This window comes from Electrophorus electricus, chromosome 3, assembly GCF_041902795.1.
Source record: "Electrophorus electricus isolate QZ-2024a chromosome 3, ASM4190279v1, whole genome shotgun sequence".
NCBI classification, from domain to species: Eukaryota; Metazoa; Chordata; class Actinopteri; order Gymnotiformes; family Gymnotidae; genus Electrophorus; species Electrophorus electricus.
Window position 1 is genome coordinate 25920376 of NC_137499.1, and position 123093 is coordinate 26043468.

The 123093-nt window shown below is 39.6% G+C and overlaps 4 protein-coding genes and 1 long non-coding RNA gene across 20 annotated transcripts; all 5 read left to right on the forward strand.

Annotated features, from left to right (window-relative positions):
- The first annotated feature begins 2462 nt into the window (after positions 1–2462).
- On the forward strand, positions 2463–63669 carry LOC118242400 (uncharacterized). Of its 5 annotated transcripts, none has more exons than XM_081710819.1 (6): positions 2463–2617; positions 9427–9738; positions 10910–11075; positions 58149–58202; positions 60269–60385; positions 62465–63669. In XM_081710819.1, exons 1-6 carry the CDS (start codon positions 2569–2571, stop codon positions 62466–62468), a joined length of 702 nt encoding a protein of 233 aa, XP_081566945.1. In that variant the 5' UTR covers positions 2463–2568; the 3' UTR covers positions 62469–63669. The 5 variants fall into 5 exon arrangements, 4 of the variants coding, with proteins under 4 accessions (XP_081566945.1, XP_081566944.1, XP_081566946.1 ...); XM_081710818.1 differs by lacking the exons at positions 58149–58202; positions 60269–60385; positions 62465–63669 and adding exons at positions 12928–13044; positions 16491–16580; positions 16769–18084 and having other exon boundaries at positions 10910–11155; XM_081710820.1 differs by lacking the exon at positions 62465–63669 and having other exon boundaries at positions 60269–60445.
- LOC145656970 (uncharacterized) lies at positions 24861–37212 on the forward strand. Of its 3 annotated transcripts, XM_081710816.1 has the most exons (6): positions 24861–24995; positions 29514–29825; positions 31122–31367; positions 31960–33246; positions 33602–35039; positions 36473–37212. In XM_081710816.1, the coding sequence occupies exons 1-4, from the start codon at positions 24947–24949 to the stop codon at positions 32145–32147; spliced, it is 795 nt and encodes a 264-aa protein (XP_081566942.1). In that variant the 5' UTR covers positions 24861–24946; the 3' UTR covers positions 32148–33246; positions 33602–35039; positions 36473–37212. The 3 variants fall into 3 exon arrangements, with proteins under 3 accessions (XP_081566942.1, XP_081566941.1, XP_081566943.1); XM_081710815.1 differs by having other exon boundaries at positions 33602–37212; XM_081710817.1 differs by lacking the exon at positions 33602–35039.
- Positions 43698–54344, forward strand: LOC145653750 (uncharacterized). The gene is made up of 3 exons (XR_014119940.1): positions 43698–43843; positions 52655–52966; positions 54103–54344. It is a non-coding gene; the product is annotated as an uncharacterized LOC145653750 (long non-coding RNA).
- Positions 63670–66437: 2768 nt separating the features above from the next.
- LOC145653751 (uncharacterized) lies at positions 66438–82045 on the forward strand. Of its 2 annotated transcripts, XM_081707788.1 has the most exons (6): positions 66438–66592; positions 73403–73714; positions 74892–75137; positions 76910–77026; positions 80475–80564; positions 80753–82045. In XM_081707788.1, exons 1-5 carry the CDS (start codon positions 66544–66546, stop codon positions 80552–80554), a joined length of 804 nt encoding a protein of 267 aa, XP_081563914.1. In that variant the 5' UTR covers positions 66438–66543; the 3' UTR covers positions 80555–80564; positions 80753–82045. The 2 variants fall into 2 exon arrangements, with proteins under 2 accessions (XP_081563914.1, XP_081563923.1); XM_081707797.1 differs by lacking the exon at positions 80475–80564.
- Positions 82046–88834: 6789 nt separating this feature from the next.
- On the forward strand, positions 88835–118203 carry LOC113587931 (uncharacterized). 9 transcript variants are annotated; one of them, XR_014122704.1, is made up of 8 exons: positions 88835–88977; positions 93517–93828; positions 95154–95399; positions 95992–96051; positions 96556–96624; positions 97362–97478; positions 97843–99285; positions 100306–100825. XR_014122704.1 is itself a non-coding variant. In XM_081710823.1 (7 exons), the coding sequence occupies exons 1-7, from the start codon at positions 88929–88931 to the stop codon at positions 116128–116130; spliced, it is 1026 nt and encodes a 341-aa protein (XP_081566949.1). In that variant the 5' UTR covers positions 88835–88928; the 3' UTR covers positions 116131–118203. The 9 variants fall into 9 exon arrangements, 8 of the variants coding, with proteins under 8 accessions (XP_081566949.1, XP_081566954.1, XP_081566953.1 ...); XM_081710823.1 differs by lacking the exons at positions 95992–96051; positions 96556–96624; positions 97362–97478; positions 97843–99285; positions 100306–100825 and adding exons at positions 114283–114336; positions 114726–114830; positions 115116–115199; positions 115955–118203; XM_081710828.1 differs by having other exon boundaries at positions 97843–100825.
- Positions 118204–123093: the final 4890 nt, after the last annotated feature.

Consider the following 123093-nt stretch of genomic DNA (forward strand, 5'->3'; position numbering starts at 1 on the left):
ATGAAATGATGCTCTCCAGTGAATATCAGTTACTTAAAAAAAAAACACACATACATAAACATGCATAAGAAGATGGTTAACACCTCAAAAGGAGGCAAAAAATAAATAAATAAAAAACAACAACAACAATAATAATTATTATTATTATTACTGTAATAATAATAATAATAAACAACAGTAATACATAAAGGAGCATGACTGGTGTAGAATAAGCAGTAATAAAGTGTAGGGCAGATGATGCATAGAAGCACAGCAGTTCCTGAGAAACATGAATTATAGCGCAAAGTTATACAGTCTGATGGCTGCAGCAAGAAAAGACCTGTGAAAGTTTTGCTTCCTGCAGCATTGTTTCCTGGAGCAGTCTGCTGCCCAGTTTACACCTCTGTCCCTGTAGTGCTTTGTGTAGTGGGTGAGATGATTCCTCAATATCACTGTTCCTGCAGTGTTTTGTGTAGTGGGTGAGAGGGTTCCTCAAGATCACTGTAGTGTTTTGTGGCTCTTCATCAATGATACTTTTCCCAGCCTCCTCCTCTCTTCCACCATCTCCACTATTTCCATTTTATCCCCCAGGAGTGAGCTGGAGTGTTTGATGACCTTATTCAGTCTGTTAGTGTCCTTCGCTGTAATACTGCTGCCCCAGAACACAACAGCATAAAAGAAGACAATTGACACCACAGACTCATAGAACATTCTTACACCAAAGGACCTCAGCCTTTGATGTAAGAAGTAGAGTTGGCTCTGCCCATCTTGTACAGCTTGTCCAGATGCCAGTCCCATCCCATCCCATCCCAAACTTATCACCCTGATAGACACCCAGGTATTTGTAGTTGTTCTCCACCTCAGTGTTCTCAACCTGGATGGTGACAGGAGCCGGAGGAGACCTAATTTGCTATTGGCTATTGACTGGTATCATCAGCAATGGGTATTAGGTTAAAACCTAATCCAGGATGTATTCTTCTTATATTAAAAAAATTAAAATACTATTTTTAATGCTTTTGCACCAAATACTCAAGCATGTCAAAACGATTACTTTTATGGAAGTATGTTTTTCCAAGGAATAAACATTTTTATTTTGGACTAAATGAAAGAGGCAGCTGATCAACAAACCAAACAAGGGTAGATGGTCAAACCTGGATGGAACAGAAAATACAGCTCAGAAGCGCACAACTTTGCATTGAACAGCTGCAAACACAGAGGTGTGTGTGCCATATATATAATATTAGTCCTAACAATTCCATAATTAAGTGCAAGTGTGGGAGGTGTGGTAGTGAAGTGCCAGGGCTGAGGAAATGTAGGCAAAACTGGAATAAAATTCATATACTCAGAAACAAAGCAATATTCCAACTATATAGTTCTGTTCAGTACTGTACTGCCAACTGTTTAACTGTCATTTTCACATATCACTTGCAACCACAGTGTTACCGTTAGTGCAGAAACTAGTGCTGTACTCAGAATGTAAAGAAACCTGAAATGGGGGCTACCAAATATAAAAGGGACCATGATTAATGTATGGTTCAAACTATAGGTTTAAATAGAACTAATGTTGATATTCTACACTTTGAATCTTAACCAGTTTACTGGAGTTCAGGGCTGGAACAAAAGATCCAGTATTGTCAGTGTCCAAATACTTACAAACTGTTTTATCATTCCGATCCTGAAGAATTTGTTGTTTCATCACCAACATGATTCTGACGCCAAACCAAATAAAAACATTTTCTCCTCAAAGTCCATTTAATGGGTTTTTAGGTTCACATTTACTCTTAAACAACTGCATACAAAGTGTCAAGTCAAGTATTTATAGAGTGCTTTGTAGAACAGATGTTGTCACAAAGAAACTTTACAAATGTCTGAGTCCAAGCCCCCAGTGAGCAAGCCAAGGGTGACAGTGGCAGGAAAAACTCCCTAGAGCAGGAGGAAGAAAGCTTGAGAGGAACCAAGACTCAAAATGGGGCCCCATCCTCCTCTGGTCAACAACAGTCACCACAATAGTAACAATATAGACAATAAGGAGCAGAATAAGTAGTGAAATAGAAAAATAAATAAAATAGTAATAAAATGAAAAAATAAGCAATTATTGTCTAGTCCGGTGTTCCAGAAGTCCTAATCTGTTCCGATGGTGTGTGCGTGTCCAAAACCCTTACTGCATGAGAACATCCATCAAGGGTAACAGAAAAGTAGTTGGCTGAGGTGGTGTGAGTAGCCATGGCAGCTGAGACAGGGTGAGGCTCAGTAACATCATGACATCATGGGTAGTTGTACCTCGGCAGAAAGAGAGAATAGATTATTAGGCATGTCGAGGTATGAACATGTAGGGAGCAAAAGTACGACCATGAAGTATGTACCACTCTAAAGCGTACCTTGTAAGGTTACCGCTTGTCAACTGCCTGTTCCATTCTCTTATTGGCCTGCCTTGTTTCCTCAAAGTGAAGTTGTGTGTAAGTGTGTAACAGGAGTACTGACTGACAGCAAAGTTCTCAAGCAGAAAGCTTCAGAGCTTTAATCACTCTCTTGGGTTCATTTTCTCCCAGTTGACTTTAAGGAGTTTGATGTATTTTTACCTCTGTGAAAATGCAGGTGATCTGTGGAGTCCTGGTGATGTTCACAGGAGCTGCCTTGGGCAAGTAGCACAACTCATTTTATGCTTTTTGGAGTGACAATGTTAAGCATGAGGTTCCAGTATAGAAGTTCAGAAAAAGGAAGCCAGATTAAAAATATATATTTTTCTAAAACTCACTTTTGTGTACCACTCATGCATTTGGTATTTGATGAGTTTTTCAAATAGAAATGACAGTTCAGCTACGAAGTCTTACAATTTGTCTCATAAAATGTGTTATCTATAGGCTTAAAAATATCTATTTGTTGGGAGGCTGTGGAACCCAAAGGAAGATTTGCCTGCTGTTCTTGTGAGAGATGGACTGGTCATATGCAGACATACATATATGACTGATTTATGGCATATCTTGATATGAACTTTATGCTGATCCTATAGCAGTAGGATTTTTACTGAGTATTTAATCATTGGAAGAATTCCAAATATAATAAATACAAAATAAGTTCACAGGAAACATAATAGAGCAAAGCAAAAATCTGTAAGTATGCAGATATGAGCCAATGAACTACAAATGTCCTGTGATGTCTGGCATGGGTGGCTCTGATCATGATCCCAGTTTTCATTATCCAGTGCAAGTTCAGGTTGCAACTCCCATACCAGACAGTCTGGTCGGGGCACTCTGAAAAATTTGTTTTTAATATCTTCACATATTTCATCATTTCTTTAAAGCACAGATAAGTTTTCCACTATATCATGTGCATCATGTTTGGAGTTCAATTCAGTTCAAATGTATTTATGAAGTACTGTTTATGTATGTGTGACAGTCTCTGAGAGCAAGAGGAAACCTTGAGAGGAACTGAGGCTAAGAATGAGAACTAATCCTCCTCTGGTCAGCATTCGATGGCAAAAATAATAACACGTACTGAATAAAGTTACTTTGATTTGAACTTTAACTTGCTATGTGACATGTAAGAGTAGCTTATCAGTCTTAAAAATGACTGACAAATATCTCCTTAAGTAACATTTCATTAATCAGAATCAGAATCTTTTTATTAGCCAATTATGAAATGTACAAGGAATTTCTCTTGGTGCAGGTGTCGGCATAGGATTAAGTACAGTAGCAAAAAGAGAAAGATAAACTTTATTTAAACTATTTGTAACCTAATTAATATCCTTATATATTCCATATGTATCCTGTATTTACATAATTATATATAAGCTATGTGTACTATACATAATCTATTTATAAGGTCTGAAATATTGTTACCCACTCTGACATACGGTTTCCTGTTAGATGAAAAATTGTGGATCCAGTAGAAGACAAATGGTGGGATGTTGAGTAGGAGGCCAGGAATTATGATGTTGAAAGCAGAGCTTAAGTCCACAAACATGCAGGCATAAGCAATAGGGCCATCCAGGTGCTGCAGGATGTAGGACAGAGCCAGATTAATGGCATCATTTACAGACCTGTTAGCTCTATATGCAAACTGCAGAGGATCCTGAAAAGCATCAGTCCTTTCTTTGAGGTGTTGAAGTAAAAGTCTCTCAAAACTCTTCATGACTTGGTGAGCTTTTGAAACTGTTTCGCACCAACACCACTGCTTCGCCCTACTAGCCCTTACTGCTCTTTAGCTGTTTAGCATTTTTTTGCTAAGGACTTAATTACATTCTACCTGGAAACCGGCAACTTCCAACAAACATCAAAAATTACTGTATCATCAAAAACTGCATCCAAAGAACTACCAAAAGTGTAAGTAATGTTAACATTTTGCTATCCATCATGGCTTCCATTCTCCTTCGGTGCGCTGAGTGCAACATGTTTAGTTATTCTTCCTCCTTCATTAGTGAGTTTTATCTGTGAGAAGTGTAGATTAATTACTAGACCGATGGAGATGATTCTAGTACTAGAAGTGCGTATCCAGACCTTAGAAAGTGTTAGACTTATCAAGGAACTAGAAGTTCAAGCTCTGATGCTGTAGGATGCTCTGGTTCCATTCCAATGCGGGGCAGCAATGTAACGTACAGTCGGTGATCTTCGCTGAACTGCTGGATGTCCAAGTGGTGCTCACAAAACAATGTGGGGTATGTTGATAATTGGAACACATTCGAGGGCAAGCCTGGCCTTTTAGGGTGGGATGGTATCCATCCAACCACGGAGGTTCCTGATGTCCTTTCCTGCAACATAAGCCATATACTCACGACAGACCTAGTTAATCTATGACAATCCACAGCGGAGGCCTGCCAGCAGACAAAGAGGTTAAACCAACTGCCTGAGGTTCATCATATTGTCCCCGTGTCTGTTCCCAGAGCTAAGACAAAATATAGAAAACAAAGAAAAACGTGCCTTAATAACATAATTAGTATTAAAGTAACTAATTCACAGAACAGTGCTTGCACCTTTTATCTCAAGCTGGGCTGACTAAATGTTAGAGCCCTCACATCTAAAGCACTCATGATAAATGAAATCCTAACAGATCATAGATTTAATGCACTTTGTTTAAATGAAGCTTTAAATGAAAGGTGTCCTTCAGGCTACAGCTATGTACACTGGCTCATCTAACAGGCCGTGGAGGCGGCATTGCAGATATTAATACTGACACATTAGGCATAAACCAGAAAGCTGTATATGATTTTGAGTCCTGTGAAATTATTTTTACTAGCATAAATGATGCATGCAGCGATAAAAAGCGCTCCCAGCCTCTTCCGCTAATTTCCATCTACAGGACACCAGGACCGGACTCAGAATTTCAGGAATTTGCAGATTTCTTTTCTAATCCAGTCACTCTAGTAGAAAGAACCATTATTTTGGGTGATTTCAATATTCACTTTGATAGTGCCCAAGACCCTCTGAGATCGGCCTTTAGTTCTATATTAGAATCAATTGGTTTCACCCAATGTATAAGAGAACCCATACACTCTGGTGGACATATGCTTGATTTAGTACTGACATACGGTGTAGACATAGAGAACATAGTTCTCTGTCTACATCTCAGAGCATTCCCTAATTTCATTTGAACTACATATAAGACACGATATAGTAAACTGGCTGCTATCATACCAGACGCACGATCACGTCATCTACTGCACCTAGATTTATTGTGAATCTCCCAGATTTATCATTTTCGACTAAGATACCTTCAAACCCCACAGAACTTGATCAAACAGCTGAATGCTTAGAATCAGTACTCCCCTGTACACTCAGTGATGTTGCACCACTTACAAATAAAAAAATTACAGACAAAAAATTCAAGTTTGGTTTATTTGTCACGTAGTCATACATGGTATAACTCGCAGTAAAATGTTTTTCGGGTAAATTTCCACAAAAACCTGCCTGCCCTTTTAAGTTGCCTTTTAAAACATTCTTCCGGGATAAGATAAGTTCAGATTTTGTCATAGAAAATTCAATTACCATCAAAACAACTATGTGACATCTTTAAATTGTATACAGAGTGTTAGTAAAGTTCTTTAATTGCGTGCTCACCCAAAACAAAAAGCTAACAAGCACCAATCATACTTTCTATAGAGTGTATAGAGTTTACGACAGTGTGTGCTTCATGACATAGATTGATTCTGTCCTTGAGAAGATAGCAAAGTCCAGACAACACTTGTTTGCTAGGATAAATAGGTGTTGCGCATGTGTGCATTAGTTTGAACAAGGGTCAGTGAAGCTGCTGACAGCAGTAGTCTCTTATTAAAATTGTACTAGGAATGACAAAGGATTTTCTCATCCTTTACCTTGAGTCTATTACAGTTGTTGCCAGCTTTTCTTCTGTGTGATTTGACACTTCCTGTTCAATAACTGTCACATCAGATGTCTTGGATTATGGAAGTGTGGTGCTTACACAATGGCATGATAACACTGAAAAGCTTCCACCCGGAATGCTCTCCAAATGTAAAAGAAAATACTCTTACATTGTGATTGAGAAAGCCATATAAAGTCTTAGCACTTTATTGTACAACTGAGGCCAATTTTATTTGGTCTTATTTCAAATGCAATGTTTCAATCACAACTCCAAGATGTGCAATAGATGGTGACCTCAAACTCAAATCTCACTTTTAATTGCTCATTTTCTTGTGCTGCACTATTACAGGAAAGCCATTTGATACAACCTATCCAGTTAAGTCCAGAGGTTCACTCAAATCCTCTATGGCATTAGGAGTCCCCACTCTGAGTGATTTCACATCAAGCTTTGTGGTTTTAAGCTTTTGCCTTATGAGGGAATGAGATGGATGAGAGAATGCTCAGAGTTCCCAAGTGGGACATGCGAAGAAGCCTGGTATTGCATCCTTTATTGTGCTGTAGCAGTGATCAGGTGTTTATATTTTGGTATTTAAACACTCGGATTGGCGTAGTTGAAGTTTCTCATAATGATAACAGGAGAGACAGAGTGACCCTGTTCAAATGCTATAATCTAATCAGCCAGCTGTTGCTGAGTTGGCTTTTGCCAGTGGGGGAACATAGACCATGACCAGAATTACAGAATTAAATTAATGCATTTGGCTTTCATTTCATAATGAGTTTCCAGTTCCAGAAAGCACAGTTACCATTTCTATATTTCTCTGCATCTGTGGTTAATACAAACACAAATGGATGTGGAACCATCTCCTACTGGTGATCCATCCAGAGCAGCCAGGCAAAGAGTGTAATGGTGATACTGGTGATACTGGAATGTCCAATTCCCATACAAGCTGGGCGTGTATGAATTTACCCTCAGCTCCTGAATAAACTAAGGCTGCAAACATAGAGGATGGTGGTCTATGATGACAATCCCGGATAATATGTTGTGAGGATCCGCAGTAAAGACAGAGACCCTACCGGAATCTTCGCCACTTCTCCTCTTTGGTTAAGTTTGAAGAATCACATTGCATAGGTTCCACTGTATGCTCTCGTCCAAGCTCTGGTCTATAACTGGGAGAGGGGCAGGTGGGGCGAGAACTATTAGTTCTACGTGGTTTTTGTTCTTGAATAAAATGATCCAGATGGATTCAAATCTAATTTACCATCTCGGCAAGATAGTTCATGTAAGACATCTGAATTGAGACCATTCCATAAAGCGATGATCAATGCTGCCTCATTTCATGCATTACCTGCAGTGACAGTACAGAACTCTTGTGCATAGTCAGCCACAGAACGATTACCTTGGCGTAACTTGGTTAGTATCTCCCTGCAGGCTCATCCCTCATGTGGGTGATGAAACACTGCCTTGAATTGAGCGATAAAACCATCATAAGACACTGTTTGTATGTTATCCCAGATGGCCGTCGCCCAATCTAGAGCTTTATCAGATAGACAAGAGGTAATGAAGGAAATCTTAGCTCGATTGGAACAGGGTGGAAGGCTACTGAAGTATAATGAACACTGTAACAGGAAACCTTGACACTTGTCTGGGGAGCCATCATATTTTTTGGGTTTACGCATGGGGAAGGTCAGTTGAATACTGATCGCAGCAGTACTAGGTGCTGGCATAGGAATGAACTGAGAAGGAGTAGTCATCATTTGCAGTGCATATGTTGATGTTGATCATCGCCAGGCAGTTCGGTAAAGCCAGTTTGTCAGGTGTTTGACCTCGGCTCTGGTATCTCAGTGACTATCCATCCTACAACTATCTGCCAGACTGTATCCTATGTGACAAGAAATGAGCGTCGAATATTTGTGGGCTAGATACTGTCCTGACTCAAAAGACCAGGCTTGCCCTCAAATGTGGACCAATTATCAATCACTCCCACATTGTTTACTGAGCACAACTTAGACATCCAGCACTATGGCAGCCATGACCTGCTGTAATCTTAACCTCACATTACACTGGAGTCAGAGCATGTAACTGTAGTCATCTCTTTGGTTCTTTTAGTAAACTAGGCAAACCTCCTCTGCTCCATACAGTCATTCATTATTGTTGTTGTTGAGGTCCATGGGTCTTGTGTCATTAGTAACTTTACTGATACAATTTGAGCTGTACTGGGCAGTACAGTCATGCGTCCTCAGTGTGAACAGCAGCAGACTGAACACAGAGCTGTGGGGGATGACGGTGCTCAGGGTGGTGGTGCTGGATATGTTGTTGTCAGTCTGAACTCATGGAGACTCTCAATCACAAAATCCAGGATCTAGTTACAGAAGGCGGTGTTTAATTAAATCTCAAATATCTGTTGCTGAATGCATGTGAGCAAATGCAAAATGAACACTTTATGAGTCAATTTTATGTAATAATAATTATTATTATTATAATAATTATAATAATATAATAATTTACTCCAAAATACATATTTATACACAAAATATAAGGAGTTTATACAAAAAGCAATAACAAATCACTACAGGTTGGAGGTGAAGTGAGTGGTAACTGTTGAAAACTGTATATAACTCAGGTTGCTTGTTAGACTCCGAGACATGTGGATCAACACGTCTTTACAAGCTGCTGCCAATTCTCCAACACAGGGCAGCTGAAAGCATTCAGAGGAAAGTGCAACCTGTTCTTATCATCTGCACTCAAGCATCCATGGCTAGTGTTGCTGTGATTGACAGAGTAAAGCTGTCCCACCCAACCAGAGAGCAGGTGTCAGTTCAGCCTCCCTGGACTCCTGCCCACAGATGGCTGTGACATCAGGGCTTGAGCAAGCAAATCCATGAAGACTGAGTGAAATGTTTTTCTGGTGCACTGCTCAGGAACCCCAGATAGTTCCTTTTAATAGTAAAAGAGAATTTATTTTACATTTGATTGTACGTAATCAAATTACATCAATTTAATTTAAATTGATACATCTCTCCTGTAATGGATTTAATAGATTATGCATTAAAGTAGATTAAAGTTGTTTAGAGCAGATCAGATGTTGTTGCATCAAGTTAATGACAAAACGTTCTTGATTTTCTTCCTCTGCAGGCCCGGTTCATGCTATCTGCAGATTTAATCAGAATCTTAGATGTTATGGAACTCTGGGAGAAACACTGCACCTGGAGCTGGACCCTGAGGATGAAATAATATTAAAGAAGGACAACATTAAAATTTTAGGATATAAAAAGCAAAGCATCACAACAAACTATTTAGATCAGGCAAGATGGCAGTTTATAGCTGATAATAGAACCATTATAATAACCAGAACAGAGAAGAGAGACGCAGGAAGATACATGTTAGACACCTTTGATGCAAATGGTACTAATAAAGGCAAACGTCATCTCCATCTAAACATTGAAGGTAGGACTATATCATCTCATGTCAGATAACAGCCACAACCGCTGAATTTATAAATGATTTCATATCATTCCTAACTGGAAGAACACAGCTAGAACTTGTAAAGCAAGTTTCCTTACATTGGTTTGTCTGTATTTTAGGTGCACCTGTCTCTTTGTAGTGAAATTAGTTTTTGATCCTTTCTTTGTTTCCAGTGTCCTCGTTCATGAATTCTGTTTTTAAAATGAGAGGTGATATCTGGATATTTTGTTCATGTGTATAAAATATATACATATGCTGTATTTATATATGTTTGCATAGATTGTATTATAAAGTGCATTTATAGGTTAAATGTTAAACCACCAACCAACACTGACACATCATATGTAATCCATTTACAAGTGAACTATTTATGAATGCTTCATGAACTTGGTGCTTGGGCAATATATTAAATGAAATATTAATACTATTTGTAGACTTCATGATTTTAGTCTCGTTTAGTCCCTGTAAAGAAGAATTATAGTGATTTAGTACATTTGGCTTGTGTGATGTAGGCCTACATATTAATTAACAAGATATGTAAAAGATACCATATAATATTATATATATATATATATATATATATATATATATATATATACACACACATACACATACACACACAGGGAGACATTTGCGGGGAGGGGCCATACCATGAAATATATATATATATATATGTCATGGTATGGCCCCTCCCCGCAAATGTCTCCCTGTGTGTGTATGTGTATGTGTGTGTGTGTGTGTGTGTGTGTGTGTGTGTGGGTGTGTTCGTCTGTATGGCCACACCCTCCTTGTGTTTCACACCTGCTCCTCATTGTGTTGTGTTAGCGTGCGTGTATATAAGTCTTGTGTTTGAGTCTGTGTGGGTCGATGTTTGAACCCAATAGCCTGCGTGCTATGTTCGTGTTGACGTGTCTAAATAAACATATGTGTTTGTCCTACAAACTCGTCCCCGCATCCTGCTCAGCCTCCTCGTCACAATATATAATAGTGTATATACAATAATATTCCAATTTTACTATAACTCATGAATATGTCATTAAAGCTTAATGTAAGTGTCATTATTGTAAAGCAAAACTGATATTTCTGTTTAAGGATCCTGTTAGAATAAAACATCGTCTTTATTCTTTTAAATTCTGTTCTCTGTAACCTGCAGCTGCAGTGTCCTCAGTAGTAGTGAAGGATAACTGCTTCTCCAGTGAGAGGAGGACAGTGTCCTGTTCCTCTGAGGGGGAACAGCTCCACTTCAACTGGACTTTCAGTGGAACCAGAATCACACATCAACTGGATGATGGAACCAAGACTCTCCTGCTGGAGAAAGAGTATGATGGAAATGTCACCTGCCATGTAAAGAATCACGTCAGCCATGGACAAAGTTCTATTCTGTTACACCAGTGCACTGGTAAAGCTCACTTTCTTTAAGCTTTGATATCATCATGTTAAAAGCAATAACAACAATAATGATGCAGCAATGATAATGTTACTACTCATAATCTTCAAAGAGAAACTCAGTTACTCACCATAAATCAATCATGTCTGAATAGAAACCATCACACAACACTGTCTAGTTAAATGTCTTGTTCCTTTAAAAGAGTACGACATCAGTGACCTGCTGCCATCTTGGAGATCTACTTCACTGCAGAGTCTCAGTCCAACACAACTGACTCTAATGTTGAGAGACTTGACTAACTGGATCAGGTGTGTTCTATTAGGCTTGGAGGTAAACTCTGCAGGACCAGAGTTGGGCACCCCTTTTCTCATGTGACCCAACCCTGCTGGGCACCTCAATGACCAAGTAATTCAAATTTAGTGCAGTCCTCAATGTTGTTGGTAGTGGTGCTTTAGGTATTAGTTAAGACTCGTTAATACAGTCTGCAGGATGGTAGATCTCCAAGAGACTGCAGCTCCAGAATAGCAGAATGTGTGTTTAACACTTCTCATAGGAGTGAATACACCACTGATGTAAATGGAACCATACAAGTAAATGTACATGTTAAAAAATAGCTGACCTACACAACATAGAAGGCTAGTGTAACATTGAAGGCTAGGCAGGACGCAGGAACGAGCCAAGTATGACAAAGTGATGTTTATTGACACAAGACAACAGATAACAGCACACAAGCTATCGCAAGGTTGAACATCGACAAACACCAACGATTAGATGAGACCCTAAATACATGCACGATAATGACACAAAATGAGGAGCATGTGTGATACACGGGGAGGGCGTGGCCATACAAGCGAACACATACACACACACACACACCCACACACACACACACAGATGTCTTGGAGGAGGGGCCGTACCACGAAAGCTGGTGTGCAGGAAAATGTGTTGCTTGGCAACAGTTGAGTTGTGTTGAAGTAGTCTAACAAATGAACAAATATGCAAGCAAATCAAAATATATTGCTTATAACTGTTAAAAGTTGGATATTTTTTGATTCACAAACTAAAATAAGTGTACATTATAATTCTTCTTATGATGAATTTATATCTGTTTTTAGAATCACCCATTGGTTTTAAGTGATCATAATTAAACTTTCCATTAACTATATACTACTAATTCATAAACAGGGTTACTTAAAATATGCACAAACATACTTCTTAAATCTACTCTGTTTGATATCTGCATATAGTTGACCTCAGGAACGTGCCTCTTTGATGCTCAGCAGTAGTCTGTCAACATAGAGGCTTTTCCACCACTTTTCCATTCCATACACGATGACATACAAGTATACTGGAACAGAAAAACTATGAGTGATAGAAAAATTGCAAAAATATTTGGATTCATATACATAAACAAACATGCGTTTCTTGAACACTCAAGCATGCACACTAACAAACTCAAAAACTCTGTAAATAACAAACCTTTATACATATGATAAGGACACAATAAGGAGAAGGTGTGAAACACAAGGAGGGCGTGGCCACATTGACGAACACACACGAGAAGACGTTTGGGGGAGGGGCCATACCGTGACATGCACAAAATATATTCTGAGAAAATGGTAACTATTAAAGTAGCCATGAACAGGGTAAAGAATATTATCTTCACTATTTACAGCATATTGTTTTATTGTCTTATTGAATTAACATTGGAATATTTAGGTGTGATGCCACCTTCAAACTCCCCTCTTTGTTAATCTCACACTCACTCTCTCTCTCTTTCTTAGCCGTGAGGAACATGGTGTTTCTCTGTGTGTGGGTTTTGGAGATCATCACCTTGCTGTCAGTGTTGGGAGGCTTTCACATCTACATCAAAATCAACAGCAAACAGAACACAGTGGAAGGTAAAAACATCTTGTAACACTTTATAATAACAGGCCCAAATAAATAACTTAATTATCCAATTATTTGTTAAGAATTATGCATATTTATATAATTGTTTTAAAGACACATAATGTAATTCAAATTGTACCTTTTATTAATGCCTAAAACATTTAGGTAATTCTAGCAATCATTACCAAACTACTAAGAAATGATCAGATTACTGTTTTTTTTGCTTTTTATTATAAATTGTACAAGTTAGAACTGACCAAGTAATGTGATTGGATAAGAGTCTTTCCATGAGTGTTGATATAGTGAATAACAGCACTGGAACTTAAACTATACATGTATCACTCCACTTTTCATTATATTAATGATTATCTTTTTTAGATTGTAACAAACTTTGGTGTTAGCTCATCAGAATCACAGTTACTTAAGGGATGTGTGATAGAAGGGGAGGGCGTGCCCTTACAAACGAACACACAAACACACACACGGAGTCCGTACCATGACAGAGCCCCTCCCCAACGGCGCGACTCCCAGCATGCCAGCCTATTTGGTACGGCCCACAGACCAACGCCAAACAGCGAGGCTGGAGGACATAGCAACCCGAAAAGAGCCAGGGAGAGGAAGACCGAGGGGAGGAAGACAGGGACCAAGATGACGACAGACAAAGGGGTGGACACACTGACAGGAGCAGGCACAGACACAAAGGGGGAGAAAGTGACCGGCACATTAAGTGTGACGGGGACGGGTACATGAACAAAACCACACAAAGGGTTGGGAAAAAGTCTGGGGAAGCTGGCAGGAACCCCAGCCTGTCCCCCAGTCGTCGGCTGGGTTGAAGTCAGACCAGCCTGTGGGGGATCGCCCTTCGCCAATTCGGGTGGCAGTGGTTTTTCCAGCTTTGTGGCAGACACCCCAGGAAGTGCAGCAGCTGCTTTGCCTGTCTCTGGGTCGGGGACTGGTGGCGTCTCCTTCTTGCCTCTTTGAGGCTTGCATGTAGGCACTGGAGCTCTGGGGCTGTGTGCCATAGGTGAGGGAGTGTCTTCAGATGATGACGCCACCTCTCTGCCAGACACGTGGGGCAGCTTGCTGACTCCAGTGCCTTGGGCAGAGCCTTGGGGCACCGGAGGTTCATTGCTCTCGGAATCTGCTATCACAGAAGAGGGATCCTCATGCAGGGCCTCCTCCACCTCCATTGTTGGACCTTCCAGGCTGTCGACCTCCGACTTTGACCAGAGGCTGACGTTGTGGTGCTCCTCACTCCATCCGTAATCCCCGTAGCCCTCCTGCTAGTCCCAATATGGATAATAGGACTCTTCAGAGTCCGAACCTGGATACTGGTCGTAATCTGGTGGTCCGTCGAGGGTCTGTAGGACTCTGCAGAGTCCAATCCTGGACTACACTCAGGGCTCCCCCAAAATCCTCCAGGGGCACTCTCCCCTGTTGTAGTAGTGAGTGTACCCAAGAGTATGGAGAGTTTCCTCGGAAGGGCTGGGGAGGAGCGGTTATACGTTTTCTTCCCCTTCTTCTCCTTTTTGTCTTCTTTCCAGGCATCCTTCTGTGGTCAGTGTTTCTATAATGTCGGAAGCTAATGAGGATGCAGGAATGAGCCGAGTACAACATAGTGATGTTTACTGACACAAAACAGATAATGTAGCACAAGCTAATGCAAGGTTAACGAATGATTAAACAAGACCTTAAATACACGGACGATAACAAAACAAATCGAGGAACAGGAGTGATACATGGGGAGGGTGTGGCCATACAAACACAAACACACACACACACACACACACACACACACGTCTGGGAGGAGGGGCCGTACCGTGACAGCTAGTGTGCAGGAAAATGCGTTGCTTGGCAACAGTTGAGTTGTGTTGATCAGATCAAAATATATTGCTTATAACTGTTAAAAGTTTAATATTTTTTGATTCACAAACTAAAATAGGTGTACATTATTCAGTAGAACAGCACTCCCTCTCATGTCATACTGCTTCAGTGTTTCAGATTTATATTTATTATGGAACATGCTCAGAAACTGACCTGTGCATCATCATTTAGAGTACCTGGTGTAACGATTCTGCTGGCCCAAGTGCCGCAGGGCGTGCAGCAGGATGCACAGACCTCCTCCACATGGATGAACATTTAACTGAAACAGACAACGGCACTCATGTATTACAAACAATGAACGCAACATGGTTAACACTGAACAAACACGATGAACAAGATACATTTAACAATGACAAGAACATTTAACATTAACATGAACACGCTACATTAACACAATGTCAACAATAACTGACAACACTGCACACAATGACAAGAGTTTAAATACACAAAAGAATAACAATACAGGTGTGTGCAGTTGTGGCTATGAACAGGATCCTCCCACTGCACGTGGCGGGCCAAACCACATGACTTGCGGGAGGCGAGCATTTCGTGACAGAACCCCCTCCCAAGGGGTGCAACTCCCGACACATCCATCCAACGAACGCGAACCTCTGGGCGCCGTGTACACGTAAACACAAAACACAGCACGGCAATGCCTGGCGCCAACCCAGTACCAGGCGGGCCATGTGCCGTCAGCAAGGGAAACCTCACCACAATAGGGAGAAAGGTAGCCTCCTTGCCTCTCTCAGAGCAGTTCGGTACGCTCCCAATGATGTTGCGCCTGTAAACACACAATAGCGCCTACACACAAACATATAAAGCACCGTGACGTGACACCTGCCGTCCGCGCAGGCGCCTCAAAGATGTCCGTGGCCTCAACGGACACGCGGGGGTGCACGTCCACCCCAGTTGCAAATGTTCTACCTCCTCCGAAGGTCCTCCTCTCTGCCGCTGCTCTAGCAGCGTCCCAGAGGCAGTTTGCTTCCGGGGCTATGGGCAGACCCCTCCAGCCTCCCTGGCGAGTCCGCTGAATGGAAGGGATTCGAGCTTCCGCTCTCTGGTCAGTGTGGTGCCCCTCGGTCCTCCTTGGCCCAGGCTCAACAGCCTTAGCCCCCCCCAGAAATACCTGGGGGTGTTTCCCTCCACTTCCGGAGAAGACACGGACAGCGGTCGCGGTCCACTCCCCAATGTCCTGGGATCCAGGCAGCAGTGCGGGGGCTGCCTAAGCACCTCCCGCTAAGCACCTTCCACTAGGAAGTCCGTTTTTTGCCACAGGAGCTGGCGTCCTGTGGTGATTGTTCATTCTGTAACGCGTGGTGGCCGGAGTGCCGAAGGGCAAGGGGCAGGATGCACAGACTTCAGCGACGTGGACGAACACCTATTAACACATAACGACAACAGCACTCACGTATTACAAACGAAGAACATGAACATGTAACGGTTAACATTAAACAAACATGATGAACACGCATACGTTTAACAATGACGAAAAGAACATTAACCTTAATATTAGCACATCACATCAACAATGATCAACAACACTGCACACACTGATGCGGGCTTAAATACACAGACAGGACGAGGTACAGGTGTGCGCAGGCGTGGCCACAAACGGGAATCCTTCCACTGCATGTGGCGGGCCAAAGCACCTGACTCACGGGAGGTGAGCGTTCCGTGACACCTGGATTATGATGTAGTGGTAAAAATGATCAGTATTGATAATTTAGCAAACACAGTAAAGTGGCATCAATTTCTCTCCTTTTCAAGGTAATACATTTAGGATATTGTTTGCATTTTTTTGCCATCATGTGATGATGAACATGTTGTCTCCTTCCACTGTAATACTCTTAGGTAAAGAACAGCAGATGGTAGAGGCTCTGTAGACCAACCAGGATCAAGAAGTGAAGCGGAACTCCACCAGAGGAGTGTTATAACAACCACTAGATTCCCCAAACTCATCTAAACTGAAACACCAGCAGAGATCCATAAATGAAAGAGAACACATACATTTACAGAACATGGCTGGAGACAATTTATTCAGCTCATTCAGGGCATTGCAAAATGTAATTCATTGTAAAAACTGCCCAATCCATCATCAAGTACCTTGGTCAAGTAACAAAGTGATGTAATCTCATGATTGCAGTTTAATCGGCATGAGCTCTTTTGTATTTGTATTTGGGAATGGTGTGGTAATGTAAAGCTAACATGTCACTGTTTAGTAAATGTTTGGATTGTCAGATCACTAAATGTTTTTCGTGTGCTGATGTGGAAGGAAGGGATGCTGTGTGTCTGTATTATACTGTGATGTAGAGCACATGGAGGAGTTCTGTTGGAGTAGAGAGGGACACAGCAGCAGCGTTCCAGAGCCTAGGCTGCATTTATCAGCCGTTATGTCATAGAAGGCTGTTCCAACGTGAAGCGTCCTTCAAATACAGCCTAGAAATGCCTCCTACATTCAGCCTGAGTTGTAGGACATGACCGATGTGTCCTTCTCATCCCTCAGTTACCCATAATTCTTTGCGTATGTATGGTGTACACAGCACAAAAAGAAAAAAAGTTTAAATAGAAATAAAAGTCTATAAAGTAAAAAAGTTCCACATGTAAGTTACTCTGGGTAAAAGCAACTGCCAAAATGCCATAAATGTTAAGGTTTGGACTAAAATGTTATTTTATTCTCAGCCCTTTAATGTCTTCTAGGAGTCTTTAATGATATTCTCTTTCTTTTTTTTGTCTCATCAATGCAAAATATGAAATGAATTGATGCCAACTATTTGCCTATTTAGGGCTCTGCCTTATCTGTTTTAGCAAACACAACTTTGCACAAACCAGATCTACATGAAAAAAAAAATTACTGGCAGAAAATTTTCACAACTGATGTATTCAGAATCTGTTATTCCACATCTGACTTTATAAAGCGAAAGTTCATTATCTGAAAAAATGTGAAGACTTTTTGACCAGTGAAGGTTCACATTACCCACTAGAGGGCACTATACACACTATGATTTGTCAAGTGATCAATAGCAGAACATCAAAACATTTTTGATGAATGCATTATGTATAGTATATAGATTCTAACACTGATACTTTCAATAGGTTTTCATGGGTACATAAAAAGAGAATTTATGATTTCTACACATTAGAAAGTGATTGTATGTCATTTTTCTCTGTTTAAAATGTATGCTTGACTGTTTAAAATGTTTTTATTAAATTCTTAATTCTTTCCCTATTAATACTTATTCATTTAAAAATCTGCTTTGTCTATATGTAACGCATTTACTATACATATATTTTATAGGATCAAGTGCTCTTGAGGCATGTATGTAAAAATTGAACCAGATGGCTCTGGACCACCCCTCACTCTGACCAGACCAGTGTTTTTTTATTTAGCAGTGACACAGTTCTGACTGAGTTCTGAGCTCAGGCTCACAGACCCAATATCTAGATTGTGCAGGGCAGGCCACTGACATGATTCATAATGAGGCCTTGAATAAATGCCCTGGCTTTGGCTGTCACTTTGTGGAACACACTGCATAACTAAAACCTGGTGTACCTGGTGTACAGGGAGGGTTTAAAGTTCTCCGTGTTGTTGTGCTTATTCCTCAACAGGTCAACACGTTCCACTGCAGACCTAAATATGGGATGGTGTATGTTACTGTTACTCTTTGAGAGCTGATTAGTGTTGTAATAATTAGTAATTAGTCTTAGAGCTAATTAGTGGGGGTCTTACCTCTAGGAGCTCCATGTTCCTTGACAGAGGATCAATCTCCATCAGCTCATTATTGTTCCAGCTTAGGACCTCATGAGCATTATTCTGTGTTAGTGATTATGATAATGAAGGTAAACCACTGTGGGTGATGTGACTGTGAGCACTGAGGTAAAGATCTGCTAACTCTTGTTAGGTCGAGCACTTTGCATACTGTGCAGGGGCTATTCCAGTCGCAGCTGTCTACTGCAGTGCATCCAATGGATGTACATACAGCTCCTTTCTGTCTTTACATTTCTTACGACAGTCTTTTTGGTTGTCAAGTTCTTGAATGTTTTGCACGTGTTGAGGTAATGTGCTTTACTCTTGTACTGTGAATATTGATTTTGGTTGGAGGTTCATGTGATGTTGTAGGAATGGCTGAGGTCTCCTTCTGCTGAATGGTGCTTTGGTTCATCGGGGATGTTGTGGATACATCACCCTGGTAAAGGGTTGCTGTGTGAGCAGTGTTGCTCTTGGTTTGGAACTTCAGCTGGAGGCAGGTAGCCAGGTATGAGCCCCATCTGTACCAAACATCAGAATGATTCAGACAGACAAACTCCACAGTGTGGCAGGAAATTCACAATGTAGCCTGTTCACCAGGGAGCCACATCTTAGTGGAGAATAATACTTGGCTCATACTAAGTGAACTCAGTAGGCTGAGCAAAGTATTTCTAAATTTTTATCAATATTTAGCGATTCTTATTCTGAGTTGTTTCTGAGTCTCTGAATGTCAGAATGAGAATGAGATGTTTGTGACTTTGCAATAACACAAGTTCACTTCACTCATTTTATTCTGCACACATAGTCTGCTCCTCTGACGTTGCTACCTGGTCAGTGTTTGATCTACCACTAGCTGGTGTGCTACATGGTCTTTGTTTTGTGTCTCAATGAACATTGTTCTGTCTCTCACGACTTGTCCCCGCATCCTGCTTAGCCTCCTCGCATCACAATACTGATATTACTGTATAAGAACCCTGTTGGAAAGGAGCACCTTTATTTCTTTTAAATTCTACTCTCTGTAATCTGTAGCTGCAGAAATATCAACAAACACTTTCCCGCACATATGCAGCAATGATGCTGTTTTAACTAGTGCTAGTGGACTACAGGATTATAAGGATGTGGTTACATGTCATGACCACTGCTGAGAAATGCGGATTCATTAACAGGATCAAAAATGTGTCATAGTGTTGCTTGGATGAAAAGTTGTCTTGTGAGATATGGGTTCTCAAAAATGTATTCTGTAAAAAGTGATTACTACTGAAATAGCCATGTATATGTGTTTGAGCTGAAGGGACAAGGATATAGCATGCCAAAACCTGATCAGACCAGGACCAGCCTTCAGTAATCGACACATGAGTCAACACAACCATGTTAAGAGTAACACATGATGCAACATAAGAGGTAGCAGGAGTCACTGCAGACATCACACGTGGCTTATGGGTAGCAAGTTTGTAAGTGGCCAAAACTACAGTTACATTTTCAGCCAGCATGCACAGAGATTGCACACTTCCAGAGACTGGAGGATATGATAAGAAATTTAAAGGGGGATATGATAAAAAGAATTAAAGTCTTTCAGCAGTGTACATGTTGTTTCTAAATCCCCAGTGAGCTAGTTAAATATTCAAACATAAAATAAAGTTGCAAATTTCAGAATTAGTTGAAGAGAATAGCAGGTCCTATGCTTTATTTCAGATTAACATTAACAAGCATTCTTGAGGCATCCTCGGGAGAATGTCTGACAATCACACAAAGAACCCACATTTTTATACATTTGTCAGAAGTGATTATGTATTCACCCCTCCTTCTTTTACATATTAGTTTGCATTCTCCACCATTATATCTAATCCATGCATAAGTTAATATAAGCAAACTGATATTCAATACCCACACCAGTTGGAATCCATTACCACGACTTTCCAAGAGAAGACTTCTCTTGACCTGATCCTAAAGTTACTGTCCTGAGCCTGGTGGAGAGAGAATATATCTTACATTGAGTTCTGCTGAAGCCTGCAGAGGCCGCTGCCCTGTACACAAAGTTTCTATACTCACTTATGTTTAATGTTATTAATATGTCTAATTCAGTGTTATTAATATGCAGGACAAACATACAGTACCCAATGGGAAGGTGGGCATAAAAACACTAATACAAAAATTGTTCAAAAGTACTACACAATATAAATGCAAATCTACATGATTTGTGTGCATGCATGTATATACATACAAGTATTGCTTTTCTAAACTGCAAAGATTACTGTCTAGGTGTTACAGCCATATGTACAGTATAGGTGATAAAGCCTTATGTAGGTATTGCAACCATGAGCTACTATTACAATAAGGCCACGGTTGCCTCACTTATTGTTACAGTATTGTTCTACAATAAAATACACTGTCTTTCTGTAAACTACATTAATGTACAAAAGAGCAGGACCGATGCAGAATAAGCAGTAATAATGTGTAGTGCAGATGATGCATAGATACACAATAGTTACTGAGAAATAAATTACTTAGAGTGCAGAGTAATCCAGTTTGATGACTGCAGCAAGAAATGACCTGTGAAAGCGTTGCTTCCTGCAGTGAGGCTGGAGTCTGTCACTCAGTTTACACCTCTGACCCTGTAGTGTTTTGTGTAGTGGGTGAGAAGGTTCTTTACGATCACTGTCCCTGCAGTGTTTAGCGGTTATTCATCATCAATGACACCTTTCCCAGCATCCTCCTCTGCCCCACCGTCTCCACTATATCCAGTTTAGCCCCCAGGACTGAGCAGGACTTTCTGATGACCTTATTCAGTCTGTTAGTGTGCTTTGCTGTAATACTGCTGCCCCAGAACACAACAGCAGAAAAGAAGACAATTGACACAACAGCCTTACACCAAAGGAACTCAGCCTCCTCAGGAAGTGGCTCTGCCCTTCTTGTACAGATTGTCCACATGCCCATCCCATCCCAACTTGTCACCCTGATAGACATGCAGGTACTTGTAGGTGAATTAGGTGAGCAAATGACTTGTAGGCAAATTAGGTTCCCTCCAGCTCCTGTCACCACCTCAGTGTTCTCACCCTGGATGGTGACAGGAGCCAGAGGACACCTAATTTGCTGTTGTGTGTTGAATGGTATACAGTCATTAATTTGAGCACCAACAATGTTTATTCCAGTGAAAACCTAATCCAGATTGCATTCTTCTTGTATTACAAAAAAATTAAAAATACTATTTTTAATGCTTTTGCACCAAAGACTCAAGTGTATCATTAAGATCACGTTTATGGCACTATGTTTTTCCAAGGAACAAACATTTTATTTTGGACTAAACCAAACAGGCAGATGGGTCATAAACATAAGCATGCAGAAAAGCCACAAGCAAATCCATGATCAGCAAACCAAATATGGACCAGAACATACGGCTCAGAAGTGCACAACACAGTGGTGTATATATACAGCCCTGACAATTCTGAAATTAGGTGCAGGTGTAGTACTGAAGTGTCAGGGCCGAGGAAATGTAGGCAAAACTGGAATAAAACTCGTATACTTGGAAACAAATAATATTCCAACTACATAGTTGTTTAGTACTGTACAGACAACTATGTTTAACTATTATTGTCACATATCGCTCACAAAACAAAGTGTTACCAATAGTGCAGAAACTAGTGCTGTGTTCCAAAAAAAAAATGTAAAGAACTTGAAATGGGGGCTATCAAATATAAGAGAGACTATTATTCATATATGGTTCAGACTTTATAGGTTTAAATAGAACTGTGCAATGATCATGTCGTGAGAGAGGGATGCCAAGGCAAGTCTCCACCGCTAAACTGGTCTTTATTTGATGCAATAAACACAAACTGAAAGTATTCAACACGAGGAATAATATAAAACTCATCAAGCTTCAACACAATGAATGTATACATAAAGCTGTGACGTGGGCGGTATGGAGGAAGCGAGAGGCGAAGTTGAACTAACATGTTCTTTATTAGCCATAATCTTTAAAGTATCTACGACAAGTCTAAGGTCCCCGGAGTTGGTCTGTGAGGGGCCTCGCCAGTGATATGAAGGATTTGATAAATCTCCTGTAAAAGTTGGCAAAGCCAAGAAAGTGCTGCAACATCTTGCGTGTAAGTGGTTTGGCCAAGCCCTCAATGACTCCACCTTGCCTGGTTGCATACTCACACGTCCCTCCTGAATAGTGTACCCCAGGAAGTCAACTTCCTTGCAGTGGAATTCATATTTTTCAGCTTTGCACTACAGACAGTTCTGCAATAAGGTCTGGAGCATGGCCCACACATCATGCACATGTTGGTTCAAGGAGGGGGAATAGATCAAAATGTCGTCGATATAGATGACGGATCTTTGCAAGAACTCCCTCAGAACCTCATTAATGTAGGCCTGGAATATCGAGTGGCATGGGTGATATAGCCTGGGCCTACTGGACCCCCATCCAGGGTCTGTGCGCTTAGCGAAGAAGGCAGGGCGATGGCCTTGATACCTAGCCTCTTTGTGAAGCCCTAATCCATGATGTTTCCCACAGCTCATGAATCTACTAGAGCAGAGGCTGAAAGCACACGGCTTTTGTACAACACCTTGACCAACACTTTAAACATGGAACGAGACGGACTCACCATACTGCTGCCTCTTTGTTCTCTTCTCTGCTGCACACCGGCTGCGTCCAGCTGCATGGGCTCCTCAGGAGTGTCGGTCTGTCTGGTGGTTCCGGTCCCATCTCATTGCGGGGAGTTCCGTTGTACCCACCGACGCCTTTCCTGCAGGAGGAGGTCATAGGTTACAGTGAGACGAACCACCTCATTCAGCGTGTTCCACGTGTTCTGTCATTCAGCCTACAACCCATTCACAAATGCGTCAATCTGCGTGGGATTGTTCCAATGTGTTCCCGCAGCCAGGGTCCAGAACTACATGGCGTAGTTGGCTGCAGATCTCAATCCCTGCCTTAGGCGCAAGAACGCTTGCCCTTCCCTGGCGGGGATGGTGGAATACCCTTCGCAGTTCTCTAACAAAACCGGCATAATCGTTCATGAGCAGAGAACTGTATGTGACCAGAGCCGCACCGCATACGCCTGCCTTACCCGTAAGCCTCGAGACAACAAAACCACTAAACTGTTCTTTATTTGACGCAATAAACACAAACCGAAAGTAATCTACATGATGAATAATGTAAGACTCACCAAACCTTAACAACACAATGACCGTATACATTAAGTGATGTGTGTTCACATTCGAGACAAGATACACACTGAGTTAAACACGGACACCACACAACAGAACAATAGGGATTAATGTATAATAGAGATTTATGTGTTAACAAGGAACAGTTACAAACAGGTGTGACATGGACAATCAACACAACAGGGGCGTGACGATAAAGACACATACACACACACACACACACACACACACACACAGACGGGGAGGAGTCTAGGAGAGGGGGCCGTGCCGTGACAAACTGATGATGATATTCTACACTCTGAATATTAACCAGTGTACTAGAGTTCAGGGCCAAAACAAAACATCCAGTAATGTCACTGTCCACAAATGTACAGATTGTTTTATTATTCTGACCATGAATTGGCTGATTTATCACCAACATGATTCTGACGATAAACCAAATATACATTTTTCTCATCAAAGACTTTTTAATGTGTCTTTAGGTTCACATTTACTCTTAAACAACTGCATATAAAATATAAGTACGACCATGAAGTAAGTACAACTATGAAACGTAACTTGTAAGGTTATACTTTGTCAACTGTAGCTGTAGATACAAAGAAGCCACATTAAACTACAATGAAATAATCTGCTTTAAACATCAGAATACAGATTCCTTTCAAACTAAAGGACCTGTCAAGTCAAAAGGTCTGTAATGTAAAGGACCTGTAATGTCAAAAAGGGAGTATTATTATAATATCATCATAACTGACAACATTGTCTACTTGTAATAGATTGCTAAAGAGTCTGTGGAAAGACTGGAAGTAGAGAATTTGTTTAACAATTTAAATACTTTTACTACTTAAATACTGTAATTTACACATAGGATTCTGTCCATTTTCTCTGGTAAGAAAACAGGAAGAAAGCTCTTAGTTCCTCTTTTTCACGCAAAAAGCATTATTAGCCATGTCAAAAATTAGCCAGTTCCATTCTCTCATTGGCCTGCCTTATTTCCTCATCAGGGTGAAGTTGTGAGTAAGTGTATAACCGGAGTGGTGACTGACTGCAAAGTTCTCAAGCAGAAGCTTCAGAGAGATAATCAATCTCTTGGATTGAAGTATTTTTACCACTGTGTGAAAATGCAGGGGATCTTTGGAGTCCTGGTGATGTTCACAGGAGCTGCCATGGGCAAGTAGCACTCATTTTATTTTAACTCATTTTATTTTTGGAATGACATTCTTAAAAATGAGGGTCCAATATAGGAATTCACAAAATGGAAAACAGATTAAAAATGTATATTTTCTAAAACTCACTTTTTATACTTGTGTGCCACTCATGTATTTAGATAAACTTGGTGTTTTATGGGTTTTTCTAAAAGAAATGACAATTCAGCTACACCATTGCAATTTCATAAGATTGTTTTTCAAAATGTAAACGTATTACTTATGTTGGGAGGCTGTGGAAACTCAAAAGGAAGCTTGCAGATAGCCTACTTTTATTTATAGCGCAATAATCGACATTAGCAAACGCAAAACAGGCGAGGGTAATAGCCAGATATATACATCAGGGAATTGCCCACTACACACTATAGAACAGCAATAATACTTCGCAGGGAATAAACGGAACTGGAGAGAATATAAAGCGTAGCAAAGATAAGACACAGGTGACACTAGTAATCTGGTGAGGTTGTGCAGGGGAAGACGGGAGGTGCAGTCATGGACTGAGGGCGGCTGCGTGACAAAGATTTGCCTGCTGTTCTTGTGAGAGATGGACTGGACATGTGCAGACGTACATATATGACTGACTTATGGCATATCTTGATATCAACTTTATGCTGATCATGTAACAGTAAGATTTTTACAGAGTATTTAATCATTGAAAGAATTCGACATGAAGCATTTCAAAATATCAAAATATTACAATTTGTGATACACAAGTCATTATGTTCTAATAATGTTAGATTCATATATTCTATTCAGCCAATACTTAAATTCTATTAAATCTAACAAATTATAGTTATTCATTCTCAGAGTAACTTTGCATTTTATGCTTTATACTGTCGCTCTATAAATTGCTCTGTTGTGTCTGGAATAGTGCATTCTCGAGATGAGTTCATATGGTCAATTTTGGGTGCTTTATATGTAAAGCCTTGCATGCATTTTACTTCCCTTTCATTGCAAATGAAAGTATAGTTTAACTCCAAAAATGCCCTTCCAAAGAAGTAAAGGAATATTTTGCCTACAAGGTACTTTGGACAGCTGTGACCATCACTCTGCCTATGCTATTTCATTACAGGAAACAGCAAAGATATTGTATTAGAGCGGTCAGGTCACCACGGTTTCTCCAACTCCAACTGTAGTATTTGTGATGGGAGTCTGGCATGGGAGGCTCTGATCATGATCTCAGTTTTCATTATCCACTGCAAGTTCAGGTTGCAGCTCCCATACCAGACAGTCTGGTCGGGCCACTCTGAAAGATTTGTTTTTAATATCTTCACATATTTCCTCAGTTCTTTGAAGCACAGATAAGTTGCACACTGGAGTCCATTTTAACCTTCAAAGCCTACTGTACACACTACAGTACAATCACTCTCTGCTGCAGGTCGTGTGGTCTGAGACACTGCCGTTCCCATATCAGGCCAGGAGACAGCTGGTCAGACTCTCATGGGAAGCTCTGTAGAACATGCTGAGGAGTGCAGGAGTGATCACCACAGGCCTTCCTGAATTCAACAGCCAATTCAGTTCAAATGTATTTATAAAGTACTTTTTATAATATGTGTGACAGTCCCTGAAAGCAAGAGGAAGAAACCTTGAGGAACCAAGGCTGAAAAGGGAACCCATCCTCCTCGGCTCAACACTAGATGGCTTATAAACCTTAAGAAATGACAGACAAATATTTCCTTAAGTAACATCGTAGGTGTCACCTAATCTGCCCTGGCAGACCACACAGACCACAACATTCATTCGTTTCCCCAGTGCCAATCACTCATTTATTGAATTATCACCTACATCTATCCCTCATTTACTGACACTCTATGTAATTCCCACAGGGTTCATTGCTTGGCACTGATTGTCTGTAGCCACCAGACAGAGACAAAGCTAAACCTGCTGTCTGCACTCTTAAAGACTTGCACTGTTTTTTGCAAAATAAATACTTCTGAGATCATCAATCACACCTTGCTCCTGACTCACAATGACAAACTAAAGAAATCAAATTAACCACCTCCATCTGCTGAAGCAGTGGAGAAGTTCCAGCCTCTGTGCTGAACGAGTGGGCTCAGTAACTAAATTCAAATAGTAAGTTAGCTAAATTCTCGTGTTAGTCAAGCTGTTTTATTTTTTTGTTCAATAATTTAAATTTTATCATGGAAAGCTTTCATGAAATCAGTACTGCTGTGTGCTGCTGGTATGTCTTATTCTGTTGGTAACTGCTTCTTAGTTTAGATATTGCACTAAATGTCTGTAAACTGTGGTAGTAATACATTATTCTTGATGTTTTCAATCAAAAAGAAAGGATATTGGATACACTGTAGAAAGCATCCTTTTGTACTGTATAACTATCCTTCCAAACAGAGTGGAGGTTTCATACCTTAGTCAGACACCCTTGACATTCTACCTCGCTGATATGTTGTTTTAGCATGTGTATATCATAATTGTACCAAGGGACAAATTGTTTCTATTTTTTCTTACTTCTTAGTAGTACCACTAAGGAGCAATAAATCATTTTTACCACCAAAAATAGAAAACATATATAGAAAAGTAATTCCAATTTCTTGTTAAGCTCACATTCTTGCAGCTCACATGAGATAAAGAATCAAATTGCTTTGTTGTCTTAAAATTAACAAATTTCTGCTCCACAGAGCAGGCTTCTCACATGTAGATGGTCATTTTTAAAATAGAATTAGTACAGAATCTCTGAACAATCCAAGTTAACAGGTGTCAGTATAATGGATACTTAATAATGTGAAGAACAGTTGTTGGAAAAATTACTTATTGCTCCTTTAAAGTTGTTTGACACAAAGCATCTCCATCAAAGTGCTCCATCATATTGTCTAACTCGTTGGAATTAGTCCAAGAGCTAAAATCAGGTAAATCTGTAAGAGTTTCTAGAAAATGACTTGCTATGGAGGACGTTGTGATACATTTGAAACTATAACAAGAAGATAAACATTTGTTAAGACTAAGGTCTTGGCTGGAGGCAGCTGTAGTCTGAGGGAGAATAGCTATGTTATCTATGTTGACGCCAAAGCCAAAATCAAGGTTACCATGCAATTACTGTAGTGAATAGACCCTTACAACTATTACTGTTTCCATAGAGTACCCATTAGTAAATACTGTAGGAAGTGAATAAACCCTTATAAGAACTCAGAATAAGGTGCTGGTGGCCTATAAATTGTAATTAGTGAAAATGACTGAAAATATTTCTTATTTGTAGATAAATCAATTATGTTCAGACAAGGAATTTGTCAGTGACTATCTATCCTACGACTGTCTGCCAGACTGCATTCCATGCTAAAGTAAATGAGAGCAGCACATTTGTGGCGTGGATACTGTCCTGACTCAAAAGACCAGGCTTGCCCTCAAAGCTGGACCAATTATCAATCACTCCCACATTGTTTATTGACCATCACTTCGACACCCAGCACTATGGCGACCGTTACCTGCTGTACGATTTGGTACCACATCACATTGCACTGGAGTCAGAGCATCTAACTGTAGTGATTTCTTTTGTTCTTTTAGTAAATTAGTCAATCTTCCTCTGCTCCATACAGTCATTCATTATTGTTGTTGTTGAGGTCCATGGCTCTTGTGTCATCAGTAACTTTACTGATACAGTTTGAGCTGTACTGGGCAGTACAGTCATGCGTCCTCAGTGTGAACAGCAGCAGACTGAACACACAGCTGTGGGGGATGACGGTGCTCAGGGTGGTGGTGCTGGATATGTTGTTGTCAGTCTGAACTCATAGGGACTCTCAATCACAAAATCCAGGATCCAGGTACAGAAGGCGGTGTTTAATTAAATCTCAAATATCTGTTGCTGAATGCATGTGAGCAAATGCAAAATGAACACTTCATGAGCCAATTTTATGTTAGATAATAATTTACTCCAAAATACATATTTATACACAAAATATAAGGAGTTTATACAAAAAGCATTAACAAACCACTACAGGTTTGAGGTGAAGTGAGTGGTAACTGTTCAAAACTGTATATAACTCAGGTTGCTTGTTAGACTCCGAGACATGTGGATCACCACGTCTTTACAAGCTGCTGCCAATTGTCCAACACAGGGCAACTGAAAGCATTCAGAGGAAAGTGCAAACTGTTCTTATCATCTGCACTCAAGCATCCATGGCTAGTGTTGCTGTGATTGACAGAGTAAAGCTGTCCCACCCAACCAGAGAGCAGGTGTCAGTTCTGCCTCCCTGGACTCCTGCCCACAGATGGCTGTGACATCAGGGCTTGAGCAAGCAAATCCACGAAGATTGAGGAAAATGTTTTTCTGGTGCACTGCTCAGGAGCCCCAGATCGTTCCTTTTAATAGTAAAAGAGAATTTATTTTACATTTGATTGTATGTGGTCAAATTAGATAAATTTAATTTAAATTGATACTCAATCATTAAAGTAGATTAAAGTTGTTTAGATCAGATCAGATGTTGTTGCATCAAGTTAATGACAAAATGTTCTTGATTTTCTCGCTCTGCAGGTGCGGTTCCTGCTATCTACAGATTTAATCAGAATCTTACATGTTATGGAACTCTGGGAGAAACACTGCACCTGGAGCTGGTCCCTGAGGATGAAATAATATTAAACAATAACACCAGTATAATTTTAAAATATAAAAAGCAAAACATCACAACAAACCGTTTAGATCAGCCAAGATGGCAGTTTATAGCTGATAATAGAACCATTATAATAACCAGAACAGAGAAGAAAGACTCAGGAAGATACACGTTAGACACCTTTGATGCAAAGGGTACTATTAAAGGCAAATATCATCTCCAGCTGAACATTGAAGGTAGGACTATATCATCTCATGTCAGATAACAGCCATAACCACTGAATTTACAATGATTTCTTATAATTCCTAACTGGAAGAACACAGCCAGAACTTGTGAAGCAAGTTTCCTTACATTGGTTTGTCTGTATTTTAGGTGCATGTGAATCTTTGTAGGGCAGTTAATTTTTGATCCTTTCTTTGTTTCCAGTGTCCTCGTTCATGAATTCTGTTTTTAAATATGAGAGGTGATATCTGGATATTTCGTTCATGTGTATAAAAATGTATACATATGCTGTATTTATGTATGTTTGCATAAATTGTATTATAAAGTGCATTTATAGGTTAAATGTTAAAAGCATGTAGCTAACACCTACACCTCATTCAAAACCAGGTCATTCATCAAAGAGACCAACCAACACTGACACATCATATGTAATCCACTTACAAGTGAACTATTTATGAATGCTTCATGAACTTGGTACTTGGGCAATATATTAAATGTAATATTAATATTATTTGAAGACTTCATGATTTTAGTCTCATTTATTCCCTGTAAAGAAAAATTATGGAGATTTAGTACATTTGGCTTGTGTGATGTAGGTCTACATATTAATTAACAACATATGTAAAAGATATATATATATATATATATATATATATATATATATATATATATATATATATATATATATATATATATGTGTGTGTGTGTGTGTGTGTGTGTGTGTGTGTGTGTGTGTGTGTGTGTCTCACGGTACAGCCCCTCCCCCCAAACGTCTCCCTGTGTGTGTGTGTGTGTGTGTGTGTGTGTGTGTGTGTGTGTGTGTGTGTGTGTGTGTCACTGTAGGGCCCCTCCCCCCAAACGTCTCCCTGTGTGTGTGTAAGTGTGTGTGTGTGTGTGTGTGTGTGTGTGTGTTTGTGTGTGTTCGTCTGTATGGCCACACCCTCCTTGTGTTTCACACCTGCTCCTCATTGTGTTGTGTTAGCGTGCGTGTATATAATTCTTGTGTTTGAGTCTGTGTGGGTCAATGTTTGAACCCAATAGCCTGCGTGCTATGTTCGTGTTGACGTGTCTCAATAAACTTATATGTTTGTCCTACGAACTCGTCCCCACATCCTGCTCAGCCACCTCGTCACAATATATAATAGTGTATATACAATAATATTCCAATTTTACTATAACTCATGAATATGTCATTAAAGCTTAATGTAAGTGTCGTTATTGTAAAGCAAAACTGATATTTCTGTTTAAGGATCCTGTTAGAATAAAACATCGTCTTTATTCTTTTAAATTCTGTTCTCTGTAACCTGCAGCTGCAGTGTCCTCAGTAGTAGTGAAGGATAACTGCTTCTCCAGTGAGAGGAGGACAGTGTCCTGTTCCTCTGAGGGGGACCAGCTCCACTTCAACTGGACTCTCAGTGGAACCAGAATCACACATCTACTGGATGATGGAATCAAGACTCTCCTGCTGGAGAAAGAGTATGATGGAAATGTCACCTGCCATGTAAAGAATAACGTCAGCCATGGACAAAGTTCTATTCTGTTACACCAGTGCCCTGGTAAAGCTCACTTTCTTTAAGCTTTGATATCATCATGGTAAAAGCAATAACAACAATAATGATGCAGCAATGATAATGTTACTACTCATAATCTTCAAAGAGAAACTCAGTTACTCACCATAAATCAATCATGTCTGAAAAGAAACCATCACACAACACTGTCTAGTTAAATGTCTTGTTCCTTTAAAAGAGTACGACAGCAGTGCCCTGCTGCCATCTTGGAGATCTACTTCACTGCAGAGTCTCAGTCCAACACAACTGACTCTAATGTTGAAAGGCTTGACTAACTGGATCAGGTGTGTTCTATTAGGGTTGGAGGTAAACTCTGCAGGACCAGAGTTGGGCACCCCTTTTCTAATGTGACCCAACCCTGCTGGGCACCTCAATGACCAAGTAATTCAAATTTAGTTCAGTCCTTAATGTTGGTAGTGGTGCTTTAGGTATTAGTTAAGACTTGCTAATACAGTCTGCAGGATGGTAGATCTCCAAGAGACAGACTGGACTGACAGTTATTAACAGAATAGCAGAATGTGTGTTTAACACTTCTCATAGGAGTGAATACTACTGATACTCCTCTGATGTGCAATTCCAGGCACTTCAACTGCAGATCCCACAACAGCGGTGAATGTGACATCACCCAACATTGGTATAAGTCTACCAGTAACTGATAACAAAACCCTCACCCCCACTCAGAATCCCAACTCAGGCATTTATGTCCCACATATATATCTGAGCAAGTTGTTCAATAAATATAGATGGCTTAGTATCAAATACATCTAAGACCAATAGTCACTCCTTTTCCTACTTCTGTTTAGTTACTTGGTTTCCATTCAAAGCACATGACAAAGCTCCTCATCACCATATTATATCCATTATTCTGTGTATTGTGTGTAGTTCAGGACTAAAATATTAGTTTGTATTATCACTGTCGTCATTGTTGTTACTTTTATGGATATTTTAAATACTATCTTTACCCATAATGCTTGCTGTGCCTACAAAATCTGGACTGACTGTTAATAACAGAATAGCAGGATTTGTATTTACAATACTTCTCATAGGAGTGAATACTACTGATAATCCACTGATGTGCAATTCCAGAAACTTCAGCTGCAGCTCCCACAACAGCAGTGAGACTCACCTCGTCATGTCTCATTTACACATCTCATTTCTGAGTTTTCTGTCTAGATGCCATAGTATCAAATAAATCTAAACCCAGATCTCATGTTCCTTAAAGTGCTAGATAAGGGTAGTTCTCGCAATCCTTTTATCTGAGTTCTCTGAATGTTTGTAAATTAAATCTACAGTCACCCTTTTTCCAGTTTCTATTCAGTTACTTGGTTTCCATTCTAATCACATTAGAAAGCTCCACTTCACCATATTAAACCAATTATTTTAAATTCTATTCTGTCATCTGTACCTGCAGAAATACTGATAGATATCACAGCACATACACTACTATTCATTGTAGTGGACTAGATGGTTTTAAGTTTTTAGATAAATGCTGTACTAGTGTGAAACCCTCACTGACAAATATGGTGGAAACACAAGACACAAAAGTGTTGCTAGGGCCAAAAGTGACAGTGTGATATTGAGAGATAAGTTGCACAAAATATATTCTGACAAAAGTGGTAACTATTAAAGTAGCCATGAACAGGGTAAAGAATATATATTATGTTCAGTATTTACAGCATATTGTTTTATTGTTTCATTACTCTCTCTCTCTCTCTCTCTCTCTCTCTCTCTCTCTCTCTCTCTCTTTCTTAGCCGTGAGGAACATGGTGTTTCTCTGTGTGTGGGTTTTGGAGATCATCACCTTGCTGTCAGTGCTGGGAGGCTTTCACATCTACATCAAAATCAACAGCAAACAGAACAGTGGAAGGTAAAAACATCTTGTAACACTTTATAATAACAGGCCCAAATAAATAACCTAATCCAATTGTTTGTTAAGAATTATGCATATTTATAGAATTGTTTTAAAGACACATATAGTAATCCAAATTGTATCTTTTGTTAATGCCTAAAACATTTATGTAATTATAGCAATCATTAGCAAACTACTAAGAAAAGATCATGTTACTGTTTTTTAGTGCATTATATTATAAATTATACAAGTTAAATTATAAATTATACAAGTCTTTCCATTAGTGTTGATATAGAGTATAACAGCACTGGAATTTGAACTATACATGTATCACTCCACTTTTCATTACATTAATGATTTTTATCTGTTTTAGATCGTAACAGACTTTGGTGTTAGCTCATCAGAATCCCAGTTACAGTCAGGGACATTTATGTCCCTGGTTGCACAATAAATGGAAGGTTAAACAATGACAAACACCAATGATTAGACCGGACCCTAAATACATGCACGATAATGACACAAAATGAAGAACATACGTGATACAAGACACACACACACACACACACACACACACACACACACACACACACACACACCTGGAAGGAGGGGCCGTACCATGACAGAGCCCCTCCCCAACGCCGCAACTCCCAGCATGCCAGCCTATCGGGTACGACCCCCAGACCAAACAGCGAGGCTGGAGGACATAGCAACCCGACAAGGACCAGGGCCAGAAGGACTGAGAGGAGGAAGACAGGGACCAAGACGACGACAGACACAGGGGTGGACACACTGACAGGAGCAGGCACAGACACAAAGGGGGAGAAAGTGACCGGCACATTAAGTGTGACAGGGACGGGTACATGAACAAAACCACACAAAGAGTTGGGAAAAAGTCTGGGGAAGCTGGCAGGAACCCCAGCCTGTCCCCCAGTCGTCGGCTGGGTTGAAGTCAGACCAGCCTGTGGGGGATCGATCGCCCTTCGCCAATTCGGGTGGCATCGGTTTGTCCAGCTTTGTGGCAGACACCCCAGGAAGTGCACCAGCTGTTTTGCCTGTCTCTGTGGCGGGGACTGGTAACGCATCCTTCTTGCCTCTTTGAGGCTTGCATGTAGACACTGGAGCTCTGGGGCTGTGTGCCGTAGGTGAGGGAGTGTCTTCAGATGATGACGCCACCTCTCTGCCAGACACGTGGGGCAGCTTGCTGACTCCAGTGCCTTGGGCAGAGCCTTGGGGCACCGGAGGCTCATCGCTCTCGGATTCTGCTGAATCTGCTCGAAATCTGCTATCACAGAAGAGGGATCCTCATGTTAGGGCCTCCTCCACCTCCATTGTTGGACCTTCCAGGCTGTCGACCTCCGACTTCGACCAGAGGCTGACGTTGTGGTGCTCCTCACTCCATCCGTAATCCCCGTAGCCCTCCTGCTAGTCCCAATATGGATAATAGGACTCTTCAGAGTCCGAACCTGGATACTGGTCGTAATCCGGTAGTCCGTCCAGGGTCTGTAGGACTCTGCAGAGTCCAATCCTGGACTACACTCAGGGCTCCCCCAAAATCCTCCAGGGGCACTCTCCCCTGTTGTAGTAGTGAGTGTACCCAAGAGTATGGAGAGTTTCCTCGGAAGGGCTGGGGAGGAGCGGTTATACGTTTTCTTCCCCTTCTTCTCCCTTTTGTCTTCTTTCCAGGCATCCTTCTGTGGTCAGTGTTTCTATAATGTCGGAAGCTAAGGAGGATGCAGGAATGAGCCGAGTACAACAAAGTGATGTTTACTGACACAAAACAACAGATAATGTAACACACAAGCTAACGCAAGGTTAACGAATGATTAAACAAGACCTTAAATACACGCACGATAACAACACAAATCGAGGAACAGGAGTGATACACGGGGAGGGTGTGGCCATACAAACACAAACACACACACACACACACACGCACACAGATGTCTTGAAGGAGGGTCTTTACCGCGACAGCTGGTGTGCAGGAAAATGTGTTGCTTGGCAACAGTTGAGTTGTGTTGAAGTAGCCTAACAAATGAACAAATATGCAAGCAAATCAAAATATATTGCTTATAACTGTTAAAAGTTTAATATTTCTTGATTCACAAACTAAAATAAGTGTACATTATAATTCTTCTCATGATGAATTTATATGTTTTTAGAATCACCCATTGTTTCTAAGTGATCGTAATTAAACTTTCCATTAACTATATATTACTAATTCATAAACAGGGTTGCTTAAAATATGCACAAACATACTTCTTAAATCTACAGTGTTTGATATCTGCATATAGTTGACCTCAGGAATGTTCCTCTTTGATGCTCAGCAGTAGTCTGCCAACATAGAGGCTTTTCCACCACTTTTCCATTCTATACACGATGACATACAAGTATACTGGAACAGAAAAACTGAGTAATAGAAAAATTGCAAAAATATTTGGATTCATATACATAAACAGGTATTTTTGTAGGAGGCAAAACCATTGTTGACCAGTGTATTCACTATAACAGCACTCCCTCTCACATCAAATTGTAGCCTTCATTAATGCATAAAAACATTTACATAATTATAGCAATCATTACCAAACTACTAGGAAGTGATCATGTTACTATTTGTTTGTGCTGTCACGGTTGGTCCCTCCTATCTGTAACGTGTGTCGGCACGAGTGCCGCAGGGCGCGAGGCAGGACGCACAGACTCCAGCGACTGGGACGTACATTTAATTCACATAAACAGCACAACGGCACTCACAACATTACACCAACAATGAACAACCACCTGCACACTTTAAAATGGGTTTATATACATACAGACTAACAAGGTGCAGATGTGGTTACAAACAAGACAGTCCTCCCACTGCACATGGCGGGCCGAACCACGTGACTCGAGGGAGGCGAGCGTTCCGTGACACTGTCGTTCATGTTCCTTGGTTTGCTTGTCTTGTTTTGTTTTGTTATTCACTATAACAGCACTCCCTCTCACATCATACTGCTTAAGTGTTAATTAGATTCATATTTACTATGGAACATGCTCATGTTCAGAGACTGACCTGTGCATCATCATTTAGAGTACCTGGATTATGATGTAGAAGTAATAATGTTCAGTATTAATAATTTAGCAAACACTGTAAAGTGGCATCAATGTCTCTTCCTTTCAAGGATATTGTTTGCTTTGTGTGAGCTCTCACTGATGTTTTGCCACCATGTGATGATGAACATGTTGTCTCCTTCCACTGTAATGCTCTCAGGTAAAGAACAACAGATGGTAGAGGCTCTGTAGACCAACCTGGATCAAGAAGTGAAGCAGAACTCCACTATAGGCGTGTTATAACAAACAACCAGATTCCCCAAACTCATCCAAACTGAAACACCAGCAGAGAACCATAAATGAAACAGAACCCACACATTTACAGAACACTTAACCTGAATTGTAGGACAGGACAGATGTGTCCTTCCCATCCCTCATTTACAAATAAGTCTTGGCACATGTATTTTTCACATATAGTGCAAAAGGGGGAAAAAGTTCATATAGGAATACAAGTCTATAAAGTAAAAAAAGTTCCATATGTAAGTTACTCTGGATAAAAGCAACTGACACAATGCCATGAATGTTAAGGTTTGGACTACAATGTTCTTTTACGCTCTTTAAAGTTAACCCTTGTTTGTCTTCTAGGAGTCTTTATTGATATTCATCACTCAAAATGATTAAATTCATTGATGCTAACAATAGGGAACTACACACTCTATGATTTGTCAAATGATCAATAGAAGAACATCAAAACATTTTTGTTTAATGCATTATCATGTCTAGAATATAAATACTTTTAAATATAAATATAAATGCTTAAATATAAATACTTTTATAAGGTTTTCGTGTGTACATAAAAAGGGAATTTCTGGTTTCTACACATTAGAAAGTGTTTGTACCTCATTTTTCTCTGTTTAAAATGTATGCTTAACTGTTTAAAATGTTTCATTAAATTCTTAATTCTTTGCATATTACTATTTCTTCATTTACAAAAATCTGCTTTGACTATATGGAATGCATACATGTATCAGGCATATATTTTACAGGAGCAGGTCCTCCTGAGGCATGTGTGTTAAAATTGAACAAGATGGCTCTGGACCACCCCTCACTCTGACCAGACCAGTGTTCTGTTTTATAGCAGTGACACAGTTCTGACTAAGCTCAGTTCTAAGTTCTGAGTTCTAAGCTCAGGCTCACCGACTCAATATCTACATTGTACAGGACAGGCCACTGACATCAGGATTTATAATAAGAATTTGAATAAGTGTCTTGAGTTTGTGGAACACACTGCATGACTAAAACCTAGTGTATGTACCATAGGGAGGGTTTAAAGTTCTCAGTCTTCAGGTGTTCATGTCTCAGCAGGTCAATATGTTCCACTGGAGACCTAAATATGGGATGGTGTATGTTACTGTTACTCTTTGAGAGCTAATTAGTGTTGTAATAACTAGTAATTAGTCTTAGAGCTAATTAGTGCCTCTAGGAGCTCCATGTTACATAACAAAGGCTTGATTGTTTTGTCATTGTCATATCTCGATCACCACATTATCATTGTGAGTGACACCTTTTGGGCATTATTCTATGGTATTTTTTGTGTTTTTCTTCTTTTCACTCTGCTACTAGTCTGCAGAGTATTCTTTTAAATATTAGATAGTTTAAAGCATCTGAAAGAATATCATGCTTTCAGATTAGTGCAAACGGGCTTTGCTGCAGGGCAAGGAGCAGGAAGCACAGATTCCCTCCACATGGACAGATTTATTGACAACACACAAATTAGAATGAGAAACACAATGCCACTCACATAGAACATGCAGGGTGAAACATGAGTATCATCCAACACCAATACAACCAGGATCACAATGTGCAGTACAAACAGAACCAAAACCAAAAATGGTTTCCATTTCCACTGTTATGCTCAGATTTGTATTAGCACCAAGGCTAACACTACCTTACCACAACCTGCTGCTTTACTTTCTTGTATCCAAGAACTCAAACCATGCATGAACATAAACTCCCTAAAACCTTTGCAGTTCACAAAACAGAAATTCTACTTATTGGTTCTCAATAAAAAATCTCAAAATTCTCTGATCTTAAATACAATCTGGATGGTGTCTTGCCCAAATCGTCATCCACAGTTAGGAACCTTGGTGTACTTTTTGACTCCTCCCTCTCTTTTAAACCCTACATCAAGTCACTGGTTAAAAATGCCTTTTTTTCTTCTCGCTAGACAAGATGCTGAGATTCTTGTTCATACTTTGATCTTGATTACTAAAACAATCTTCATTGGCATCCTAAATAAATCTATAGGCTCACTTAAACATATTCAAAATTCAGCCATGGGAATTCTTTCACATGTAAGAAAATCAGCCCACATCACCGCAATTCTATATCAGTTACACTGGCTCGTGTAACGGCATCAGTCCTGCCCACTAGCCTTTCCCCGCACAGACGGAAATCACCCTCACCTGAATACTGATTGATTACACCTGTCTCTCCTTTCAGTTTCTTTCATAACCTCCCTTTTCCCATAGCATCCTCGCGAAGTACTGTATTCTCATGCATACCGAGGATTCGTTGTTTCTGTTGCTTTTTCTGGATTTTGACCTCTGCTTTCCCCCTAGACAATGCCTCAGTCTTAGACTCTGGGACAACCTCGGATTCTGCTTATCGCTTTTGACGTTGGACTGTGCCCTCGACTCTCCTCTTCACCATTGCCTCCCCATTTATGACTACCCTTCTAATTCACCTCACAACTCCTTCCTGCCTGTGTTTAAATAAACTCTCGCATTTGCATCCACACCTACCTGTGTCCTGATGATTCATTACACCTTGTCCCTGAACACATTCAGTATCAATTCCTCCTGCTTACATATAAAGCTCTGCACGGTCTTGCACCTCCCTACCTAGCTGAACTCCTACAGTCATACTGCCCCACCCGTAGACTTTGGTCTTCTGATGCAGATCTCCTCTCCATCCCCAAGTTTAGAATGGTCTCTGTAGGAGGCAGATCTTTTAGTGTTAGGGCTCCAAAATTACGTCATGGCTACAACTTAAAACATAGCTCTTTTCTCAACATTTTTCATTATATTTGTTCTCTTAATAGTTGTTAATTAATATATTAAATGTGTGATTTATTGGATTTTTGTTATTTTTCTCTCCATCTGTATAGTTATTGTAAAGTGACCTTGAGTTTGAGAAAGGTGCTATATAAATTAAACTCATTATCAAATCAAATGCTGTCTCTTGTCATTGCATATTGTGAAATGAATTTATGTTCTCCAGTGAATTCCAGTTACTTATAAAAATCACATACATAAACACGCATAAGAAGATGGTTAACATCTAAAAAGGAGGCAATAAATAAATACATAAAAGAAGACAATAGCAAAATCAATAACATATATGAGAAAGAAGAGCAGAAAATAACAGCAACAACAAAATAATACTAATTATTACTATAATAATTATTAATATAATTATTATTATTAATACACTACAGTAATGTATAAAGGAGCATGACTGGTGCAGAATAAGCAGTAATAAAGTGTCGTGCAGATGATGCATAGATGCACAACAATTCCTGAGAAACATGAATTATAGTGCAGAGTTATGCAGTCTGATGGCTGCAGCAAGAAAACACCTGTGAAATTGTTGCTTCCTGCAGTATTGTTTCCTGGAGCAGTCTGCTGCTCAGGTTACACCTCTGTCCCTGTAGTGTTTTGTGTAGTGGGTGAAAGGGTTTTTTACGATCACTGTCCCGGTCAATTTCTGTGTAGTGGGTGAGAGGATTCCTCAATATCACTGTTCCTGTAATGTTTTGCGGTTCTTCATCATCACTGATACCTTTCCCTGCATCCTCCTCTCCTCCACCATCTCCACTTTTTCCAGTTTATCTCCGAGGACTGAGCTGGAGTGTCACTAGACAAGATGCTGAGACTCTAGTTCATACCATCACCTTCCGTCTTGATTACTGAATCACTGTACATTGGCATCCCAAATAAAACTATAGGTTCACTTAAACATATTCAAAATTCAGCCGTGAGGATTCTTTCACATGTAAGAAAATAAGCCCACATCACCCCAATTCTATATCAGTTACATTGGCTCCTTGTCCCTGAACACATTCAGTATAAACTCCTCCTGTTTACATAGAAAGCTCAGCACGGTCTTGCACCTCCCTACCTAGCTGAACTCCTACACACATACTGCCCCACCCGGACACTTCGGTCCTCTGATGCAGGTCTCCTCTCCATCCCCAAGTTTATACTGGTCTCTGCAGAAGGCAGATCTTTTAGTGTCATGGCTCCAAATTTATGAAACAATGCCTCAACCTCTCCATCTCTGCTCTTCACTTTCCTCTTTCAAATCCCAAATTAAAACATAGCTCTCTTCTCAACATTTTTCATCACATTTGTTCTGTTAATAGTAGTTAATTAATATATTAAATGTGTTAATTATTGTTTATTGTTCTTTTTGTCTCCATCTGTATTTTTATTGTCAAGCGAGCTTGAGTTTGAGAAAGGCGCTTAATATAAATTTAATATAAATGAATATAAATTAAACTCATCAAATCAAATCCCTTTTATTGTCATTGCACATAATGAAATTATGCTCTCCAGTGAATATCAGTTACTTTAAAAAAACACACACATACATAAACATGCATAAGAAGATGGTTAACACCTCAAAAGAAGGCAAAAAAGAAATAAATAAAAAACAACAACAACAATAATTATTATTATTATTATTACTGTAATAATAATAATAATAATAATAATAAACAACAGTAATACATAAAGGAGCATGACTGGTGTAGAATAAGCAGTAATAAAGTGTAGGGCAGATGATGCATAGAAGCACAGCAGTTACTGAGAAACATGAATTATAGCGCAGAGTTATACAGTCTGATGGCTGCAGCAAGAAAAGACCTGTGAAAGTTTTGCTTCCTGCAGCATTGTTTCCTGGAGCAGTCTGCTGCCCAGTTTACACCTCTGTCCCTGTAGTGCTTTGTGTAGTGGGTGAGATGATTCCTCAATATCACTGTTCCTGCAGTGTTTTGTGTAGTGGGTGAGAGGGTTCCTCAAGATCACTGTAGTGTTTTGTGGCTCTTCATCAATGATACTTTTCCCAGCCTCCTCCTCTCTTCCACCATCTCCACTGTTTCCATTTTATAACTCCCCAGGACTGAGCTGGAGTGTTTGATGACCTTATTCAGTCTGTTAGTGTCCTTCGCTGTAATACTGCTGCCCCAGAACACAACAGCATAAAAGAAGACAATTGACACCACAGACTCATAGAACATTCTTACACCAAAGGACCTCAGCCTTTGATGTAAGAAGTAGAGTTGGCTCTGCCCATCTTGTACAGCTTGTCCAGATGCCAGTCCCATCCCATCCCATCCCAAACTTATCACCCTGATAGACACCCAGGTATTTGTAGTTGTTCTCCACCTCAGTGTTCTCAACCTGGATGGTGACAGGAGCCGGAGGAGACCTAATTTGCTATTGGCTATTGACTGGTATCACCACCAATGGGTATTAGGTTAAAACCTAATCCAGGATGTATTCTTCTTATATTAAAAAAAATTAAAATACTATTTTTAATGCTTTTGCACCAAATACTCAATCATGTCAAAATGATTACTTTTATGGAAGTATGTTTTTCCAAGGAATAAACATTTTTATTTTGGACTAAATGAAAGAGGCAGCTGATCAACAAACCAAACAAGGGTAGATGGTCAAACCTGGATGGAACAGAAAATACAGCTCAGAAGCGCACAACTTTGCATTGAACAGCTGCAAACACAGAGGTGTGTGTGCCATATATATAATATTAGTCCTAACAATTCCATAATTAAGTGCAAGTGTGGGAGGTGTGGTAGTGAAGTGCCAGGGCTGAGGAAATGTAGGCAAAACTGGAATAAAATTCATATACTCAGAAACAAAGCAATATTCCAACTATATAGTTCTGTTCAGTACTGTATTGACAACTGTTTAACTGTCATTTTCACATATCACTTGCAACCACAGTGTTACCGTTAGTGCAGAAACTAGTGCTGTACTCAGAATGTAAAGAAACCTGAAATGGGGGCTACCAAATATAAAAGGGACCATGATTAATGTATGGTTCAAACTATAGGTTTAAATAGAACTAATGTTGATATTCTACACTTTGAATCTTAACCAGTTAACTGGAGGTCAGGGCTGGAACAGAACATCCAGTATTGTCAGTGTCCAAATACTTACAAACTGTTTTATCATTCCGATCCTGAAGAATTTGTTGTTTCATCACCAACATGATTCTGACGCTAAACCAAATAAAAACATTTTCTCCTCAAAGTCCATTCAATGGGTCTTTAGGTTCACATTTACTCTTAAACAACTGCATACAAAGTGTCAAGTCAAGTATTTATATAGTGCTTTGTAGAACAGATGTTGTCACAAAGAAACTTTACAAATGTCTGAGTCCAAGCCCCCAGTGAGCAAGCCAAGGGTGACAGTGGCAGGAAAAACTCCCTAGAGCAGGAGGAAGAAAGCTTGAGAGGAACCAAGACTCAAAATGGGGCCCCATCCTCCTCTGGTCAACAACAGTCACCACAATAGTAACAATATAGACAATAAGGAGCAGAATAAGTAGTGAAATAGAAAAATAAATAAAATAGTAATAAAATGAAAAAAAAAGCAATTATTGTCTAGTCCGGTGTTCCAGAAGTCCTAATCTGGTTCCGATGGTGTGCGCGTGTCCAAAACCCTTCCTGCACGAGAACATCCATCAACGGTAACAGAAAAGTAGTTGGCTGAGGTGGTGTGAGTAGCCATGGCAGCTGAGACAGGGTGAGGCTCAGTAACATCATGACATCATGGGTAGTTGTACCTCGGCAGAAAGAGAGAATAGATTATTAGGCAATGTCGAGGTATGAACATGTAGGGAGCAAAAGTACGACCATGAAGTATGTACCACTCTGAAGCGTACCTTGTAAGGTTACCGCTTGTGAACTGTAGCTGTAGATACAATTAAGTTACATTAAACTGCATTTAAATAATCTGCTTTCAAAGTCAGAATACACAGTTTCCTTTAAATGTAAAGGACCTATAATGGTAAAAAGAGTATTAGAACTGAAGAAGAACTGAAAACAGTTTAACCATGTCCACTTGTAATACAAGGCTAAGAGGTCTGTGTAAAGACTGGAGGTAGAGAATTTGTTTAAAACGTGCTTTTTACTAATTAAATACTGTCATTTCCACAAAGGATTCTGTCCATTTTATCTGGAAAGAAAACAGTAAGTAAGTTCTTACACAAATGTTATGGTACGTGCTCTTTTTCAAGCAAAAGCATTATTAGCCATATAAAATATTAGCCTGTTCCATTTTCTTATTGGCATGCCTTGTTTCCTCAAAGTGAAGTTGTGTGTAAGTGTGTAACAGGAGTACTGACTGACTGCAAAGTTCTCAAGCGGAAAGCTTCAGAGCTTTAATCACTCTCTTGGGTTCATTTTCTCCCAGTTGGGTTTAAGGAGTTTGATGTATTTTTACCTCTGTGAAAATGCAGGTGATCTGTGGAGTCCTGGTGATGTTCACAGGAGCTGCCTTGGGCAAGTAGCACAACTCATTTTATGCTTTTTGGAGTGACAATGTTAAGCATGAGGTTCTAGTATAGGAGTTCAGAAAAAGGAAGCCAGATTAAAAATATATATTTTTCTAAAACTCACTTTTGTGTACCACTCATGCATTTGCTATTTGATGAGTTTTTCAAATAGAAATGACAGTTCAGCTACGAAGTCTTACAATTTGTCTCATAAAATGTGTTATCTATAGGCTTAAAAATATCTATTTGTTGGGAGGCTGTGGAACCCAAAGGAAGATTTGCCTGCTGTTCTTGTGAGAGATGGACTGGTCATGTGCAGACATACATATATGACTGATTTATGGCATATCTTGATATGAACTTTATGCTGATACTATAGCAGTAGGATTTTTACTGAGTATTTAATTATTGGAAGAATTCCAAATATAATAAATACAAAATAAGTTCACAGGAAACATAATAGAGCAAAGCAAAAATCTGTAAGTATGCAGATAGGAGCCAATGAACTACAAATGTCCTGTGATGTCTGGCATGGGTGGCTCTGATCATGATCCCAGTTTTCATTATCCAGTGCAAGTTCAGGTTGCAACTCCCATACCAGACAGTCTGGTCGGGGCACTCTGAAAAATTTGTTTTTAATATCTTCACATATTTCATCATTTCTTTAAAGCACAGATAAGTTTTCCACTATATCATGTGCATCATGTTTGGAGTTCAATTCAGTTCAAATGTATTTATGAAGTACTGTTTATGTATGTGTAACAGTCTCTGAGAGCAAGAGGAAACCTTGAGAGGAACTGAGGCTAAGAATGAGAACTAATCCTCCTCTGGTCAGCATTCGATGGCAAAAATAATAACACGTACTGAATAAAGTTACTTTGATTTGAACTTTAACTTGCTATGTGACATGTAAGAGTAGCTTATCAGTCTTAAAAATGACTGACAAATATCTCCTTAAGTAACATTTCATTAATCAGAATCAGAATCTTTTTATTAGCCAATTATGAAATGTACAAGGAATTTCTCTTGGTGCAGGTGTCGGCATAGGATTAAGTACAGTAGCAAAAAGAGAAAGATAAACTTTATTTAAACTATTTGTAACCTAATTAATATCCTTATATATTCCATATGTATCCTGTATTTACATAATTATATATAAGCTATATGTACTATACATAATCTATTTATAAGGTCTGAAATATTGTCACCCACTCTGACATACGGTTTCCTGTTAGATGAAAAATTGTGGATCCAGTAGAAGACAAATGGTGGGATGTTGAGTAGGAGGCCAGGAATTATGATGTTGAAAGCAGAGCTTAAGTCCACAAACATGCAGGCATAAGCAATAGGGCCATCCAGGTGCTGCAGGATGTAGGACAGAGCCAGATTAATAGCATCATTTACAGACCTGTTAGCTCTATATGCAAACTGCAAAGGATCCTGAAAAGCATCAGTCCTTTCTTTGAGGTGTTGAAGTAAAAGTCTCTCAAAACTCTTCATGACTTGGTGAGCTTTTGAAACTGTTTCGCACCAACACCACTGCTTCGCCCTACTAGCCCTTACTGCTCTTTAGCTGTTTAGCATTTTTTTGCTAAGGACTTAATTACATTCTACCTGGAAACCAGCAACTTCCATCAAACATCAAAAATTACTGTATCAACAAAAACTACATCCAAAGAACTACCAAAAGTGTAAGTAATGTTAACATTTTGCTATCCATCATGGCTTCCATTCTCCTTCGGTGCGCTGAGTGCAACATGTTTAGTTATTCTTCCTCCTTCATTAGTGAGTTTTATCTGTGAGAAGTGTAGATTAATTACTAGACCGATGGAGATGATTCTAGTACTAGAAGTGCATATCCAGACCTTAGAAAGTGTTAGACTTATCAAGGAACTAGAAGTATAAGCTCTGATGCTGTAGGATGCTCTGGTTCCATTCCAATGCGGGGCAGCAATGTAACGTACAGTCGGTGATCTTCGCTGAACTGCTGGATGTCCAAGTGGTGCTCACAAAACAATGTGGGGTATGTTGATAATTGGAACACATTCGAGGGCAAGCCTGGCCTTTTAGGGTGGGATGGTATGCATCCAACCACGGAGGTTCCTGAGCTCCTTTCCTGCAACATAAGCCATATACTCACGACAGACCTAGTTAATCTATGACAATCCACAGCGGAGGCCTGCCAGCAGACAAAGAGGTTAAACCAACTGCCTGAGGTTCATCATATTGTCCCCGTGTCTGTTCCCAGAGCTAAGACAAAATATAGAAAACAAAGAAAAACATGCCTTAATAACATAATTAGTATTAAAGTAACTAATTCACAGAACAGTGCTTGCACCTTTTATCTCAAGCTGGGCTGACTAAATGTTAGAGCCCTCACATCTAAAGCACTCATGATAAATTAAATCCTAACAGATCATAGATTTAATGCACTTTGTTTAAATGAAGCTTTAAAGGAAAGGTGTCCTTCAGGCTACAGCTATGTACACTGGCTCATCTAACAGGCCGTGGAGGCGGCATTGCAGATATTAATACTGACACATTAGGCATAAACCAGAAAGCTGTATATGATTTTGAGTTCTGTGAAATTATTTTTACTAGCATAAATGATGTATGTAACGATAAAAAGCGCTCCCAGCCTCTTCCACTAATTTCCATCTACAGGACACCAGGACCGAACTCAGAATTTCAGGAATTTGCAGATTTCTTTTCTAATCCAGTCACTCTAGTAGAAAGAACCATTATTTTGGGTGATTTCAATATTCACTTTGATAGTGCCCAAGACCCTCTGAGATCGGCCTTTAGTTCTATATTAGAATCAATTGGTTTCACCCAATGTATAAGAGAACCCATACACTCTGGTGGACATATGCTTGATTTAGTACTGACATACGGTGTAGACATAGAGAACATAGTTCTCTGTCTACATCTCAGAGCATTCCCTAATTTCATTTGAACTACATATAAGACACAATATAGTAAACTGGCTGCTATCATACCAGACGCACGATCACGTCATCTACTGCACCTAGATTTATTGTGAATCTCCCAGATTTATCATTTTCGACTAAGATACCTTCAAACCCCACAGAACTTGATCAAACAGCTGAATGCTTTGAATCAGTACTCCCCTGTACACTCAGTGATGTTGCACCACTTACAAATAAAAAAATTACAGACAAAAAATTATTATCTTGGTATAATGATCACATTTGCACTTTAAAACAAAACACTCAAAAAATAGAATACAAATGGTCCCACACTAAGCTTGTAGTCTTCCAGCTTGCATGGAAGTAGAGCCTTCTCCAGTAGCACTTATTACCGCTCATATAGCTTATCTCTCGACCGTAATAGAAAATAACAAAAATAATCCTATATTTCTTTTTAGTACAATATGCACATCTAACTAGGAATAAAACTGACAAAACATCACACAGTAGTAATGAGTTCATGAATTTCTTTAATGAGAAAATTAAGCACATTAGAGATAACATTAAGAGTATTAACATGACATCGGGCAGTTCTGTAGAGATCAGAACAACCAAGCCAAAAATGACTCTAGAATTCTTTACACCTATCCAAGAGCCAGAACTTACATCTCTGATCTTGCACTCAAAATCCCCCACTTGCTTACTAGATTCACTACCCACAAACTTTCTTAAGGAAATCCTACCTGAAGTAATTGAACCTTTACTAAATTGAATGAACTCTTTCTTGAACCTTGGTTACGTTCCTAAATCATTCAAATTACCAGTAATCAGACCACTTATCTATATCGGAACCAGACACATCAAGTCTTTCAGTCAGGGTTTAGGCCTAATCACAGTATGGAAACAGCACTAATTAAAGTAGCTAATGACCTGTTGGTGGCCTCTGACCAGGGTTATGTCTCTTTGGTTATATTGCTTCATCTGAGTGCAGCATTTGACACTATATATCTGTAACGTTGAGCGGTAAGGAGGTGGATGCATGTGTGGAGAAGAGCGAGATTTAACTGGGGCAAATCTAGAATCCAAGTAGTTAAAGCAGTCCAGAGTCAAAGAGCCAATACGGAGAGCACAGGGATGCAAGATTAAACAGCACAAGGGCTAGGATACACGAGTAACAAAACACAGAGGCTAAAACTAAATACACGGAAGCAAACAGGGGAGCAGGCTATAACATAAACTAGGAAACATGGAGGATAGCTGAACACAAAGACACAGAGTACAAAGAAACCACCATAAGAATAAGCATGCAAACATAATGAACTAACCACATACAATAAATCAATGACCAGCAAAAACACATGCCACAAGAACTTAACGAGGAACAGGTGTGGAAAATCAAACGAGGGGCGGAGAAAATGAAACTAAGGCATGGAACCAAGGAGTGCAGGAAAACAGATGACAGGGAAACCATGACAACAGGGATGCCAGTAGGGTGGCCAGTCGTGACAGTATCACAACATTTTACTAGATAAACTCAAAAATGTTGAGATTAGGGGAACAGCATATATATATATATATATATGCTATCTCTAGGTGAGATTATACATAAACACTGTGCTAGTTTCACTGCTACACTGATGATACTCAGCTTTACGCCTCAACTTAATATTATTGATGAATGTATTAAGGACGTCAGACACTGGATGCTGCAGAACTTTCTCTCGCTTAGTCCTGACAAAACAGAGGTGCTTCTATTAAACCTAGAGACAGCTACGTCTTCACTCTCTAATTACTCAATGAACCTCAGTTTGTCTCACAATCATATCTTCTCTTCTAGTTAAAGATCTTGGATTTATTATGGATCCCAGTCTCTCATTCAAACCTCATGTAAATAATATTTCTAGGACCACCTTTCTCCACCTTAGGAACATTTCAATGATTAGGAACATGCACTCCTCACATGATGCAGAAAAGCTAGTCCATGCATTTATTACTTTAAGATTGGACTACTGTAATGCCTTACTATCTGGCTGTACCATTAAGTGCCTAAACAAGCTCCAGCTAGTTCAATTGCAGCAGCCAGAGTTCTTACTAGAACTAGAAAATTTGATCACATCACTCCTATCATAGTTACTTTACATTGGCTCCCAGTAAAACATTGTATTGTATTACATTGTAGTGCATTACAAACCACCACCTCTGCTTAGATCAAAAGGTGCAGGCTCTTTACAAGTACCAACAATAAGAAAATCAACTAGCCATCTACTTCTCTGTTGCCCTTAATGGACATTCTCTTCTGGGATGGGTCTGAGACACTTGCACATATCGGAATAAGACTGGGACCTCTAGAAAGTTGGACTAGACTTTTTTTTTTCTTAAAATTGTAAATATTGTGATGACCATTGTCAGCCAGAGGAGGATGGGAGGATGGGCCTCCCTTTTGAGTCTTGGTTCCTGTCAAGGTTTCATCCTCATGCTCTAGGGAGTTTTTCTTGCCACTTTCGCCCTTGGCTTGCTCACTGAGGGCTAAAACTTGGACATTTGTAAAGCTGCTTTGTGACAACGGCTGTTGTAAAAAGTGCTATATAAATAAATTTTGATTTGATTTGACAACATATGTTAGGAGTACTGGTCTATAGTCATTCAGGCAGGAGATCTTCTGCTTTTGGGGAAATGGTATGATTACAGAGGTCTAAAAGCACACAGGTACAACAGACTTGGTCAGAGACTTGTTAAAGAGATCAGTAAAGGGAATCAGGGAAATTTGTTTAGAGTAATTCCTGAGTATTGCAGATGAGACACCCTCAGGGCCAGCTGCTTTCCTGATCTTTTGCTTCAGTGATGATGGTTGATGGGTGTAGGGGCTGTAGGTCTTGTGGTATAGTGGTCTGGTGGGGGTGAGGTGGAGGAGATGCTGAAGCAGTTAATAACTGGAAGGATGACATTAGACTGGGGGAAGGAGAGAGATGTCCTTTGTAATTCCAATCTTGAGTAAAATGTATATAGCTGGTTTGGGAGCAGGGGGTCTGCTGCAAAGGCTGATACTTTAGGTTTGTATTTAGCAATTGTTCTGGAAAAGGTCCTTTCCAGATGGAGTAACAGTTATTTGAGGAGAATTTTCCTCCAGTTTTTCCTTGAATTTGTGTTTAGTGGTTTTAATGGATTTATTCAGTGCATACTTTGCTCTTTTGTATGCATCACGGTCACCGCTCCTGTAAGCCTCTTCCTTGGCTCAGATTTCTGAGCTCATTTGAGAACCAGGGTTTGTTTCTGTTATACATGGTGTTTATGGTTGTTTGATGGGATGTAAGTCTCCTCACAGAAACCTATGTAAGAGGTGACTGCATATACATAGTTGTCCAGGGTGTTATTTGCAGATTTGCAGCTGTGCTAGTTGGTTAAGTCCAGAGGTTCACTCAAATCATCTATGGCATTAGGAGACCCCACTCTGAGTGATTTCACATCAAGCTTTGTGGTTTTAAGCTTTTGCCTTATGGGGGAATGAGATGGATGAGAAAATGGTCAGAGTTCCCAAGTGGTTTCCAGTTCCAGAAAGTACAGTTACCATTTCTATATTTCTCTGCATCTGTGGTTAATTCAAACACAAATGGATGTGGAACTATCTCCTACTGGTGATCCATCCAGAGCAGCCAGGTGAAGAGTCTTGTGTAATGGTGATACTGGAATGTCCAATTCCCATACAAGCCGGGTGTGTATGAATTTACCCTCAGCTGCTGAATAAACTAAGGCTGCAAACATAGAGGATGGTGGTCTGCGATCACAATCCCGGATAATATGTCGTGAGGATCCGCAGTAAAGACAGAGACCCTACCGGAATCTTCGCCACTTCTCCTCTTTGGTTAAGTGAGAAGAATCACATTGCATAGGTTCCACTGTATGCTCTCGTCCAAGCTCTGGTCTTTAACTGGGAGAGGGGCAGGTGGGGCGAGAACTATTAGTTCTACGTGGTTTTTGTTCTTGAATAAAATGATCCAGATGGATTCAAATCTAATTTACCATCTCGGCAAGATAGTTCATGTAAGACATCTGAATTGAGACCATTCCAGAAAGTGCTGATGAATGCTGCCTCATTTCATGCATTACCTGCAGTGACAGTACAGAACTCTTGTGCATAGTCAGCCACAGAACGATTACCTTGGCGTAACTTGGTTAGTATCTCCCCGCAGGCTCTTCCCTCATGTGGGTGATCAAACACTGCCTTGAATTGAGCGATAAAATCATCATAAGACACTGTTTGTATGTTATCCCAGATGGCCGTCGCCCAATCTAGAGCTTTATCAGATAGACAAGAGGTAATGAAGGAAATCTTAGCTCGATTGGAACAGGGTGGAAGGCTACTGAAGTATAATGAACATTGTAACAGGAAACCTTGACACTTGTATGGGGAGCCATCATATTTTTTGGGTTTACGCATGGGGAAGGTCAGTTGAATACTGATCGCAGCAGTACTAGGTGCTGGCATGGGAATGAACTGAGAAGGAGTAGTCATCATTTGCAGTGCATATGTTGATGTTGATCATCGCCAGGCAGTTCGGTAAAGCCAGTTTGTCAGGTGTTTGACCTCGGCTCTGGTATCTCAGTGACTATCCATCCTACAACTATCTGCCAGACTGTATCCTATGTGACAAGAAATGAGCGTCGAATATTTGTGGGCTAGATACTGTCCTGACTCAAAAGACCAGGCTTGCCCTCAAATGTGGACCAATTATCAATCACTCCCACATTGTTTACTGAGCACAACTTAGACATCCAGCACTATGGCAGCCATGACCTGCTGTAATCTTGACCTCACATTACACTGGAGTCAGAGCATGTAACTGTAGTCATCTCTTTGGTTCTTTTAGTAAACTAGGCAAACCTCCTCTGCTCCATACAGTCATTCATTATTGTTGTTGTTGAGGTCCATGGCTCTTGTGTCATCAGTAACTTTACTGATACAATTTGAGCTGTACTGGGCAGTACAGTCATGCGTCCTCAGTGTGAACAGCAGCAGACTGAACACAGAGCTGTGGGGGATGACGGTGCTCAGGGTGGTGGGGCTGGATATGTTGTTGTCAGTCTGAACTCATAGGGACTCTCAATCACAAAATCCAGGATCTAGTTACAGAAGGCGGTGTTTAATTAAATCTCAAATATCTGTTGATGAATGCATGTGAGAAAATGCAAAATGAACACTTCATGAGCCAATTTTATGTAATAATAATAATTATTATTATAATTATAATAATATAATAATTTACTCCAAAATACATATTTATACACAAAATATAAGGAGTTTATACAAAAAGCATTAACAAATCACTACAGGTTGGAGGTGAAGTGAGTGGTAACTGTTGAAAACTGTATATAACTCAGGTTGCTTGTTAGACTCCGAGACATGTGGATCACCACGTCTTTACAAGCTGCTGCCAATTGTCCAGCACAGGGCAGCTGAAAGCATTCAGAGGAAAGTGCAAACTGTTCTTATCATCTGCACTCAAGCATCCATGGCTAGTGTTGCTGTGATTGACAGAGTAAAGCTGTCCCACCCAACCAGAGAGCAGGTGTCAGTTCTGCCTCCCTGGACTCCTTCCCACAGATGGCTGTGACATCAGGGCTTGAGCAAGCAAAACCATGAAGATTGAGTGAAATGTTTTTCTGGTGCACTGCTCAGGAGCCCCAGATAGTTCCTTTTAATAGTAAAAGAGTATTTATTTTACATTTGATTGTATGTAATCAAATGACATCAATTTAATTTAAATTGATACATCTCTCCTGTAATGAACTTAATAGATTATTCATTAAAGTAGATTAAAGTTGTTTAGAACAGATCAGATGTTGTTGCATCAAGTTAATGACAAAATGTTCTTGATTTTCTCGCTCTGCAGGTGCGGTTCCTGCTATCTGCAGATTTAATCAGAATCGTACATGTTATGGAACTCTGGGAGAAGCACTGCACCTGGAGCTGGACCCTGAGGATGAAATAATATTAAAGAAGGACAACATTAAAATTTTAGGATATAAAAAGCAAAGCATCACAACAAACTATTTAGATCAGCCAAGATGGCAGTTTATAGCTGATAACAGAACCATTATAATAACCAGAACAGAGAAGAGAGACTCAGGAAGGTACATGTTAGACACCTTTGATGCAAATGGTACTAATAAAGGCAAACGTCATCTCCATCTGAACATTGAAGGTAGGACTATATCATCTCATGTCAGATAACAGCCACAACCGCTGAATTTATAAATTATTTCATATCATTCCTATCTGGAAGAACACAGCTAGAACTTGTAAAGCAAGTTTCCTTACTTTGGTTTGTCTGTATTTTAGGTGCATGTGTCTCTTTGTAGTGCAGTTAGTTTTTGATCCTTTCTTTGTTTCCAGTGTCCTCGTTCATGAATTCTGTTTACAAAATGAGAGGTGATATCTGGATACTTAGTTCATGTGTATAAAAATATATACATATGCTGTATTTATATATGTTTGCATAGATTGTATTATAAAGTGCATTTATAGGTTAAATGTTAAACCACCAACCAACACTGACACATCATATGTAATCCATTTATGAATGCTTCATGAACTTGGTGCTTGGGCAATAAATTGAATGTAATATTAATATTATTTGAAGACTTCATGATTTTAGTCTCATTTATTCCCTTTAAAGAAGAATAATGGAGATTTAGTACATTTGGCTTGTGTGATGTAGGCCTACATATTAATTAAAAAGATATGTAAAAGATTATATATATATATATATATATATATATATATATATATATATATATATATATATATATATATATATATATATATATGTGTGTGTGTGTGTGTGTGTGTGTGTGTGTGTGTGTGTGTGTGTCATGGTACAGCCCCTCCCCCCAAACATCTCCCTGTGTGTGTGTGTGTGTGTGTGTGTGTGTGTGTGTGTGTGTGTGTTCGTCTGTATGGTCACACCCTCCTTGTGTGTCACACCTGCTCCTCATTGTGTTGTGTTAGCATGTGTGTATATATGTCTTGTGTTTGAGTCTGTGTGGGTCGATGTTTGAACGCAATAGCCCGTGTGCTATGCTTTTGTTGACGTGTCTAAATAAACTTATGTGTTTGTCCTACAAACTCGTCCCCACATCCTGCTCAGCCTCCTTATCACAATATATAATAGTGTGTATATATAATAATATTCCAATTTTACTACAACTCATGAATATGTCATTAAAGCTTAATGTAAGTGTCATTATTGTAAAGCAAAACTGATATTTCTGTTTAAGGACCCTGTTAGAATAAAACATCGTCTTTATTCTTTTAAATTCTGTTCTCTGTATTCTGCAGCTGCAGTGTCCTCAGTAGTAGTGAAGGATAACTGCTTCTCCAGTGAGAGGAGGACAGTGTCCTGTTCCTCTGAGGGGGAACAGCTCCACTTCAGCTGGACTTTCAGTGGAACCAGAATCACACATCAACTGAATGATGGAACCAAGACTCTCCTGCTGGAGAAAGAGTATGATGGAAATGTCACCTGCCATGTAAAGAATCATGTCAGCCATGGACAAAGTTCTATTCTGTTACACCAGTGCCCTGGTAAATCTCACTTTCTTTAAGCTTTGATATCATCATGTTAAAAGCAATAACAACAATAATGATGCAACATTGATAATGTTACTACTCATAATCTTCAAAGAGAAACTCAGTTACTCACCATAAATTAATCATGTCTGAATAGAAACCATCACACAACACTGTCTAGTTAAATGTCTTGTTCCTTTAAAAGAGTACGACAGCAGCCAGTTTGTCAGGTGTTTGACCTCGGCTCTGGTATCTCAGTGACTATCCATCCTACAACTATCTGCCAGACTGTATCTTATGTGACAAGAAATGAGCGTCGAATATTTGTGGGCTAGATACTGTCCTGACTCAAAAGACCAGGCTTGCCCTCAAATGTGGACCAATTATCAATCACTCCCACATTGTTTACTGAGCACAACTTAGACATCCAGCACTATGGCAGCCATGACCTGCTGTAATCTTGACCTCACATTACACTGGAGTCAGAGCATGTAACTGCAGTCATCTCTTTGGTTCTTTTAGTAAACTAGGCAAACCTCCTCTGCTCCATACAGTCATTCATTATTGTTGTTGTTGAGGTCCATGGCTCTTGTGTCATCAGTAACTTTACTGATACAATTTGAGCTGTACTGGGCAGTACAGTCATGCGTCCTCAGTGTGAACAGCAGCAGACTGAACACAGAGCTGTGGGGGATGACGGTGCTCAGGGTGGTGGTGCTGGATATGTTGTTGTCAGTCTGAACTCATAGGGACTCTCAATCACAAAATCCAGGATCTAGTTACAGAAGGCGGTGTTTAATTAAATCTCAAATATCTGTTGCTGAATGCATGTGAGAAAATGCAAAATGAACACTTCATGAGCCAATTTTATGTAATAATAATAATTATTATTATTATAATTATAATAATATAATAATTTACTCCAAAATACATATTTATACACAAAATATAAGGAGTTTATACAAAAAGCATTAACAAATCACTATAGGTTGGAGGTGAAGTGAGTGGTAACTGTTGAAAACTGTATATAACTCAGGTTGCTTGTTAGACTCCGAGACATGTGGATCACCACGTCTTTACAAGCTGCTGCCAATTGTCCAACACAGGGCAGCTGAAAGGACTCAGAGGAAAGTGCAAACTGTTCTTATCATCTGCACTCAAGCATCCATGGCTAGTGTTGCTGTGATTGACAGAGTAAAGCTGTCCCACCCAACCAGAGAGCAGGTGTCAGTTCTGCCTCCCTGGACTCCTTCCCACAGATGGCTGTGACATCAGGGCTTGAGCAAGCAAATCCATGAAGATTGAGTGAAATGTTTTTCTGGTGCACTGCTCAGGAGCCCCAGATAGTTCCTTTTAATAGTAAAAGAGTATTTATTTTACATTTGATTGTATGTAATCAAATGACATCAATTTAATTTAAATTGATACATCTCTCCTGTAATGAACTTAATAGATTATTCATTAAAGTAGATTAAAGTTGTTTAGAACAGATCAGATGTTGTTGCATCAAGTTAATGACAAAATGTTCTTGATTTTCTCGCTCTGCAGGTGCGGTTCCTGCTATCTGCAGATTTAATCAGAATCGTACATGTTATGGAACTCTGGGAGAAGCACTGCACCTGGAGCTGGACCCTGAGGATGAAATAATATTAAAGAAGGACAACATTAAAATTTTAGGATATAAAAAGCAAAGCATCACAACAAACTATTTAGATCAGCCAAGATGGCAGTTTATAGCTGATAACAGAACCATTATAATAACCAGAACAGAGAAGAGAGACTCAGGAAGGTACATGTTAGACACCTTTGATGCAAATGGTACTAATAAAGGCAAACGTCATCTCCATCTGAACATTGAAGGTAGGACTATATCATCTCATGTCAGATAACAGCCACAACCGCTGAATTTATAAATTATTTCATATCATTCCTATCTGGAAGAACACAGCTAGAACTTGTAAAGCAAGTTTCCTTACTTTGGTTTGTCTGTATTTTAGGTGCATGTGTCTCTTTGTAATGCAGTTAGTTTTTGATCCTTTCTTTGTTTCCAGTGTCCTCGTTCATGAATTCTGTTTACAAAATGAGAGGTGATATCTGGATACTTAGTTCATGTGTATAAAAATATATACATATGCTGTATTTATATATGTTTGCATAGATTGTATTATAAAGTGCATTTATAGGTTAAATGTTAAACCACCAACCAACACTGACACATCATATGTAATCCATTTATGAATGCTTCATGAACTTGGTGCTTGGGCAATAAATTGAATGTAATATTAATATTATTTGAAGACTTCATGATTTTAGTCTCATTTATTCCCTTTAAAGAAGAATAATGGAGATTTAGTACATTTGGCTTGTGTGATGTAGGCCTACATATTAATTAAAAAGATATGTAAAAGATTATATATATATATATATATATATATATATATATATATATATATATATATATATATATATATATATATATATATGTGTGTGTGTGTGTGTGTGTGTGTGTGTGTGTGTGTGTGTCATGGTACAGCCCCTCCCCCCAAACATCTCCCTGTGTGTGTGTGTGTGTGTGTGTGTGTGTGTGTGTGTGTGTGTGTGTGTGTGTGTGTGTTTGTGTGTGTGTGTGTGTGTTCGTCTGTATGGTCACACCCTCCTTGTGTGTCACACCTGCTCCTCATTGTGTTGTGTTAGCATGTGTGTATATATGTCTTGTGTTTGAGTCTGTGTGGGTCGATGTTTGAACGCAATAGCCCGTGTGCTATGCTTTTGTTGACGTGTCTAAATAAACTTATGTGTTTGTCCTACAAACTCGTCCCCACATCCTGCTCAGCCTCCTTATCACAATATATAATAGTGTGTATATATAATAATATTCCAATTTTACTACAACTCATGAATATGTCATTAAAGCTTAATGTAAGTGTTATTATTGTAAAGCAAAACTGATATTTCTGTTTAAGGACCCTGTTAGAATAAAACATCGTCTTTATTCTTTTAAATTCTGTTCTCTGTATTCTGCAGCTGCAGTGTCCTCAGTAGTATTGAAGGATAACTGCTTCTCCAGTGAGAGGAGGACAGTGTCCTGTTCCTCTGAGGGGGAACAGCTCCACTTCAGCTGGACTTTCAGTGGAACCAGAATCACACATCAACTGAATGATGGAACCAAGACTCTCCTGCTGGAGAAAGAGTATGATGGAAATGTCACCTGCCATGTAAAGAATCATGTCAGCCATGGACAAAGTTCTATTCTGTTACACCAGTGCCCTGGTAAATCTCACTTTCTTTAAGCTTTGATATCATCATGTTAAAAGCAATAACAACAATAATGATGCAACATTGATAATGTTACTACTCATAATCTTCAAAGAGAAACTCAGTTACTCACCATAAATTAATCATGTCTGAATAGAAACCATCACACAACACTGTCTAGTTAAATGTCTTGTTCCTTTAAAAGAGTACGACAGCAGTGCCCTGCTGCCATCTTGGAGATCTACTTCACTGCAGAGTCTCAGTCCAACACAACTGACTCTAATGTTGAGAGACTGCAGGACCAGAGTTGGGCGCCCCTTTTCTCATGTGACCCAACCCTGCTGGGCACCTCAATGACCAAGTAATTCAAATTTACTTCAGTCCTTAATGTTGGTAGTGGTGCTTTAGGTATTAGTTAAGACTTGATAATACAGTCTGCAGGATGGTAGATCTCCAAGAGACAGACTGGACTGACTGTTATTAACAGAATAGCAGAATGTGTGTTTAACACTTCTCATAGGAGTGAATACTAGTGATACTCTATTGATGTGCAATTCCAGGAACTTCAGCTGCAGATCCCACAACAGCGGTGAATGTGACATCATCCGGCATTGGTATAAGTCTACCAGTAACTGATAACAAAACCTTCACCCCCACTCAGAATCCCACCTTAATCATTTATGTACCACATGTACATTTGAGTAAGTGAATAGTTCAATAAATTTAGATGGCATAGTATCAAATATATCTAAGTACAATACATTTCATATTTCTCAAAGTGCTAGATAAGGTTATTTCTCTAGCTCCTGATCCCTTATTTCAGGAAATTAGTTAACTGCGACCTATAATCACCCTTTCACGTACTTCTGTGACGTACACATGACAAAGCTCCTCATAACCATATTATATCCATTATTCTGCGTATTGTGTGTAGTTCAGGACTAAAATATTAGTTTGTATTATCACTGTCATTCATTGTTGTTGTGACTGTTATGGATATTTTAAATACTATCATTAACCCATAATGCTTGCTGTGCCTACAAAATCTAGACTATTAATAACAGAATAGCAGGATCTTTATTTACAATACTTCTCATAGGAGTGAATACTACTGATAATCCACTGATGTGCAATTCCAGAAACTTCAGCTGCAGCTCCCACAACAGCAGTGAGACTGACCTCGTCATGCCTCATTTACACATCTCATTTCTGAGTTTTCTGCATAGATGCCATAGTATCAAACAAATCTAAACCCAGATCTCATGTTCCTTAAAGTGCTAGATAAGGGTAGTTCTCTCAATCCTGTTCTCTGAGTTCTCTGAATGTTTGTAAATTAAATCTACAGTCACCCTTTATCCAGTTTCTATTCAGTTACTTGGTTTCCATTCTAATCACATTAGAAAGCTCAACTCCACCATATTAAACCCAATATTTTAACTTCTATTCTCTGTCATCTGTACCTGCAGAAATACTGACAGATATCACAGCACATACACTATTAATTCTAGTGGACTAGATGGTTTTACGTTTTTGGATAAATGCTGTATTAGTGTGAAACCCTCACTGACAAATATGGTGGAAATACAAGACACAAAAGTGTTGCTGGGGCCAAAAGTGACAGTGTGATATTAAGAGATAAGTTGCACTATAACGTTGGAGGTTTTAGGTAGGATGCAGAGACGAGTAGTGTGAAACACTACTTGGGGGACAGGAACTCCGGCCTGTCCCCCAGTTGTCGGCTGGGCTGGAGTCCCACCTGCCTGTGGGGGGTCACCTCTCGCCGATTTGGGGGGCGGTGACTTCTGCGCACTCGCTACAGGAGGTGAACCAGTTGCTTTCCTGTCTCTGGGGTGGGCACTGGTGACACCTCCCCCTTGCCTCTACGAGGCTTAGGTACTGGCGCACGAGTTCCGGGGCTGTATGCCCTAGTGGGAAGAGTGTCCTCGGTCGCCCCTCTTTGTGCCACTCAGGATGGTCTGCTCGCTCCCGAGCGGCACCTCTTAGGCGGAGCCTTGGGCGGTATCTGAAGTGCCGGGGCCTCGTCGCTCTCGGAGTCTGCAGACTCAGGTCCAGTGACCTCCTCCCCCATGGTGGAAGTGTGGAGTGAGGCCGGGATGACGGAGGATCTCTCTGCACGGGTTGTGGAAGGGCGTTTACCTCCTTTTTTCTCCTTCCTTTTCTTGCTCCCCTTCCCAGGCATCCTTCGTCAGTTGTTTTTTCTGTAACGTTGGAGGCTTTAGGCAAGATGCGAAGACGAGTAGCCTGAAAAACAAACATGCGTTTCTTTAACACTCAAGCACGCACACTAACAGAGTCAAAAACTCTGCAAATAACAAACCTTTATACATATGATAAGGACACAATAAGGAGCAGGTGTGAGACACAAGGAGGGCGTGGCCACATTGACGAACACACACATGAGAAGACGTTTGGGGGAGGGGCCATACCGTGACATGCACAAAATATATTCTGTGAAAAGTGGTAACTATTAAAGTAGCCATGAACAGGGTAAAGAATATTATCTTCACTATTTACAGCATATTGTTTTATTGACTTATTGAATTAACATTGGAATATTTAGGTGTGATGGCACCTTCAAACTCCCCTCTTTGTTAATCTGATTCTCTCTCTCTCTCTCTCTCTCTCTCTCTCTCTCTCTCTTTCTCTCTCTCTTTCTTAGCCGTGAGGAACATGGTGTTTCTCTGTGTGTGGGTTTTGGAGATCATCACCTTGCTGTCAGTGTTGGGAGGCTTTCACATCTACAACAAAATCAACAGCAAACAGAACACAGTGGAAGGTAAAAACATCTTGTAACACTTTATAATAACAGGCCCAAATAAATAACTTAATTATCCAATTATTTGTTAAGAATTATGCATATTTATAGAATTGTTTTAAAGACACATAATGTAATTCAAATTGTAGCTTTTATTAATGCCTAAAACATTTATGTAATTCTAGCAATCATTACCAAACTACTAAGAAATGATCATATTACTGTTTTTTTTGCTTTTTATTATAAATTGTACAAGTTAGAACCGACCAAGTAATGTGATTGGATAAGAGTCTTTCTATGAGTGCTGATATATAGTATAACAGCACTGGGACTTGAACTATACATGTATTACTCCACTTTTCATTACATTAATGATTGTTATCTATTTTAGATTGTAACAAACATTGGTGTTAGCTCATCGGAATCACAGTTACTTATGGGACAGTCAGGGACTTTTATATCCCTGGTTGCACAATAAATGGAACCATACAAGTAAATGTACATGTTAAAAAATAGCTGACCTACACAACGTAGAAGGTTAGTGTAACATTGAAGGCTAGGCAGGACACAGGAACGAGCCGAGTATGACAAAGTGATGTTTATTGACACAAAACAACAGATAACAGCACACAAACTATCGCAAGGTTGAACATCGACAAACACCAACGATTAGATGAGACCCTAAATACATGCACGATAACGACACAAAATGAGGAATATGTGTGATACACGGGGAGGGCGTGGCCATACAAGCGAACACATACACACACACACACACACACACACACTCACACAGATGTCTTGAAGGAGGGTCTTTACCGCGACAGCTGGTGTGCAGGAAAATGTGTTGCTTGGCAACAGTTGAGTTGTGTTGAAGTAGCCTAACAAATGAACAAATATGCAAGCAAATCAAAATATATTGCTTATAACTGTTAAAAGTTTAATATTTCTTGATTCACAAACTAAAATAAGTGTACATTATAATTCTTCTCATGATGAATTTATATGTTTTTAGAATCACCCATTGTTTTTAAGTGATCGTAATTAAACTTTCCATTAACTATATATTACTAATTCATAAACAGGGTTGCTTAAAATATGCACAAACATACTTCTTAAATCTACAGTGTTTGATATCTGCATATAGTTGACCTCAGGAATGTTCCTCTTTGATGCTCAGCAGTAGTCTGCCAACATAGAGGCTTTCCCACCACTTTTCCATTCTATACACGATGACATACAAGTATACTGGAACAAAAAAACTGAGTAATAGAAAAATTGCAAAAATATTTGGATTCATATACATAAACAGGTATTTTTGTAGGAGGCAAAACCATTGTTGACCAGTGTATTCACTATAACAGCACTCCCTCTCACATCAAATTGTAGCCTTCATTAATGCATAAAAACATTTACATAATTATAGCAATCATTACCAAACTACTAGGAAGTGATCATGTTACTATTTGTTTGTGCTGTCACGGTTGGTCCCTCCTATCTGTAACGTGTGTCGGCACGAGTGCCGCAGGGCGCGAGGCAGGACGCACAGACTCCAGCGACTGGGACGTACATTTAATTCACATAAACAACACACCGGCACTCACAACATTACACCAACAATGACCAACAACCTGCACACTTTAAAATGGGTTTATATACATACAGACTAACAAGGTGCAGCTGTGGTTACAAACAAGACAGTCCTCCCACTGCACATGGCGGGCCGAACCACGTGACTCGAGGGAGGCGAGCGTTCCGTGACACTGTCGTTCATGTTTCATGGTTTCCTTGTCTTGTTTTGTTTTGTTATTCACTATAACAGCACTCCCTCTCACATCATACTGCTTAAGTGTTAATTAGATTCATATTTACTATGGAACATGCTCATGTTCAGAGACTGACCTGTGCATCATCATTTAGAGTACCTGGATTATGATGTAGAACTAATAATGTTCAGTATTAATAATTTAGCAAACACTGTAAAGTGGCATCAATGTCTCTTCCTTTCAAGGATATTGTTTGCTTTGTGTGAGCTCTCACTGATGTTTTGCCACCATGTGATGATGAACATGTTGTCTCCTTCCACTGTAATGCTCTCAGGTAAAGAACAACAGATGGTAGAGGCTCTGTACACCAACCTGGATCAAGAAGTGAAGCAGAACTCCACTATAGGCATGTTATAACAAACAACCAGATTCCCCAAACTCATCCAAACTGAAACACCAGCAGAGAACCATAAATGAAACAGAACCCACACATTTACAGAACACTTAACCTGAATTGTAGGACAGGACAGATGTGTCCTTCCCATCCCTCATTTACAAATAAGTCTTGGCACATGTATTTTTCACATATAGTGCAAAAGGGGGAAAAAGTTCATATAGGAATAAAAGTCTATAAAGTAAAAAAAGTTCCATATGTAAGTTACTCTGGATAAAAGCAACTGACACAATGCCATGAATGTTAAGGTTTGGACTACAATGTTCTTTTACGCTCTTTAAAGTTAACCCTTGTTTGTCTTCTAGGAGTCTTTATTGATATTCATCACTCAAAATGATTAAATTCATTGATGCTAACAATAGGGAACTACACACTCTATGATTTGTCAAATGATCAATAGAAGAACATCAAAACATTTTTGTTTAATGCATTATCATGTCTAGAATATAAATACTTTTAAATATAAATATAAATGCTTAAATATAAATACTTTTATAAGGTTTTCGTGTGTACATAAAAAGGGAATTTCTGGTTTCTACACATTAGAAAGTGTTTGTATTTTTCTCTGTTTAAAATGTATGCTTAACTGTTTAAAATGTTTCATTAAATTCTTAATTTATATTAATATTTCTTCATTTACAAAAATCTGCTTTGACTATATGGAATGCATACATGTATCAGGCATATATTTTACAGGAGCAGGTCCTCCTGAGGCATGTGTGTTAAAATTGAACAAGATGGTACTTTCATCACCTTCCGTCTTCATTACTGAATCATTGGCATCCCAAATAAAACTATAGGTTCACTTAAACATATTCAAAATTCAGCCGTGAGGATTCTTTCACATGTAAGAAAATAAGCCCACATCACTCCAATTCTATATCAGTTACACGGGCTCCTTGTCCTTGAACACATTCAGTATAAACTCCTCCTGTTTACATTGTAAGCTCTGCACGGTCTTGCACCTCCCTACCTAGCTGAACTCCTACACTCATACTGCCCCACCCGGACACTTCGGTCCTCTGATGCAGGTCTCCTCTCCATCCCCAAGTTTATACTGGTCTTTGCAGAAGGCAGATCTTTCAGTGTCATGGCTCCAAATTTATGAAACACTGCCTCAAACTCTCCATCTCTGCTCTTCACTTTCCTCTTTCAAATCCCAAATTAAAACATAGCTCTCTTCTCAACATTTTTCATCACATTTGTTCTGTTAATAGTAGTTAATTAATATATTAAATGTGTTAAATGTTGTTTATTGTTCTCTTTGTCTCCATTTGTATTTTTATTGTAAAGCAAGCTTGAGTTTGAGAAAGGGGCTTAATATAAATTTAATATAAATTAATATAAATTAAACTAATCAAATCAAATCCCTTTTATTGTCATTGCGCATAATGAAATGATGCTCTCCAGTGAATATCAGTTACTTAAAAAAAAAACACACATACATAAACATGCATAAGAAGATGGTTAACACCTCAAAAGGAGGCAAAAAATAAATAAATAAAAAACAACAACAACAATAATAATTATTATTATTATTACTGTAATAATAATAATAATAAACAACAGTAATACATAAAGGAGCATGACTGGTGTAGAATAAGCAGTAATAAAGTGTAGGGCAGATGATGCATAGAAGCACAGCAGTTCCTGAGAAACATGAATTATAGCGCAAAGTTATACAGTCTGATGGCTGCAGCAAGAAAAGACCTGTGAAAGTTTTGCTTCCTGCAGCATTGTTTCCTGGAGCAGTCTGCTGCCCAGTTTACACCTCTGTCCCTGTAGTGCTTTGTGTAGTGGGTGAGATGATTCCTCAATATCACTGTTCCTGCAGTGTTTTGTGTAGTGGGTGAGAGGGTTCCTCAAGATCACTGTAGTGTTTTGTGGCTCTTCATCAATGATACTTTTCCCAGCCTCCTCCTCTCTTCCACCATCTCCACTATTTCCATTTTATCCCCCAGGAGTGAGCTGGAGTGTTTGATGACCTTATTCAGTCTGTTAGTGTCCTTCGCTGTAATACTGCTGCCCCAGAACACAACAGCATAAAAGAAGACAATTGACACCACAGACTCATAGAACATTCTTACACCAAAGGACCTCAGCCTTTGATGTAAGAAGTAGAGTTGGCTCTGCCCATCTTGTACAGCTTGTCCAGATGCCAGTCCCATCCCATCCCATCCCAAACTTATCACCCTGATAGACACCCAGGTATTTGTAGTTGTTCTCCACCTCAGTGTTCTCAACCTGGATGGTGACAGGAGCCGGAGGAGACCTAATTTGCTATTGGCTATTGACTGGTATCATCAGCAATGGGTATTAGGTTAAAACCTAATCCAGGATGTATTCTTCTTATATTAAAAAAATTAAAATACTATTTTTAATGCTTTTGCACCAAATACTCAAGCATGTCAAAACGATTACTTTTATGGAAGTATGTTTTTCCAAGGAATAAACATTTTTATTTTGGACTAAATGAAAGAGGCAGCTGATCAACAAACCAAACAAGGGTAGATGGTCAAACCTGGATGGAACAGAAAATACAGCTCAGAAGCGCACAACTTTGCATTGAACAGCTGCAAACACAGAGGTGTGTGTGCCATATATATAATATTAGTCCTAACAATTCCATAATTAAGTGCAAGTGTGGGAGGTGTGGTAGTGAAGTGCCAGGGCTGAGGAAATGTAGGCAAAACTGGAATAAAATTCATATACTCAGAAACAAAGCAATATTCCAACTATATAGTTCTGTTCAGTACTGTACTGCCAACTGTTTAACTGTCATTTTCACATATCACTTGCAACCACAGTGTTACCGTTAGTGCAGAAACTAGTGCTGTACTCAGAATGTAAAGAAACCTGAAATGGGGGCTACCAAATATAAAAGGGACCATGATTAATGTATGGTTCAAACTATAGGTTTAAATAGAACTAATGTTGATATTCTACACTTTGAATCTTAACCAGTTTACTGGAGTTCAGGGCTGGAACAAAAGATCCAGTATTGTCAGTGTCCAAATACTTACAAACTGTTTTATCATTCCGATCCTGAAGAATTTGTTGTTTCATCACCAACATGATTCTGACGCCAAACCAAATAAAAACATTTTCTCCTCAAAGTCCATTTAATGGGTTTTTAGGTTCACATTTACTCTTAAACAACTGCATACAAAGTGTCAAGTCAAGTATTTATAGAGTGCTTTGTAGAACAGATGTTGTCACAAAGAAACTTTACAAATGTCTGAGTCCAAGCCCCCAGTGAGCAAGCCAAGGGTGACAGTGGCAGGAAAAACTCCCTAGAGCAGGAGGAAGAAAGCTTGAGAGGAACCAAGACTCAAAATGGGGCCCCATCCTCCTCTGGTCAACAACAGTCACCACAATAGTAACAATATAGACAATAAGGAGCAGAATAAGTAGTGAAATAGAAAAATAAATAAAATAGTAATAAAATGAAAAAATAAGCAATTATTGTCTAGTCCGGTGTTCCAGAAGTCCTAATCTGTTCCGATGGTGTGTGCGTGTCCAAAACCCTTACTGCATGAGAACATCCATCAAGGGTAACAGAAAAGTAGTTGGCTGAGGTGGTGTGAGTAGCCATGGCAGCTGAGACAGGGTGAGGCTCAGTAACATCATGACATCATGGGTAGTTGTACCTCGGCAGAAAGAGAGAATAGATTATTAGGCATGTCGAGGTATGAACATGTAGGGAGCAAAAGTACGACCATGAAGTATGTACCACTCTAAAGCGTACCTTGTAAGGTTACCGCTTGTCAACTGCCTGTTCCATTCTCTTATTGGCCTGCCTTGTTTCCTCAAAGTGAAGTTGTGTGTAAGTGTGTAACAGGAGTACTGACTGACAGCAAAGTTCTCAAGCAGAAAGCTTCAGAGCTTTAATCACTCTCTTGGGTTCATTTTCTCCCAGTTGACTTTAAGGAGTTTGATGTATTTTTACCTCTGTGAAAATGCAGGTGATCTGTGGAGTCCTGGTGATGTTCACAGGAGCTGCCTTGGGCAAGTAGCACAACTCATTTTATGCTTTTTGGAGTGACAATGTTAAGCATGAGGTTCCAGTATAGAAGTTCAGAAAAAGGAAGCCAGATTAAAAATATATATTTTTCTAAAACTCACTTTTGTGTACCACTCATGCATTTGGTATTTGATGAGTTTTTCAAATAGAAATGACAGTTCAGCTACGAAGTCTTACAATTTGTCTCATAAAATGTGTTATCTATAGGCTTAAAAATATCTATTTGTTGGGAGGCTGTGGAACCCAAAGGAAGATTTGCCTGCTGTTCTTGTGAGAGATGGACTGGTCATATGCAGACATACATATATGACTGATTTATGGCATATCTTGATATGAACTTTATGCTGATCCTATAGCAGTAGGATTTTTACTGAGTATTTAATCATTGGAAGAATTCCAAATATAATAAATACAAAATAAGTTCACAGGAAACATAATAGAGCAAAGCAAAAATCTGTAAGTATGCAGATATGAGCCAATGAACTACAAATGTCCTGTGATGTCTGGCATGGGTGGCTCTGATCATGATCCCAGTTTTCATTATCCAGTGCAAGTTCAGGTTGCAACTCCCATACCAGACAGTCTGGTCGGGGCACTCTGAAAAATTTGTTTTTAATATCTTCACATATTTCATCATTTCTTTAAAGCACAGATAAGTTTTCCACTATATCATGTGCATCATGTTTGGAGTTCAATTCAGTTCAAATGTATTTATGAAGTACTGTTTATGTATGTGTGACAGTCTCTGAGAGCAAGAGGAAACCTTGAGAGGAACTGAGGCTAAGAATGAGAACTAATCCTCCTCTGGTCAGCATTCGATGGCAAAAATAATAACACGTACTGAATAAAGTTACTTTGATTTGAACTTTAACTTGCTATGTGACATGTAAGAGTAGCTTATCAGTCTTAAAAATGACTGACAAATATCTCCTTAAGTAACATTTCATTAATCAGAATCAGAATCTTTTTATTAGCCAATTATGAAATGTACAAGGAATTTCTCTTGGTGCAGGTGTCGGCATAGGATAAAGTACAGTAGCAAAAAGAGAAAGATAAACTTTATTTAAACTATTTGTAACCTAATTAATATCCTTATATATTCCATATGTATCCTGTATTTACATAATTATATATAAGCTATATGTACTATACATAATCTATTTATAAGGTCTGAAATATTGTTACCCACTCTGACATACGGTTTCCTGTTAGATGAAAAATTGTGGATCCAGTAGAAGACAAATGGTGGGATGTTGAGTAGGAGGCCAGGAATTATGATGTTGAAAGCAGAGCTTAAGTCCACAAACATGCAGGCATAAGCAATAGGGCCATCCAGGTGCTGCAGGATGTAGGACAGAGCCAGATTAATGGCATCATTTACAGACCTGTTAGCTCTATATGCAAACTGCAGAGGATCCTGAAAAGCATCAGTCCTTTCTTTGAGGTGTTGAAGTAAAAGTCTCTCAAAACTCTTCATGACTTGGTGAGCTTTTGAAACTGTTTCGCACCAACACCACTGCTTCGCCCTACTAGCCCTTACTGCTCTTTAGCTGTTTAGCATTTTTTTGCTAAGGACTTAATTACATTCTACCTGGAAACCGGCAACTTCCAACAAACATCAAAAATTACTGTATCATCAAAAACTGCATCCAAAGAACTACCAAAAGTGTAAGTAATGTTAACATTTTGCTATCCATCATGGCTTCCATTCTCCTTCGGTGCGCTGAGTGCAACATGTTTAGTTATTCTTCCTCCTTCATTAGTGAGTTTTATCTGTGAGAAGTGTAGATTAATTACTAGACCGATGGAGATGATTCTAGTACTAGAAGTGCGTATCCAGACCTTAGAAAGTGTTAGACTTATCAAGGAACTAGAAGTTCAAGCTCTGATGCTGTAGGATGCTCTGGTTCCATTCCAATGCGGGGCAGCAATGTAACGTACAGTCGGTGATCTTCGCTGAACTGCTGGATGTCCAAGTGGTGCTCACAAAACAATGTGGGGTATGTTGATAATTGGAACACATTCGAGGGCAAGCCTGGCCTTTTAGGGTGGGATGGTATCCATCCAACCACGGAGGTTCCTGATGTCCTTTCCTGCAACATAAGCCATATACTCACGACAGACCTAGTTAATTTATGACAATCCACAGCGGAGGCCTGCCAGCAGACAAAGAGGTTAAACCAACTGCCTGAGGTTCATCATATTGTCCCCGTGTCTGTTCCCAGAGCTAAGACAAAATATAGAAAACAAAGAAAAACGTGCCTTAATAACATAATTAGTATTAAAGTAACTAATTCACAGAACAGTGCTTGCACCTTTTATCTCAAGCTGGGCTGACTAAATGTTAGAGCCCTCACATCTAAAGCACTCATGATAAATGAAATCCTAACAGATCATAGATTTAATGCACTTTGTTTAAATGAAGCTTTAAATGAAAGGTGTCCTTCAGGCTACAGCTATGTACACTGGCTCATCTAACAGGCCGTGGAGGCGGCATTGCAGATATTAATACTGACACATTAGGCATAAACCAGAAAGCTGTATATGATTTTGAGTCCTGTGAAATTATTTTTACTAGCATAAATGATGCATGCAGCGATAAAAAGCGCTCCCAGCCTCTTCCGCTAATTTCCATCTACAGGACACCAGGACCGGACTCAGAATTTCAGGAATTTGCAGATTTCTTTTCTAATCCAGTCACTCTAGTAGAAAGAACCATTATTTTGGGTGATTTCAATATTCACTTTGATAGTGCCCAAGACCCTCTGAGATCGGCCTTTAGTTCTATATTAGAATCAATTGGTTTCACCCAATGTATAAGAGAACCCATACACTCTGGTGGACATATGCTTGATTTAGTACTGACATACGGTGTAGACATAGAGAACATAGTTCTCTGTCTACATCTCAGAGCATTCCCTAATTTCATTTGAACTACATATAAGACACGATATAGTAAACTGGCTGCTATCATACCAGACGCACGATCACGTCATCTACTGCACCTAGATTTATTGTGAATCTCCCAGATTTATCATTTTCGACTAAGATACCTTCAAACCCCACAGAACTTGATCAAACAGCTGAATGCTTAGAATCAGTACTCCCCTGTACACTCAGTGATGTTGCACCACTTACAAATAAAAAAATTACAGACAAAAAATTCAAGTTTGGTTTATTTGTCACGTAGTCATACATGGTATAACTCGCAGTAAAATGTTTTTCGGGTAAATTTCCACAAAAACCTGCCTGCCCTTTTAAGTTGCCTTTTAAAACATTCTTCCGGGATAAGATAAGTTCAGATTTTGTCATAGAAAATTCAATTACCATCAAAACAACTATGTGACATCTTTAAATTGTATACAGAGTGTTAGTAAAGTTCTTTAATTGCGTGCTCACCCAAAACAAAAAGCTAACAAGCACCAATCATACTTTCTATAGAGTGTATAGAGTTTACGACAGTGTGTGCTTCATGACATAGATTGATTCTGTCCTTGAGAAGATAGCAAAGTCCAGACAACACTTGTTTGCTAGGATAAATAGGTGTTGCGCATGTGTGCATTAGTTTGAACAAGGGTCAGTGAAGCTGCTGACAGCAGTAGTCTCTTATTAAAATTGTACTAGGAATGACAAAGGATTTTCTCATCCTTTACCTTGAGTCTATTACAGTTGTTGCCAGCTTTTCTTCTGTGTGATTTGACACTTCCTGTTCAATAACTGTCACATCAGATGTCTTGGATTATGGAAGTGTGGTGCTTACACAATGGCATGATAACACTGAAAAGCTTCCACCCGGAATGCTCTCCAAATGTAAAAGAAAATACTCTTACATTGTGATTGAGAAAGCCATATAAAGTCTTAGCACTTTATTGTACAACTGAGGCCAATTTTATTTGGTCTTATTTCAAATGCAATGTTTCAATCACAACTCCAAGATGTGCAATAGATGGTGACCTCAAACTCAAATCTCACTTTTAATTGCTCATTTTCTTGTGCTGCACTATTACAGGAAAGCCATTTGATACAACCTATCCAGTTAAGTCCAGAGGTTCACTCAAATCCTCTATGGCATTAGGAGTCCCCACTCTGAGTGATTTCACATCAAGCTTTGTGGTTTTAAGCTTTTGCCTTATGAGGGAATGAGATGGATGAGAGAATGCTCAGAGTTCCCAAGTGGGACATGCGAAGAAGCCTGGTATTGCATCCTTTATTGTGCTGTAGCAGTGATCAGGTGTTTATATTTTGGTATTTAAACACTCGGATTGGCGTAGTTGAAGTTTCTCATAATGATAACAGGAGAGACAGAGTGACCCTGTTCAAATGCTATAATCTAATCAGCCAGCTGTTGCTGAGTTGGCTTTTGCCAGTGGGGGAACATAGACCATGACCAGAATTACAGAATTAAATTAATGCATTTGGCTTTCATTTCATAATGAGTTTCCAGTTCCAGAAAGCACAGTTACCATTTCTATATTTCTCTGCATCTGTGGTTAATACAAACACAAATGGATGTGGAACCATCTCCTACTGGTGATCCATCCAGAGCAGCCAGGCAAAGAGTGTAATGGTGATACTGGTGATACTGGAATGTCCAATTCCCATACAAGCTGGGCGTGTATGAATTTACCCTCAGCTCCTGAATAAACTAAGGCTGCAAACATAGAGGATGGTGGTCTATGATGACAATCCCGGATAATATGTCGTGAGGATCCGCAGTAAAGACAGAGACCCTACCGGAATCTTCGCCACTTCTCCTCTTTGGTTAAGTGTGAAGAATCACATTGCATAGGTTCCACTGTATGCTCTCGTCCAAGCTCTGGTCTATAACTGGGAGAGGGGCAGGTGGGGCGAGAACTATTAGTTCTACGTGGTTTTTGTTCTTGAATAAAATGATCCAGATGGATTCAAATCTAATTTACCATCTCGGCAAGATAGTTCATGTAAGACATCTGAATTGAGACCATTCCATAAAGCGATGATCAATGCTGCCTCATTTCATGCATTACCTGCAGTGACAGTACAGAACTCTTGTGCATAGTCAGCCACAGAACGATTACCTTGGCGTAACTTGGTTAGTATCTCCCTGCAGGCTCATCCCTCATGTGGGTGATGAAACACTGCCTTGAATTGAGCGATAAAACCATCATAAGACACTGTTTGTATGTTATCCCAGATGGCCGTCGCCCAATCTAGAGCTTTATCAGATAGACAAGAGGTAATGAAGGAAATCTTAGCTCGATTGGAACAGGGTGGAAGGCTACTGAAGTATAATGAACACTGTAACAGGAAACCTTGACACTTGTCTGGGGAGCCATCATATTTTTTGGGTTTACGCATGGGGAAGGTCAGTTGAATACTGATCGCAGCAGTACTAGGTGCTGGCATAGGAATGAACTGAGAAGGAGTAGTCATCATTTGCAGTGCATATGTTGATGTTGATCATCGCCAGGCAGTTCGGTAAAGCCAGTTTGTCAGGTGTTTGACCTCGGCTCTGGTATCTCAGTGACTATCCATCCTACAACTATCTGCCAGACTGTATCCTATGTGACAAGAAATGAGCGTCGAATATTTGTGGGCTAGATACTGTCCTGACTCAAAAGACCAGGCTTGCCCTCAAATGTGGACCAATTATCAATCACTCCCACATTGTTTACTGAGCACAACTTAGACATCCAGCACTATGGCAGCCATGACCTGCTGTAATCTTAACCTCACATTACACTGGAGTCAGAGCATGTAACTGTAGTCATCTCTTTGGTTCTTTTAGTAAACTAGGCAAACCTCCTCTGCTCCATACAGTCATTCATTATTGTTGTTGTTGAGGTCCATGGGTCTTGTGTCATTAGTAACTTTACTGATACAATTTGAGCTGTACTGGGCAGTACAGTCATGCGTCCTCAGTGTGAACAGCAGCAGACTGAACACACAGCTGTGGGGGATGACGGTGCTCAGGGTGGTGGTGCTGGATATGTTGTTGTCAGTCTGAACTCATGGAGACTCTCAATCACAAAATCCAGGATCTAGTTACAGAAGGCGGTGTTTAATTAAATCTCAAATATCTGTTGCTGAATGCATGTGAGCAAATGCAAAATGAACACTTTATGAGTCAATTTTATGTAATAATAATTATTATTATTATAATAATTATAATAATATAATAATTTACTCCAAAATACATATTTATACACAAAATATAAGGAGTTTATACAAAAAAGCATTAACAAATCACTACAGGTTGGAGGTGAAGTGAGTGGTAACTGTTGAAAACTGTATATAACTCAGGTTGCTTGTTAGACTCCGAGACATGTGGATCACCACGTCTTTACAAGCTGCTGCCAATTCTCCAACACAGGGCAGCTGAAAGCATTCAGAGGAAAGTGCAAACTGTTCTTATCATCTGCACTCAAGCATCCATGGCTAGTGTTGCTGTGATTGACAGAGTAAAGCTGTGCAACCCAACCAGAGAGCAGGTGTCAGTTCTGCCTCCCTGGACTCCTGCCCACAGATGGCTGTGACATCAGGGCTTGAGCAAGCAAATCCATGAAGACTGAGTGAAATGTTTTTCTGGTGCACTGCTCAGGAACCCCAGATAGTTCCTTTTAATAGTAAAAGAGAATTTATTTTACATTTGATTGTACGTAATCAAATTACATCAATTTAATTTAAATTGATACATCTCTCCTGTAATGGTTTTAATAGATTATGCATTAAAGTAGATTAAAGTTGTTTAGAGCAGATCAGATGTTGTTGCATCAAGTTAATGACAAAACGTTCTTGATTTTCTTCCTCTGCAGGCCCGGTTCATGCTATCTGCAGATTTAATCAGAATCTTAGATGTTATGGAACTCTGGGAGAAACACTGCACCTGGAGCTGGACCCTGAGGATGAAATAATATTAAAGAAGGACAACATTAAAATTTTAGGATATAAAAAGCAAAGCATCACAACAAACTATTTAGATCAGGCAAGATGGCAGTTTATAGCTGATAATAGAACCATTATAATAACCAGAACAGAGAAGAGAGACGCAGGAAGATACATGTTAGACACCTTTGATGCAAATGGTACTAATAAAGGCAAACGTCATCTCCATCTAAACATTGAAGGTAGGACTATATCATCTCATGTCAGATAACAGCCACAACCGCTGAATTTATAAATGATTTCATATCATTCCTAACTGGAAGAACACAGCTAGAACTTGTAAAGCAAGTTTCCTTACATTGGTTTGTCTGTATTTTAGGTGCACCTGTCTCTTTGTAGTGAAATTAGTTTTTGATCCTTTCTTTGTTTCCAGTGTCCTCGTTCATGAATTCTGTTTTTAAAATGAGAGGTGATATCTGGATATTTTGTTCATGTGTATAAAATATATACATATGCTGTATTTATATATGTTTGCATAGATTGTATTATAAAGTGCATTTATAGGTTAAATGTTAAACCACCAACCAACACTGACACATCATATGTAATCCATTTACAAGTGAACTATTTATGAATGCTTCATGAACTTGGTGCTTGGGCAATATATTAAATGAAATATTAATACTATTTGTAGACTTCATGATTTTAGTCTCGTTTAGTCCCTGTAAAGAAGAATTATAGTGATTTAGTACATTTGGCTTGTGTGATGTAGGCCTACATATTAATTAACAAGATATGTAAAAGATACCATATAATATTATATATATATATATATATATATATATATATATATATATATATATATACACACACATACACATACACACACAGGGAGACATTTGCGGGGAGGGGCCATACCATGAAATATATATATATATATATGTCATGGTATGGCCCCTCCCCGCAAATGTCTCCCTGTGTGTGTATGTGTATGTGTGTGTGTGTGTGTGTGTGTGTGTGTGTGGGTGTGTTCGTCTGTATGGCCACACCCTCCTTGTGTTTCACACCTGCTCCTCATTGTGTTGTGTTAGCGTGCGTGTATATAAGTCTTGTGTTTGAGTCTGTGTGGGTCGATGTTTGAACCCAATAGCCTGCGTGCTATGTTCGTGTTGACGTGTCTAAATAAACATATGTGTTTGTCCTACAAACTCGTCCCCGCATCCTGCTCAGCCTCCTCGTCACAATATATAATAGTGTATATACAATAATATTCCAATTTTACTATAACTCATGAATATGTCATTAAAGCTTAATGTAAGTGTCATTATTGTAAAGCAAAACTGATATTTCTGTTTAAGGATCCTGTTAGAATAAAACATCGTCTTTATTCTTTTAAATTCTGTTCTCTGTAACCTGCAGCTGCAGTGTCCTCAGTAGTAGTGAAGGATAACTGCTTCTCCAGTGAGAGGAGGACAGTGTCCTGTTCCTCTGAGGGGGAACAGCTCCACTTCAACTGGACTTTCAGTGGAACCAGAATCACACATCAACTGGATGATGGAACCAAGACTCTCCTGCTGGAGAAAGAGTATGATGGAAATGTCACCTGCCATGTAAAGAATCACGTCAGCCATGGACAAAGTTCTATTCTGTTACACCAGTGCACTGGTAAAGCTCACTTTCTTTAAGCTTTGATATCATCATGTTAAAAGCAATAACAACAATAATGATGCAGCAATGATAATGTTACTACTCATAATCTTCAAAGAGAAACTCAGTTACTCACCATAAATCAATCATGTCTGAATAGAAACCATCACACAACACTGTCTAGTTAAATGTCTTGTTCCTTTAAAAGAGTACGACATCAGTGACCTGCTGCCATCTTGGAGATCTACTTCACTGCAGAGTCTCAGTCCAACACAACTGACTCTAATGTTGAGAGACTTGACTAACTGGATCAGGTGTGTTCTATTAGGCTTGGAGGTAAACTCTGCAGGACCAGAGTTGGGCACCCCTTTTCTCATGTGACCCAACCCTGCTGGGCACCTCAATGACCAAGTAATTCAAATTTAGTGCAGTCCTCAATGTTGTTGGTAGTGGTGCTTTAGGTATTAGTTAAGACTCGTTAATACAGTCTGCAGGATGGTAGATCTCCAAGAGACTGCAGCTCCAGAATAGCAGAATGTGTGTTTAACACTTCTCATAGGAGTGAATACACCACTGATGTAAATGGAACCATACAAGTAAATGTACATGTTAAAAAATAGCTGACCTACACAACATAGAAGGCTAGTGTAACATTGAAGGCTAGGCAGGACGCAGGAACGAGCCAAGTATGACAAAGTGATGTTTATTGACACAAGACAACAGATAACAGCACACAAGCTATCGCAAGGTTGAACATCGACAAACACCAACGATTAGATGAGACCCTAAATACATGCACGATAATGACACAAAATGAGGAGCATGTGTGATACACGGGGAGGGCGTGGCCATACAAGCGAACACATACACACACACACACACCCACACACACACACACAGATGTCTTGGAGGAGGGGCCGTACCACGAAAGCTGGTGTGCAGGAAAATGTGTTGCTTGGCAACAGTTGAGTTGTGTTGAAGTAGTCTAACAAATGAACAAATATGCAAGCAAATCAAAATATATTGCTTATAACTGTTAAAAGTTGGATATTTTTTGATTCACAAACTAAAATAAGTGTACATTATAATTCTTCTTATGATGAATTTATATCTGTTTTTAGAATCACCCATTGGTTTTAAGTGATCATAATTAAACTTTCCATTAACTATATACTACTAATTCATAAACAGGGTTACTTAAAATATGCACAAACATACTTCTTAAATCTACTCTGTTTGATATCTGCATATAGTTGACCTCAGGAACGTGCCTCTTTGATGCTCAGCAGTAGTCTGTCAACATAGAGGCTTTTCCACCACTTTTCCATTCCATACACGATGACATACAAGTATACTGGAACAGAAAAACTATGAGTGATAGAAAAATTGCAAAAATATTTGGATTCATATACATAAACAAACATGCGTTTCTTGAACACTCAAGCATGCACACTAACAAACTCAAAAACTCTGTAAATAACAAACCTTTATACATATGATAAGGACACAATAAGGAGAAGGTGTGAAACACAAGGAGGGCGTGGCCACATTGACGAACACACACGAGAAGACGTTTGGGGGAGGGGCCATACCGTGACATGCACAAAATATATTCTGAGAAAATGGTAACTATTAAAGTAGCCATGAACAGGGTAAAGAATATTATCTTCACTATTTACAGCATATTGTTTTATTGTCTTATTGAATTAACATTGGAATATTTAGGTGTGACGCCACCTTCAAACTCCCCTCTTTGTTAATCTCACACTCACTCTCTCTCTCTTTCTTAGCCGTGAGGAACATGGTGTTTCTCTGTGTGTGGGTTTTGGAGATCATCACCTTGCTGTCAGTGTTGGGAGGCTTTCACATCTACATCAAAATCAACAGCAAACAGAACACAGTGGAAGGTAAAAACATCTTGTAACACTTTATAATAACAGGCCCAAATAAATAACTTAATTATCCAATTATTTGTTAAGAATTATGCATATTTATATAATTGTTTTAAAGACACATAATGTAATTCAAATTGTACCTTTTATTAATGCCTAAAACATTTAGGTAATTCTAGCAATCATTACCAAACTACTAAGAAATGATCAGATTACTGTTTTTTTTGCTTTTTATTATAAATTGTACAAGTTAGAACTGACCAAGTAATGTGATTGGATAAGAGTCTTTCCATGAGTGTTGATATAGTGAATAACAGCACTGGAACTTAAACTATACATGTATCACTCCACTTTTCATTATATTAATGATTATCTTTTTTAGATTGTAACAAACTTTGGTGTTAGCTCATCAGAATCACAGTTACTTAAGGGATGTGTGATAGAAGGGGAGGGCGTGCCCTTACAAACGAACACACAAACACACACACGGAGTCCGTACCATGACAGAGCCCCTCCCCAACGGCGCGACTCCCAGCATGCCAGCCTATTTGGTACGGCCCACAGACCAACGCCAAACAGCGAGGCTGGAGGACATAGCAACCCGAAAAGAGCCAGGGAGAGGAAGACCGAGGGGAGGAAGACAGGGACCAAGATGACGACAGACAAAGGGGTGGACACACTGACAGGAGCAGGCACAGACACAAAGGGGGAGAAAGTGACCGGCACATTAAGTGTGACGGGGACGGGTACATGAACAAAACCACACAAAGGGTTGGGAAAAAGTCTGGGGAAGCTGGCAGGAACCCCAGCCTGTCCCCCAGTCGTCGGCTGGGTTGAAGTCAGACCAGCCTGTGGGGGATCGCCCTTCGCCAATTCGGGTGGCAGTGGTTTTTCCAGCTTTGTGGCAGACACCCCAGGAAGTGCAGCAGCTGCTTTGCCTGTCTCTGGGTCGGGGACTGGTGGCGTCTCCTTCTTGCCTCTTTGAGGCTTGCATGTAGGCACTGGAGCTCTGGGGCTGTGTGCCATAGGTGAGGGAGTGTCTTCAGATGATGACGCCACCTCTCTGCCAGACACGTGGGGCAGCTTGCTGACTCCAGTGCCTTGGGCAGAGCCTTGGGGCACCGGAGGTTCATTGCTCTCGGAATCTGCTATCACAGAAGAGGGATCCTCATGCAGGGCCTCCTCCACCTCCATTGTTGGACCTTCCAGGCTGTCGACCTCCGACTTTGACCAGAGGCTGACGTTGTGGTGCTCCTCACTCCATCCGTAATCCCCGTAGCCCTCCTGCTAGTCTCAATATGGATAATAGGACTCTTCAGAGTCCGAACCTGGATACTGGTCGTAATCTGGTGGTCCGTCGAGGGTCTGTAGGACTCTGCAGAGTCCAATCCTGGACTACACTCAGGGCTCCCCCAAAATCCTCCAGGGGCACTCTCCCCTGTTGTAGTAGTGAGTGTACCCAAGAGTATGGAGAGTTTCCTCGGAAGGGCTGGGGAGGAGCGGTTATACGTTTTCTTCCCCTTCTTCTCCTTTTTGTCTTCTTTCCAGGCATCCTTCTGTGGTCAGTGTTTCTATAATGTCGGAAGCTAATGAGGATGCAGGAATGAGCCGAGTACAACATAGTGATGTTTACTGACACAAAACAGATAATGTAGCACAAGCTAATGCAAGGTTAACGAATGATTAAACAAGACCTTAAATACACGGACGATAACAAAACAAATCGAGGAACAGGAGTGATACATGGGGAGGGTGTGGCCATACAAACACAAACACACACACACACACACACACACACACACACGTCTGGGAGGAGGGGCCGTACCGTGACAGCTAGTGTGCAGGAAAATGCGTTGCTTGGCAACAGTTGAGTTGTGTTGATCAGATCAAAATATATTGCTTATAACTGTTAAAAGTTTAATATTTTTTGATTCACAAACTAAAATAGGTGTACATTATTCAGTAGAACAGCACTCCCTCTCATGTCATACTGCTTCAGTGTTTCAGATTTATATTTATTATGGAACATGCTCAGAAACTGACCTGTGCATCATCATTTAGAGTACCTGGTGTAACGATTCTGCTGGCCCAAGTGCCGCAGGGCGTGCAGCAGGATGCACAGACCTCCTCCACATGGATGAACATTTAATTGAAACAGACAACGGCACTCATGTATTACAAACAATGAACGCAACATGGTTAACACTGAACAAACACGATGAACAAGATACATTTAACAATGACAAGAACATTTAACATTAACATGAACACGCTACATTAACACAATGTCAACAATAACTGACAACACTGCACACAATGACAAGAGTTTAAATACACAAAAGAATAACAATACAGGTGTGTGCAGTTGTGGCTATGAACAGGATCCTCCCACTGCACGTGGCGGGCCAAACCACATGACTTGCGGGAGGCGAGCATTTCGTGACAGAACCCCCTCCCAAGGGGTGCAACTCCCGACACATCCATCCAACGAACGCGAACCTCTGGGCGCCGTGTACACGTAAACACAAAACACAGCACGGCAATGCCTGGCGCCAACCCAGTACCAGGCGGGCCATGTGCCGTCAGCAAGGGAAACCTCACCACAATAGGGAGAAAGGTAGCCTCCTTGCCTCTCTCAGAGCAGTTCGGTACGCTCCCAATGATGTTGCGCCTGTAAACACACAATAGCGCCTACACACAAACATATAAAGCACCGTGACGTGACACCTGCCGTCCGCGCAGGCGCCTCAAAGATGTCCGTGGCCTCAACGGACACGCGGGGGTGCACGTCCACCCCAGTTGCAAATGTTCTACCTCCTCCGAAGGTCCTCCTCTCTGCCGCTGCTCTAGCAGCGTCCCAGAGGCAGTTTGCTTCCGGGGCTATGGGCAGACCCCTCCAGCCTCCCTGGCGAGTCCGCTGAATGGAAGGGATTCGAGCTTCCGCTCTCTGGTCAGTGTGGTGCCCCTCGGTCCTCCTTGGCCCAGGCTCAACAGCCTTAGCCCCCCCCAGAAATACCTGGGGGTGTTTCCCTCCACTTCCGGAGAAGACACGGACAGCGGTCGCGGTCCACTCCCCAATGTCCTGGGATCCAGGCAGCAGTGCGGGGGCTGCCTAAGCACCTCCCGCTAAGCACCTTCCACTAGGAAGTCCGTTTTTTGCCACAGGAGCTGGCGTCCTGTGGTGATTGTTCATTCTGTAACGCGTGGTGGCCGGAGTGCCGAAGGGCAAGGGGCAGGATGCACAGACTTCAGCGACGTGGACGAACACCTATTAACACATAACGACAACAGCACTCACGTATTACAAACGAAGAACATGAACATGTAACGGTTAACATTAAACAAACATGATGAACACGCATACGTTTAACAATGACGAAAAGAACATTAACCTTAATATTAGCACATCACATCAACAATGATCAACAACACTGCACACACTGATGCGGGCTTAAATACACAGACAGGACGAGGTACAGGTGTGCGCAGGCGTGGCCACAAACGGGAATCCTTCCACTGCATGTGGCGGGCCAAAGCACCTGACTCACGGGAGGTGAGCGTTCCGTGACACCTGGATTATGATGTAGTGGTAAAAATGATCAGTATTGATAATTTAGCAAACACAGTAAAGTGGCATCAATTTCTCTCCTTTTCAAGGTAATACATTTAGGATATTGTTTGCATTTTTTTGCCATCATGTGATGATGAAAATGTTGTCTCCTTCCACTGTAATACTCTTAGGTAAAGAACAGCAGATGGTAGAGGCTCTGTAGACCAACCAGGATCAAGAAGTGAAGCGGAACTCCACCAGAGGAGTGTTATAACAACCACTAGATTCCCCAAACTCATCTAAACTGAAACACCAGCAGAGATCCATAAATGAAAGAGAACACATACATTTACAGAACATGGCTGGAGACAATTTATTCAGCTCATTCAGGGCATTGCAAAATGTAATTCATTGTAAAAACTGCCCAATCCATCATCAAGTACCTTGGTCAAGTAACAAAGTGATGTAATCTCATGATTGCAGTTTAATCGGCATGAGCTCTTTTGTATTTGTATTTAGGAATGGTGTGGTAATGTAAAGCTAACATGTCACTGTTTAGTAAATGTTTGGATTGTCAGATCACTAAATGTTTTTCGTGTGCTGATGTGGAAGGAAGGGATGCTGTGTGTCTGTATTATACTGTGATGTAGAGCACATGGAGGAGTTCTGTTGGAGTAGAGAGGGACACAGCAGCAGCGTTCCAGAGCCTAGGCTGCATTTATCAGCCGTTATGTCATAGAAGGCTGTTCCAACGTGAAGCGTCCTTCAAATACAGCCTAGAAATGCCTCCTACATTCAGCCTGAGTTGTAGGACATGACCGATGTGTCCTTCTCATCCCTCAGTTACCCATAATTCTTTGCGTATGTATGGTGTACACAGCACAAAAAGAAAAAAAGTTTAAATAGAAATAAAAGTCTATAAAGTAAAAAAGTTCCACATGTAAGTTACTCTGGGTAAAAGCAACTGCCAAAATGCCATAAATGTTAAGGTTTGGACTAAAATGTTATTTTATTCTCAGCCCTTTAATGTCTTCTAGGAGTCTTTAATGATATTCTCTTTCTTTTTTTTGTCTCATCAATGCAAAATATGAAATGAATTGATGCCAACTATTTGCCTATTTAGGGCTCTGCCTTATCTGTTTTAGCAAACACAACTTTGCACAAACCAGATCTACATGAAAAAAAAAATTACTGGCAGAAAATTTTCACAACTGATGTATTCAGAATCTGTTATTCCACATCTGACTTTATAAAGCGAAAGTTCATTATCTGAAAAAATGTGAAGACTTTTTGACCAGTGAAGGTTCACATTACCCACTAGAGGGCACTATACACACTATGCTTTGTCAAGTGATCAATAGCAGAACATCAAAACATTTTTGATGAATGCATTATGTATAGTATATAGATTCTAACACTGATACTTTCAATAGGTTTTCATGGGTACATAAAAAGAGAATTTATGATTTCTACACATTAGAAAGTGTTTGTATGTCATTTTTCTCTGTTTAAAATGTATGCTTGACTGTTTAAAATGTTTTTATTAAATTCTTAATTCTTTCCCTATTAATACTTATTCATTTAAAAATCTGCTTTGTCTATATGTAACGCATTTACTATACATATATTTTATAGGATCAAGTGCTCTTGAGGCATGTATGTAAAAATTGAACCAGATGGCTCTGGACCACCCCTCACTCTGACCAGACCAGTGTTTTTTTATTTAGCAGTGACACAGTTCTGACTGAGTTCTGAGCTCAGGCTCACAGACCCAATATCTAGATTGTGCAGGGCAGGCCACTGACATGATTCATAATGAGGCCTTGAATAAATGCCCTGGCTTTGGCTGTCACTTTGTGGAACACACTGCATAACTAAAACCTGGTGTACCTGGTGTACAGGGAGGGTTTAAAGTTCTCCGTGTTGTTGTGCTTATTCCTCAACAGGTCAACACGTTCCACTGCAGACCTAAATATGGGATGGTGTATGTTACTGTTACTCTTTGAGAGCTGATTAGTGTTGTAATAATTAGTAATTAGTCTTAGAGCTAATTAGTGGGGGTCTTACCTCTAGGAGCTCCATGTTCCTTGACAGAGGATCAATCTCCATCAGCTCATTATTGTTCCAGCTTAGGACCTCATGAGCATTATTCTGTGTTAGTGATTATGATAATGAAGGTAAACCACTGTGGGTGATGTGACTGTGAGCACTGAGGTAAAGATCTGCTAACTCTTGTTAGGTCGAGCACTTTGCATACTGTGCAGGGGCTATTCCAGTCGCAGCTGTCTACTGCAGTGCATCCAATGGATGTACATACAGCTCCTTTCTGTCTTTACATTTCTTACGACAGTCTTTTTGGTTGTCAAGTTCTTGAATGTTTTGCACGTGTTGAGGTAATGTGCTTTACTCTTGTACTGTGAATATTATGATTTTGGTTGGAGGTTCATGTGATGTTGTAGGAATGGCTGAGGTCTCCTTCTGCTGAATGGTGCTTTGGTTCATCGGGGATGTTGTGGATACATCACCCTGGTAAAGGGTTGCTGTGTGAGCAGTGTTGCTCTTGGTCTGGAACTTCAGCTGGAGGCAGGTAGCCAGGTATGAGCCCCATCTGTACCAAACATCAGAATGATTCAGACAGACAAACTCCACAGTGTGGCAGGAAATTCACAATGTAGCCTGTTCACCAGGGAGCCACATCTTAGTGGAGAATAATACTTGGCTCATACTAAGTGAACTCAGTAGGCTGAGCAAAGTATTTCTAAATTTTTATCAATATTTAGCGATTCTTATTCTGAGTTGTTTCTGAGTCTCTGAATGTCAGAATGAGAATGAGATGTTTGTGACTTTGCAATAACACAAGTTCACTTCACTCATTTTATTCTGCACACATAGTCTGCTCCTCTGACGTTGCTACCTGGTCAGTGTTTGATCTACCACTAGCTGGTGTGCTACATGGTCTTTGTTTTGTGTCTCAATGAACATTGTTCTGTCTCTCACGACTTGTCCCCGCATCCTGCTTAGCCTCCTCGCATCACAATACTGATATTACTGTATAAGAACCCTGTTGGAAAGGAGCACCTTTATTTCTTTTAAATTCTACTCTCTGTAATCTGTAGCTGCAGAAATATCAACAAACACTTTCCCGCACATATGCAGCAATGATGCTGTTTTAACTAGTGCTAGTGGACTACAGGATTATAAGGATGTGGTTACATGTCATGACCACTGCTGAGAAATGCGGATTCATTAACAGGATCAAAAATGTGTCATAGTGTTGCTTGGATGAAAAGTTGTCTTGTGAGATATGGGTTCTCAAAAATGTATTCTGTAAAAAGTGATTACTACTGAAATAGCCATGTATATGTGTTTGAGCTGAAGGGACAAGGATATAGCATGCCAAAACCTGATCAGACCAGGACCAGCCTTCAGTAATCGACACATGAGTCAACACAACCATGTTAAGAGTAACACATGATGCAACATAAGAGGTAGCAGGAGTCACTGCAGACATCACACGTGGCTTATGGGTAGCAAGTTTGTAAGTGGCCAAAACTACAGTTACATTTTCAGCCAGCATGCACAGAGATTGCACACTTCCAGAGACTGGAGGATATGATAAGAAATTTAAAGGGGGATATGATAAAAAGAATTAAAGTCTTTCAGCAGTGTACATGTTGTTTCTAAATCCCCAGTGAGCTAGTTAAATATTCAAACATAAAATAAAGTTGCAAATTTCAGAATTAGTTGAAGAGAATAGCAGGTCCTATGCTTTATTTCAGATTAACATTAACAAGCATTCTTGAGGCATCCTCGGGAGAATGTCTGACAATCACACAAAGAACCCACATTTTTATACATTTGTCAGAAGTGATTATGTATTCACCCCTCCTTCTTTTACATATTAGTTTGCATTCTCCACCATTATATCTAATCCATGCATAAGTTAATATAAGCAAACTGATATTCAATACCCACACCAGTTGGAATCCATTACCACGACTTTCCAAGAGAAGACTTCTCTTGACCTGATCCTAAAGTTACTGTCCTGAGCCTGGTGGAGAGAGAATATATCTTACATTGAGTTCTGCTGAAGCCTGCAGAGGCCGCTGCCCTGTACACAAAGTTTCTATACTCACTTATGTTTAATGTTATTAATATGTCTAATTCAGTGTTATTAATATGCAGGACAAACATACAGTACCCAATGGGAAGGTGGGCATAAAAACACTAATACAAAAATTGTTCAAAAGTACTACACAATATAAATGCAAATCTACATGATTTGTGTGCATGCATGTATATACATACAAGTATTGCTTTTCTAAACTGCAAAGATTACTGTCTAGGTGTTACAGCCATATGTACAGTATAGGTGATAAAGCCTTATGTAGGTATTGCAACCATGAGCTACTATTACAATAAGGCCACGGTTGCCTCACTTATTGTTACAGTATTGTTCTACAATAAAATACACTGTCTTTCTGTAAACTACATTAATGTACAAAAGAGCAGGACCGATGCAGAATAAGCAGTAATAATGTGTAGTGCAGATGATGCATAGATACACAATAGTTACTGAGAAATAAATTACTTAGAGTGCAGAGTAATCCAGTTTGATGACTGCAGCAAGAAATGACCTGTGAAAGCGTTGCTTCCTGCAGTGAGGCTAGAGTCTGTCACTCAGTTTACACCTCTGACCCTGTAGTGTTTTGTGTAGTGGGTGAGAAGGTTCTTTACGATCACTGTCCCTGCAGTGTTTAGCGGTTATTCATCATCAATGACACCTTTCCCAGCATCCTCCTCTGCCCCACCGTCTCCACTATATCCAGTTTAGCCCCCAGGACTGAGCAGGACTTTCTGATGACCTTATTCAGTCTGTTAGTGTGCTTTGCTGTAATACTGCTGCCCCAGAACACAACAGCAGAAAAGAAGACAATTGACACAACAGCCTTACACCAAAGGAACTCAGCCTCCTCAGGAAGTGGCTCTGCCCTTCTTGTACAGATTGTCCACATGCCCATCCCATCCCAACTTGTCACCCTGATAGACATGCAGGTACTTGTAGGTGAATTAGGTGAGCAAATGACTTGTAGGCAAATTAGGTTCCCTCCAGCTCCTGTCACCACCTCAGTGTTCTCACCCTGGATGGTGACAGGAGCCAGAGGACACCTAATTTGCTGTTGTGTGTTGAATGGTATCATTAATTTGAGCACCAACAATGTTTATTCCAGTGAAAACCTAATCCAGATTGCATTCTTCTTATATTACAAAAAAATTAAAAATACTATTTTAATGCTTTTGCACCAAAGACTCAAGTGTATCATTAAGATCACGTTTATGGCACTATGTTTTTCCAAGGAACAAACATTTTATTTTGGACTAAACCAAACAGGCAGATGGGTCATAAACATAAGCATGCAGAAAAGCCACAAGCAAATCCATGATCAGCAAACCAAATATGGACCAGAACATACGGCTCAGAAGTGCACAACACAGTGGTGTATATATACAGCCCTGACAATTCTGGAATTAGGTGCAGGTGTGGTAGTGAAGTGTCAGGGCCGAGGAAATGTAGGCAAAACTGGAATAAAACTCGTATACTTGGAAACAAATAATATTCCAACTACATAGTTGTTTAGTACTGTACAGACAACTATATTTAACTATTATTGTCACATATCGCTCACAAAACAAAGTGTTACCAATAGTGCAGAAACTAGTGCTGTGTTCCAAAAAAAAAATGTAAAGAACTTGAAATGGGGGCTATCAAATATAAGAGAGACTATTATTCATATATGGTTCAGACTTTATAGGTTTAAATAGAACTGTGCAATGATCATGTCGTGAGAGAGGGATGCCAAGGCAAGTCTCCACCGCTAAACTGGTCTTTATTTGATGCAATAAACACAAACTGAAAGTATTCAACACGAGGAATAATATAAAACTCATCAAGCTTCAACACAATGAATGTATACATAAAGCTGTGACGTGGGCGGTATGGAGGAAGCGAGAGGCGAAGTTGAACTAACATGTTCTTTATTAGCCATAATCTTTAAAGTATCTACGACAAGTCTAAGGTCCCCGGAGTTGGTCTGTGAGGGGCCTCGCCAGTGATATGAAGGATTTGATAAATCTCCTGTAAAAGTTGGCAAAGCCAAGAAAGCGCTGCAACATCTTGCGTGTAAGTGGTTTGGCCAAGCCCTCAATGACTCCACCTTGCCTGGTTGCATACTCACACGTCCCTCCTGAATAGTGTACCCCAGGAAGTCAACTTCCTTGCAGTGGAATTCATATTTTTCAGCTTTGCACTACAGACAGTTCTGCAATAAGGTCTGGAGCATGGCCCACACATCATGCACATGTTGGTTCAAGGAGGGGGAATAGATCAAAATGTCGTCGATATAGATGACGGATCTTTGCAAGAACTCCCTCAGAACCTCATTAATGTAGGCCTGGAATATCGAGTGGCATGGGTGATATAGCCTGGGCCTACTGGACCCCCATCCAGGGTCTGTGCGCTTAGCGAAGAAGGCAGGGCGATGGCCTTGATACCTAGCCTCTTTGTGAAGCCCTAATCCATGATGTTTCCCACAGCTCATGAATCTACTAGAGCAGAGGCTGAAAGCACACGGCTTTTGTACAACACCTTGACCAACACTTTAAACATGGAACGAGACGGACTCACCATACTGCTGCCTCTTTGTTCTCTTCTCTGCTGCACACCGGCTGCGTCCAGCTGCATGGGCTCCTCAGGAGTGTCGGTCTGTCTGGTGGTTCCGGTCCCATCTCATTGCGGGGAGTTCCGTTGTACCCACCGACGCCTTTCCTGCAGGAGGAGGTCATAGGTTACAGTGAGACGAACCACCTCATTCAGCGTGTTCCACGTGTTCTGTCATTCAGCCTACAACCCATTCACAAATGCGTCAATCTGCGTGGGATTGTTCCAATGTGTTCCCGCAGCCAGGGTCCAGAACTACATGGCGTAGTTGGCTGCAGATCTCAATCCCTGCCTTAGGCGCAAGAACGCTTGCCCTTCCCTGGCGGGGATGGTGGAATACCCTTCGCAGTTCTCTAACAAAAACGGCATAATCGTTCATGAGCAGAGAACTGTATGTGACCAGAGCCGCACCGCATACGCCTGCCTTACCCGTAAGCCTCGAGACAACAAAACCACTAAACTGTTCTTTATTTGACGCAATAAACACAAACCGAAAGTAATCTACATGATGAATAATGTAAGACTCACCAAACCTTAACAACACAATGACCGTATACATTAAGTGATGTGTGTTCACATTCGAGACAAGATACACACTGAGTTAAACACGGACACCACACAACAGAACAATAGGGATTAATGTATAATAGAGATTTATGTGTTAACAAGGAACAGTTACAAACAGGTGTGACATGGACAATCAACACAACAGGGGCGTGACGATAAAGACACATACACACACACACACACACACACACACACACACAGACGGGGAGGAGTCTAGGAGAGGGGGCCGTGCCGTGACAAACTGATGATGATATTCTACACTCTGAATATTAACCAGTGTACTAGAGTTCAGGGCCAAAACAAAACATCCAGTAATGTCACTGTCCACAAATGTACAGATTGTTTTATTATTCTGACCATGAATTGGCTGATTTATCACCAACATGATTCTGACGATAAACCAAATATACATTTTTCTCATCAAAGACTTTTTAATGTGTCTTTAGGTTCACATTTACTCTTAAACAACTGCATATAAAATATAAGTACGACCATGAAGTAAGTACAACTATGAAACGTAACTTGTAAGGTTATACTTTGTCAACTGTAGCTGTAGATACAAAGAAGCCACATTAAACTACAATGAAATAATCTGCTTTAAACATCAGAATACAGATTCCTTTCAAACTAAAGGACCTGTCAAGTCAAAAGGTCTGTAATGTAAAGGACCTGTAATGTCAAAAAGGGAGTATTATTATAATATCATCATAACTGACAACATTGTCTACTTGTAATAGATTGCTAAAGAGTCTGTGGAAAGACTGGAAGTAGAGAATTTGTTTAACAATTTAAATACTTTTACTACTTAAATACTGTAATTTACACATAGGATTCTATCCATTTTCTCTGGTAAGAAAACAGGAAGAAAGCTCTTAGTTCCTCTTTTTCACGCAAAAAGCATTATTAGCCATGTCAAAAATTAGCCAGTTCCATTCTCTCATTGGCCTGCCTTATTTCCTCATCAGGGTGAAGTTGTGAGTAAGTGTATAACCGGAGTGGTGACTGACTGCAAAGTTCTCAAGCAGAAGCTTCAGAGAGATAATCAATCTCTTGGATTGAAGTATTTTTACCACTGTGTGAAAATGCAGGGGATCTTTGGAGTCCTGGTGATGTTCACAGGAGCTGCCATGGGCAAGTAGCACTCATTTTATTTTAACTCATTTTATTTTTGGAATGACATTCTTAAAAATGAGGGTCCAATATAGGAATTCACAAAATGGAAAACAGATTAAAAATGTATATTTTCTAAAACTCACTTTTTATACTTGTGTGCCACTCATGTATTTAGATAAACTTGGTGTTTTATGGGTTTTTCTAAAAGAAATGACAATTCAGCTACACCATTGCAATTTCATAAGATTGTTTTTCAAAATGTAAACGTATTACTTATGTTGGGAGGCTGTGGAAACTCAAAAGGAAGCTTGCAGATAGCCTACTTTTATTTATAGCGCAATAATCGACATTAGCAAACGCAAAACAGGCGAGGGTAATAGCCAGATATATACATCAGGGAATTGCCCACTACACACTATAGAACAGCAATAATACTTCGCAGGGAATAAACGGAACTGGAGAGAATATAAAGCGTAGCAAAGATAAGACACAGGTGACACTAGTAATCTGGTGAGGTTGTGCAGGGGAAGACGGGAGGTGCAGTCATGGACTGAGGGCGGCTGTGTGACAAAGATTTGCCTGCTGTTCTTGTGAGAGATGGACTGGACATGTGCAGACGTACATATATGACTGACTTATGGCATATCTTGATATGAACTTTATGCTGATCATGTAACAGTAAGATTTTTACAGAGTATTTAATCATTGAAAGAATTCGACATGAAGCATTTCAAAATATCAAAATATTACAATTTGTGATACACAAGTCATTATGTTCTAATAATGTTAGATTCATATATTCTATTCAGCCAATACTTAAATTCTATTAAATCTAACAAATTATAGTTATTCATTCTCAGAGTAACTTTGCATTTTATGCTTTATACTGTCGCTCTATAAATTGCTCTGTTGTGTCTGGAATAGTGCATTCTCGAGATGAGTTCATATGGTCAATTTTGGGTGCTTTATATGTAAAGCCTTGCATGCATTTTACTTCCCTTTCATTGCAAATGACAGTATAGTTTAATTCCAAAAATGCCCTTCCAAAGAAGTAAAGGAATATTTTGCCTACAAGGTACTTTGGACAGCTGTGACCATCACTCTGCCTATGCTATTTCATTACAGGAAACAGCAAAGATATTGTATTAGAGCGGTCAGGTCACCACGGTTTCTCCAACTCCAACTGTAGTATTTGTGATGGGAGTCTGGCATGGGAGGCTCTGATCATGATCTCAGTTTTCATTATCCACTGCAAGTTCAGGTTGCAGCTCCCATACCAGACAGTCTGGTCGGGCCACTCTGAAAGATTTGTTTTTAATATCTTCACATATTTCCTCAGTTCTTTGAAGCACAGATAAGTTGCACACTGGAGTCCATTTTAACCTTCAAAGCCTACTGTACACACTACAGTACAATCACTCTCTGCTGCAGGTCGTGTGGTCTGAGACACTGCCGTTCCCATATCAGGCCAGGAGACAGCTGGTCAGACTCTCATGGGAAGCTCTGTAGAACATGCTGAGGAGTGCAGGAGTGATCACCACAGGCCTTCCTGAATTCAACAGCCAATTCAGTTCAAATGTATTTATAAAGTACTTTTTATAATATGTGTGACAGTCCCTGAAAGCAAGAGGAAGAAACCTTGAGGAACCAAGGCTGAAAAGGGAACCCATCCTCCTCGGCTCAACACTAGATGGCTTATAAACCTTAAGAAATGACAGACAAATATTTCCTTAAGTAACATCGTAGGTGTCACCTAATCTGCCCTGGCAGACCACACAGACCACAACATTCATTCGTTTCCCCAGTGCCAATCACTCATTTATTGAATTATCACCTACATGTATCCCTCATTTACTGACACTCTATGTAATTCCCACAGGGTTCATTGCTTGGCACTGATTGTCTGTAGCCACCAGACAGAGACAAAGCTAAACCTGCTGTCTGCACTCTTAAAGACTTGCACTGTTTTTTGCAAAATAAATACTTCTGAGATCATCAATCACACCTTGCTCCTGACTCACAATGACAAACTAAAGAAATCAAATTAACCACCTCCATCTGCTGAAGCAGTGGAGAAGTTCCAGCCTCTGTGCTGAACTAGTGGGCTCAGTAACTAAATTCAAATAGTAAGTTAGCTAAATTCTCGTGTTAGTCAAGCTGTTTTATTTTTTTGTTCAATAATTAAAATTTTATCATGGAAAGCTTTCATGAAATCAGTACTGCTGTGTGCTGCTGGTATGTCTTATTCTGTTGGTAACTGCTTCTTAGTTTAGATATTGCACTAAATGTCTGTAAACTGTGATAGTAATACATTATTCTTGATGTTTTCAATCAAAAAGAAAGGATATTGGATACACTGTAGAAAGCATCCTTTTGTACTGTATAACTATCCTTCCAAACAGAGTGGAGGTTTCATACCTTAGTCAGACACCCTTGACATTCTACCTCGCTGATATGTTGTTTTAGCATGTGTATATCATAATTGTACCAAAGGACAAATTGTTTCTATTTTTTCTTACTTCTTAGTAGTACCACTAAGGAGCAATAAATCATTTTTACCACCAAAAATAGAAAACATATATAGAAAAGTAATTCCAATTTCTTGTTAAGCTCACATTCTTGCAGCTCACATGAGATAAAGAATCAAATTGCTTTGTTGTCTTAAAATTAACAAATTTCTGCTCCACAGAGCAGGCTTCTCACATGTAGATGGTCATTTTTAAAATAGAATCTCTGAACAATCCAAGTTAACAGGTGTCAGTATAATGGATACTTAATAATGTGAAGAACAGTTGTTGGAAAAATTACTTATTGCTCCTTTAAAGTTGTTTGACACAAAGCATCTCCATCAAAGTGCTCCATCATATTGTCTAACTCGTTGGAATTAGTCCAAGAGCTAAAATCAGGTCAATCTGGAGGAGTTTCTAGAAAATGACTTGCTATGGAGGACGTTGTGATACATTTGAAACTATAGCAAGAAGATAAACATTTGTTAAGACTAAGGTCTTGGCTGGAGGCAACTGTAGTCTGAGGGAGAATAGCTATGTTATCTATTTTGACGCCAAAGCCAAAATCAAGGTTACCATGCAATTACTGTAGTGAATAGACCCCTACAACTGTTACTGTTTCCATAGAGTACCCATTACTAAATACTGTAGGAAGTGAATAAACTCTTATAAGAACTCAGAGTAAGGTGCTGGTGGCTTATATATTGTAATTAGTGAAAATGACTGAAAATATTTCTTATTTGTAGATAAATCAATTATGTTCAGACAAGGAATTTGTCAGTGACTATCTATCCTACGACTGTCTGCCAGACTGCATTCCATGCTACAGTAAATGAGAGCAGCACATTTGTGGAGTGGATACTGTCCTGACTCAAAAGACCAGGCTTGCCCTCAAAGCTGGACCAATTATCAATCACTCCCACATTGTTTACTGACCATCACTTCGACACCCAGCACTATGGCGACCGTTACCTGCTGTACGATTTGGTACCACATCACATTACACTGGAGTCAGAGCATCTAACTGTGTGATCTCTTTGGTTCTTTTAGTAAACTAGGCAAACCTCCTCTGCTCCATACAGTCATTCATTATTGTTGTTGTTGAGTTCCATGGCTCTTGTGTCATCAGTAACTTTACTGATACAGTTTGAGCTGTACTGGGCAGTACAGTCATGCGTCCTCAGTGTGAACAGCAGCAGACTGAACACACAGCTGTGGGGGATGACGGTGCTCAGGGTGGTGGTGCTGGATATGTTGTTGTCAGTCTGAACTCATGGGGACTCTCAATCACAAAATCCAGGATCTAGTTACAGAAGGCGGTGTTTAATTAAATCTCAAATATCTGTTGCTGAATGCATGTGAGCAAATGCAAAATGAACACTTCATGAGACAATTTTATGTAATAATAATAATAATTATTATTATAATTATAATAATATAATAATTTACTCCAAAATACATATTTATACACAAAATATAAGGAGTTTATACAAAAAGCAATAACAAATCATTACAGGTTGGAGGTGAAGTGAGTGGTAACTGTTCAAAACTGTATATAACTCAGGTTGCTTGTTAGACTCCGAGACATGTGGATCACCACGTCTTTACAAGCTGCTGCCAATTGTCCAACACAGGGCAGCTGAAAGCATTCAGAGGAAAGTGCAAACTGTTCTTATCATCTGCACTCAAGCATCCATGGCTAGTGTTGCTGTGATTGACAGAGTAAAGCTGTGCCACCCAACCAGAGAGCAGGTGTCAGTACTGCCTCCCTGGACTCCTGCCCACAGATGGCTGTGACATCAGGGCTTGAGCAAGCAAATCCATGAAGATTGAGTGAAATGTTTTTCTGGTGCACTGCTCAGGAGCCCCAGATCGTTCCTTTTAATAGTAAAAGAGAATTTATTTTACATTTGATTGTATGTGGTCAAATTAGGTAAATTTAATTTAAATTGATACTCAATCATTAAAGTAGATTAAAGTTGTTTAGAGCAGATCAGATGTTGTTGCATCAAGTTAATGACAAAATGTTCTTGATTTTCTCGCTCTGCAGGTGCTGTTCCTGCTATTTGCAGATTTAATCAGAATCGTACATGTTATGGAACTCTGGGAGAAGCACTGCACCTGGAGCTGGTCCCTGGGGATGAAATAATATTAAACAATAACATCACTTTAATTTTCAAATATAAAAAGCAAAACATCGCAACAAACCTTTTAGATCAGCCAAGATGGCAGTTTATAGCTGATAATAGAACCATTATAATAACCAGAACAGAGAAGAGAGACTCAGGAAGATACACGTTAGACACCTTTGATGCAAAGGGTACTAGTAAAGGCAAATATCATCTCCAGCTGAACATTGAAGGTAGGACTATATCATCTCATGTCAGTTAACAGCCATAGCCGCTGAATTTACAAATGATTTCTTATCATTCCTAACTGGAAGAACACAGCTAGAACTTGTAAAGCAAGTTTCCTTACATTGGTTTGTCTGTATTTTAGGTGCATGTGTATCTTTGTAGTGCAGTTAGTTTTTGATCATTTCTTTGTTTCCAGTGTCCTCGTTCATGAATTCTGTTTTTAAAAATGAGAGGTGATATCTGGATATTTAGTTCATGTGTATAAAAATTTATACATATGCTGTATTTATGTATGTTTGCATAAATTGTATTATAAAGTGCATTTATAGGTTAAATGTTAAAAGCATGTAGCTAACACCTACACCTCATTCAAAACCAGGTCATTCATCAAAGAGACCAACCAAAACTGACACATCATATGTAATCCACTTACAAGTGAACTATTTATGAATGCTTCATGAACTTGGTACTTGGGCAATATATTAAATGTAATATTAATATTATTTGAAGACTTCATGATTTTAGTCTCATTTATTCCCTGTAAAGAAAAATTATGGAGATTTAGTACATTTGGCTTGTGTGATGTAGGTCTACATATTAATTAACAACATATGTAAAAGATATATATATATATATATATATATATATATATATATATATATATATATATATATATATATATATATATATATGTGTGTGTGTGTGTGTGTGTGTGTGTGTGTGTGTGTGTGTGTGTGTGTGTGTGTGTGTGTGTGTGTGTGTCTCACGGTACAGCCCCTCCCCCCAAACGTCTCCCTGTGTGTGTGTGTGTGTGTGTGTGTGTGTGTGTGTGTGTGTGTGTGTGTGTCACTGTAGGGCCCCTCCCCCCAAACGTCTCCCTGTGTGTGTGTAAGTGTGTGTGTGTGTGTGTGTGTGTGTGTGTGTGTGTGTGTTTGTGTGTGTTCGTCTGTATGGCCACACCCTCCTTGTGTTTCACACCTGCTCCTCATTGTGTTGTGTTAGCGTGCGTGTATATAATTCTTGTGTTTGAGTTTGTGTGGGTCAATGTTTGAACCCAATAGCCTGCGTGCTATGTTCGTGTTGACGTGTCTCAATAAACTTATATGTTTGTCCTACGAACTCGTCCCCACATCCTGCTCAGCCTCCTCGTCACAATATATAATAGTGTATATACAATAATATTCCAATTTTACTATAACTCATGAATATGTCATTAAAGCTTAATGTAAGTGTCATTATTGTAAAGCAAAACTGATATTTCTGTTTAAGGATCCTGTTAGAATAAAACATCGTCTTTATTCTTTTAAATTCTGTTCTCTGTAACCTGCAGCTGCAGTGTCCTCAGTAGTAGTGAAGGATAACTGCTTCTCCAGTGAGAGGAGGACAGTGTCCTGTTCCTCTGAGGGGGACCAGCTCCACTTCAACTGGACTCTCAGTGTAACCAGAATCACACATCTACTGGATGATGGGAACAAGACTCTCCTGCTGCAGAAAGAGTATGATGGAAATGTCACCTGCCATGTACAGAATCATGTCAGCCATGGACAAAGTTCTATTCTGCTACACCAGTGCCCTGGTAAAGCTCACTTTCTTTAAGCTTTGATATCATCATGGTAAAAGCAATAACAACAATAATGATGCAGCAATGATAATGTTACTACTCATAATCTTCAAAGAGAAACTCAGTTACTCACCATAAATCAATCATGTCTGAATAGAAACCATCACACAACACTGTCTAGTTAAATGTCTTGTTCCTTTAAAAGAGTACGACAGCAGTGCCCTGCTGCCATCTTGGAGATCTACTTCACTGCAGAGTCTCAGTCCAACACAACTGACTCTAATGTTGAAAGGCTTGACTAACTGGATCAGGTGTGTTCTATTAGGGTTGGAGGTAAACTCTGCAGGACCAGAGTTGGGCACCCCTTTTCTAATGTGACCCAACCCTGCTGGGCACCTCAATGACCAAGTAATTCAAATTTAGTTCAGTCCTTAATGTTGGTAGTGGTGCTTTAGGTGTTAGTTAAGACTTGCTAATACAGTCTGCAGGATGGTAGATCTCCAAGAGACAGACTGGACTGACAGTTATTAACAGAATAGCAGAATGTGTGTTTAACACTTCTCATAGGAGTGAATACTAGTGATACTCCTCTGATGTGCAATTCCAGGAACTTCAGCTGCAGATCCCACAACAGCGGTGAATGTGAGATCATCCGGCATTGGTATTGGTAAGTCTACCAGTAACTGATAACAAAACCCTCACCCCCACTCAGAATCCCACCTCAAGCATTTATGCCCCTCATATACATTTGAGTAAGTGAATAGTTCAATAAATATAGATGGCATAGTATCAAATATATCTAAGTACAATACATTTCATATTTCTCGAAATGCTAGATAAGTGTATTTCTCTAGCTCCTGATCCCTTATTTCAGGAAATTAGGTAACTGCAATCTATAGTCACCCTTTCACGTACTTCTGTTTAGTTACTTGGTTTCCATTCAAAGCACGTGACAAAGCTCCTCATAACCATATTATATCCATTATTCTGTGTATTGTGTGTAGTTCAGGACTAAAATATTAGTTTGTATTATCACTGTCATCATTGTTGTTGTTACTGTTATGGATATTTTAAATACTATCTTTACCCATAATGCTTGCTGTGCCTACAAAATCTGGACTGACTGTTAATAACAGAATAGCAGGATTTGTATTTATAATACTTCTCATAGGAGTGAATACTACTGATAATCCACTGATGTGCAATTCCAGAAACTTCAGCTGCAGCTCCCACAACAGCAGTGAGACTCACCTCGTCATGCCTCATTTACACATCTCATTTCTGAGTTTTCTGTCTAGATGCCATAGTATCAAATAAATCTAAACCCAGATCTCATGTTCCTTAAAGTGCTAGATAAGGGTAGTTCTCTCAATCCTGTTATCTGAGTTCTCTGAATGTTTGTAAATTAAATCTACAGTCACCCTTTTTGCAGTTTCTATTCAGTTACTTGGTTTCCATTCTAATCACATTAGAAAGCTCCACTTCACCATATTAAACCAATTATTTTAAATTCTATTCTCTGTCATCTGTAGAAATAATGATAGATATCACAGCACATACACTACTATTCATTATAGTGGACTAGATGGTTTTAAGTTTTTAGATAAATGCTGTATTAGTGTGAAACCCTCACTGACAAATATGGTGGAAACACAAGACACAAAAGTGTTGCTGGGGCCAAAAGTGACAGTGTGATATTGAGAGATAAGTTGCACAAAATATATTCTGACAAAAGTGGTAACTATTAAAGTAGCCATGAACAGGGTAAAGAATATATATTATGTTCAGTATTTACAGCATATTGTTTTATTGTTTCATTACTCTCTCTCCCTCTCTCTCTCTCTCTCTCTCTCTCTCTCTCCCCCTCTCTCTCTCTCTCCCCCTCTCTCTCTCTCTCTCTCTCTCTCCCCCTCTCTCTCTCTCTCTCTCTCTCTCTCTCTCTCTCTCTCTTTCTCTCTTTCTTTCTCTCTTTCTTAGCCATGAGGAACATGGTGTTTCTCTGTGTGTGGGTTTTGGAGATCATCACCTTGCTGTCAGTGCTGGGAGGCTTTCACATCTACATCAAAATCAACAGCAAACAGAACACAATGGAAGGTAAGAACATCTTGTAACACTTTATAATAACAGGCCCAAATAAATAACCTAATCCAATTGTTTGTTAAGAATTATGCATATTTATAGAATTGTTTTAAAGACACATATAGTAATCCATATTGTAGCTTTTATTAATGCCTAAAACATTTATGTAATTATAGCAATCATTACCAAACTACTAAGAAATGATCATGTTACTGTTTTTTAGTGCATTATATTATAAATTATACAAGTTAGAACCAAGTAATGTGATTGGATAAGAGTCTTTCCATGAGTGTTGATATAGAGTATAACAGCACTGGAATTTGAACTATACATGTATCACTCCACTTTTCATTACATTAATGATTTTTATCTGTTTTAGATCGTAACAAACTTTGGTGTTAGCTCATCAGAATCACAGTTACAGTCAGGGACATTTATGTCCCTGGTTGCACAATAAATGGAAGGTTAAACAATGACAAACACCAATGATTAGACCGGACCCTAAATACATGCACGATAATGACACAAAATGAAGAACATGTGTGATACAAGGGGAGGGCGTGCCCATACAAACGAACACACAAACACACACACACACACACACACACACAGAGACATCTGGAAGGAGGGGCCGTACCGTGACAGAGCCCCTCCCCAACGCCGCAACTCCCAGCATGCCAGCCTATCGGGTACGACCCCCAGACCAAACAGCGAGGCTGGAGGACATAGCAACCCAACAAGGACCAGGGCCAGGAGGACTGAGAGGAGGAAGACAGGGACCAAGACGACGACAGACACAGGGGTGGACACACTGACAGGAGCAGGCACAGACACAAAGGGGGAGAAAGTGACCGGCACATTAAGTGTGACAGGGACGGGTACATGAACAAAACCACACAAAGGGTTGGGAAAAAGTCTGGGGAAGCTGGCAGGAACCCCAGCCTGTCCCCCAGTCGTCGGCTGGGTTGAAGTCAGACCAGCCTGTGGGGGATCGCCCTTCGCCAATTCGGGTGGCAGCGGTTTTTCCAGCTTTGTGGCAGACACCCCAGGAAGTGCACCAGCTGTTTTGCCTGTCTCTGTGGCGGGGACTGGTAACGCATCCTTCTTGCCTCTTTGAGGCTTGCATGTAGGCACTGGAGCTCTGGGGCTGTGTGCCGTAGGTGAGGGAGTGTCTTCAGATGATGACGACGCCACCTCTCTGCCAGACACGCGGGGCAGCTTGCTGACTCCAGTGCCTTGGGCAGAGCCTTGGGGCACCGGAGGCTCATCGCTCTCGGAATCTGCTGACCATGTGTCATCACAGAGGAGGGATCTTCATGGAAGGCCTCCTCCACCTCCATTGCTGGACCTTCCAGGCTGTCGACCTCTGAGATCGACCAGAGGCTGACGTCGTGCTGCTCCGCACTCCGACCGTAATCCCCGTAGCCCTCCTGGTAGTCCCAGTACGGATAATAGGACTCCGCAGAGTCCGAACCTGGATACCGGTCTTAATCCGGTAGTCCGTCGAGGGTCTATAGGACTCTGCAGAGTCCAACCCTGGACTACACTCAGGGCTCCCCCAAAATCCTCCAGGGGCACTCTCCCCTGTTGTAGTAGTGAGTGTACCCAAGAGTATGGAGAGTTTCCCCAAAAGGGCTGGGGAGGAGCGGTTATACGTTTTCTTCCCCTTCTTCTCCCTTTTGTCTTCTTTCCAGACATCCTTCTGTGGTCTGTGTTTCTATAATATCGGAAGCTAGAGAGGACGCAGGAATGAGCAGACTACAACAAAGTGATGTTTACTGACACAAAACAACAGATAATGTAGCACACAAGCTAACGCAAGGTTAAATACCAACAAACACCAATGATTAAACAAGACCTTAAATACACGCACGATAACAACACAAATCAAGGAACTGGTGTAATACATGGGGAGGGTGTGGCCATACAAACACACATACACACACACACACACACACACACATACAGACGTCTGGGAGGAAGTGCCGTACCATGAGAGCTAGTGTGCAGGAAAATGTTTTGCTTGGCAACAGTTGAGTTGTGTTGAACGAGCCTAACAAATGAACAAATATGCAAGCAAATCAAAATATATTGCTTATAACTGTTAAAAGTTTAATATTTTTTGATTCACAAACTAAAATAGGTGTACATTATAATTCTTCCATGCTGAATTTTAATTTGTTTTTAGAATTTTTCTATTACCCATGGTAAGTGAAAGCAATTAAAGTGTCCATTAACTACATATTACTAATTCATAAGTAGGGCTACTTAAAATATGCAAAAAGATACGTCTAAAATGTACAGTGTATGATTTCTCCATATACTTGACCTCAGGAACGTGCCTCTTTGATGTTCGGCAGTAGTCTGCCAACATAGAGGTGATCCACTTGCCTTGATACCGCTTTTCCATTCTATACATGATGACATACAAGTATACTGGAACAGAAAAACTATCAGTGAGAAAGAAATTGCAAAAATAATTGGATTCATATACATAATAAACAGGTATTTTTTGCAAAACCATTGTTGACCAGTTTATTCACTATAACAGCACTCCCTCTCATGTTATACTGCTTAAGTGTTATTTAGATTCATATTTACTATGGAACATGCTCATGTTCAGAAACTGACCTGTGCATCATCATTTAGAGTACCTGGATTATGATGTAGAGGTAATAATGATCAGTATTGATAATTTACCAAACACTGTAAAGTGGCATCAATGTCTCACCTTTTCAATGTGATACATGTTGGATATTGTTTGCTTTGTGTGAGATCTCACTGATTTTTTGCCACCATGTGATGATGAACATGTTTTCTGCTTCCACTGTAATGCTCTCAGGTAAAGAACAGCAGATGGCAGAGGCTCTGTAGATCAACCTGGACCAAGAAGTGAAGCAGAACTCCACCAGATGTGTGTTATAACAACCACTAGATTCCACAAACTCATCTAAACTGAAACACCAGCAGAGAACCATAAATGAAAGAGAACACATACATTAACAGAACATGGTTGAAGTCGATTTATTCAGCTCATTCAGGACATTGCAAACTTTAATTCATTGTGAAAACTGCCCAATCCATCATTAAGTAACTTGATCAAATAACAAAGTGATGTAATCTCATGATTACAGTTTAATCGGCATGAGCTCTTTTGTATTTGTATTTCCAGAGCCTAGGCTGCATTTATCAGCCGTTATGTCATAGAAGGCAGTTCCAACGTGAAGGGTCCTTCAAATACAGCCTAGAAATGCCTCCTACATTCAGCCTGAGTTATCCATAATTCTCTGCGCATGTATGGTGCACACAGCACAAAAAGAAAAAGTTTAAATAGAAATAAAAGTCTAAAAAATAAAAAAGTTCCACATGTAAGTTACTCTGGGTAAAAGCAACTGCCAAAATGCCATGAATGTTAAGGTTTGGACTAATATGTTATTTTATTCTCAACCCTTTAATGTCCTCTAGGATTTTTTAGTGATATTCTCTTTTTTTTTTTTTGTCTCATCAATGCAAAAGATGAAATTAATTGATGCCAACTATTTGCCCATTTAGGGCTCTGCCTTATCTGTTTTAGCAAACACAACTTTGCACAAACCAGATCTACATCAAAAAAAATAAAAAATTACTGGCAGAAAATTTTCACATATGATGTATTCAGAATCTGGTGTTCCACATCTGACTTTGATAAAGCAAAAGTTCATTATCTGAAAAAATGTGAAGACTTTTTGACTATTGAAGGTTCACATTACCCACTAGAGGGCACTATACACACTATGATTTGTCAAGTGATCAATAGAACATCAAAACATTTTTGATGAATGCATTATGTATAGTATATAGATTCTAACACTGATACTTTTAATTTCTGCACATTAGAAAGTGTCTGTATCTCATTTTTCTCTGTTTAAAATGTATGCTTGACTGTTTAAAATGTTTTATTAAATTCTTAATTCTTTCCCTATTAATATTTATTCATTTAAAAATCTGCTTTATCTATATGCATAGACAAATATGCATAGACAAATGCATTCATTTATCATACATATATTTTATAGGAACAGGTGTTCCTGAGGCATGTGTGTTAAAATTGAACCAGATGGCTCTGGACCACCCCTCACTCTGACCAGACCAGTGTTCTGTTTTATAGCAGTGACACACTTCTGACTGAGTTCTGAGCTTAGGCTCACAGACCCAATATCTGCAGGGCAGGCCATTGACATCAGGATTCATAATAAGGACTTGAATAAATGCCCTGGCTTTGGTTGTCACTTTGTGGAACACACTAGATAACTAAAACCTGGTGTACCCAGTGTATAGGGAGGGTTTAAATTTCTCAGTGTTGTGGTTCTCATGCTTCAACAGTTCAACACATTCCATTGGAGACCTAAATATGGGATGGTGTATGTTACACTTTGAGAGTTAATTAGTGTTGTAATAATTAGTCATTAGTCTTAGGGCTAATTAGTGGGGGTCTTACCTCTAGGAGTTCCATGTTCCATGACAGAGGATCAATCTCCATGAGATGTTTGGGACTTTGGAATGGCACAAGTTCATTTCACTCATTTTTTTTTGCACACATAGTCTGCTTGCCTGATAGTGTTTGATTAAACTGTTATGCTATATTACCAACCATCAACATGCACTGTGTAATACATATATAACACATTATTAAATAGCAATCCACCCACACCATTACCCACTGCCTACCATTTGTCTACTGTCTAGTACTGACTGGATATGTGCTTTGTGAGTGTTTAATTTTAATTTAATTGTGATTTAATTGAATGTAGAGATTGTATAGTTTATACATTGTTTGTCTGCTGATGTTTAGTATTAAATGTAACAATTATCCACACATCTTTGGTGAGAAGTAATGACAATGCAGTTGACTATAGTTGTTGTAAAGCTTTACTTGTCACGGTATAGGCCTCTCTTCCGAGACGCCTCCCTCTGTGTGCGTGTGTGTTTGTGTGTATGGCCACGCCCCCTGTGCATTGCACCTGTTCCTAGTTCTGTCATTACGGCACGTGTATATGAGGTCTTGTGGTAACGTTGCTACCTGGTCGGTGTTTGATCTACCACTAGCCGGTGTGCTACGTGGTCTTTGTCTTGTGTCTCAATGAACATTGTTCTGTCTCTCACGACTTGTCCCCGCATCCTGCTTAGCCTCCTCGCATAGCAATACTGATATTACTGTATAAGAACCCTGTTGGAACGGAGCACCTTTATTTCTATTAAATTCTACTCTCTGTAATTTGTACCTGCAGAAATATCAACAAACTTTCCTGCACATATACAGCAATGATGCTGTTTTAACTAGTGCTAGTGGACTACAGGATTATAAGGATGTGGTTACATGTCGTGACTACTGCTGAGAAATGCGGATTCATTAACAGGATCAAAAATGTGTCATAGTGTTGCTTGGGTGCAAAGTTGTAGTGTGAGATATGGGTTCTCAAAAATGTATTCTATTAAAAATGGTTACTACTGAAATAGCCATGTATATGTGTTTGAGCTGAAGGGAGAAGGCTGTAGCATGGCAAAGCCTGACCAGACCAGTGACTTTGTTGTATTCCTGAAACAGTGCAGCTGGACAGGTGTCTGCTAAAGTTGTCTGATCAACAGAAAAGTTGTTACATCACTGTGGGGTGGGACCTCTCAGACAGATATATCAGTATATATAGCTGTAGACACTGTTATAGAGAAGGGTGATGCAGGACCAGCCTTCAGAACTCGAAACATGAGTCAACACAACCATGTTAAGAGTAACACATGATGCAACATAAGAGGTAGCAGGAGGCATTGCAGACATCACATGTGGTTATGGGTAGCAAGTTGTATAACAGTGGCCAAAACTACATTTTCATCCAGCATGCACAGAGATTGCACACTTCCAGAGACTGGACCAGGAAGAGAAGGATACGGTAAGAAATTTAAAGGGGGATATGATAAGCAAATTAAAGTCTTCCAGCAGTGTACATGTTGTTTTGAAATCCCCAGTCAGCTAGTGAATGTAACGAATTCCCGAGCACCGAAGGGCGTGGAGCAGGACGCACAGACTCTCTCGACGGAGTGAAACATTTAATGACACAAAAACATATAGACGATGGTGGCACTCACAAACAGCATTAACGATGCACACAGACACACTTAACATAGGCTAGACAAACATGATTACGAGTATTACGTTCAGACGCTAACAAACAAACAATAACCAATGGTGAGGCACGCACTGACAGGGGTTTAAATAGACATACACACACTAACACTCAACCCCGTACAGGTGCCTTCACGGGGGTGTGGCTACAAACATGAGTGAACCCCCCTGCATGCGGCAGGCAGTACCATGTGACTCATGGGGGGGAGCATCCCATGACAGTTAAACTTTCAAATCTAAAATAAAGATGCAGACTTCAGAATTAGTTGAAGAGAATAGCTGGTCCTGTCCTTTATTGCAGATTAACATTAACAAGCATTCATGAGGCATCCTCCGGAGAATGTCTAACAATCACACAAAGAACCCACAATTTTTATATATTTGTCAGCAGTCATTATGTATTCACCCCTCCTTCTTTTACATATTAGTGTTCGCATTCTCCACCATTATATCTAATCCATGCATAAGTTAATATAAGCAAACTGATATTCAATACCCACACCAGTTGGAATCCATTACCACGACTTTCCAATAGAAGACTTCTGACCTGATCCTAAAGTTACTGTCCTGAGCTTGGTGGAGAGAGAATATGCGACGAAGGCACCCCTGCCACCTTTAAGGTGCCATGGAGACTCTCACTGGCTTGGAGGACTTGTGAGGGGATACGTAGACTCTGGGGAGCGGATGCCAGATGACATTTGTGCATTCACCTGTACATTGTTATATTTGTATATATATATATATATTTCCTTATGCACCCCTGTTTCTTTCCTCAGTTTGGACAGAGCACTCTCAGACCATTTCACTGCGAGTTATACCGTATATGACTATGTACGTGACAAATAAACCAAACTTGAACTTGAACATTCCTAGAGGCCCTACGAGGGAGCGCATGGGCTTTTGATTGGCGTGCGCCTTTCATAAGCTTGGGCACAGGTTAGGCTTCCACCTCCATGGAGGAGTCCACTGAATGCTCTGACTCCATCTCTGAGAGAGCCTCCAGGGGAAGCTCCTCCATGCTGTGGTGAGAGAAGAGGGTGTGCTCGGATCCTGCCTCTGAGCACGAGTCGTAGTAGAACTCCTGCCCCTCATTATAGCTCTCAATTTCCTGGTGCACGGAGGGCTGGTCAACCACCACTGTGTTTGACCCTGAATCCCCTAGATCCTCCGTTATCCCCTCAGGACGACCCTCCTCCTCTAAGTAAGGAGAGAGCAAACCGATAAGAAGTGCCGGCTCCGTTTCTGAGCAGAGGAATGGTGGCTTCTCTGGGCTCAAAGGCTCTGCTGTATAAGATGAGTCTTTCTCCTCTTTTTCCTCACCATAGAGGAGTAGGGGAGTCAATACCCTCCCTTTTAGAGCTATCGAGGAAGGTGCTAGTAGGATTCCCTGGGACTGTAGAGGGGGCTCTTAATGGAGCCTCACCTGCCTCCCCTTCATGGAGGAGCAAGTGCTGGGTAATTATATAAACCTTTCATCTCCAATACTAGCCGTGTTACTCCTGAGGAATGCGTCCATCATATCGGCAAACGTGAGCCGCTCTTCTCTTGTCCTCAAGCGTTTACTGGGTATCCTCGGGAAGTAACGGCAAGTACTTTCTCCCGCTAGCAGACCTCGGGCAGAATAGGCTTCTTGTTGCATCCCTTTGCGATCGGTGTTTCTGTTAACAAGGAACATAACTACAAACAGGTATGACATGGACAATCAAAACAACAGGGGCATGACAATGGACAGACACACACACACACACACACACACACACACACATACACACACACAGAGAGAGAGAGAGAGGGGGGGGGGAGGAGTTTAGGAGAGGGGTCCGTATTGTGACTGTCATGTTATGGCCCCGCCCCCTCCTCAAACGTCTTCGTGTGTGTGTGTTCGTCTGTGTTGCCACGCCCTCTCGTGTCGTCCACCTGTTCTGTATTATGTGTAATTGTCTTGAGTGTAAATATGTCTCCTGTGTTGTAGTACATGTTGTTGGTGTTTGAAATGTGCTTCGTGAGATGTGTTTATCGTTTGGGGTTTGTCGTGTGTTTTTGCTTGTGCGTATGAATAAAAGTGGGTTTCTGTCATCGTGCCTCGTCCTTGCATCCTGCCTCTCCTCATAACATCACAGTGACAAACTGATGATGATATTCTACACTCCGAATATTAACTAGTGTACTGGAATTCAGGGCCAAAACAAAACATCCAGTATTGTCACTGTCCAAATACTTACAGACTGATTCCTCACCAACATGATTCTGATGATAAACCAAATATACATTTTTCTCATCAAAGTCTTTCAGTGTGTCTTTAGGTTCACATTTACTCTTAAACAACTGCATATAAAGTGTAAGTACGACCATTAAGTACCACTATGAAACATACCTTGTAAGGTTATATCTTGTCAACTGTAGCTGTAGATACAAGGAAGCTACATTAAACTACAGTGAAATAATCTGCTTTAAAAGTCAGAATACACAGTTTCCTTTAAAAGTAAAGGACCTGTAATGTCAAAAGGCCTGTAATATAAAGGACCTGTAATGTCAAAAAGGGAGTATTATTATAGTATCATCATAACTTAGAAAGAACTGACAACAGTTTAACATTGTCCACATGTAATACATTGCTAAATAGTCTGTGGAAAGACAGGAGCTAGAGAATTTGTTAAACAATTTAATTATTTTTACTACTTAAATACTGTAATTTACACATCGGATTCTGTCCATTTTATCTGGTAAGAAAACAGGAAGTAAGTTCTTACACAAATGTTATGATACTTCCTCTATTTCATGCAAAAGCATTATTAGCCATGTCAAAAATTAGCCAGTTCCATTCTCTCATTGGCCTGCCTTGTTTCCTCATCAGGGTGAAGTTGTGTGTAAGTGTATAACCGGAGTCGTGACTGACTGTAAAGTTCTGAAGCAAAAAGCTTCAGAGAAGCTTCTCTTGGGTTGAAGACGTTTTAAGTATTTTTACCACTGTGAGAAAATGCAGGTGATCTTTGGAGTCCTGGTGATGTTCACAGGAGCTGCCATGGGCAAGTAGCACTCATTTTATTTTAACTCATTTTATTTTTGGAATGACATTCTTAAAAATGAGGGTCCAATATAAGAATTCACAAAAGGGAAAAACAGATTAAAAATATAGATATTTTCTAAAACTCGCTTTTTATACTTGTATGCCACTCATGTATTTAGATAAACTTGGTGTTTTATGGGTTTTTCTAAAAGAAATGACAATTCAGCTACAAGGCCTTACAATTTGTCTTTAACACCATTGCAATTTCATAAGATTGTTTTTCAAAATGTAAATGTATTACCTATAGGCTTACAAATATCTATTTGTTGGGAGGCTGCGGAAGCTCAAAAGGAAGCTTGCGGATAGCCTAGTTTTATTTATAGCGGAATAATCAACAATAGCAAACACGGAACAGACGAGGGTAATAGCCAGATATATACACCAGGGAATTGTCCACTACACGCTATAGAACAGCAATAATACTTCGCAGGGAATAAACGGAACTGGAGAGAATATAAAGCGTAGCAAAGATAAGACACAGGTGACACTAGTAATCTGGTGATGAGGATCTGGTGAGGTTGTGCAGGGGAAGACGGGAGGTGCAGTCATGGACTGAGGGCGGCTGCGTGACAAAGATTTGCCTGCTGTTCTTGTGAGAGATGGACTGGACATGTGCAGACGTACATATATGACTGACTTATGGCATATCTTGATATCAACTTTATGCTGATCATGTAACAGTAAGATTTTTACTGAGTATTTCATCATTGGAAGAATTCCACATGAAACATTTCAATATAACAAAATATTATAATTTATGATACCCCAGTCATTATCTTCTAATAATGTTAGATTCATATATTCTATTCAGCCAATACTTAATTTCTATTAAATATAACAAGTTATAGTTATTCATTCTCAGAGTAACTTTGCATTTTATGTTTTATACTGTCGCTCCATAAATTGCTCTGTTGTGTCTGGAATAGTGCATTCTCGAGATGAGTTCATATGGTCAATTTTGGGTGCTTTATATGTAAAGCCTTGCAGGCATTTTACTTCCCTTTCATTGTAAATGACAGTATAGTTTAACTCCAAAAATGCCCTTCCAAAGAAGTAAAAGAGTATTTTGACCACAAGCTACTTGGGACAGCTGTGACCATCACTCTGCCTATGCTGTTTCATTACAGGAAACAGCAAAGATATTGCATTAGAGCGGTCAGGTCACCACAGTTTCTCCAACTCACCCACGTACAGTTGTGTTGACGCTAATCATCAAGCGTCAAGAAGAACTTTACTGGCATCCCATCCCTATAAGAGTATTTAGTTAAACAAAATAACATTCCTTCAGGGCCTCAGTCCAACATACAGGACAGAGTCTGTGTTCACAGGACAATACAGAACTTACATGATTAAGTAGGAGCACCACTCTACACAAGGACTACACACAGTGCAAGAGTATTCAGCACAGCTGACTAAATAACAGACCAGTAAACTTGCATTGTCAACTGAACCCAAAGCCCAATATAATAAATACAAAATGAGTTCACAGGAAACATAATAGAGTGAAGCAAAAATCTGTAGGTGTGCAGACATCAGCAAATGAACTACAAATGTCCTGTGATGTAGTAAGATGATAAACTGGTCATCTTTATGTGGGCAGTGGATCCACTGAGAGTGCTGACAGCTTTACTGATGTAATATTTGTGATGGGAGTCTCTGGGAGGCTCTGATCATGATCTCAGTTTTCATTATCCACTGCAATTTAAGGGTGCATCTCCCATACCAGACAGTCTGGTCCAGGCACTCTGAAAGATTTGTTTTTAATATCTTATTTCATCAGTTCTTTGAAGCACAGATAAGTTGCACACTGGAGTCCATTTTAACCTTCAAAGCCTACTGTACACACTACAGTACAATCACTATCTGCTGCAGGTCTTGTGGTCTGAGACACTGCAGTTCCCATATCAGGCCAGGAGACAGCTGGTCAGAATCTCATGGGAAGTTCTGTAGAACATGCTGAGGAGTGCAGGAGTGATCACCACAGGCCTTCCTGAATTCAACAGCCAATTCAGTTCAAATGTATTTATAAAGTACTTTTTATAATATGTGTGACAGTCCCTGAAAGCAAGAGGAAGAAACCTTGAGGAACCAAGGCTGAAAAGGGAACCCATCCTCCTCTGCTCAACACTGGATGGCTTATAGGCCTTAAGAAATGACTGACAAATATTTCCTTTAGTAACATTGTTGGTGTCACCTAATCTGCCCTGGCAGACCACACAGACCACAACATTCATTCATTTCCCCAGTGCCAATCACTCATTTATTGAATTATCACCTACACCTATTCCTCATTTACTGACACTCTATATAATTCCCACAGGGTTCATTGCTTGGCACTAATTGTCTGTAGCCACCAGACAGAGAGGAAGCTAAACCTGCTGTCTGCACTCTTAAAAACTTGCAGTTTTGTTTTGTTTTGTTTTGTTTTTTTTCCAATAATTTAAATTTTATCATGGAAAGCTTTCTTGAAATCAATACTGCTGTGTCCTGCTGGTATGTGTTATTCTGTTGGTAACTGCTTCTTAGTTTAGATATTGCACTAAAGGTCTGTAAACTGTGGTAGTAATACATTATTCTTGATGTTTTCAATCAAAAAGAAAGGATATTGGATACACTGTAGAAAGCATCCTTTTGTACGATATAACTATCCTTCCAAACAGAGTGGAAGTTTCATACCTTAGTCAGACACCCTTGACATTCTACCTCGCTGATATGTTGTTTTAGCATGTGTATATCATTATTGAACCAAGGGACAAGTTGTTTCTATTTTTTCTTACTTCTTAATAGTACCACTAAGGAGCAATAAATCATTTTTACCACCAAAAATAGCAAAACGTATATAGAAAAGTAATTCCATTTTCTTGGTAAGATCACATTCTTGCAGCTCACATGAGATAAAGAATCAAATTGCTTTGTACTCTTCAAATGAACAAGTTTATGCTCCACAGAGCAGGCCTCCCACATGTAGATGGTCATGTTTTAAAATAGAATTAGTACAGAATCTCTGAACAATCCAAGTTAACAGGTGTCAGTATAATGGATGCTTAATAATGTGAAGAAGAGTTGTTGGAAAAATTACTTATTGCTCCTTTAAAGTTGTTTGACACAAAGCATCTCCATCAAAGTGCTCCATCATATTGTCTAACTCATTGGAATTAGTCCAAGAGCTAAAATCAGGTCAATCTGGAGGAGTTTCTAGAAAATGACTTGCTATGGAGGATGTTGTGATACATTTGAAACTATAGCAAGAAGATAAACATATGTTAAGACTAAGGTCTTGGCTGGAGGCAACTGTAGTCTGCGGGAGAATAGCTATGTTATCTATGTTGATGCCAAAGCCAAAATCAAGGTTACCGTACAATTACCGTAGTGAATAGACCCCTACGACTATTACTGTTTCCATAGAGTACCCATTACTAAATACTGTAGGAAGTGATTAAACTCTTATAAGAACTCAGAATAAGGTGCTGGTGGCTTATAAATTGTAATTAGTGAAAATGACTGAAAATATTTCTTATTTGTAGATAAATCCATTATGTTCAGACAAGGAATTTCAAAGGAAAAGGACTTGTAACTGATTTTCTGATTGATGCTATAAATAGTTGCTATACTTCAACTTTGGTAATTATACAAGGGTTGTATATTTTTGTATCCTGTGTTGCCGCTTATAAAACCAAGTTTAAAGCCATGTCTACCCACATCATCAGGAATTATATAATTTAATAACAACTGCTTTCAGTGCAAGGAATCTTATATTAAACAGTCCTAATTTTAGATCAAATGTGCTGTCACTAATAATTGATTGAGCTTTTTTGATGGTGACTATGTTGCTAGTACAGATTTTGCACGGTTTTCTGAAAATTTGTATGATTTGATGAACGGATACAGTCTCAGTAGAGTGGAACCTGTGTGGCATCTCCAGTTAGATGGCAGATCATTAAAGGCAGTATTTCTGCTGCTTGGCCTCTTCTCTTGTATGTCAGTGACTATCTATCCTACGACTGTCTGCCAGACTGCATTCTATGCTACAGTAAATGAGAGCAGCACATTTGTGGAGTGGATACTGTCCTGACTCAAAAGACCAGGCTTGCCCTCAAAACTGGAACAATTATCAATCACTCCCACATTGTTTACTGACCACCACTTGGACACCCAGCACTATGGCGACCGTTACCTGCTGTATGATTTGGTACCACATCACATTACACTCGAGTCAGAGCATCTAACTGTAGTGATCTCTTTTGTTCTTTTAGTAAATTAGTCAATCTTCCTCTGCTCCATACAGTCATTCATTATTGTTGTTGTTGAGTTCCATGGCTCTTGTGTCATCAGTAACTTTACTGATACAATTTGAGCTGTACTGGGCAGTACAGTCATGCGTCCTCAGTGTGAACAGCAGCAGACTGAACACACAGCTGTGGGGGATGACGGTGCTCAGGGTGGTGGTGCTGGATATGTTGTTGTCAGTCTGAACTCATGGGGACTCTCAATCACAAAATCCAGGATCTAGTTACAGAAGGCGGTGTTTAATTAAATCTCAAATAACTGTTGCTGAATGCATGTGAGCAAATGCAAAATGAACACTTCATGAGCCAATTTTATGTAATAATAATTATTATTATTATAATAAATATAATAATTTACTCCAAAATACATATTTATACACAAAATATAAGGAGTTTATACAAAAAGCAATAACAAATCATTACAGGTTGGAGGTGAAGTGAGTGGTAACTGTTCAAAACTGTATATAACTCAGGTTGCTTGTTAGACTCCGAGACATGTGGATCACCACGTCTTTACAAGCTGCTGCCAATTCTCCAACACAGGGCAGCTGAAAGCATTCAGAGGAAAGTGCAAACTGTTCTTATCATCTGCACTCAAGCATCCATGGCTAGTGTTGCTGTGATTGACAGAGTAAAGCTGTCCCACCCAACCAGAGAGCAGGTGTCAGTTCTGCCTCCCTGGACTCCTGCCCACAGATGGCTGTGACATCAGGGCTTGAGCAAGCAAATCCATGAAGACTGAGTGAAATGTTTTTCTGGTGCACTGCTCAGGAGCCCCAGATAGTTCCTTTTAATAGTAAAAGAGAATTTATTTTACATTTGATTGTATGTGGTCAAATTAGATAAATTTAATTTAAATTGATACTCAATCATTAAAGTAGATTAAAGTTGTTTAGAGCAGATCAGATGTTGTTGCATCAAGTTAATGACAAAATGTTCTTGATTTTCTCGCTCTGCAGGTGCGGTTCCTGCTATTTGCAGATTTAATCAGAATCGTACATGTTATGGAACTCTGGGAGAAGCACTGCACCTGGAGCTGGTCCCTGGGGATGAAATAATATTAAACAATAACATCACTTTAATTTTCAAATATAAAAAGCAAAACATCTCAACAAACCTTTTAGATCAACCAAGATGGCAGTTTATAGCTGATAATAGAACCATTATAATAACCAGAACAGAGAAGAGAGACTCAGGAAGATACACGTTAGACACCTTTGATGCAAAGGGTACTAGTAAAGGCAAATATCATCTCCAGCTGAACATTGAAGGTAGGACTATATCATCTCATGTCAGATAACAGCCATAACCGCTGAATTTACAAATGATTTCTTATAATTCCTAACTGGAAGAACACAGCTAGAACTTGTAAAGCAAGTTTCCTTACATTGGTTTGTCTGTATTTTAGGTGCATGTGTATCTTTGTAGTGCAGTTAATTTTTGATCCTTTCTTTGTTTCCAGTGTCCTCGTTCATGAATTCTGTTTTTAAAAATGAGCGGTTATATCTGGATATTTAGTTCATGTGTATAAAAATTTATACATATGCTGTATTTATGTATGTTTGCATAAATTGTATTATAAAGTGCATTTATAGGTTAAATGTTAAAAGCATGTAGCTAACACCTACACCTCATTCAAAACCAGGTCATTCATCAAAGAGACCAACCAACACTGACACATCATATGTAATCCACTTACAAGTGAACTATTTATGAATGCTTCATGAACTTGGTACTTGGGCAATATATTAAATGTAATATTAATATTATTTGAAGACTTCATGATTTTAGTCATTTATTCCCTGTAAAGAAAAATTATGGAGATTTAGTACATTTGGCTTGTGTGATGTAGGTCTACATATTAATTAACAACATATGTAAAAGATACCATATAATATATATATATATATATATATATATATATATATATATATATATATGTGTGTGTGTGTGTGTGTGTGTGTGTGTGTGTGTGTGTGTGTGTGTGTGTGTGTGTCACGGTACGGCCCCTCCCCCCAAACGTCTCCCTGTGTGTGTGTGTGTGTGTGTGTGTGTGTGTGTGTGTGTGTGTGTTCGTCTGTATGGCTACGCCCTCCTTGTGTTTCACACCTGCTACTCATTGTGTTGTCTTAGCGTGCGTGTATATAAGTCTTGTGTTTGAGTCTGTGTGGGTCGATGTTTGAACCCAATAGCCTGCGTGCTATACTCGTGTTGACGTGTCTAAATAAACTTATGTGTTTGTCCTACAAACTCGTCCCCGCATCCTGCTCAGCCTCCTCGTCACAATATATAATAGTGTATATACAATAATATTCCAATTTTACTATAACTCATGAATATGTCATTAAAGCTTAATGTAAGTGTCGTTATTGTAAAGCAAAACTGATATTTCTGTTTAAGGATCCTGTTAGAATAAAACATCATCTTTATTCTTTTAAATTCTGTTCTCTGTAACCTGCAGCTGCAGTGTCCTCAGTAGTAGTGAAGGATAACTGTTTCTCCAGTGAGAGGAGGACAGTGTCCTGTTCCTCTGAGGGGGAACAGCTCCACTTCAACTGGACTCTCAGTGGAACCAGAATCACACATCAACTTGTTGATGGGAACAAGACTCTCCAGCTGGAGAAAGAGTATGATGGAAATGTCACCTGCCATGTACAGAATCACGTCAGCCATGGACAAAGTTCTATTCTGTTACACCAGTGCCCTGGTAAAGCTCACTTTCTTTAAGCTTTGATATCATCATGGTAAAAGCAATAACAACAATAATGATGCAGCAATGACAATGTTACTACTCATAATCTTCAAAGAGAAACTCAGTTACTCACCATAAATCAATCATGTCTGAATAGAAACCATCACACAACACTGTCTAGTTAAATGTCTTGTTCCTTTAAAAGAGTACGACAGCAGTGCCCTGCTGCCATCTTGGAGATCTACTTCACTGCAGAGTCTCAGTCCAACACAGCTGACTCTAATGTTGAGAGGCTTGACTAACTGGATCAGGTGTGTTCTATTAGGGTTGGAGGTAAACTCTGCAGGGCAGTAGATCTGCAGGACCAGAGTTGGGCACCCCTGTTCTAATGTGACCCAACCCTGCTGGGCACCTCGATGACCAAACAATTCAAATGTAGTTCATTCTCTAATGTTGGTAGTTGTGCTTTAGGTATTAGTTGAGAGTTGATAATACAGGTAGATGTCCAGGGGCCAGACTGGACTGACTGTAAATAACAGAATAGCAGGATCTGTGTTTACCACAACAATTCTCATAGGAGTGAATACTAGTGATACTCTATTGATGTGCAATTCCAGGAACTTCAACTGCAGCTCCCACAACAGCGGTGAACGTGACATCACCCAGCATTGGTATAAGTCTACCAGTAACTGATAACAAAACCCTCACCCCCACTCAGAATCCCAACTCAGGCATTTATGTCCCACATATATATCTGAGTAAGTTGTTCAATAAATATAGATGGCATAGTATCAAATACATCTAAGTCCAATAGTCACTCTTTTTCCTACTTCTGTTTAGTTACTTGGTTTCCATTCAAAGCACATGACAAAGCTCCTCATCACCATATTATATCCATTATTCTGCGTATTGTGTGTAGTTCAGCACTAAAATATTAGTTTGTATTATCACTGTCATCATTGTTGTTGTTACTGTTATGGATATTTTAAATACTATCTTTACCCATAATGCTTGCTGTGCCTACAAAATCTAATGTGTTTTTCTTGTCTTCATCCTGTAGAACTTATTCTGATCATACTGGGAACTTTCTCTGTACTCCTCATTATTCTGTCCATCATAGTGTTCCTTGTGTACAAGAAGAAGCAACACAGCAGAAAGAACACAAGTCAGTTACTCTCCTTTCCGGTCCCTTGTCATCCAGTGTGAACCGATGAGGCTGAGATGATGAGACTAATAGGAGCAAGCTAAATGATTAATATCAGTTATCATTACAGAAGGTTTGATGGGAAAGTCACTGTAGCTTTTTACAAGGACAGCATTTTGCAAATGCAATAGAGAAATACTGCAGACAGCTATATGGGTAGAGATATGGATCACAGTGCAGCGTTGGCTCACTATGATGCTTTCCTTTCTGCTTCTTGATGGGTGGGTCTGTCTGATTCATTGGCAGGTTCTTCTCAGAATGGCGAGGAATTACTGTATGCTAAAATCACCCATATACCCAACAACTGTACCAAGAGAACAGGCAGAACAAGTAAGAGAGTCACTCCCACATTGCCCAGAAGAGATTGCTCCTTGGTTTTAGCAGTGAATTGAAGCAGTTTCATAACTCAGACCTCAAGGCCTACCAAACATTCATATTTTAGTCTACATTTACCTTTATCCATTTTTTTCTCTCTCTCCTAGTACACCTGAACTAAGTCTGTTCTTAATGGCTTGTTTCAGGTGTGTTTGGAGCTGCGTTAGAGCAAAAATGTGGACCTTTGGGTGGGCCATATGAACTGTGTTGAGAAAATATGTGTTGGTTTTATTGACTCCTTCACAGATTCCATTCACTTCCTACATAGTTAGCTTTTTTAAAACTAATAAGTGTATAGTAAATATGAGCCATACTTTTACATTCTCCTCTCAGTTAAGTCTGATCCTTGTATTATGTGGTAGACAGACTCAGTTGAGGCTGTACACCTCATTAATGCAATAGACAGAAACATTGTTCCTGTACCCCTAAACTCAAACAACCAAGCGCGGACTACGTGGTCTCTCCCACTCAGACCCAGTTGTGATTCGCAGTAGTGCCGTCTGTCACAAGTGGCCATAGATAAATGAGAATGCAGGTTGCAGGTTGCCGTGGATACATGAGAATTACAGGTTTTCACTTTATGATCACTGCATTAACAAGAGTGTTAATGACACTGATGGTGTAAGATGATGATTAGGCCCAAGAAACATAAGGGGGAAATTCTAAAGAAAAGTGAGATGAGCTGTCTACTGTGTCATGTTCCTGTCCAGCTCTGGCGTCGGAGGAGAATGTGGAGTATGCTGTGGTCATCGGTCGAGACAATCAGAAGATTGCAGACGAAGTGCAGTACGGCGAGGTGGTCTTCAATAAGCAAGGGGTACATGCAAGGGAGCAGGCCAATGTACAAGAAGAGTGCACGTACTCTCACGTGCAATACGATTGTTAAGGGCCGCACTTGTGCACATCTCAGTGTGGGTGCCAGAACACATCCACCTGCCTATGCATACCAGTGGTCACAATAGAAAGAGTGACTGTAAAATAGTATTTAAATGTTTGCATGGGGAGAGCTAGTCCTGGTAGAGGAAGTTACTGTGGATCATTTTCCAGCACTAAAATAACTCCTGTGTGCTCCTGGTTCAGACTGGGCTTAATTTAGTGCTTCAGCCCAGAAAGTAGTTTGCAAATGTAAAATCATGCTAACTGCTCTCCATTGGCTTTCACTGATTCTTTAGCCATGTTTTCTTGTGTAAAAGGTGACTTGTGGGCCAGGCAGACTATTTAAACGTCTAACGTGTCGACGTGTGACTGCTTCCATATTTTGTCTGCATCATCAAGAAAATGGGGAAGTGAAAGTTGCTACATTTTTCCACTTTTCACTTCTGCTTTTGTCTCATTCCTTTCTCATGTAAGATTGTGTTATTAGGTTTACTTGCCCTAGGCTTACGTTGGGTTTTAGTTAGATAAATATAATTCTGTGGTGCGCTGCGGATAAAAGATCTCACGCTGTTCCTTTAAAATCTTAACTAAAGAAACTGGGGACAAATCTTTTAAGCTTTTTTATAGAGTGCTGTTTAGTTACTTAGATTAACCTGAACCCACATTTTAACCATAACTTCAACGAGGCTGATATGGCTCATCAGATTATCAATGAATATTTAACAACCAACAAAACCAACAAAAAATGTCAACCAAAACACATTAAGGTATACTATTAGTTTTATAAACATCTTTTTATCAGTTTTACTGGCAATAACAGTTTTTGCTTTAGGAATTAATATAAAGGTAAAAGATTTGCCAAGAATAAAAACTATTCTGAACAGTAACACTGTTAAATATTACATACCAGCAACCTTCAAGCTAATACCCTTGATAACATTACATATCAGTTTTCCACCACCAGATCAGTTCACACCAGATTGTTATCAATAAAAAAAGTATGTTGGACTTCCTTTTGATGCTATGCAACTTGGTGAGTGTGCCCTTAATATTAGTACCATAACATTTCAAACCAAAGGGTCAGAAACAAATCATACCTTTAATATGTAGATTGTTAATTTGCTCCAAGAAACCCTAACACTCCTATAATACCAAACACTTCAAAAAATTATTTACTTGCTCTATATATTTACTGTATGCCACATATTAGTCATTTACAATTCAGCAAATAAATAAAACATGTAAACTCTTATCAAGAATTAAACCTGATTCTTAGAAATGAAATACCTGGCGTTCACGCTAATTATTTCCTTTCAGTGTTTTCAGTTAATTAGCTTTGAATGTGTTCCAATTTCTGATGTTAACGTGTTAATGTTAATATGTTAATAAGGAAAACATAAATGCAAAAATAATTTTAAAAAAAATACAGGTCAGAACCTGTATTACCTTTCTTGCAGGGGCATTAGGACATTTTCAAGTTACTGTAACTATATTTAATGTGTTTGTACAAATGGATGTGTTCTATTACAGGGTGTTTTATTTATTTATGTAGTGTTGTGCATTTATGAGGGCAACTTCCACACCAATAAAAGAATCTGTAAATCCCTTATGCTATATATTATAACTTATATGATATTATATTACTACACTGATTGTATCATGTTGTGGTTGTTTTGCTCTCTGTGTATGCAATGTCTATGTTGCTCTTACAAGCTACAAATGGCAGCACTTTTATAAAGGAGGTCAAATTCAGTGTGTTGGCCCTCTATGTTTTGGGAACCTATATGGATTCAGTTAGTATTCTGGCCCTGAAATAGAGTTTGTTTATATTGCATATATAATCTAATGAAGAGCAAACCTTTGAATTTATGAGGTTATATTTTGTAGTCTTGTTTGTTGTATTTGCTTTCTAGTTTTCAGGAAATTTAAGTTTTAAATTATAATAGAGAGAGAGAAACCTGCTGTTAGTTTACTGATATGCTAACTGAAGCATTCATTTCTATTGTTTTAGAATTGCAATGTCCGATCATGTCGCATCGGTTTGTAAAGAAGCAACATTTCAATAAATGGACTGTACATGTCATACATGACTGGTGTGCGTAAGCACGCAAGCAGCTGTAAAATTATTCTTCATTTTGCATAAACGTCTCAGCAGCAGGTTTTTTTCCACTTATGGGACTATCACTTTTTTTCTTTCACATAAAAATTATGTGAAAAAAATACACACTTAAAAATTGTTAAAACCAAAGTGAGATGTTCCAACTGAAACCACAGATGTGACCAGCTGTTTTGGTATTTGATTCGGTATATGAGCGCAACAAAAACAATCATAAGGGGGTGTGTGCTTAATGTGTTGGCATTAGCTAATTAACAAACTCTTGATGACTTTAAAATAGAACACTAAATATTTATATAGCGCTTGCCTGCTCAGCTCTTGAAGGACCTCTGTCCAAAATGTTCTGTTTCTCTGGAAACTCTGTGTACTTTACTACAATTTTGAATATATTTGAGAGAGATATATATAAATATAAATATATTAATATATAAATATATTTGAGAGAGCGAGAGAGAGAGAAAGAGAGAGAGAGAAATATAAATATATTAATATATAAATATATGAGAGAGAGAGAGAGAGAGAGAGAGAGAAAGAGAAATATAAATATATTAATATATAAATATATGAGAGAGAGAGAGAGAGAGAGAGAGAGAGAGAGAGAGAGAGAGAGAGAGAGAGAGAAATATAAATATATTAATATATAAATATGAGAGAGAGAGAGAGAGAGAGAGAGAGAGAGAGAGAGAGAAATATAAATATATGAATATATAAATATATGAGAGAGAGAGAGAGAGAGAGAGAGAGAGAGAGAGAGAGAGAGATGAATGGAATGGAGGGAGGTATCAGTTCCTGAGAGCTGAGATTCATCTGTGCTCACTGAAGTACAGAGATATAAAAGCTGGTGAATTGGCCTTAAATAGTTAGAGGTCATTTTGTCATGACATTTAGATCCCAGATCAGTTCCATGAATAAACACATATGTTAATGTTGAGTTATATTTCAATAAAAATGCAGTTACATTATAATCTACATTACATAGATTTTTCCCCATTATGTACTGAGTTAAACGTTCACTTTTCAGGTGCCTTGTTTTATGTTCCCTGACTGTCTGTGACTGAGCACTAAATGTGCTGTGCTGTAGCAGAATCACAGACATTAGCACTAAAGCAATATATAGAATATGCTTTGGGAATAACTAAATGGATTAAACAAGTTGTTCCTTCACAATTTATTTATCTACAAACAAAATATGTAATGAGCTCCACAAGGATTTTGTACATTCAGTTCTACACTACAACCATTTTAAGCCAAAAAAATTTAAGTTAAAAATTAAAATTCAAAATGGCAACTGTCAGTATTTTTAAAGCAAATTTTCATTCACTTACATCTTGTTAGGCATGTTCACATACAGCTTGTCCTTTTCTGTCTTTGCCTGAGCTCAGTGTTAAGATGTCAGATTTGAGTCAGTTTAATAAACAAACAAATAAATACAATTCTTATTCTTCTCTTACTATTATTATTGATTACTTACTATCAGAAACACCTACTTTGTACTGTTACGACCCTGACTCGGCTGGGAGGCCATAACATGGGGTTTGAGTGACACAGCAGTAGAAGTGAGTGATGTAATAAATAACCAAACAATAAAGTTTACAGCAAAGATCAGTGTATCTTTAAAGACAAGAAACTGGTGCAATCATGTCAGGAGTGACCAAGGCCAACACAACAAACAAAAACCACACTAGAAACAAGAAGACGACTGACTAAGCTAACACAAGTAAACAGACAATGACTGCACTGTTGGAAACAAAGATAAACCCACACAATGGCAGCCACCCCCTACCGCCAGTGTGTAACTATATACACACAAGATACAAGAAACATATATTATCCAGCAATCAAACAAGAGGCAAATCCAAAGTCATACACAAAGTCTAGCAAACACAAGCTCAAAATGTAGCAACAAGACAAAACCAACAGCAGCAAACTCTTCTCCAATGAGCCCTAAACTGAGCCCTTTGTCTCTTCCTCTTCCTTTTGTATTGTTCTCTGCTCACCGGAAAACCTGCTGTGGATCGGGATGGGGGATACCGGAGAGGCAGAGGCAAAACCTGGAACACAGAGTGCAGACATACAGGCGGACATAACAGTACCTATAGCTTATGTGCACAGGCCATTATTTTAAGTAGCCTACAGTTATAGGTATATAACTGTGCAACAGCTTCTTCCCAGAAGCCATCAGACTCCTGAACTCTGGCTAATTCCAATTCCAATTCCAAACAAATGGACACTTCTATACACACACACATACACATGCTTATATACAGTTATGCATGCGCACACACACACACACACACACACACACACACACACACACACACACACACACACACATACATACATACACACGCACACACGCACACATACACATATCCATACACACATAGAAACATACACACGCACACATACACATATCCATACACACATACATACACACGCACACATATCCATACACACATACATACATACACACGCACACATACATACATACACATATCCATACACACATACATACATACACACGCACACATACATACATATCGGACTAGTTGCTGAAGTCAAACTTCACACACATATATGCACTCCTTTTGCACTCTTGCACATTATTCCTACTTGCTGCTAGAGTATTGTACTAAATCAGCACTGTACTCTGAACTGTTCTGGCTGCTACCGGTGACTGCTATGTTCAGTATAGCATGTCACTGAGTCCCAGTACTGCGTTCATTGTGTATTGGTCCTGTCCTGTATTTATTTATTGTATGACATTATTGTACTGTATTGTATTGTTTGCACTCATGTAGCGTGTTGTCTGTTGCACTTGTTTTGTTTTACACTGCCTGGCCAAAAAAAGGTCACCACCTGGATTTAACTAAGCAAATAGGTAAGAGCCTCCCATTGGATAATTACTGCATGGGTTATTATGTTCCAGCTGGCAACAAGTTATGCAGTGAGTAGCTTCTCATTTGTTAAACAACCAGGTCGAAAGACACATCCTGTGGTCATGGAAAATATGTTAATCTGTTTCAGAAGGGTCAAATTATTGGCATGCATCAAGCAGAGAAAACATCTAAGGAGATTGCTGAAACTACTAAAATTGGGTTAAGAACTGTCCAACGCATTATTAAAAAGTGGAAGGATGGTGGGGAAACATCATCTTTGAGGAAGGAATGTGGTCAGAAAAAAATATTGAACGATCGTGATTGGCAATCACTTAAACGTGTGGTGAAATCAAATCATAGAAAAACAACAGTAGAACTCAGGGATATGTTTAATAGGAAAGTAAGAGCATTTCTACATGCAAAATGTGAAAGGAACTCAAGGGATTGGGACTAAACAGCTGGGTAGCCTTAAGAAAACCACTTGTCAGTGAGGCTAACTGGCAAAAACAGCTTCAATTTGCTAGGGAGCAAAAAAATTGTACTCTGGAGCAATGGAAGAAGGTCATGTGGTCTGATGAGTCCAGATTTACCCTGTTCCAGAGTGATAGGTGCATCAGGGTAAGAAGAGAGACGGCTAAAGTGATGCACCCATCATGCCTAGTGCCTAGCCTACAAGCCTGTGGAGGCAGTGCTATGATCTGGCGTTGCTGCAGTTGGTCAGGTCTAAGTTCAGCAATGGTATGTGCACAAAGAATGAGGTCAGCTGACTACCTGAATATACTGAACGACCAGGTTATTCCATCAATGGATTTTTTCTTCCCTGATGGCATGGGCATATTCCAAGATGACAATGCCAGGATTCATTGTGCTCAAATTGTGAAAGAGTGGTTCAGGGAGCATGAGACATAATTTTCACACATGGCTTGGCCACCACACAGTCCAGACCTGAACCCCACTGAGAATCTTTGGGATGTGCTGGAGAAGACTCCAAATGTCCCATCATCGATACAAGATCTTGGGGAAAAATTAATGCAACTCTGGCCAGAAATAAATGTGACATTGCAGAAGCTTGTGGAAACGATGCCACAGCGAATGCATGCTGTAATCAAAGCTAAAGGTGGTCCAACAAAATCTAAGAGTGTGTGACCTTTTTTTTGGCCAGTCAGTGTATGTTGCACCATGGTCCAGGAGGAACATTGTTTCGTTTTTGCTGTGTACGTGTATATAGCTGAAATGACAATAAAAGCCTTTTGAACTTTTGAACTTGATATTTTGAAACTACAAAATATGTTGCAGTGCTTGTTGCAACCTTCTAACACATTAACAAATACAACAGAACACAAGGCAAGTAGTAACTTAAAATGCCTGTGATTCAGCCCCACTAGACAGCAAACAGTCTTAGTCTCACCTTACATGTGATGACACATTTCACACATTTTTGGGAACCAAGGATTAGTTAACTTCCTTACCAATGGTAAGTTTTGGAATGTTTTTTTTTATTTATTTTTGCTTGTGTGTGTTAAGCAATGTACGCAAGAACATAAATGCACTTCTTCTTGTTATCCACCAGAGGGAGACCTATAGTCATTAAAAGACAGGTCACAAATAACAGGAAGACCCATGTTTCGTACTACACCATGTTCTAATTTCTAAGTTGTCATAGCATAAAAAAGTTTAAAACCTCAAGCGAGAATGTACTGGTTCTGGTTCAGGAAACTCAACTGCTATTTATACATACACTTCCTTGCTACAAAGGATTCGAGAGCAAACAAACAAACAAAAAGTTGTTTTTGTTTCTATGAGCGCAGGAGGATCACATTTCGCTTTCATTTTTTTAGTAAAGGGATTTGAAAGTGAAACAAAGGCAGATTTTCTTACAACACATAGTACCGAGGAAAGGCACAATCCCCATGTCTTTCAATCAGGTGTAACACTAACCTAACGAAAGCAGCTCACTCAACCAAGTGATTACTAGTCT

Coding starts and splice junctions, on each gene's coding strand:
- LOC118242400 (XM_081710818.1), top strand. CDS start 2,569: ATGCAGGTGATCTGTGGAGTCCTGGTGATGTTCACAGGAGCTGCCTTG. Junction 9,739..10,909: donor TCTCCATCTAAACATTGAAG/GTAGGACTATAT, acceptor TGTAACCTGCAG/CTGCAGTGTCCTCAGTAGTA. Junction 11,156..12,927: donor TCTGTTACACCAGTGCACTG/GTAAAGCTCACT, acceptor TCTCTTTCTTAG/CCGTGAGGAACATGGTGTTT.
- LOC145656970 (XM_081710815.1), top strand. CDS start 24,947: ATGCAGGGGATCTTTGGAGTCCTGGTGATGTTCACAGGAGCTGCCATG. Junction 24,996..29,513: donor GTTCACAGGAGCTGCCATGG/GCAAGTAGCACT, acceptor CTCGCTCTGCAG/GTGCGGTTCCTGCTATCTAC. Junction 29,826..31,121: donor TCTCCAGCTGAACATTGAAG/GTAGGACTATAT, acceptor TGTAACCTGCAG/CTGCAGTGTCCTCAGTAGTA.
- LOC145653751 (XM_081707788.1), top strand. CDS start 66,544: ATGCAGGTGATCTGTGGAGTCCTGGTGATGTTCACAGGAGCTGCCTTG. Junction 66,593..73,402: donor GTTCACAGGAGCTGCCTTGG/GCAAGTAGCACA, acceptor CTTCCTCTGCAG/GCCCGGTTCATGCTATCTGC. Junction 77,027..80,474: donor CAAACAGAACACAGTGGAAG/GTAAAAACATCT, acceptor TTAAATACACAG/ACAGGACGAGGTACAGGTGT.
- LOC113587931 (XM_081710821.1), top strand. CDS start 106,598: ATGCAGGTGATCTTTGGAGTCCTGGTGATGTTCACAGGAGCTGCCATG. Junction 114,424..114,725: donor TGTCCCACATATATATCTGA/GTAAGTTGTTCA, acceptor TTCATCCTGTAG/AACTTATTCTGATCATACTG. Junction 115,200..115,954: donor CAAGAGAACAGGCAGAACAA/GTAAGAGAGTCA, acceptor GTTCCTGTCCAG/CTCTGGCGTCGGAGGAGAAT.